The 142,862-nt window shown below is 46.2% G+C and overlaps 7 protein-coding genes and 1 pseudogene across 11 annotated transcripts in view; 4 read left to right on the top strand and 4 right to left on the bottom strand.

The window, feature by feature from the left end:
- LOC140362064 (NGFI-A-binding protein 1-like) overlaps positions 1-4,405 on the top strand; it is a 14,984-nt gene extending 10,579 nt beyond the window's left edge. Inside the window, exons 6-8 of the mRNA XM_072448097.1 lie at positions 1-60; positions 974-1,159; positions 2,425-4,405. The exon at positions 1-60 is cut by the window's left edge and continues 145 nt beyond it. Coding sequence (XP_072304198.1) covers positions 1-60; positions 974-1,159; positions 2,425-2,501 — 323 coding nt within the window. The 3' untranslated portion in view covers positions 2,502-4,405. The remainder of the gene's footprint in view (positions 61-973; positions 1,160-2,424) is intronic.
- A 7,113-nt stretch (positions 4,406-11,518) lies between these two features.
- Positions 11,519-31,366, top strand: glsa (glutaminase a). 5 transcript variants are annotated; one of them, XM_072448108.1, is made up of 18 exons: positions 11,519-11,859; positions 14,805-14,901; positions 14,980-15,098; positions 18,758-18,887; positions 18,973-19,052; positions 20,264-20,427; positions 20,546-20,604; positions 22,437-22,469; positions 22,595-22,653; positions 29,592-29,658; positions 29,720-29,770; positions 29,856-30,032; positions 30,102-30,233; positions 30,547-30,639; positions 30,755-30,816; positions 30,890-30,966; positions 31,038-31,101; positions 31,215-31,366. In XM_072448108.1, the coding sequence occupies exons 1-18, from the start codon at positions 11,570-11,572 to the stop codon at positions 31,363-31,365; spliced, it is 1,905 nt and encodes a 634-aa protein (XP_072304209.1). In that variant the 5' UTR covers positions 11,519-11,569; the 3' UTR covers position 31,366. The 5 variants fall into 5 exon arrangements, with proteins under 5 accessions (XP_072304209.1, XP_072304217.1, XP_072304225.1 ...); XM_072448116.1 differs by having other exon boundaries at positions 14,811-14,901; XM_072448124.1 differs by lacking the exon at positions 11,519-11,859 and adding an exon at positions 13,487-13,505.
- Positions 31,367-36,920: 5,554 nt separating this feature from the next.
- On the top strand, positions 36,921-37,573 carry LOC140362104 (ADP-ribosylation factor-like protein 4C). Its single transcript, XM_072448154.1, has one exon. The coding sequence runs from the start codon at positions 36,946-36,948 to the stop codon at positions 37,528-37,530; it is 585 nt and encodes a 194-aa protein (XP_072304255.1). The 5' UTR covers positions 36,921-36,945; the 3' UTR covers positions 37,531-37,573.
- A 6,300-nt stretch (positions 37,574-43,873) lies between these two features.
- Positions 43,874-66,219, top strand: aox6 (aldehyde oxidase 6). Its single transcript, XM_072448166.1, has 35 exons — positions 43,874-43,972; positions 45,339-45,396; positions 45,590-45,686; positions 48,858-48,966; positions 55,105-55,231; positions 55,354-55,415; positions 55,492-55,563; positions 55,632-55,712; positions 55,849-55,996; positions 56,669-56,761; positions 56,940-57,091; positions 57,789-57,882; positions 57,964-58,073; positions 58,138-58,322; positions 58,539-58,701; positions 58,860-58,937; positions 59,006-59,175; positions 59,773-59,899; positions 59,969-60,091; positions 61,669-61,765; positions 61,827-61,951; positions 62,050-62,183; positions 62,637-62,724; positions 62,801-62,887; positions 63,864-64,055; positions 64,130-64,357; positions 64,423-64,518; positions 64,777-64,905; positions 64,986-65,060; positions 65,176-65,228; positions 65,285-65,399; positions 65,468-65,533; positions 65,607-65,795; positions 65,861-66,028; positions 66,115-66,219. The coding sequence occupies exons 1-35, from the start codon at positions 43,922-43,924 to the stop codon at positions 66,163-66,165; spliced, it is 3,993 nt and encodes a 1,330-aa protein (XP_072304267.1). The 5' UTR covers positions 43,874-43,921; the 3' UTR covers positions 66,166-66,219.
- Positions 66,220-66,508: 289 nt separating this feature from the next.
- On the bottom strand, positions 66,509-84,129 carry aox5 (aldehyde oxidase 5). The gene is made up of 35 exons (XM_072450344.1): positions 84,085-84,129; positions 83,402-83,459; positions 82,586-82,682; positions 82,367-82,475; positions 82,134-82,260; positions 81,589-81,656; positions 81,458-81,526; positions 81,274-81,354; positions 81,056-81,200; positions 80,907-80,999; positions 80,154-80,305; positions 76,911-77,004; positions 76,686-76,795; positions 76,430-76,614; positions 75,260-75,422; positions 75,096-75,185; positions 74,703-74,872; positions 74,316-74,442; positions 74,101-74,223; positions 73,917-74,013; positions 72,481-72,605; positions 71,765-71,898; positions 71,464-71,551; positions 71,290-71,376; positions 71,000-71,191; positions 70,425-70,655; positions 70,216-70,311; positions 69,938-70,066; positions 69,687-69,761; positions 69,563-69,615; positions 69,301-69,415; positions 69,164-69,229; positions 68,552-68,740; positions 66,905-67,072; positions 66,509-66,602 (listed from the first exon to the last, which is right to left on the bottom strand). The coding sequence occupies exons 1-35, from the start codon at positions 84,127-84,129 to the stop codon at positions 66,552-66,554; spliced, it is 4,002 nt and encodes a 1,333-aa protein (XP_072306445.1). The 3' UTR covers positions 66,509-66,551.
- A 21,930-nt stretch (positions 84,130-106,059) lies between these two features.
- On the bottom strand, positions 106,060-107,279 carry LOC140365516 (uncharacterized). The gene has a single exon (XM_072451993.1). It carries the CDS (start codon positions 107,253-107,255, stop codon positions 106,557-106,559), a length of 699 nt encoding a protein of 232 aa, XP_072308094.1. The 5' UTR covers positions 107,256-107,279; the 3' UTR covers positions 106,060-106,556.
- A 15,993-nt stretch (positions 107,280-123,272) lies between these two features.
- On the bottom strand, positions 123,273-124,442 carry LOC140364197 (GTPase IMAP family member 9-like). Its single transcript, XM_072450345.1, has 2 exons — positions 124,413-124,442; positions 123,273-124,267 (listed from the first exon to the last, which is right to left on the bottom strand). The coding sequence occupies exon 2, from the start codon at positions 124,257-124,259 to the stop codon at positions 123,273-123,275; it is 987 nt and encodes a 328-aa protein (XP_072306446.1). The 5' UTR covers positions 124,260-124,267; positions 124,413-124,442.
- A 4,417-nt stretch (positions 124,443-128,859) lies between these two features.
- LOC140364213 (GTPase IMAP family member 9-like) lies at positions 128,860-129,867 on the bottom strand (annotated as a pseudogene).
- Positions 129,868-142,862: the final 12,995 nt, after the last annotated feature.

A 142,862-nucleotide genomic window follows, 5' to 3' on the forward strand; every position in this document is an offset into this window, starting at 1 on the left:
GCGACCCCCACCACAGCAGCAGCAACGGGGCGGCGGCCGACCCCATCAGGGAGCACCAGGGTACAGACAAACAAACACCACAACAACAACAACAACAACACAACGCATGCAGCCGATAAACTCAGGAAAGGGTTTGTGTCAGTTTGTTACAGTTTGAAGACAGACATTGACAGGAAGTATTTACTACATTTTGGAGGGAGTCTCGCCACAATAAAAGTCTAATTACATTTTGTTTCGTAAATGGGCGTAACATGTTGATGGGCTTTTTACAACCCGAGCAACAAATCCATTAATTAAAGACATTTATTGATCGGGAAAATGATCATTTGTTGCAGGTCGAGTGAAGAATCATCACATTAAATCCTTTTTAAACGCGCTTTAGATTTGTCATGGACTCTTTTTGCAGCGTCTCATAGGTTTTTGGAATAATACGCTGTAAAAAGCCTCGTCTCGTGTTGAAAGACTGTGGTTCTTACACCGGTGACAGGAAAAGAGATTGCAGTATGAGAGGATTCAGTGGGCGGAGAGAGGGCGGGCTCCTGTGGGCCACTGGCTGCAGGTAAACACTGTGGGCGGGATAATTACAGGTGCATTGTGGGATTTGTGGGCGCCGAGGATAATGAGCTGCTGGAGGGGTGCGTGTGGGAGGGAGGGGAGGCAGCGCCGAGCATACTTCTGCCATAATTGGGTTCATCCTGGTTTTGGACCCGTTAGCGTCGATAATTCCTCATTTGTTAGTCCAACAGGAAATACGCCATCTGCTGGTCACAGTGGGCGGGGCGAAGTTTCATATTAATTAGGCTAAAATGGGAGCGATTCTGGTGGAGATGTATGGACTTGGGGCGCTCACTTGAGGAGGATTTGGAGCCTGTTTGAGCATCAGAAAACGGCTCATACACTCGTATTAGCATTATAAGTGTGTTTGTGATGGTGGTACTGGTTGTTATTGACAACTGTGTGTTTGTGGATCCAGATGAGCGTCCCATGAACCTGCGCGTGGTCAGTCAGAGCATGGCTGAGGGAGAACTGCCTCTGGGGAAGCAGCTAGCCAACGAGCTCAAGCGCCACCACAACAACAACAACAACAACAACCACAACAGCAGCAACCACAACACCAACCACAGCAACAGCACAGAGGAGGCCAAGGCTCCGGCAGCAGGTGGGAGGAGTCTCATGAGCGCGGCATTTCACAGGGATCACAGGAAATGGACCTTCATATTTACTGATGCATTTTATAAGGAGATAAGAGAACGAAAGCGCGGACGCAGGAGTCATTTTACGCCGTTTGTGACGTGCGAAATGCTCTGGATAGTGAGAATATTTACCTGGACAAATAACATGACTAATGAACGTGGTTTTATTATACAGTAAGTTTCCTTCAGCGACATCGCGGTCCAAAAGGTTTGCCCGTGGCCAATACGATAATGCCACCCAATTTCAATGATGGAAAGTGCATAGTTTACAACTTTATTCTCTTATGATGTCATTGGTCTGTTGTTTCACTGTCTATTAAAGCTGAGGTGCAGCGTTTCAAACTGAAAAAAGAGGAAATGGGTATTTAAATCCATCTAACACGTTCTTAGCTCTCATTAACCCTTTGGCCAACAAATATTCATGTGCATTTAGTTCCAGCCGAAGCCTTCAGGGGGCGCTCACCTCGTCAGTGCCACTCAGGCTCCAGACACCTGTGATCACACCCTCTCACTGTGTTTCCACCAACACCAAGATCAAATACATTGTAGAGGCTCCAGGAGACACAGGCTCAGTCCACCGGCTGGACAGGGGGGTGCAGGGGTCCTCCCCCAGAATATAAACATGTGCTTTTTTCCTGGTCTGAATTGTAATGTTATTTTTTTCATAATTTGTACATTTTGTTTTAGACGCTCTTGGGGGGACTTCAGGGCCCTTAGAAGTTGCTAGTCCGCTTATAGGGTAGGGCCCTATGCTTTATCTATGCAGGGCTTTGGAACACCTTTTGTCATAGTTCTGCTTTCCCAATATTCTGTCTGTTCTTATTTACAAGAATAAAGTCGGTACAAATCTCACAGCAACATCCACCGTTTAACCAACATCTTTATGGGGTTTTGAACGTGTCTCACTCTAAACGCTGCTCAGTGTTCATCTGCAAACGCCGCACAGTGTTCATCTGCAAACGCTGCACAGTGTTCATCTGCAAACGCCGCACAGTGTTCATCTGCAAACGCCGCTCAGTGTTCATCTGCAAACGCCGCACAGTGTTCATCTGCAAACGCCGCTCAGTGTTCATCTGCAAACGCCGCTCAGTGTTCATCTGCAAACGCCGCTCAGTGTTCATCTGCAAACGCCGCACAGTGTTCATCTGCAAACGCCGCACAGTGTTCATCTGCAAACGCCGCTCAGTGTTCATCTGCCGCACATTAACCTGAACACGTTCTCTCTTTCCAGAAAACGGCACCGCGCAGCGTGTATCGGGCCCCTCTGAGAAGAAGACCATCAAGTCAGAGCCAGAAGATTCCACATAGTGCCTCCCAGGCCCCGCCCCTCACACATAAGCCCCTCCCCTTGCCTCACCCGTGGTTCTTTGCCCCTCCCCCTCACCTATGCCCCTCCCTCTGGTTCCTCACCTGACCATATGCAGCTCCAGCCCTCAGTAGATACTAAGCACAGCCACAGGAGAGCCTTAACAACCAGCGATGCCTCAGAAATAGCATTTATTTTTATTTCGTTTACGTCTTATTTAAATTTGCCAAAACGTGGAGCACTCGGAGGTGTGCGCGCCACCGGTCCCTGTCACTGCATGTGCTGTCGACCATAACGTGTGCATAATATCTACAGGTTCTATTGATAACTTGTTCAGATCAAGCTGTGATGCGGGGGTTGTTTCATAATCATAAACTCAGAATAGGAACTGAAAGGTTTTTAAAAAAGATTAGTGTCACCGGAGATGTATCGCTGTCGGCAATATCAAATGTGACCAAAAGACCAAAGACATAACCTTTACAACAGCTTCATGCAAACCATTATCAACCAACGCCAATTCCCAACCATTTTGAGATAATTTAATTCATTTTAGAACATAAACAACTGGACAAAAGCTACAAAAAAACATTTGTGAATTAGTAATTTGATGTAATGGGTAATTTACAACTTTAGAAAAATAAAGATGATTCAACAGGTACAAAAAATAAGCTTCTGGCCGTGTAATCAAATAAAAAATAGCGTTACATTTCTAAATAATTGCTGAGTCGGGTGGTGCACACAGAGCGCCGACATTCAGTGTGTGACTCCCACAGTGTTGTGTACATAGGCCTACGGTTCCCGCGGTAACACGTTTACTACACCGTGTCTCAGCCCCTGCATCAAGTCTAAATATGAATCATGTAAAGAATCGTTCCATGTTCTGTCTGTGTTTTTTATGGCGGTTTATATGTGATGATAAACCGCTTTGACTGGAAAAAAAAGTGTTAAACTGCAAAACATGATGAAGATACTTTGTGTAAATATTGTGCTAATATTGTGCTAGCCTAATCTCTCCACAGTGATGATGGTGTCAATACAGTGTTTATGTCTAGAGCAAAAACGTGAATAATAATATGCGTATCGAGTGAAATGTCATGAGAATATTACATGATTCTGACGTGAGCGTAGCCTTAGCTCTTGAAGCGTGGAGTCATCTGTAAAAATGTGTTTTAGACGTGTTAATGTGCATTCACATGTCTGTGTTCATTCTGTGTTTATTTTTTGAAATGTATAAAATATAAAAGGTTTTCTTGTGACAGAGCACTTCAGGGCCACAAGAGGAACAGACCATACAAGAATAATTTAAGTACTTACAGTATATAAGATAAGATAAGATAAGATATTCCTTTAATATCCTATGATGTCATTTCAACCATTCAATGCTGTATTTAAGCTTTAAAATCAAACATGTTTTCCAAGCCAGAGTAGGAAAACTGTAAAAGATGTAGTATGTGAGCACAGACTGCGTCCTCACAGCACACACTGCACATCCAGGCGTGGTGGAAATGGAGTTCACGGCCTTTGGAGAAGTGCGATTCTAACAGTAGAATTGATATTTTGTTCTTGTAACGTCTATATTGGATCGTGGCCCTTCCCCGTCCCTCCTCTGTGGCCCTTTAGACCGTGTGTCCGTGTGAAGACCAATGCAATATTTATGTTCATGCTAACGATCAGAACATTCCACCTTTAGCACTGTTTGTAGAGACTCCTCAGTGACGGCGCCGGAGGGTTTACACCAGCTATGACACGGACAAAGGAGCACGCGCCGCCGTCACTGACCACACGCCCGTGTCCAGTGTACAGTTGTAGATTAGGCTTCACCTAGTTATGCACCTGTTTTTTTAAACACTAATATATTTTATTTGTTATACTGCACATAAACATTAAACTTTATTTTTTGAACTGATGTGACTGTGTCCTCTGGTCAATGCTATAATCATGAGGACTAAGGAGTAATTGACTTACATAATGATCCTTGAGTAACTTGAGATAATGATGGTGTTCGGAACGAAGAAGCTGGTTCACATCATCAAAAAAGAGAAGACTTGATTGAGACGGAGTGGATATTATTGGGCTCAGTAGAGTTTATCAGTGATGAGGTTACAGCGTGTTATAGTGTGACTTTGTGGGAGTTAAGAATATGTAGATATGTTCTTATGTCATTATTCCAGGTCGTGCTCTGGTGTAGAAGAGTCGAGGGAAGAATCTGTGGCTGGTCCATTTGCATGAGCGTCACTTGAACACATTGTGAGAATGAAATGAGTCAGAGTGATGCAGGTCTCATGTTGGAGTGTGGCTCTGCCTGCTACAGCTACTCCCCATGTCCTCCCAATGGAGCTAACAGCTAACGCTAACAAAGGGAGCAAACAACCACAGTCTAAATGTGCTCGAATCATAAGCAGCAGAGCCTCTTCAAAAAAGTCAAGAAGAAAAAGATAGTTGCCATTTCCGCAAAGCAACTTTTATTTTACGCAAAACGTCTACAATTTGGTCTTTTTTAAATACATCCTTCTTTATAGAAATATACACTTAGAACACATAGAAGCTAATTATCTAACAAAGTGATGAGTGGATCAAAAGTATTGTTAATGAAGGAGGAATCAAAAAGTAATGATATTTGTGCAAAAATATTGAGAAAATGTTCTTTTTCTTTATAAATAAATACATTGAGTATATTTTAGATTTGCACATATTTCATGTTTGCATAAGTTCAAGCTGAGGAAATAATGTAACTATAAAGGAAACATTCACAAAACAAATCAGAATCCTGATACTTGCCATGATATTGACATTGAAAAAAAGAAACCACTGGTGCGGCCCATGTATTAAAATAAATCAAATAACAGCATTTAAAGGTTTTCTGCTTATATTGGGACATTATAAACAACTGTGTTCATTATGTTGGCTTTGATATACAGGACAATTATTGTGAAATGCACGTGACTTTTTGAATAGTGCAAACAGTAATGAACTTAATGTACAAGTGGCGCTTCTGTAAAAGAGCCTCTCACATCACAAGAGTCTTTGCTCTTTGACTGGGGGATTTCTCTCCCGTCCAAACGCGGCGTGGGTGAAGCCAGCGCTGTGCTCAGTGGCCTGTCCGTACCCACCTCCAGTCACTGCTGATGATGATGGCGATGTGTTGCCATGGCTACGAGGGAAGGTGGGCGGATCCTGGGCCGGTGGGCGGGAGGCAGCCGTTGGGAGCGTGGGCGGGATCTGAAAGGAGCAGGAAGCTGACGACTTGTTAGAAGGTGTGGGTGTGGGTGAATGATGGCCCCAGCACCCTGCATGAGAGGCTCCAGCTCACACAGGCTGGAGCACAGACACGAGTACATGTGTTTAAAGTACACGTAATGAAGTATTTCCTCAGTAGGAGTGGAAAAGTGCAATTTCATAAACAAAGTTGCTCGGCTGGATTTTCACTTCCAAACTCTGATCAGCACAAACCTGCACAAACATGGGTTTTAGAGTGATGAAAAGCTCACACTACTGTCATAACTATTCAATACATATGTGGGCAAAATGTCACTTATAAACAGGAAGCTGAAACCATTGAATAGGTTATTGTATTTTTTAAAATCGATTTATTATCATTAGCAGCTGCTGCATGAGTGTAGCCTCTAACCTTCTAACCACAGGCTAATCTGCATCTCTGGTTAGGGTTTAAAAAGACGTGCACAATGAATATATTGAGTATTTTATGTCTTTATTGTTTTGGGTGAAGACCAGGTTCTATAATGTGCTTCTGTCCTCACTGAGTCAGTAACAAGGCTCCACGTGCTCCTGACCTAATGAGTGTGTTCACTGTAGTACCTGAGGATGACCAGAGGGCGGCGCCACAGGATCACTACAGCTGCACCAGTGTCCAGAGCCCTGAAGTGCCTCTCCAGGCTCTCCCCGTGGATCCAGGCTCTCCCCGTGGCTCCAGGCTCTCCCCGTGGATCCAGGCTCTCCCCGTGGCTCGGATCCAGGCTCTCCCCGTGGATCCAGGCTCTCCCCGTGGCTCCAGGCTCTCCCCGTGGATCCAGGCTCTCCCCGTGGATCCAGGCTCTCCCCGTGGATCCAGGCTCTCCCCGTGGCTCGGATCCAGGCTCTCCCCGTGGATCCAGGCTCTCCCCGTGGATCCAGGCTCTCCCCGTGGCTCCAGGCTCTCCCCGTGGCTCCAGGCTCTCCCCGTGGATCCAGGCTCTCCCCGTGGCTCGGATCCAGGCTCTCCCCGTGGATCCAGGCTCTCCCCGTGGCTCCAGGCTCTCCCCGTGGATCCAGGCTCTCCCCGTGGATCCAGGCTCTCCCCGTGGATCCAGGCTCTCCCCGTGGCTCGGATCCAGGCTCTCCCCGTGGATCCAGGCTCTCCCCGTGGATCCAGGCTCTCCCCGTGGATCCAGGCTCTCCCCGTGGCTCCAGGCTCTCCCCGTGGCTCCAGGCTCTCCCTCACTCTCTGTGCCCCAAACCATGATCCAGGCTCTTAAATGACGTGTAATGCTTATTGGGAACACGACATTTACAACTTAAATGTTATATTCATGTTATATTCATGTTATATTCATGTTATATTCATGTTATATTCATGTTATTTTCATGCATGTTATGTTCATGTTATGTTCATGTTATGTTCATGTTATATTCATGTTATATTCATGTTATGTTCATGTTATGTTCATGTTATGTTCATGTTATATTCATGTTATATTCATGTTATGTTCATGTTATATTCATGTTATATTCATGTTATGTTCATGTTATGTTCATGTTATATTCATGTTATATTCATGTTATGTTCATGTTATGTTCATGTTATATTCATGTTATGTTCATGTTATATTCATATTATGTTCATGTTATGTTCATGTTATATTCATGTTATATTCATGTTATGTTCATGTTATATTCATGTTATGTTCATGTTATGTTCATGTTATGTTCATGTTATATTCATGTTATATTCATGTTATATTCATGTTATGTTCATGTTATATTCATGTTATATTCATGTTATATTCATGTTATTTTCATGCATGTTATGTTCATGTTATGTTCATGTTATGTTCATGTTATATTCATGTTATATTCATGTTATGTTCATGTTATGTTCATGTTATGTTCATGTTATATTCATGTTATATTCATGTTATGTTCATGTTATATTCATGTTATGTTCATGTTATGTTCATGTTATGTTCATGTTATATTCATGTTATATTCATGTTATGTTCATGTTATGTTCATGTTATGTTCATGTTATGTTCATGTTATATTCATATTATGTTCATGTTATGTTCATGTTATATTCATGTTATATTCATGTTATGTTCATGTTATATTCATGTTATGTTCATGTTATATTCATGCTATATTCATGTTATGTTCATGTTATGTTCATGTTATGTTCATGTTATGTTCATGTTATGTTCATGTTATATTCATGTTATGTTCATGTTATGTTCATGTTATGTTCATGTTATATTCATGTTATATTCATGTTATGTTCATGTTATGTTCATGTTATATTCATGTTATATTCATGTTATATTCATGTTATGTTCATGTTATATTCATGTTATGTTCATGCTATATTCATGTTATGTTCATGTTATGTTCATGTTATAATCATTTTATATTCATATTATGTTCATGTTATGTTCATGTTATATTCATGTTATGATCATGTTATGTTCATGTTATATTCATGTTATATTCATGTTATATTCATGCTATATTCATGCTATGTTCATGTTATGTTCATGTTATGTTCATGTTATATTCATGTTATATTCATGTTATGTTCATGTTATATTCATGTTATATTCATGTTATGTTCATGTTATGTTCATGTTATATTCATGTTATGTTCATGCTATATTCATGTTATGTTCATGTTATGTTCATGTTATGTTCATGTTATATTCATGTTATGTTCATGTTATATTCATGTTATGTTCATGTTATGTTCATGTTATATTCCATGTTATATTCATGTTATATTCATTTTATGTTCATGTTATATTCATGTTATATTCATGCTATATTCATGCTATGTTCATGTTATGTTCATGTTATATTCATGCTATATTCATGTTATATTAATGTTATGTTCATGTATTATTCATGTTATATTCATGTTATGTTCATGTTATATTCATGTTATATTCATGTTATGTTCATGTTATGTTCATGTTATATTCATGCTATATTCATGCTATGTTCATGTTATGTTCATGTTATATTCATGTTATATTCATGTTATATTCATGTTATATTAATGTTATGTTCATGTTATATTCATGTTATATTCATGTTATATTCATGTTATATTCATGCTATATTCATGTTATATTCATGTTATATTAATGTTATGTTCATGTTATATTCATGTTATATTCATGTTATATTAATGTTATGTTCATGTATTATTCATGTTATATTCATGTTATGTTCATGTTATATTCATGTTATATTCATGTTATGTTCATGTTATGTTCACGTTATATTCATGTATTATTCATATGCTCAGGGCTTTTTCTTTGTTTATTCCATTTTCTCCACCGTCTTGTAAAAGGAACTCTCGAGCTGCTTGATCTGCTGTAAATACAAATAAAGCTCTTATTTCATGTTATATTCATGTTATATTCATGCTATATTCATGCTATGTTCATGTTATGTTCATGTTATATTCATGTTATGTTCATGTTATGTTCATGTTATATTCATGCTATATTCATGCTATGTTCATGTTATGTTTATGTTATATTCATGTTATATTCATGTTATATTCATGTTATATTCATGTTATGTTCATGTTATATTCATGTTATATTCATGTTATGTTCATGTTATGTTCATGTTATATTCATGTTATGTTCATGTTATATTCATGTTATATTCATGTTATATTCATGTTATATTCATGTTATATTCATGTTATATTAATGTTATGTTCATGTATTATTCATGTTATATTCATGTTATGTTCATGTTATATTCATGTTATGTTCATGTTATGTTCATGTTATATTCATGTTATATTCATATGCTCAGGGCTTTTTCTTTGTTTATTCCATTTTCTCCACCGTCTTGTAAAAGGAACTCTCGAGCTGCTTGATCTGCTGTAAATACAAATAAAGCTCTTATTTCCGGTCACATCAGTCGCTCTGAGAAGCTTCAGGCTCAGTTTGTTCTCCAAAGCCACAAGTAACAAATGAAGAGGACTTTTACATTCCACCTGGACATTTTTACTTTATTATAAGACCTTACAACCTTAAAAGTGCCAAAATACACTTCCTGTCCAAAAAAAGAAAATAAACAAGTGTCTAATGCTGTGATATTTCCCTCCAGCGTGTCATTGTTCCTCAACACAGATCTTCAGTGTGTCATTGTTCCTCAACACAGATCTTCAGTGTGTCATTGTTCCTCACACAGATCTTCAGTGTGTCATTGTTCCTCACACAGATCTTCAGTGTGTCATTGTTCCTCACACAGACCTTCACTGTGTCATTGTTCCTCACACAGATCTTCAGTGTGTCATTGTTCCTCGCACAGATCTTCAGTGTGTCATTGTTCCTCACACAGATCTTCAGTGTGTCATTGTTCCTCACACAGACCTTCACTGTGTCATTGTTCCTCACACAGATCTTCAGTGTGTCATTGTTCCTCGCACAGATCTTCAGTGTGTCATTGTTCCTCACACAGATCTTAAGTGGGTCATTGTTCCTCACACAGATCTTCAGTGTGTCATTGTTCCTCACACAGATCTTCAGTGTGTCATTGTTCCTCACACAGACCTTCAGTGTGTCATTGTTCCTCGCACAGATCTTCAGTGTGTCATTGTTCCTCACACAGATCTTAAGTGGGTCATTGTTCCTCACACAGATCTTCAGTGTGTCATTGTTCCTCACACAGATCTTCAGTGTGTCATTGTTCCTCACACAGACCTTCAGTGTGTCATTGTTCCTCAACACAGATCTTCAGTGTGTCATTGTTCCTCACACAGATCTTCAGTGTGTCATTGTTCCTCACACAGATCTTCAGTGTGTCATTGTTCCTCACACAGATCTTCAGTGTGTCATTATTCCTCACACAGATCTTCAGTGTGTCATTGTTCCTCACACAGATCTTCAGTGTGTCATTGTTCCTCACACAGATCTTCAGTGTGTCATTGTTCCTCACACAGATCTTCAGTGTCATTGTTCCTCACACAGATCTTCAGTGTGTCATTGTTCCTCACACAGATCTTCAGTGTGTCATTGTTCCTCACACAGATCTTGTATTGATGACAGAGTGACCACTGCACAAAGTCTTCTCCAGCTCGTCCCAAACTCTCTCTCTGAGGTTCAGATCTGGAGTACAGCACTTTCTTCTTCTCTGCAGATGTTTCCTCTGCTCGATGTCAATGATTTAACTCTTCTCAAACACACTGACATCTCCTCCATGACCATGGGATTTGTCTTTCCACATGATTGTCTCAGAAATAAGAAGCCACTGGTTTAAACACTGAAGATCATCACCTGCAGCAGGAGCAGAGGACCTACTGGATTATCTCAGTTGTTCTAGACAGACAGTGCAGCCCTGTGCCTGGCCCCTGATGCTGGCCCCTGATGCTGGCCCCTGATGCTGGCCCCTGATGCTGGCCCCCGATGCTGGCCCCCGATGTTGGCCCCCGATGTTGGCCCCTGATGTTGGCCCCCGATGCTGGCCCCCGATGTTGGCCCCTGATGCTGGCCCCTGATGCTGGGCCCTGATGCTGTCCCCTGATGCTGGCCCCCGATGTTGGCCCCTGATATTGCCCTTGTTAGTTGCTGGATGTGGTGGAGAGAAAACGACCTCTACATCCTGGTGCTGAAGGCGTTACATTTCCGGTGATTGACCGCGAAACTGGCCTATCACGCGCGGCCGCCGTCCAATCCCTGCGCGCGCGCGGTATAGGTCGGTTGTGCGGCTGCTGAGCACGTCCAGTGTTTGCTCCGTCAAACCGTTATTCTACCGGGAGCGCCGCAGCATCAGCACCACCGGCCTCCGCGTCACAGCCGCTGAGATAGTTACAGTATTTAAACACGTCATTTAAAGCCTTGAAATGTTACATCTCCGGTCATCGTTAGCTCTAAAAGAGTTGTTCCAAAGCCCGCTCAAAGGCCCGGCAGGTCGGATAGCCGCGGTCACTGTGGCACCTGCTCCCGCTGCTAGCTTTAGCCGTAGCTTTAGCATTAGCCCCGCGGCTGTGAATGGAAACGCGCCGGACAGAAGGCTCAGTGCCGCGGGGCGAAGGCTCCAACAACAGCCCGCTGCAGCAGCAGCCCACAGCGGCGTGAGAAGCTTCAGCTCCAAGGAAGACGGTCCAAATGAAGCGGCCAACCAGTCCACGGAGTAAGTGACCAGCGACACCTGCTCGGACAGGCTAGTTCTGACAGCTCCGCATCACGTCAGAGGCGATGATGTCGGAACATGTGGAACTGGCACTGGCGTCAATGAAAGATAAACGCGTAATAAGGTTTATTATGTGAACTATGTCATACACAGGAGCTACTATAGCTAATGTGTCTTTACTGCTTAATTATGCATCAAACATCACTCCACACACACACACACACACACACACTCACGTGCACATGCACACACACGCACATATACACACACACACACACAAACAAACAAACACACAGCTGCATCACGGTGGTGTGTGACGTAGGTCGACCTCTGACCTCTTGGATGAAGCTCCTCCAGGATAACACAGCTCACTTTAACTTTAGTGTGTGTCACATGTTCTGAGTCTGTCACTGTGACACTCTTTGTGCTGATGCATTTGACTGTATGATATTCGACTGTATGATATTTGACTGTATTATATTTGATTGTATGATATTTGACTGTATGACATTTAACTACTATTTGTGATGCGATCAGCAGGCAGGGGCCTCTTCACAGTCGCCATGACGCTGTGATACTGCAGTCTTGTGTGTAGCTGCTGCAGTCGTCCCAGGCTGCTGTGACGAGGAGCTCTGTGTCTGCTGCAGGTCTTTAAGGCTTTCTTAAACCGGATAACACTCAAATCTCACTCTGATTCCACACGGAACCGTCCTGGCTCAGCTCCAGCTCATGAGTCAGAACACTGCTGCACAGAGCTGTGTGTCCTGACATCTGGGAAACTGCACACACATTCAGTCAAGAGAACGCGTCAGCACAGCCCTTTTCACACCACTGATGGCCGTAAGCAGCGTGCATGCATTTGGTTATCATGACATGTGCCACAGATAAAGTTATACTGCATAGACTCCAGCAAATATTAGAGGCTGCACAAATGAAAGTCAGTTTTATGAAACCCATGATAGACAGGATCTGTGTAATAACACTGCTCCAGATGCTCTTCACTAACAAGCCACAGCCACAAGTCCAGCGTGTTTCATCATCACACACCCACTGCAATAATAATCACAATTGTATTTCTTATCTCTCTTTACTCTTTCCCATCTGGATTGTTCTACAAACATGTGTTAGGGTCAGCCCTTAACGCTGACCCAAATACTTTTCAAACTTTACAGATTGTATCCACTGAAGTCGAGGGCATCTCCCAGAGTCTGTTGGACTTCATTCTTATTGTGGGGCTGTGCAATTAATACTATTTAAACAAGATCGTGATTCAATCATTTCTAATGGTCAATGAGTTCAGACTTTGGACGAGTAAATAATATTGAAGCACATTTATTAGTATTTAATGAGACAAAAATGGAAATTGAAATGAAAATCAAGATGATCAATATGTGGAAAAAAGTTGTGATTCACTTTTTTCCCATGTTGCCCAGCCCTATCCTATTTTATCTACACATACATGTATATACACATACATGTGTATATACAGAAGGTCTATGAAGTACATGATGTCATAGATGGCCCCTTGTGATGATTTGCAGATTTTGCAGGAGGATTGTGTGTTTGGAGTGAAGTGTGTACCTCTTACTAACGTGCGTTTATTCCTGTGTTCTCTTCCTGTTGTTGGTCTGCTATGCTTTGCCTTTGTAAGTATGCTTTGATTTCTCAGTAGTGCTAGATGTCTCCAGTAGAAGTAGAGCCTCCCTGATTGTGCTGCTGCTGGTCCAACCCTGAGCTGTCTCTCCAGAGCCTCTGCTTCACCTGCAAGTGTCATTTGGCCCTGGTCTCCCCTCGGCTGCACCTTCTGTCCCAGCCCACAGCTCCCATCAGAATGTCCACGCAGTCGTTTGTCAGAACCACTCTATGGCAAAAGCATAAATAGTCAAAAGAGAAATGGAGCGAGTATGAGGCAGTTTGGAGTTGTGTCAAAAATACTGCATGTGTGTGTCCTCCTGCCTCCTGTCTGAGTCCTGTCCGAGTCCTCTCTGAGTCCTGTCCTGCCCAGAGCAAACCAAGAGTGAATGGCTGTCTTTGTGTGGGTGTGTGAGCCCTGGCAGCATGTAACTAGGGCCCAGTGTGAGATTCTGATGGAGCTGGAGGCTACACTCTCACACACGTCTTCATTTCCAGACCGGGACCTGCTCCGTCTTACTTCATTAATCAAGCGTCTAATTACAGAACAGGTGAACTCGAACCTCAGAGATTGCTTACACATTAACATAGTGTCCCATTATACATTTCAGGTAAGTTTGAGTGTAAACACACAGCTCTCTTCTAACAGCTGAATGTCTCCTACGAGCGTCCAGAGCACTAACCTCCTCCTGCAGACAGCTCAGAGTGAAGCTGCTGAGAATTCCAGCCTGAAGGAGTCGGACACAGTGTAGTGCCGACCACAGCTTATATCAGACAACATACTTGATCAACTCACTCCACCTCCATTTGTCTATGGTGTGATTACAGAGTCCTTTGACTTCACACTCTACAATCATAAATAAGTCAAAGCACTTCTGTCTGGAATTCTGAGAAAGCTTTAAATATTACAATGGCCCATTGTCAGTGTTTGTAAAAATGTTGAGAACTATTCTGCAGAAAAGCACCAGTCCCAACATCCAGGAGAAACCAACATTTTATAATGATAATTTGTTTTAATTAAAATAATAAAACTATAATAATATTATTATTATTATTATTATTATTATTATTTATTATTATTATTATTAAGGAAATAAAAAGGATTATAATGATAATAATTATGAAGACCATGGCAAATGGATGTGATGCATTTCCATCCTCCTCTTTATCAACATAGTTCCAGTGCTGCTGTGGGCCAGTGTAAGTGTGTCCACAGCAGTGACAACAGTGACTCACCTCCTGAGAACTGTGTCCCTGTGTCCTCTCAGTCTCACTCACTGTCCCCTGTGTGTGTGTGTGTGTGTCTGCTGCAGGAGAAGGAAGGCAGGCGTCCTGCCCAGCCTGGAGGACCTGCTCTTCTACACCATCGCAGAGGGACAGGAGAAGATCCCAGCGCATAAGTTCACCACTGTGAGCCTGCCAAACCCACAGATGCTCTAATGTTCCCATGTTCTTGTGATTGTTCTACTTATCTGTGTCCTTTTACAGGCTCTTAAATCCACAGGGCTGCGGACCGGAGACCCCCGACTTAAAGAATGTATGGAGATGCTCAAGATGACCGTGAAGACCACTTCAGATGGAGCTCTAGACCGACACCTCTTCAAGAAGTATGTTCACTTTACTTCTCCTTTCTGTTCACAGGTGGATCTTTGTAAATCTGACTCAAAATAAGGTCAAACAGGAATGTTTATAAACCATGAAATGACCTTAAGCACTGTACAAGGTCATGACGTCTCCATGTTCCAGTGGACAGGCAGTGCTGTGTCAGTGCTGCGTCAGTGCTGTGTCAGTGTTGTGTCAGTGCTGCGTCAGTGCTGCGTCAGTGCTGCGTGAGTGCTGCGTGAGTGCTGCGTCAGTGCTGCGTCAGTGCTGCGTCAGTGCTGCGTGAGTGCTGCGTCAGTGCTGTGTCAGTGCTGCGTCAGTGCTGCGTCAGTGCTGCGTCAGTGCTGCGTGAGTGCTGCGTCAGTGCTGCGTGAGTGCTGCGTCAGTGCTGCGTCAGTGCTGTGTCAGTGCTGCGTCAGTGCTGCGTCAGTGCTGCGTCAGTGCTGCGTGAGTGCTGCGTCAGTGCTGCGTGAGTGCTGCGTCAGTGCTGCGTCAGTGCTGCGTGAGTGCTGCGTCAGTGCTGCGTCAGTGCTGCGTGAGTGCTGCGTCAGTGCTGCGTGAGTGCTGCGTGAGTGCTGCGTCAGTGCTGCGTCAGTGCTGCGTGAGTGCTGTGTCAGTGCTGCGTGAGTGCTGCGTGAGTGCTGTGTCAGTGCTGCGTGAGTGCTGCGTCAGTGCTGCGTGAGTGCTGCGTGAGTGCTGCCTCAGTGCTGCGTCAGTGCTGCGTCAGTGCTGCGTCAGTGCTGCGTGAGTGCTGCGTGAGTGCTGCGTGAGTGCTGCCTCAGTGCTGCGTGAGTGCTGCGTCAGTGCTGCGTCAGTGCTGCGTCAGTGCTGCCTCAGTGCTGCGTCAGTGCTGCGTCAGTGCTGCCTCAGTGCTGCGTCAGTGCTGCCTCAGTGCTGCCTCAGTGCTGCGTCAGTGCTGCCTCAGTGCTGCCTCAGTGCTGCCTCAGTGCTGCGTCAGTGCTGCGTCAGTGTTGCGTCAGTGCTGCGTCAGTGCTGCGTGAGTGCTGCGTGAGTGCTGCGTGAGTGCTGCGTCAGTGCTGCGTGAGTGCTGCGTCAGTGCTGCGTGAGTGCTGCGTGAGTGCTGCCTCAGTGCTGCGTGAGTGCTGCCTCAGTGCTGCGTCAGTGCTGCGTGAGTGCTGTGTCAGTGCTGCGTGAGTGCTGCGTCAGTGCTGCGTGAGTGCTGCGTGAGTGCTGCCTCAGTGCTGCGTGAGTGCTGCCTCAGTGCTGCCTCAGTGCTGCGTGAGTGCTGCCTCAGTGCTGCGTGAGTGCTGCGTGAGTGCTGTGTCAGTGTTGTGTCAGTGCTGCGTGAGTGCTGCGTCAGTGCTGCGTGAGTGCTGCGTCAGTGCTGCGTGAGTGCTGCGTCAGTGCTGCGTGAGTGCTGCGTCAGTGCCGCGTCAGTGCTGTGTCAGTGCTGCGTCAGTGCTGCGTCAGTGCTGCGTCAGTGCTGCGTGAGTGCTGCGTCAGTGCTGCGTGAGTGCTGCGTCAGTGCTGCGTGAGTGCTGCGTGAGTGCTGCGTGAGTGCTGCCTCAGTGCTGCGTCAGTGCTGCGTCAGTGCTGCGTCAGTGCTGCGTGAGTGCTGCGTGAGTGCTGCGTCAGTGCTGCGTCAGTGCTGCGTCAGTGCTGCGTGAGTGCTGTGTCAGTGCTGTGTCAGTGCTGCGTGAGTGCTGCGTCAGTGCTGCGTGAGTGCTGCGTGAGTGCTGCGTGAGTGCTGCCTCAGTGCTGCGTCAGTGCTGCGTGAGTGCTGCGTCAGTGCTGCGTCAGTGCTGCGTGAGTGCTGCCTCAGTGCTGCCTCAGTGCTGCGTGAGTGCTGCGTGAGTGCTGCGTCAGTGCTGCGTCAGTGCTGCCTCAGTGCTGCCTCAGTGCTGCGTCAGTGCTGCGTCAGTGTTGCGTCAGTGCTGCGTCAGTGCTGCGTGAGTGCTGCGTGAGTGCTGCGTGAGTGCTGCGTCAGTGCTGCGTGAGTGCTGCGTCAGTGCTGCGTGAGTGCTGCGTGAGTGCTGCCTCAGTGCTGCGTGAGTGCTGCCTCAGTGCTGCGTCAGTGCTGCGTGAGTGCTGTGTCAGTGCTGCGTGAGTGCTGCCTCAGTGCTGCGTGAGTGCTGCCTCAGTGCTGCGTGAGTGCTGCGTGAGTGCTGTGTCAGTGCTGTGTCAGTGCTGCGTCAGTGCTGCGTGAGTGCTGCGTGAGTGCTGTGTCAGTGCTGCGTGAGTGCTGCGTGAGTGCTGCGTGAGTGCTGTGTCAGTGCTGCGTGAGTGCTGCGTCAGTGCTGCGTGAGTGCTGCCTCAGTGCTGCGTCAGTGCTGCGTGAGTGCTGCGTCAGTGCTGCGTGAGTGCTGCGTCAGTGCTGCCTCAGTGCTGCGTCAGTGCTGCGTGAGTGCTGCGTCAGTGCTGCCTCAGTGCTGCGTCAGTGCTGCCTCAGTGCTGCGCTCCATCACATCCTGCACTATTTATAGAGTTGGTCATGTGACCCTGGCACACGGAGGGTCTCTTCTCTAGGATTAGAGGCTTCATACACTGAGCAGCACACAAATTGTAACTTCGGATTAGGCCGCGATAACCTCATTCCGGATGTTTCTGTTTCCTGTTGACTTTGGGGATGAACCAGCTGTAAAACCGAGCTCAGGACATGTGAAACTAGAGACCAGCAGTAACACGGGTCTTCTTTGCACCTGGAACTGACAAAATCATCGTTTTTGGCCACAGAAACAAAGAGAAAGTGTTAGTGGTCACCTCCAGTGTCTCGCTCTAAAACCTACAAAAAAAGTTAGAAATCTGGGGGTAATAATGGACTCAGACTTGAACTTTAACTGCCACATCAAGTCAATAACATCAGCAGCTTTTTACCATCTAAAAAACATTGCCAAAATCAAAAATATAGTGTCTAAACCAGACTTGGAGAGACTTATCCATGTGTTTGTCTCCAGTAGATAAGACTGTAACGGCCGCTCACTGGCCTCTCCAAACGAGCTGTAAAACAGCTGCAGTACATCCAGAACGCTGCTGCTCGGGTCCTGACTAGAACCAGGAAGTATGATCACATTAGTCCTGTTCTCAGGTCTCTGCACTGCCCCCTGTGGCTCAGAGAAGAGACAAGTCTCTCTATGGCCTAGCACCAAAGTACATCTCGGGCATGTTAGTGCCATATGAACCATTTCGGACTCTGAGGACCTCAGGGACCGGCCTCCTGCTGGTGCCAGAGTTAGGACTAAACATGGACCGGCCTCCTGCTGGTGCAAGAGTCAGGAATAAACATGGACCGGCCTCCTGCTGGTGCCAGAGTCAGGACTAAACATGGTGAATCTGTGTTTCAGTTTTATGCAGCTGAAATCTGGAACATTCTTCCTGATGATGTGAGACAGGTTCTACTCTGACAATGTTCAAATCTAAGATAAAAACAGTTTTCTTTAGCTGGTCATGTGACTGAAAGGATTTTATTTGCACTCTTCTCTTTTATGTCTTAAACTGTTTTGTGATTTCTTTGTGATTCTAATGCATTTTTCCTGTTGTGTGAAGCACTTTAAATTGCCTTGTGTATGTATATCTACAGATAAACTTCATTGAACACATTGTGAAATAAATCAAATGCTGTGGGTTATTTTGAAATGCACTGAAGTCGTCGTCATTGTCGCTGTTAATTCTCTTTAATCTGATTGTATAATGCCTCTTGTTTTAGATGTGTCCAGAGCAACATCGTGCTGCTCACACAAGCCTTCAGGAAGAAGTTTGTCATTCCAGACTTTCAGCCTTTCTGTGCCCACATCGATGAACTGTACGAGAACGCCAAGAATATGCCAGGAGGGAACGTAAGAGGCTTGTGCTGGTGTGTCGGGCCCTTGTGTCGGACCCTTGTGTGTGCCGTGTATCACTCAGGTGTATGTGTGTCGACAGGTGGCAGATTACATCCCCCAGTTGGCCCGCTTCAGCCCTGACCTGTGGGCCGTGGCTCTGTGCACTGTGGATGGACAGAGGTACGCTCACAGTAGGGACCTCTCTTCAAGGGCTAACATTACAGTTCACTATTAAAACCTGATCATGCAGCGCCTCCGAGGCACTGGTCTGGTCACGCTGTAATCTCCCTGAGTTCAGATGATTGACAGGTAGATGAGCCAAAAAATATCATAGACTTAAAAACGTGATTTCTGCAGAATCAATGAGCGAAGCACAAACGCTGTTAGTCTGAGGTGGGAGAAGTATGATTGACTCGAGGGGCGACGGAGGCGGGTGACCAGACTCAAAGGCCAAAGAATTGAAAACGTGTGTATTCTGGATCCCAACTGCAAAGAAACTAAACAAATAGAAGTCTTACTTTACTTGAGTTAGTTTTCTACACATGATTTTTAGTTACTGTAATTTGTACAAAAAAGAAATATTAAAGATCCTGTTTTATGCTATTTTCCTTGTTTCGTAGTCTTCCCTATTATATATCCATCCATCCATCCATTTTCTACCGCTTGTTCCCTTTCGGGGTCGCGGGTGACTGGAGCCTATCCCAGTGACTTCGGGCCTTAGGCAGGGTACACCCTGGACAGTGGCCAACTTGTCGCAGGGCCCCCTATTATATATATTTGATCATAAGTGTTGTGCACTCATAACATAATAGCTATGAAATATTGCCCGCTCACAAACCCGGAAATGCAGACGGTTTAGTTTGAGATTCGGCCCAACCCAAGAGCGACCCGCCTCCCCAGCTCACCCCGTGACGTAGCCTCGCGTGGAGACGGTGGGGGTGTAAACGGAGGCGGCAGCAGCGTTGGAACCAAAAGAAGTAGAGTTGAAGCTAACTGTACCAAAATAGCCGGTTCCTGTAACTACAGTCTTATAGGAACTGAGTGGTTCCTGGAGGAGGGGCTGAAACAGGGAAGCATGTCACAGTAGCCCCTGTTAGTCTGCTCATCCGAGGGGGAGGATAGAGACTGTTCTCTGGCTAAAAACTGCAGGAATTTATTGAAAAACCACTTTGGGATCATATTTGAGGACCAATAGCACTGTAAGAAGGGTTAAAGCTCTGAAAAGTAGATTTTGCATGATATAGGACCTTTTAAAACAAGATGTTGGCTTGTTTGTTTGCACAGTGGACAATACTGCTGAGTCATACTAGTTTAACAGTAAACTGCCTTCACTTTGAACCCTTCTACCATAAGTTGTTACGACTGTCTTACTTTGGATGTTTGTCATTTAGACACACAGTTGGCGACACCAAAGTTCCCTTCTGTCTTCAGTCGTGTGTGAAACCTTTAAAATACTCCATCGCTGTCCATGACCACGGCACAGAGTATGTCCACCGCTTCATCGGCAAAGAGCCCAGCGGTCTGCGCTTCAACAAGCTCTTCCTCAATGAAGAGGGTGAGTAACTTCAACTACACCAGTTGTCAAGATGGTGGTTATATTCATTTATTCTGTCTACTGCTGTCGAGTACTTATTTTGCAGTAAATACCGTGTTTTAAATGTTCCGCTCCACAGATAAACCTCACAACCCAATGGTCAATGCTGGAGCTATTGTCTGTACCTCCCTCATAAAGGTATGTGTACTTTGCTTTACATCTAGTACATGTTCCATGTAAGAGTACATCTGCGAGTGGGAGTTACCGGCTGCATAAAGAGTGCATTTTGAAGATGTGGTAAAACCTGATGGTGAAACTCTCTGTGCTTGTAACGCGTGTGATGCAGATTAGTGAATGCAGCAGATTAAGGTCCATAGATAATCATGAGAGGGGATTAGAGAGTGCTGCGTGTGGGCGGAGGTGTGGGCGGAGGCCTGGGCGGAGGTGGGTGGAGGTGTGGGTGGAGGTGATGGCCAAACTGCTCTGCTTCCTGCACCAGAACGTCCTGCATGTCCATGGGAGCTCTTCCTCTTCCATTCTCTCTCCACAAACACAACAGCGCCACCTGCTGAGACTATATAAGACTTATACTTCATATAAAGTGTACTGTGCTAATACGACAGGAGGAATATAATCTGGCACTTTCAGAACAAAATTATCATTGTTTTAAGACTTTATCGCTGGGTTTGAGACGTCACAACATGTTATTGTCCAGTCATATTTAACACAGATGAGGGCAGCTAAAATGAATAAAGTTAACATGCAGTTTTGTTGTAACAGGTTTAAGGGTATAGTCAGTGTTCAGGTTCAATATTTATGAATTGACCTTTTGGATATTTGTCATGACGGTGACCTTTGCCCTCATGGCAGTGTGACATCACATGATAGAATATGAAACATCCAATACATTTTAGAAATACACTAAGTTTGAGTTATCTCATAGTATTTAAAATAATATTGACTTTATTAGCTTAATCTTGTACAGAACCATGTAAAAGTCATCAATTAAAACCATACAGTAAGAGAGCTGTACATTATTCTAAACATCAGAACCAAGTGCATGTTGTTGTTTTAGGCACATTCTAAAGTTTGCTTGAACTTTCTGTTTCTGAGAGGTTTCATCATTCTTCAGTATTTCCGTGACTTGCTGAGGGGTTAAACTTGGTGTATCGGGGGTCCCTCGGGGGTCCCTCAGGGGTCCCTCGGGAGTCCCTCCTCGGGGGTCCCTCGGGGTCCCCTCAGGGCTCCGTGCATGTGCCCCTGCTCTTCTCCAGTCAAGACTGTTTCTGATGTACCTGTTGAAGGCTCGTTGTGTGCTTTGATGTGTTGTTGCATATTTTCCAGCATTAGGATCTGTGTTGACCACATCAACAGGTCAATGACGTTGGTAATTTCCTTTTTTTAATCCTTTTCCCTTTTTGGTCTGGACTGTAACCAGCTTTAGCCTTCACCGGCTCTTTAATCACTCGCATTCTCCAACACTGTTTATGGACATAAACAGTACACTCAACTCAAAACGGCTCCAATACCATACTTCATTTTCCCTAATTGAATTTGATCCATCAGCGTTGTGTTGGCCCAATAATAATATCTCTAACCCAATCAGTTATGCACATGTATTACTATGTTTTAGAGCTTTTAATTGTACTATTGAACAGAGTAAGTCATCATTTGTGGTCTTTGTTACATTCAAAAATAAGTGAGTGTTTAACTGTCTTGAACCCCGCTGTTTCAATAAGTAGTCCCCCTGCAGATTAACAGCAGACAAATGATTCTGATTGATTTGTTTTGTATTTCTTAGGGTAATTAACATTTTGATTTCACCTCCTCATCTCCAGCCAGCACACCTTTAGTTCTAATCCATCTGATCTCATGAATGGGTTTAATAATGTCATTGTTTGCAAAGTGGTGTAATAGTCAGAATGTAAGTGTCTGTAGAGCTGTAATGCAGTAGTTGTACTCTAGTGCTCATGTCAGTGCAGTAGTGCAGTAGAGACGTCCCCTTTAACACGCCTCTGTTTGGGTTGCAGCAAGGGGCCAGTAACGCCGAGAAGTTTGACTATGTAAGTGACGCATGAAACATTCTACACTTTCTGTCCTGAGTGACACATTCTGAGTGACACATTCTGAGTGACACATTCTGAGTGACACATTCTGACACGACTTTGACTGAGCCGTTTGTTTCCAGGTTATGGACTTCATGAACAAACTGGCTGGAAATGAGTATGTGGGATTCAGCAACGCCACGTGAGTGTCACTCCCCCATACAGTACATGACAGTGCAGTACAGTGCAGTACAGTGCAGTACAGTACATGACAGTGCAGTACAGTACATGACAGTACATGACAGTGCAGTACAGTACAGTACAGTACATGACAGTACAGTACGTGACAGTACAGTAGAGTACAGTGCAGTACATGACAGTACAGTACAGTGCAGTACATGACAGTACAGTACATGACAGTACAGTGCATGACAGTGCAGTACATGACAGTACAGTAGAGTACAGTACAGTACATGATAGTGCAGTACATGACAGTGCAGTGCATGACAGTGCAGTGCATGACAGTGCAGTACATGACAGTACAGTGCATGACAGTGCAGTGCATGACAGTGCAGTACATGACAGTGCAGTACATGACAGTACAGTACAGTACATGACAGTGCAGTACATGACAGTGCAGTGCAGTACAGTACAGTGCAGTACATGACAGTGCTGTACAGTACATGGCAGTGCAGTACATGGCAGTACAGTACAGTACAGTACAGTGCAGTACAGTACAGTGCAGTACATGACAGTACAGTACAGTACATGGCAGTGCAGTACAGTATATGGCAGTGCAGTACAGTATATGGCAGTGCAGTACAGTATGAGACAGGCTTCTACTCTGACAATGTTCAAATCTAAGCTAAAAACAGTTTTGTTTAGCTGCGCATATGACTGAAAGGATTTTTTCTTTGCACTCTTCTCTTTTGTTTGTGATTTTATTAGTTTAGACAATCAGTTGGATTGATAATTTTTAATTTAGTTAATTTTATTGTATTTCTGTTTCTGTAATTTCTTTGTGATTTGAATGCATTTTTCCTGCTGTGAAGCACTTTGAATTGCCTTGTGTATGAAATGTGCTCTACAAATAAACTTGCCTTGCCTTGCCTATATGGCAGTGCAGTACAGTATATGGCAGTGCAGTACAGTATATGGCAGTGCAGTACAGTATATGACTGCAGTACATGACAGTGCAGTACATGACTGTACAGTACAGTACATGACAGTGCAGTACATGACAGTACAGTGCAGTACATGACAGTACAGTACAATACAGCACAGTACAGTACATGACAGTGCAGTGCATGACAGTACAGTACATGACAGTACAGTGCAGTACAGTGCAGTATATGACAGTGCAGTACATAACAGTACAGTACATGACAGTACAGTACAGTAAAGTGCAGTACATGACAGCGCAGTACATGACAGTACAGTGCAGTACAGTACAGTACAGTACATGACAGTACAGTACATGACAGTGCAGTACATGACAGTACAGTGCAGTACAGTACATGATAGTGCAGTAGGCAAGGCAAGGCAAGGCAAGTTTATTTGTAGAGCACATTTCATACACAAGGCAATTCAAAGTGCTTCACAGCAGGAAAAATGCATTCAAATCACAAAGAAAGTACAGAAACAGAAATACAATAAAATTAACTAAATTAAAAATTATCAATCCAACTGATTTTCTAAACTAATAAAATCACAAACAAAAGAGAAGAGTGCAAAGAAAAAATCCTTTCAGTCATATGCGCAGCTAAACAAAACTGTTTTTAGCTTAGATTTGAACATTGTCAGAGTAGAAGCCTGTCTCACATCTTCAGGAAGACTGTTCCAGATTTTAGCTGCATAAAACTGAAACGCAGATTCCCCATGTTTTGTCCTGACTCTGGGCACCAGCAGGAGGCCGGTCCCTGAGGTCCTCAGAGTCCGAGATGGTTCATATGGCACTAACATATCCAAGATATACTTTGGTGCTAGGCCATGGAGAGACTTGTACACAAGCAGACCTGCTTTAAAGTCTATTCTCTGAGCCACAGGGAGCCAGTGCAGAGACCTGAGAACAGGACTAATGTGATCATACTTCCTGGTTCTAGTCAGGACCCGAGCAGCAGCGTTCTGGATGTACTGCAGCTGTTTTACAGCTCGTTTGGAGAGGCCAGTGAGCAGGCCGTTACAGTAGTCTAATCTACTGGAGACAAACGCATGGATAAGTCTCTCTAAATCTGGTTTTGACACTATATTTTTGATTTTGGCAATGTTTTTTAGATGGTAAAAAGCTGCTGAAGTTATTGATTTGACGTGGCTATTAAAGTTCAAGTCTGAGTCCATTATTACCCCCAGATTTCTAATTTGGTTTGTAGGTTTTAGAGCGAGACTCTGGAGGTGACCGCTAACACTTTCTCTTTGTTTCTGTGGGCCAAAAACGATTATTTCAGTCTTGTCTGAGTTCAGCTGGAGAAAGTTGTTTTGCATCCACACACTGATCTGTTGGATGCAGTGACAGAGTGAATCTACTGGTCCATAGTCACCTGCCGATAGTGAAACATAGATTTGAGTGTCGTCTGCATAATTGTGATAGGACACATTTTCACTGCGTATCAACTGACCTAACGGCAGCATGTAGAGGTTGAACAGAAGAGGACCCAGGACTGACCCTGACCTCTCCACAGGTCAGGGTCATGTGGTCTGAGACACAGCTACCAATTTCAACAAAGTACTTCCTGTCTTCCAGATAGGACCTTAACCAGTTTAGGGCAGTGCCAGTGATGCCCACCCAGTCCTCCAGTCTCTGTAAGAGGATCCCATGATCAACAGTGTCAAAAGCAGCACTCAGATCTAACAGAATTAAGACTGAGGCTTTGCCCATGTCAGTGTTCAGGCGGATGTCATTTGTCACCTTGACAAGAGCAGTCTCAGTGCTGTGATGAGGTCTAAAACCTGACTGAAAAACATCAAATGAGTTGTTTATTAAGAGGACATCTGTGAGCTGTTGGTAAACAACCTTTTCAAGGACTTTGCCCCAAAATGGCAGATTAGAGATGGGCCGGTAATGACTCAGTACTGCGGCATCAAGACTGCTCTTCTTTAGGAGAGGCTTTATGACCGCAGTTTTCAAAGACATTGGGAATGTTCCAGATTGAAGCGACATGTTAACTATGTGAGTGAGTGGTGCTAACAAACTGTTCAGCACAGACTTTAGAAATCTGGTGGGTAACACATCAAGGCAGCATGTAGATGAACTCAGACTGGTGATGATCTCATGGACAGTTTTATCAGTTACTGGTGCAAAGTGAGTTAGCTCTAAGTGTCTTGGTGGTTTTAGGGTAATTTTTTGCATTGTGGGATTTATAGCATTTTTAATGCCCTGAACTTTGTCATTAAAGAATAATGCAAACTCATTACACTTGGATGTGGAAATGAGTTCTAACGGCAGCTGAGCTGGAGGGTTTGTTAATCTGTTTACTGTGGCAAACAGGACACGCGAGTTGTTACTGCAGCTTCCAATTATTTCAGAAAAATATCTTTCCCTAGTTCTACATAAGATTAGGTTGTACATGTTCAGCTTTTCTTTGTAAATCTCTTTTTGAACCTGGAGCTTTGACTTGCGCCATTTCCGTTCGGCCCTGCGGCACTCCCTTTTCTGTGCCCTGACCGAATCATCATTTCTCCACGGCGCCTTCTGCTTATTTTTTACCATTTTAGCCTTTATAGGGGCGATGGTGTCCAGAACATTCAAAACACTAGATGTAACAGAGTTCAACAAATCATTTACATTAGAACATGAGACATTTTCAAAGTTTATCATTTCCATAAACAGTGCACCTGTGCCATCACTTATGTGTCTCCTCTGAACAACTGCAGGACCAACCGGAGGTTTGGGAGAAACAGACAGGTCAAAGAAGACACAGAAATGATCAGACAGAGCAACATCGATCACATTAACATTTGAAATATTTACCCCCTTTGTAATTATGAGATCTAGAGTGTGCCCTTTGCTGTGGGTGTGGCCTCTCACATGCTGAGTAAGACTGAAGGTTTCAAGGACAGCATCAAGCTCTTTAGCGTTTCTGTCACAAATATTATCAACATGCACATTGAAATCACCTGTAATGACCAAACCATCAAAGTCTGTGCATATGACTGAAAGCATCTCAGTAAAATCATCAATAAAACCTTGGCAGTGCTGGGGAGGCTTGTATAAAACAATGAAGAGAATGGATGGAGACCGTTTTAGCTCCATTTTAAAGGATACATACTCAAATGATGAAAACACCCCAAAAGACAACCTGCGGGTAATTATTTCATCTCTAAAGACAGCACAGACTCCACCCCCTTTTTTGTTTTCTCGTGTTTCAGATTCAAACCTAAAGTTGGGTGGAGCAGATTCTATCAGAACTACATTTCCTGTGTTTTTGTCAAGCCATGTTTCAGTTAAAAACATAAAATCAAGATTATAAGAAGAAATAAAATTATTAATTAAGAGAGATTTGTTACATAAGGATCTGACATTTAGCACAGCAAGTTTCAGACTAGTTTCAGTGAGACTGGGCTTTATCTTTTCACAGGGAATATGAATCACATTTCTCAGATTGGGCCTGACTCGCATTTTGTTTTTCCATCTGTGTGATGATGTGACTACAGAAATAGCACTAGGGGGGGCTCTTTTTACATAGGGCCCCGGGTTGGTTTGATTTTTAATGTGACAATAAGTCCCGGCAACGCTGAGACCCAGTGCATCCTAGCTATGGGAGATACCAGGTGAAAGGCGAGGTTGGATGGGTGGTGGGGCTTTTGTAGCCAAGGAGAGTTTGGGACCAGGTGAGAGGCGAGGGGGGATGGGTGGTGGGGCTTTTGTTGGTGTAGTCGGCTTGTGCAGGGAAGAGTTGATAAGTATTGGCATAGCCCTTGCTATATTGGGCGTGAGTGGAGCCATCTTAATGCCTGATTTGATCAGACTTTCAAAATGGCTGGGAAGGCCCATGGGTGAGAGTGGAGATGAGAAGGAGAATGATGAATCTTTAGTGGGAGTAGATGTTGCAGGGGGAACCCAGGGCTGGTGTGAAGGCAGGGGCGGTGACAGGGATGTTGTTGGGCTTGTCACAGATGGGTGCAAGGCCTTTGAAGATTGTTCCTTTGCTGGAGGCGGTGGAGGTGAATGTGGAGCAGCTGGAGCTGAATCCTTTGCTGGTGGTGGTGGAGCAGCTGCTGATGAATCCTTTGGTGGAGGCTGAGGTTGTGGTGCTTTTGATGTTGAAACATTGGCTCGGTCTCTGGCTGATGGAGCAGGAATTCTTCTCTCATTCCTCTCTTCTCTAACTATCTGCTCAGGACCCTGTCCAGGCCCAGTCCAATGCCTCAGAGCGTGGAGCAGGTTCTCTGTCAGCACCCTCACTCCACCTCTGCATAGGTGGGGGCCATTTCTCTTAAACAGGTCCTCTCGTTTCCAGAATAGATAGAAGTTCTCAATGTAGTGTAGTCCTCTCGGTGAACACTCTTTGGACAGCCATGTGTTCAGCTGAAGAAGCCGGCTAAACTTGTTTATCCTCCTGTCGATGTTTTGAAGAGGTCCACTTATGAATGTTTTGATTTTCATTTTATCAAGCACGTCGAATAACTTCAAGAAGTCTTTTTTCAAAACTTCAGTCTGTTCCCGCCGCATGTCCACTGCACCCACGTGCACAATCAGCTGTTTAGCTCCTCCATGCTTAGCCATAATATTTGGAAGGAGTGACGTTATCTCAGAAACAGTGGCGCTTGGAAAAGAATGTGTGTTTATCTTTTCATGCGTCACGTGACTTATCGCGCCGTCCCCAACCAAAACAATCTGCGTGACCTTGGCAGATCCTCCTCGCTGTATTTTGGCCACGTCATCTTTCCTTTTTTCATTTAATTCCATCTCTGAAAGTGGTAAAAATCTGTTGGTGAGCTGTATTTTAGGTGACTTTACGTTATCTTTGTATCGTTTAGGCTTTGCTCCAAGTTTGTTCCAAGAAACAGCCTGGTCTTTCTGGTTTTTAGACAGTTTTGGAAACGACACAGAGTCACTGCAGTTTAGGTTGAAAGTAGCAGTTTTTCTTGTAAAAAGTGTGCTCTTCTTACCGTCGGTTGACACAGGAATGGTATCGTGAAGAACTTTTTCAGATTCCAAAACAAATATCCGTGTTTTCAGCTCATTAATTTCTTGTTGTTATTTCCGACAGCGTTCACAGTTCTCCCTTCTTCTCCCGGACATGTCGCTGGCGTCAGATATGTCGTTAAAACTGGAAAAATGTTCTTAAAATCCTTGGTTTACTTGAAAAAGTCTAAAGCAAAAATGTTTGGAAGACAAAAACTGATTAAAAAGCAAAATAAATAAGGAAAGCAGCGATAGCAAGCGGAGCGAGCAAAAAAGCGTGTGCACTCTTCGGAAGCAGATAACAACTCATGATACATGATAGTACAGTGCAGTACAGTACATTACAGTACAGTGCATGACAGTACAGTATATTACAGTACAGTACAGTAAAGTGCAGTACATGACAGTGCAGTACATGACAGTACAGTGCAGTGCAGTACATGACAGTACAGTGCAGTGCAGTACATGACAGTACAGTACATTACAGTACAGTACAGTACAGTAAAGTGCAGTACAGTAAAGTGCAGTACATGACAGTGCAGTACATGACAGTGCAGTACATGACAGTACAGTGCAGTACAGTACATGACAGTACAGTACATGACAGTGCAGTACATGACAGTACAGTGCAGTACAGTACATGATAGTGCAGTACATGACAGTACAGTACATGACAGTGCAGTACATGACAGTACAGTGCAGTACAGTACATGACAGTACAGTACATGACAGTGCAGTACATGCCAGTACAGTACAGTACAGTACAGTACAGTACAGTACAGTGCAGTACATGACAGTGCAGTACAGTACATGATAGTGCAGTACATGACAGTACAGTGCATGACAGTACAGTGCATGACAGTACAGTACATGACAGTGCAGTACATGACAGTACAGTGCAGTACAGTACATGACAGTACAGTACATGACAGTGCAGTACATGCCAGTACAGTACAGTACAGTACAGTGCAGTACAGTACAGTACATATTACCCTCGCTTTGTCCCTATGTCGCAGGTTCCAGTCAGAGCGAGAGTCTGGAGACAGAAACTTTGCCATCGGTTACTACCTGAAAGAGAAAAAGGTAATAACTACACGATGCCCCTGACAACACAGTTCAGTTGTGTAACATGCTCGTTTTACAGTGTTTTCCAGAGGGCACAGACATGACCTCCATCCTGGACTTCTACTTCCAGGTCAATCTCTCACATCGGTTCAGATGTCCGATATGTAGCCAGTGTTCACAGGTTTGTCTGTATCTGACGTGTGTGTTGCCCTCAGCTGTGCTCCATTGAGGTGACCTGTGAGAGTGCCAGTGTCATGGCGGCCACACTGGCCAATGGCGGCTTCTGTCCAATCACAGGAGAGCGTGTGCTGAGCCCAGAGTCAGTGAGAAACACTCTGAGCCTGATGCACTCCTGCGGCATGTATGACTTCTCTGGGCAGTTTGCGTTCCATGTAAGTGTCGTCTGGATTGTTCACGTTGTTCTTGTGATCTCCATGAGTCAGACTGACCCTCTCGCACAGGTGGGTCTGCCGGCTAAATCCGGGGTGGCCGGGGGGATCCTGCTGGTGGTTCCAAACGTCATGGGCATCATGTGCTGGTCTCCTCCTCTGGACAAACTGGGAAACAGTGTGAGGGGCATTCAGTTCTGCACGGTAAAGACATTTTAAGACACTATTCAGTTATTATTCTTCACGTAGGTCACAGCTTTGGGCAGTAGGCTGGGATTTGGTAGCTGGTGCTGAAACCAATTCTCCTCTGCAAGCATCTCATCTGCTTACTCTTGGCTTTTTGGGACTGGACTACAATGAGGATAAACACACTTACAAACACCAATGTTTTGCAGATTCTTTGTAATTGAATCACTATTAACATGAACATTTTACTGTAAGAAAAAGATTTGTTCACAGTGAGTTTGGAGGAGTTACACTATTGCATTTGAAGTTAATTCATCTTTTTTACTTTTAGGACCTGGTTTCTCTTTGTAACTTCCATAATTATGACAATCTGAGGCACTTTGCAAAGAAGCTGGACCCTCGTCGAGAGGGAGGGGACCAGAGGGTGAGAATATTGAGAACTCATTCATACTGTGCTAATACTAAGTGTGTTTTTTGCAGTGTAGGTACAGGGGATGTTCAGTGTTTTGCATTTGAACATTCGTCCTCTTTGGTCTTAGGTGAAGTCTGTCATTAACCTGCTGTTTGCTGCCTACACTGGGGATGTGTCTGCTCTCAGAAGGTTTGATCTATCACTCAGCTGGAGGTCATGTAGTTGATCCATAATGTGATGTGTGCTCTGTTGTGGTGCTCAGGTTTGCCCTGTCCTCCATGGACATGGAGCAGAGAGACTACGACTCCAGGACAGCTCTGCATGTGGCCGCAGCTGAAGGTACAGAAAACTAGAGTTTTGTACAGCCAATGACTTGGACAAAAGTAACGTGAAATCCATGTGTGGTGTAGGTCACGGTGAGGTGGTGCGCTTCCTGCTGGAGGCCTGCAAGGTCAACCCTGTGCCCAAAGACAGGTACGTCCCGCTCTCTCACTCTGCACCTTTACATGGAGCATGAGCACGGGCCAGACATACGGCAGTCTGCGGTCAGCATGGACACGGGGGCTCATCTGTTTGACCTGTTTCAGGTGGGGCAACACTCCGATGGACGAGGCGGTGCACTTTGGTCACCATGATGTAGTGACCATTCTGAAAGACTTCCACAACAAGTACAACCCCTCAGAATCCACCAGCAAAGACAAGAAGAGCGCCGAGCAGAACCTGGACGGGATGCTCTGAGCGAGGCACACGCACAATACACACAATACACACACACACACACACACACACACACACACACACTGGACCCCAGGGCACGGGGCCTTCATAAGCACACTACAGAGATGATTCCTACAGCCCTCCAGTATCTCTGCACTCAGTTTTGTCTTGTACTTTAGATGTTTCCTAACACTTGAGACCAGCTCCGTCTTTGGTTCTCCGTCTTTGGTCTTGGTCTGAATAGTTTCCACTGGAGCGTCCAGTACACAACGGTTTGGTTTGGTCTGAAGAAGTTTTTAAATGATAGTGGTAATAATAATATGGCTGACTCCTTCAGTTGAATCCTACAGTTGCCACCCACAGTATCTCCAGCCTTCCTGTACTGTACTGCTGCCCCCTTGTGGACACATCATCCTCTGCCTTGTTCCAAACCAGTTCCTTCTCTCTTTTCCTCTGCACAAATGCACGTTCCCGTGAGGAGAGCAGTGATGAGTGTCTTCACAGCATCGGTGTGTGTAACACCTGAGAACAGCCCCACGTGCACCACGCACCACGTGACTTTAGTTCCACCTTTATTTAGAAGAGTGAACGTCTTAGTTTAGACTTCACAGACCTTTAGAAATGAAAGTGAAACAGAATTATATTTCATATTTTACTAAACATTTTGTCCCCAGTTTGACCATTTCTGTTAAGTTAAGGAGGAAGTGTGGAAGAAGAGGGAGGAAGTGTGGAGGAAGAGAGAGGAAGTGTGGAGGAAGAGGGAGGAAGAGGGAGGAGGAACTGTTTGCAAAAGGCCTTTGTCTCATGACCATCACATGATGGAATGTACTTTCTTTAACACTTGTGATGTGTGTATTAATGCCATGAATAATTGTATATTGATGTAGTGTTAATATTGAGAAAAGTAGATGAGTTTGTAAATAAATATGTTTAGATGTAAAGATGTCAATGAAACTAAAGCATTCTGATACTACATTTGACTTTACTTTGAAGATATAGACAATATAAAGACTGTTGCTCTCTGCGTGTGCTCCTCAGAGACTGTAACTTTAAGTTTACTGATGTATTTAGTCATCTGAGCAGACGTTGTACTAACAACACTCCGGATCAGGTCTGTGAAGCGGCCAGGAGATGGAGGGTTAACACCAAACTTTAGAACATTCTCTGTGGAGACGGATCAGGTTTTTACCATTCTTTGAAATGTTAGAGGCAAAGTATGTACATCTCCATGGAGACGAGCAGGTGGAAGATCCTCCACCAGGAAAGTTACAAGTCAAGTTTGTGGAGAAGCACGGTTTTTCAGGACTTAAAAATACCTGTAACAAAGTATTTGTTTATTTGAGATATTACACAGGACTTTAAGGCGGAGCCCTCTGAGAAGCACATGACGACAGCATAATATGAATTATATTTTGTTTTCCTGCAGTAAATAGATATATATGCCTTTTAAAATGTGCAATGTTGAATTGACTGGTTATTTGTTTTTGTTTCCAAAGATTTGTCGCTGTTCATTTGTTTAATTCTGTGCTATTTATTTCATTTGTATTTTCTGTTGTGTCTTAGTGCTAGTGTTATATCAGGGTGTGATGACATATCAACTCGTACACTGCCAGCTGTCCTCAGAGACTCCTTTATTTGTGTCCAAACCACTGACCAACAGTGAGTTTGTCGAGTTCATGTTTGAATGACCGAACGACTGATGCAATGTTTGTAAGAGTTAAGTTAAAGCGACGGGCGAACACGGTTAATGAAGCACTGGAACCTTCTATTTGTGAACAGAGTGGATGTTGTTTCTTAGACTATTTATAAAATGTACGTTTTTGAAAAGCACTTGGGTCATTGCAGGGTCATTGTCCTGGACGATTGTGTGGTGGTGCTTCATTTCTTGTGCCGTGTCCAGTGGTGTTTGTGCTGATGAACTGAAAAGGAAGTATTCTGAATGTATGTTTTTATGTAAACGTTTGCTGCTTCTGTTGTGCTGCACACTAACATTCTTATTCAAAATTAAAGGACTAAACATGCTCTTTCTAGTTTGTATTTTGTACTGATCTTTTTTCTTATTGCAGGTCATTAGAAAGGCACAGGAAAAAGAGTAGGATCATATCCAGCAGAGAAGAAGAGCCAGGGAGACTGAGACCGAGGTATTTGACATAGAACATGAGAGTACACGTTAGAGACTCAGGTATTTGACATAGAACATCAGAGTACATGTTAGAGACTGAAGTATTTGACATAGAACATGAGAGTACACGATAGAGACTGAAGTATTTGACATAGAACATGAGAGTACACGATAGAGACTGAAGTATTTCACATAGAACATGAGAGTACACGTTAGAGACTGAGGTATATCACATAGAACATGAGAGTACACGTTAGAGACTGAAGTATTTCACATAGAACATGAGAGTACACGTTAGAGACTGAAGTATCTGACATAGAACATGAGAGTACACGTTAGAGACTGAGGTATTTGACATAGAACATGAGAGTACACGTTAGAGACTCAGGTATTTGACATAGAACATCAGAGTACATGTTAGAGACTGAAGTATTTGACATAGAACATGAGAGTACACGATAGAGACTGAAGTATTTGACATAGAACATGAGAGTACACGATAGAGACTGAAGTATTTCACATAGAACATGAGAGTACACGTTAGAGACTGAGGTATATCACATAGAACATGAGAGTACACGTTAGAGACTGAAGTATTTCACATAGAACATGAGAGTACACGTTAGAGACTGAAGTATTTGACATAGAACATGAGAGTACACGTTAGAGACTGAGGTATTTGACATAGAACATGAGAGTACACGTTAGAGACTGAGGTATTTCACATAGAACATGAGAGTACACGTTAGAGACTGAAGTATTTGACATAGAACATGAGAGTACACGTTAGAGACTGAAGTATTTCACATAGAACATGAGAGTACACGTTAGAGACTGAAGTATTTCACATAGAACATGAGAGTACACGTTAGAGACTGAAGTATTTCACATAGAACATGAGAGTACACGTTAGAGACTCAGGTATTTGACATAGAACATGAGAGTACACGTTAGAGACTCAGGTATTTGACATAGAACATGAGAGTACACGTTAGAGACTGAGGCATTTGACATAGAACATGAGAGTACACGTTAGAGACTGAGGCATTTGACATAGAACATGAGAGTACACGTTAGAGACTGAGGCATTTGACATAGAACATGAGAGTACACGTTAGAGACTGAGGCATTTGACATAGAACATGAGAGTACACGTTAGAGACTGAAGTATTTCACATAGAACATGAGAGTACACGTTAGAGACTCAGGTATTTCACATAGAACATGAGAGTACACGTTAGAGACTGAAGTATTTCACATAGAACATGAGAGTACACGTTAGAGACTGAAGTATTTGACATAGAACATGAGAGTACACGTTAGAGACTGAGGTATTTCACATAGAACATGAGAGTACACGATAGAGACTGAGGTATTTCACATAGAACATGAGAGTACACGTTAGAGACTGAGGTATTTCACATAGAACATGAGAGTACACGTTAGAGACTCAGGTATTTCACATAGAACATGAGAGTACACGATAGAGACTGAAGTATTTCACATAGAACATGAGAGTACACGTTAGAGACTGAAGTATTTCACATAGAACATGAGAGTACACGTTAGAGACTGAAGTATTTGACATAGAACATGAGAGTACACGTTAGAGACTGAGGTATTTGACATAGAACATGAGAGTACACGTTAGAGACTGAAGTATTTGACATAGAACATGAGAGTACACGTTAGAGACTGAGGTATTTGACATAGAACATGAGAGTACACGTTAGAGACTGAGGCATTTGACATAGAACATGAGAGTACACGTTAGAGGGCAGTGGTGCCTCTGGACACACAGGACATATGGAGTGTTGTGGACAAATACAAAGTCTGTTTGAGACTTCTTCTGTAGTTTGTTTACATTAATGTAAGACAAATGTATTCAGTTTTTCATCCAGTCATGTTTTCAAATGAAAATAAGGCATTATCTGTAAAATTACATGCAAATCTGAAAAATGGACCGAGGGGATTTCGGATCGTTTGGTATTTGAGTAAACTAGATCTTACTGAAAATTGACATAATGTCATATATTAGAGTTAAAACTCAAATCCTTCTGTTGGATCAGAATCTAGTGAAGTACCTCAGTGACTGTGAAGTACTTCAGTGTACCTCAGTGTGACTACACTGTGAAGTACCTCAGTGTGACTACACTGTGAAGTACTTCAGTGTACCTCAGTGTGACTACACTGTGAAGTACCTCAGTGTGACTACACTGTGAAGTACTTCAGTGTACCTCAGTGTGACTACACTGTGAAGTACTTCAGTGTACCTCAGTGTGACTACACTGTGAAGTACCTCAGTGTGACTACACTGTGAAGTACCTCAGTACTATGAAGTACTGTGTGTCTTCTGTGAGTCGGAGCTACTGCAGGAGAAAACGGCCTTGAAGCTTCAGGGTCTTGCAAGTGGATTCTATGAAATAATAAAACATATTTAGATGCAAATTGGACAGATTTGTTGTTTCCGTGTGAAAGAATAAATGTTGAGAGTAAAAATACCAAAAAACAAAAAATGAGTCAACAAGTGAGAGTTTGTTCCTTATTTCTTTGTGTGTAAATAATATAAACGGGTCCAATTATTATCATTGCTCAAAGTGGCTTGATAATTGTCTGCATTCTAAACTGCATTACACTATATTCTCAGCACCGCTGCCCTTTGCTCTTCTTTTCATGACAAACAGCAGCTCGAACAAAACCTTTGTCATTATTGTTCTTAGTTCTGCTTAGCTGGTCATTGTGTCACACGTGTTTGGAGCCATAACAGCTGTAGATCACAGTCTGCAGCGCGTGCGCAGAGGAAACCAGACCCAACACCCTTTCACAATAAAAGACACGCATACTAGAAAACCGCTTTGAGAGAAATTCCAATCCACATCAACTTCTATAAGAAACACGAAGTCATTTAACGTGATGAAACACATCAGTCTTTGAGCCAGACTCCTGTTTCACGTGGATAGTACCGTTACATTTACTCGAGTAACTTTGAGTAGCGCCTTTACTTTGACACGCGCTGTGATGTCAGGAAGTTGTTCTTGGCGAGTTCGTGTGCGGCTTCACGCGCCTGCACGGTTCTGCAGGAGCATGCGCGCGCACACACACTCACGCACCATCAGGCCTGCTGCGCGTGCGTGGCGTGTGATGAGCATGTGGGTGACCGCGCGCTGACTTTGTGACCGTGAGCTTTGCAAAAAACCCTCTTTTTGCTTCCACCTCCGGTCACGCGGGGATGCTCCGTACCCCCCTCCGTGCACCCTGCGTACCCCCTCCGGACCCCCTCCGTCGCCGCCCGGGATGATGCTGTTGCTCCTGCGGCGTGTCTGGCTCCCGGACCACACCGCCCTTTACGTCTCATGAATCGCCAAACAAACGCGTCGTGTGGCTCGTACTCGCAGTGACCGCGCGTGGACGGACGGGATGCCGCGCCGCGACTGACGCCGCCGCGACACGTCAATGTTCCTTTGCGCAGAACCTCCAAAATGGGGAATAGTTTCTCCAATCTGGCCGCGTTCCAGTCCCTGCACATAGTCATGCTCGGGCTGGACTCCGCGGGGAAGACCACCGTGCTCTACCGGCTCAAATTCAACGAGTTCGTCAACACGGTGCCCACCATCGGCTTCAACACCGAGCGCATCCGCCTCGGGGGCGCGGGGGCCTCCCGGGGGATCAGCTGCCACTTCTGGGACGTGGGGGGCCAGGAGAAGCTGCGGCCCCTGTGGAAGCCGTACAGCCGCTGCACGGACGGGATCGTGTACGTGGTGGACTCGGTGGACGCGGAGCGGCTGGAGGAGGCGCGCACGGAGCTGCACAAGATCACGCGCTTCTCGGAGAACCAGGGCACGCCGCTGCTGGTCATCGCCAACAAGCAGGACCTGCCCAAGGCGCTGGACGTGGGCGAGATCGAGCAGCAGTTGGCGCTGGGGGAGCTCAGCCCGGGCACGCCGTACCACGTCCAGCCCGCGTGCGCCATCATCGGGGAGGGCCTCCACGAGGGCATGGATACACTGTACGAGATGATCGTGAAGAGGAGGAAGTCCCTCAAGCAGAAGAAGAAGAAGCCGTGAGGAAGAGGCAAGAGGAGGAGGTCACACGTCTGGGATTAGAGCTCATAAAAGACATGTTTCATTTAGAGAGGAACATTTGACTTCACACTGGGACATTCAAGGAGCCAATAGCTGTCTGCCATGGTTGTGATCATCTCAGACATCTGCCAGTGTGAATGGGCCAAGGACAAATGTGAAGTATTAATCATTGATCGGTTCAGTTTATATTTGAACGATGACACCTTCCCTCCACCTCAGATCGACACCAGGGGCTCTGTAGAACTCTGTAGAACTCTGTAGACCTCTGTAGAACTCTGTAGACCTCTGTAGACCTCTGTAGAACTCTGTAGACCTCTGTAGACCTCTGTAGAACTCTGTAGAACTCTGTAGACCTCTGTAGACCTCTGTAGACCTCTGTAGACCTCTGTAGAACTCTGTAGAACTCTGTAGAACTCTGTAGACCTCTGTAGAACTCTGTAGACCTCTGTAGACCTCTGTAGAACTCTGTAGACCTCTGTAGAACTCTGTAGAACTCTGTAGACCTCTGTAGAACTCTGTAGACCGCTGTAGACCTCTGTAGAACTCTGTAGACCGCTGTAGAACTCTGTAGAACTCTGTAGACCGCTGTAGACCTCTGTAGAACTCTGCAGAACTCTGTAGACCTCTGTAGAACTCTGCAGAACTCTGTAGACCTCTGTAGAACTCTGCAGAACTCTGTAGAACTCTGTAGAACTCTGTAGACCTCTGTAGACCTCTGTAGAACTCTGTAGAACTCTGTAGACCTCTGTAGAACTCTGTAGAACTCTGTAGAACTCTGTAGAACTCTGTAGACCGCTGTAGACCTCTGTAGAACTCTGCAGAACTCTGTAGACCTCTGTAGAACTCTGCAGAACTCTGTAGAACTCTGCAGAACTCTGTAGAACTCTGTAGAACTCTGCAGAACTCTGTAGACCTCTGTAGAACTCTGCAGAACTCTGTAGACCTCTGTAGAACTCTGTAGACCTCTGTAGAACTCTGCAGAACTCTGTAGACCTCTGTAGAACTCTGTAGACCTCTGTAGAACTCTGTAGAACTCTGTAGACCTCTGTAGAACTCACCACAGACGTAACGTTGGGTGCTTTTCTCTCATTTCTCTCAGCAAAGAGAAGAGCACTAAATCAAACGACTCGACAGTGAATTCTGTCAACTTCAAAGACTGAACCAGGCACGAGCCACAACATGGATTCAAAGCGTAGCCAAAGTAGCCTTAAACTGTGAACACGGATTCAGTTCTCTTCATTCAAGTTTGAGCCACATTTGAAACCGGATGGAGTCGGTACAGTTCACGTTATAAACATGCAAATAGTGCCTCTAAAAACCTGATTCATAACGGACTCTCGTGAGGATATGTGTGCTGCTGGTGCGAGAACAAGAGCTCATTTGGAACAATTGTATATCACATAAACAAGCCACATGTGGTGCTTAAAGGTGCACTATGTCACTATGTCACCTTTAAGCACCCAGAAGGTGTCATTGTTCTTGCTGTTCCACTAAGCGGACTCACTCCAGACGGATCTGTGTCTCAGTTTGTCACGTGAATCCGTCAGAGAAGCCGTCAGGACGTTAAAAAGATACTTCACTCTGATTGGTTGAAGCGCCGCAGAAGCAGAAAAATCTATATTATGTTAAATCCAGAGTTCAGAAAAGCCACGCCCTCTTTCTCCTCCACAAACAAAATAGTTCATATTCCTCCTGAAATAGACTGACGTACGGTCGCCGGCGCCGCCACGTTTGTTTTGACTTAAGTCCAAACAATGCTGCTCTGTGATTAGCTCCAGCCCCTAAATACCTAATGTGATTGGCTCGTTAAACCAAGGTTAATGTTCCACGGTACGGCATTAAATATTGTATCATGCATTTATTCAGCTATTGTCATCGCTCATAAATGGAAAAAACATGTATTCTTACTGTAAGCGGGCACACTTCTCCACAGATCTGACTTGTAACGTCTGGAGGCGTCTCCGTGGAGATGCATTTAAATTGAATGCCACACTGGGCAACATTCAAGGCTAAGCAATATTATCTCCATAGAGACATAACGGTGGACAACGTGCTGGAAATGTCTTTGTTTTTGGACAGATTGAAGCGTGCCGTACCGACGCGACCCACTGCTTGAGAAACACTGCATATGGAGCATAATCCATCCCTATAATAAGTATGTATTTGACTGTTTAATTAACCTGGTTTGCAAAATGTAGCCTAACTAAGAAGTGCATAAGAGAAGAAGACTTTTGGGAGACAGAATGTATTTAACTTGTTGTAATGTTCATGATCGCGGCTGTGAAACGCATGGCAGCCCCAGCTCTGGAGCGGGAGAGGAGCAGAACCAAGGCCAAACTGTCCATATGCCAAAATATCAATAAGAGTAAACTATTTTTGACATGAATGACTGTTGTGTTTGGTTTTTGATTCAACAGCAGCAGCAGCAGCAGCAGCAGCAGGTGAACTGTAGCTCCTCTTTCCTCCAGCAGAGGGCGCTGTTGTCACGTCTGGTGGAGCTTTACTGTCAACATTTTTATACCAGTAACAGTTTAATTTCATCATTTATCATTGACTGTAAGCTATTAGTTATTAAAGCACAGGGATTTGTCCAACACACACTCTTCCCACTGAATACATCATTCATAAAGTATTTTCATTTCCATAAATATAATCTTCTGTCTGAGCTCGTTCTACTGAATGAAGCTCCAATTCTGGGATAAATGTGACATAGTCTCTGGTGTTTCATGATCCCAGCCTCATCCGAGTGCCTTTTGTTTTGAATTGTGCAACTTTTACTTTCAATCTTGGTTATATTTAGACTTTTAAAGTTTGGATCGACGCTGAGCAGTTGGATTTCTTCAGAATATTGTAGAATCTGAGCCATGAACTGCCAAAGTACAACAGTCAGCAACGCCTGGTTCTGACTGTTGTTTGTGCTTTGTTATCTCATCTGAGTTTATGATGGGGTCATGTGGGGTCATTCAGAGTTCAAGTGGGCATCAGAGGTCAGCCCTGGTTCTGTGGGGGTCAGACTGTTGAAGCTCTCCTCTATCAGGGGCCTAATACCTAATCCAAATGATGTGTTAGTGGTTTCCAGTGGGGCCCCAACCCTCTGCTGCTTGGCTCCTGGAGGCCCCTTTGAAAAATAGGCTAATGAAAAGTGGTGAACTGGAGCCCAGTAATGCGGACCCCTGGAATAACATCTTCTAAACCACAGTCTTGTGGAAATGGTGTAAGTTTTGTGAGTTGAATAGTTGGATAGAGCCTGATGTAGAGAGTTACAGTAGAGTCTGTGGAGCAGAGAGTTAATTATTACTGAAGCTGAACACATTGTTCCTGGTCCAGACATTCAGACTGTTTAAATATAACCTTCATGCAGCCCTGACCCTCACAGACCTATGTTCTCCCTGAAGCTTTTATCAACTACAAAAGAGACTAGTGTTTCATGACACAGATCATCCTCTGCTGTAGAGGAAAGAGCATTGGTGAGATGTGTGCGGGTGAAATCTTGACCTTTCTATTATTTTATTATTTATTATCTACATTCTATTATGCAGCCTCCTGTTTCCTGTTGACCACAGGACGCCACGTTGTTTTGCTGGAGAATATTTGGAGTTTACTTTGAAGTGTGTAAGTCCTCTGCACATCACTCTTCTTCACTCCTTTGTTTGCAGCAGGTCTGAGATTGAAAAACGAGAGTTGGTGACTTACAAGAGGTCAGCAGCCTGTGAACAATGCCCTTATACACAACCTCTGCACGTCAACTCATGCAGCTAATTACTGGAGACACCAGAAGAATACACTCGGTTTAGTTCTTCGTAACGCGCGCACGTCGCGGTCAAGGATGGATTATTGGCTCATTTCCCAACCATTAGATGAGAATGTCCATTATCATTCTATTGTTGGAGATTCTAAGCAGGAAAAAAGATGGTTTGAAAGTTAAAGAGGCTATTTTTGTTTCAAAAAAAGAAAGACCATCATTAAATGGGAATGGGGGGGTTAAGATTCAAACTTCCTGTTGTTTATGATTGAATTTTGAATCCCTGGAGCGGTAGATGCCCAGGGCATTCTGATGCTAATCAGGCACTTAGGGAAGAGAAAGAGAGTGAGCCAGGGACATAAGGGAGACTAATAGCCCATTAAAGGACTGATAGTAAACAAGAGGAGAGTTTGAGGCCCGGTGGGCGGGGCCTACCACAGATTAGGATAAATATCTGATTTGAGAATGACTCTTGGATGAGTCCAGATGATACAACTACATATTTTTTCTACAAATAAAGCAGATCCTGTTGTTTGAGACAAGTGCATTGTTATGCAACGATTATAAACCGTTAGCCCTGGTTTATGCAATACTGTCCACTGACTATTCCAAAGCCTTTGATTCAATTGAAAATTATTTTTTATTTCAAACATTAAAGCATTTTGGATTTGATAAAATAAAAATAAAATGTTTGACACTCAAATTCACAGTTTTGTCTCTTTCAACTCCGAAATAACACAGAGGATGTAGAAGAAAAAAAACGTTTCCTCACCCTCCGCGGGTGGTCTCTCTATTTCTCCCCTTTCAACCTCGGGTACCAGAGGCCCCTGGGAGCTTGAGGGTTCTTCAGTATCTTTGCTGTTCCTGCACTTTTCTAGACCGAGATGTCTCCTCTGACCCTTGAGACACCACTATGTCTCACTATTACCATTCTGTCTGTCTGTATCTGGAAGTCCCAGAGGACCTTGGCTCGGTCGGTCTCCACCATCTTTGGAGCTGTTTCCCACCTTGTCCTTGGGGTCTCCAGCCCGTATTCTGCACAGATGTTCCTGGACACTATACCAGCTCCTGGTGATGGCGCTCCATGTGTGCTGTTCTTGCAGCATCTTACACCTGCAGTTATGTGTGGGATGGTCTCAGGGGCCCCTTTGCACAGCCTACATCTTGGGTCTTGTCTGGTGTGGTAGATCCGGGCCTCTATTGATCTGGTGTTCAGGGCCTGCTCCTGTGTTGCCATGATCGGGCCTCTGTGCGGTCCTTCAGGCCTGTCGGTGTCGTCCCTCATTCGTTCTGGAGTGTTCCATTGTAGAAAAAGATTCAGTTGTGTCATCTGGATTCTGTCTTTTGAAAAAACTATACGTTTTGATACTCAGCCAAGAGTCATTCTCAATCTGCGAATCAAGACCAGGAACTCTGTGTTTACTATCAGGAATAGGTTGCTGAAAGCCCATTAAAGGACTGCCTCCTGAGCGCCTCCCTGGGGAGGTGTTTCGGGCACATCGCACCGGGAAGAGGCCCCAGGGAAGAGGCCCCAGGGAAGAGGCCCCAGGGAAGACCCAGGACACACTGGAGGGACTATGTCTCTCTGGCCTGGGAACACCTCAGGATCCCCCCCCGGAAGAGTTGGAGGAAGTGTTTGGGGAGAGGGAAGTCTGGGAGTCCCCGCTTAGACTGTTGCCTCCGCGACCCGGCCCCGGAGATGCGGGAGAAGATGGATAAGTGTCTTAACCTGCTGCAGGTTAAGTTACATCTGTAACTCGGTGTCTGTGTCACAGCTTTCTTTTTTTTTTCATTTATTTGAGCAACTCAGAGAAAGAACTGGACGAGAAGTGAAGTTTTGCACTTTCATGGGAACCGGAACTAGCAGGGCTTGTTCTGAAAAGGGCCGGTCCTGAAAAGACGACAGTGTGAACTCATTATTTTCTTTTGCTAAAACCTGTAAAAGTATTTTATTTAACATGTTGCATATATCAACGATACGAAGTTAATAACTTCCTGTTTTAAGGAGTGCATTTTAATTTGAAAAGCTGCTTCTTGTTTAGCGCTTTGGCAATAGCTTGATATAAAATGACGATAAAAAAGCAGGGTCGGGGCAGAAAAAGTTAAAACGGAGATAAATCCAAATTTTCTTTGTATTAGCTGTGGTTGTGCTTTGTATAATGTGCGTTTTATGTTGCATAAATCAAAATTGTAATAGTTTGTGTACCAAGGTCCATGCTATTTTATTTTTGTGCTAAACACAGTTATTTGATGTGTAATTATTACGATCTTTTAACAAGCTAACGTTGTTTTGCTGAGCTGTAAGAGCATTTAGGACATTAAGGGCATTTAGGACATTTAGGGCATTTAGGGCATTTAGGACATTTAGGACATATAGGACATATAGGACATTTAGGACATTTAGGGCGTTTAGGGCATTTACACCCTTTTGATCTCCCTGTAATAACGTACTTGTCCGACAGGGGGGGCTCACGCACAGACACACTGCTCTGTCCACAGCTCTGTCCTCTGTTCACACCGCTGTCCACAGTTCCACAGCACAGTCCTCTGTCCGCAGCTCTGTCCTCTGTCCGCAGCTCTGTCCTCTGTCCTCTGTCTCCTGTTCGCTGTGGGTCGATCACGGAGTGCGTCATGTCTTCAGACAAACCCAGCTCTCTGCTCTTCTTTGTCAACGGCAAGAAGGTAATTCCAAACTTCTAATTTTGCAAAACGTCACGTCTTGACATGTGTCTCACCCTCTCGTGCGAACTGACCATGTAATGGATGAATTATGGAACTGACGTGTTTCTTTAGCCGCAGTCGCATTTGTGAACATTCCTTGAACACGTGACTGTGAACTCTTGCACGGAATCTGGAGTTTCTGTCCCGACTTGACCCTGTCCCGACTTGACCCTGTCCCGACTTGACCCTGTCCCCCGATCTTTACTCGTGCATGTGCAGAATAGACGTGCCTCGTGCGTTGGACTAGTTGTAAATATGTAATCCTGTTTTATCAGAGCAATTTAATGTGGTGTGAAGTTCAATATGTTCAAAGTATTCTTGTCAAAGGGTTTTTATTGACGCCATAAAATTAAAATGACCTTCCAGCCTCTTTCATTTGCACATTGGTTTATTGTCTACATTGAGCAGGTCAAACAAAGCTGTGACGAGTTATTTTAGTAGATGCTTATTTTGTATTGTTGTTACTGAAATCTCCTCTGGACCCGAACAAGAAATATTACAATCACAAAGTATGAGTGTCATGACTGAGCGTTATGGTGTTCACAAAGCTCCGGGTCAGGCAGTGGCTTGACTAAAGTAAACTGTCCCCCCTGTGTCCCCCCCCTGTGTCGTCCCCCGTGTCACCCCCTGTGTCGTCCCCCGTGTCACCCCCTGTGTCCTCCCCCGTGTCACCCCCTGTGTCCTCCCCCGTGTCACCCCCTGTGTCACCCCCCCGTGTCGCCCCCTGTGTCACCCCCCCGTGTCGCCCCCCGTGTCACCCCTGTGTCCCCCCTGTGTCGCCCCCCGTGTCACCCCCTGTGTCCTCCCCCGTGTCACCCCCTGTGTCACCCCCCCGTGTCGCCCCCCGTGTCACCCCTGTGTCCCCCCTGTGTCGCCCCCCGTGTCACCCCTGTGTCCTGTGTCCCCCCCCCGTGTCGCCCCCCCCGTGTCGCCCCCCCGTGTCGCCCCCCCGTGTCCCCCCCGTGTCGCCCCCCCGTGTCGCCCCCCGTGTCGCCCCCCGTGTCCCCCCCGTGTCGCCCCCCCGTGTCGCCCCCCGTGTCCCCCCCGTGTCGCCCCCCGTGTCCCCCCCGTGTCGCCCCCCGTGTCCCCCCCGTGTCCCCCCCGTGTCGCCCCCCGTGTCCCCCCCGTGTCGCCCCCCGTGTCCCCCCCGTGTCGCCCCGTGTCTTTATTGTCAGTGCACTTTTTTAACAATAATTCCATGTTTTATGAATGAAACTCCTGGATTAAAACAGTCTGGTCTGAACAGCTGCAGGGTCACATCAAGGGAAAAGGGGGAACTGTAGTTCTAAATAAAAGTACTTTTTTCACACCACGTTTGCGTCTCCAGGTTGAAGAGCAGAACCCCGATCCAGAGACCACGCTGCTGTCCTACCTACGAGACAAACGTATCCTTTTCACTTTTTAGTTCCATTAAAGGTGCACTATGTAACCTTTCTGCTTGTCGCCATGGAGATGTCCAAATTCTACCTTTTCTATCTTGCTTTTATTTCGACGGTCTCTGCGTTTCTTTGCCATAATCCCCTACACGTGTTTCCATATCTCTTTCGATTTCTCGTGGCGTTCCTTGACCACGCCCAGTGCGTCTGACCGGGACCAAGTACGGCTGTGGAGGCGGAGCCTGTGGGGCCTGCACCGTCATGCTGTCCCGCTACCAGCCGCGCACCAAGACCCTCCTGTATCCTTCTGCTGCTCTCTCAAAGTGACAGCTCAAGTCCTTCTAATCGTCACTATGTTTGGTGCATTATCCATATGGCAAATATTTATCATAGTTTTACATTAGTCGAGATGCAGTTTGTGAGTTATAAGACGTAATCTTTCTGTCATCACCACATTTAAGTTTAAACAGTAACTCAACAAAATAAAGACAGATATTATTATTTGTCAAATCATATCTGTAATTGATGTGGATTTTGGCCCTTGTTAAAGATATGGTTGCTAGGTAACAGCTGTGGAGTGTACCTATGTCACATCTGCTGCTCATGTCCAACCAGGAAGTGCAATTATAAACTTCCACCAGAGAAAATATATCTGCAGATCTGAGCCAGGTCCAGGACTCGCTGCTGCTGCTGTTCTGACTGAACCAAACCAAAGAAAACTAATGTGAATTAAAGACTTTAAATTAAGCAAACATTAGAATGTCAGAGAAGTCTGAGTTCCACCAGTGGTACACATACCGTAGTTTGAGAAACACTCGTGCACTTTAAAGGGCCGATGTAAATTCAACTATAATATTTAAAGATGTTTGAATGTCGTTTCCTCATTATAAACATACATATTTCATTCATGTGTATTCACTTTGTAACATCTGTGGTAAAATATGTTATTGCTTCAGAATCAGAGTCAGAAAAGGTTTATTTCCATCGTCATTGAACACATTTCACAAACATATGAACTTGTCTCAGCGTTAAGGTGCCACATAAAACAATGAACAATCAAATAATAATAATAATAATAATAATAGCAATGTCTAGAGCAGGGGTGGGCAATTATTTTCCTCCCAGGGCCATATTGGAATCCAGGCCAGTAGTGGAGGGCCGGCCCGCCATCATTGTGTGAAAAAAAATAAAATAAAATATCACTTTTCTGTCAAATATAGGCTATTTAATTCATTACACGTCATATTTATTAAGGATACAAGTGCAGACAGATGCCTGAGGGAAAAAGAAATAAATAAAATATTACTTGGACAAGCTTGGCGGGCCGGATTGAAAGGCGCTGCGGGCCGTAGTTTGCCCACCCCTGGTCTAAAGAGTCAAATATGGCATGCATAAATTAAGAATTTACTAATAAAATAAAAAAATAAACCTCAGTATGTAAACAAATATTTCCACAAACATTTACTGATGGTCAGAAATGGTGCAGAACGTGATCAGTGCGTGAAAAGTATTTAAGGTTTAATTATAGTTAAAGTGAAAGTGTTTTAGAAGTGTTCATGAGTCCAACAGCAGAGGGAGGTTCTGGGCCTGAGGGGAGTGGCCTCCTGCCTGAGGGGAGTGGCCTCCTGCCTGAGGGGAGTGGCCTCCTGCCTGAGGGGAGTGGCCTCTTGCCTGAGGGGAGTGGCCTCTTGCCTGAGGGGAGTGGCCTCTTGCCTGAGGGGAGTGGCCTCCTGCCTGAGGGGAGTGGCCTCCTGCCTGAGGGGAGTGGCCTCTTGCCTGAGGGGAGTGGCCTCTTGCCTGAGGGGAGTGGCCTCCTGCCTGAGGGAGGGGAGTGGCCTCCTGCCTGAGTGGAGTGGCTCAAATAGCCCGTGTCCAGAGTGAGAAGTGTACCTCAAATAATCCACAGTATTGCATTAAACCGTCTCCATGGAGACAAGTCCCATAGGCCAAGTTCTGTCTCTGGCTGGACCTGTCGCTGCTGCTGCTCAAACTCAACATGAGCTGAAGGACAAAGGACACAGTCACAAGAAAGCATCTGACTCAATGCCACACACTTGGATCATTGAATGTTTGGAGCTGTACAACATCAATGGGCCCCTAAGAGCCTTCATAGGGAACTCGATGAAGTTGTGGAAAACCAGCCTCGAGGCCAATGGCCAGACACTTGCACAAGTGACAATCAAATGTGGCATAGACCAATGTGATGCGCTGTCCCCACTGCTGCTCTGCAGAGGTCTGAACCCCCTCACAGAGGGAATGTGGTCCACACAGAGGGGGAGGTGGTCCACACAGAGGGGGAGGTGGTCCACACAGAGGGGGAGGTGGTCCACACAGAGGGGAGGTGGTCCACACAGAGGGGGAGGTGGTCCACACAGAGGGGGAGTTGGTCCACACAGAGGGGAGGTGGTCCACACAGAGGGGGAGGTGGTCCACACAGAGGGGGAGGTGGTCCACACAGAGGGGGAGTTGGTCCACACAGAGGGGGAGGTGGTCCACACAGAGGGGGAGTTGGTCCACACAGAGGGGGAGTTGGTCCACACAGAGGGGGAGTTGGTCCACACAGAGGGGGAGTTGGTCCACACAGAGGGGGAGGTGGTCCACACAGAGGAGGTCTCAGTCAGTTGTACTGTTCTTATGTACAGGCTGAAAAATCCTTAGAAAGGAATAAATATGTGACTTACTTGCATATTAGTTCCCATAAACTACAAATAAATGTTTTGAAGCTAGATTATTTTGAAAGTTTTGCAGTATGTTGGAACCTCTTCAGGGTCTTGTTTTATATGTTAGACTAATCACCAAACTAATTTGTTTTATGCCTGATTCCAAAGAAATGTGCATCTTTTCTCAGATAATCATCCGTGTGACGAGCCTGACAGCACCGTGTGACCACCCTCAGTCTGTCTCTTCTACTGTCACTTCCTCATCCACCCCTAGTGCCCCCTAGTGCCCCTAGTGCCCCCTAGTGCCCCTAGTGCCCCCTAGTGCCCCCTAGTGCCCCTAGTGCCCCCTAGTGCCCCCTAGTGCCCCCTTGTGCCCCTAGTGCTCACATCTGGTCATGACAGTGTTGGTGATGCTGCTGTGATTGCAAAAGCACAACTAGTATTTGCATCAATTCAGGTTTTGAAGTTTTCATTTCTTGTTTATTCCATTTCATTTTCCCTGGACATTTTCTCACTTAGGGAAATGTTTTATTTGTTTTCTAACTTTTGTTTCTCTGTCCTGGCCGCGCGACATAAACATAGAGATTAGACCGGCTCCTCGTGAATTAAGCTCATCACTGCTACGATCGGAGCGTTGGGACCTGAACATGGAATATTTAAACGTGTGATTGACATGTTTTTAATGAGGAAACATCTGTGAAAAGTGATTGTATAAAAACTGAAAAGTCTGTTGTGGGAAAAAAGGTGAATTAAAATGAAACTTGCCGTCTTCATGAGTCGACGGGCCGATGTCTCCTTAACTGTGGTCAGTCACGTGTCGGCCACGGCCTGTCTCCTGCCCATCTGCCAGCTCCACGGGGCAGCGGTCACCACCGTGGAGGGCGTCGGCAGCACCAAGACACGCCTCCACCCCGTTCAGGTCAGAGGTCACTTAAACACGCCTCCACCCCGTTCAGGTCAGAGGTCACCTAAACACGCCTCCACCCCGTTCAGGTCAGGGGTCACCTAAACACACCTCCACCCCGTTCAGGTCAGAGGTCACCTAAACACGCCTCCACCCCGTTCAGGTCAGGAGTCACCTAAACACACCTCCACCCCGTTCAGGTCAGAGGTCACCTAAACACACCTCCACCCCGTTCAGGTCAGAGGTCACCTAAACACGCCTCCACCCCGTTCAGGTCAGGAGTCACCTAAACACACCTCCACCCCGTTCAGGTCAGGGGTCACCTAAACACGCCTCCACCCCGTTCAGGTCAGGAGTCACCTAAACACGCCTCCACCCCGTTCAGGTCAGAGGTCACCTAAACACACCTCCACCCCGTTCAGGTCAGGGGTCACCTAAACACGCCTCCACCCCGTTCAGGTCAGGGGTCACCTAAACACACCTCCACCCCGTTCAGGTCAGGGGTCACCTAAACACGCCTCCACCCCGTTCAGGTCAGGAGTCACCTAAACACGCCTCCACCCCGTTCAGGTCAGAGGTCACCTAAACACGCCTCCACCCCGTTCAGGTCAGGAGTCACCTAAACACACCTCCACCCCGTTCAGGTCAGAGGTCACCTAAACACACCTCCACCCCGTTCAGGTCAGAGGTCACCTAAACACGCCTCCACCCCGTTCAGGTCAGGAGTCACCTAAACACACCTCCACCCCGTTCAGGTCAGGGGTCACCTAAACACGCCTCCACCCCGTTCAGGTCAGGAGTCACCTAAACACGCCTCCACCCCGTTCAGGTCAGAGGTCACCTAAACACGCCTCCACCCCGTTCAGGTCAGGGGTCACCTAAACACGCCTCCACCCCGTTCAGGTCAGGGGTCACCTAAACACGCCTCCACCCCGTTCAGGTCAGGAGTCACCTAAACACGCCTCCACCCCGTTCAGGTCAGGGGTCACCTAAACACGCCTCCACCCCGTTCAGGTCAGGAGTCACCTAAACACGCCTCCACCCCGTTCAGGTCAGGGGTCACCTAAACACGCCTCCACCCCGTTCAGGTCAGGAGTCACCTAAACACACCTCCACCCCGTTCAGGTCAGAGGTCACCTAAACACACCTCCACCCCGTTCAGGTCAGAGGTCACCTAAACACGCCTCCACCCCGTTCAGGTCAGGAGTCACCTAAACACACCTCCACCCCGTTCAGGTCAGGGGTCACCTAAACACGCCTCCACCCCGTTCAGGTCAGGAGTCACCTAAACACGCCTCCACCCCGTTCAGGTCAGAGGTCACCTAAACACGCCTCCACCCCGTTCAGGTCAGGGGTCACCTAAACACGCCTCCACCCCGTTCAGGTCAGGGGTCACCTAAACACGCCTCCACCCCGTTCAGGTCAGGAGTCACCTAAACACGCCTCCACCCCGTTCAGGTCAGGGGTCACCTAAACACGCCTCCACCCCGTTCAGGTCAGGAGTCACCTAAACACGCCTCCACCCCGTTCAGGTCAGGGGTCACCTAAACACGCCTCCACCCCGTTCAGGTCAGGAGTCACCTAAACACGCCTCCACCCCGTTCAGGTCAGGGGTCACCTAAACACGCCTCCACCCCGTTCAGGTCAGAAGTCACATAAACACGCCTCCACCCCGTTTAGGTCAGGGGTCACCTAAACACGCCTCCACCCCGTTCAGGTCAGAAGTCACCTAAACACACCTCCACCCCGTTCAGGTCAGAGGTCACCTAAACACGCCTCCACCCCGTTCAGGTCAGAGGTCACCTAAACACGCCTCCACCCCGTTCAGGTCAGAGGTCACCTAAACACGCCTCCACCCCGTTCAGGTCAGAGGTCACCTAAACACGCCTCCACACCGTTCAGGTCAGAGGTCACCTAAACACGCCTCCACCCCGTTCAGGTCAGAGGTCACCTAAACACGCCTCCACCCCGTTCAGGTCAGAGGTCACCTAAACACGCCTCCACCCCGTTCAGGTCAGAGGTCACCTAAACACGCCTCCACACCGTTCAGGTCAGGAGTCACCTAAACACGCCTCCACCCCGTTCAGGTCAGGGGTCACCTAAACACGCCTCCACCCCGTTCAGGTCAGAGGTCACCTAAACACGCCTCCACCCCGTTCAGGTCAGAGGTCACCTAAACACGCCTCCACACCGTTCAGGTCAGGAGTCACCTAAACACGCCTCCACCCCGTTCAGGTCAGAGGTCACCTAAACACACCTCCACCCCGTTCAGGTCAGAGGTCACCTAAACACGCCTCCACCCCGTTCAGGTCAGGAGTCACCTAAACACACCTCCACCCCGTTCAGGTCAGAGGTCACCTAAACACGCCTCCACCCCGTTCAGGTCAGAGGTCACCTAAACACGCCTCCATCCCGTTCAGGTCAGAGGTCACCTAAACACACCTCCACCCCGTTCAGGTCAGGGGTCACCTAAACACGCCTCCACCCCGTTCAGGTCAGAGGTCACCTTAACACGCCTCCACCCCGTTCAGGTCAGGGGTCACCTAAACACGCCTCCACCCCGTTCAGGTCAGGGGTCACCTAAACACGCCTCCACCCCGTTCAGGTCAGAGGTCACCTAAACACGCCTCCACCCCGTTCAGGTCAGAGGTCACCTAAACACGCCTCCACACCGTTCAGGTCAGGAGTCACCTAAACACGCCTCCACCCCGTTCAGGTCAGAGGTCACCTAAACACGCCTCCACCCCGTTCAGGTCAGAGGTCACCTAAACACACCTCCACCCTGTTCAGGTCAGGAGTCACCTAAACCCGCCTCCACCCCGTTCAGGTCAGGGGTCACCTAAACACGCCTCCACCCCGTTCAGGTCAGGGGTCACCTAAACACGCCTCCACCCCGTTCAGGTCAGGGGTCACCTAAACACGCCTCCACCCCGTTCAGGTCAGAGGTCACCTAAACACGCCTCCACCCCGTTCAGGTCAGAGGTCACCTAAACACGCCTCCACACCGTTCAGGTCAGGAGTCACCTAAACACGCCTCCACCCCGTTCAGGTCAGAGGTCACCTAAACACGCCTCCACCCCGTTCAGGTCAGAGGTCACCTAAACACGCCTCCATCCCGTTCAGGTCAGAGGTCACCTAAACACGCCTCCATCCCGTTCAGGTCAGGAGTCACCTAAACCCGCCTCCACCCTGTTCAGGTCAGAGGTCACCTAAACCCGCCTCCACCCCGTTCAGGTCAGAGGTCACCTAAACACGCCTCCACCCCGTTCAGGTCAGAGGTCACCTAAACACGCCTCCACCCCGTTCAGGTCAGAGGTCACCTAAACACGCCTCCACCCCGTTCAGGTCAGAGGTCACCTAAACACGCCTCCACCCCGTTCAGGTCAGGAGTCACCTAAACACGCCTCCACCCCGTTCAGGTCAGGGGTCACCTAAACACGCCTCCACCCCGTTCAGGTCAGAGGTCACCTAAACACGCCTCCACCCCGTTCAGGTCAGAAGTCACCCCGTTCAGGTCAGGGGTCACCTAAACACGCCTTCACCCCGTTTAGGTCAGGGGTCACCTAAACACGCCTCCACCCCGTTCAGGTCAGAGGTCACCTAAACACGCCTCCACCCCGTTCAGGTCAGGAGTCACATAAACACGCCTCCACCCCGTTCAGGTCAGAGGTCACCTAAACACGCCTCCACCCCATTCAGGTCAGGGGTCATCTAAACACGCCTCCACCCCGTTCAGGTCAGGGGTCACCTAAACACGCCTCCACCCCGTTCAGGTCAGGAGTCACCTAAACACGCCTCCACCCTGTTTAGGTCAGAGGTCACCTAAACACGCCTCCACCCCGTTCAGGTCAGGAATCACCTAAACACACCTCCACCCCGTTCAGGTCAGGAGTCACATAAACACGCCTCCACCCCGTTCAGGTCAGGGGTCACCTAAACACGCCTCCACCCCGTTTAGGTCAGGGGTCACCTAAACACGCCTCCACCCCGTTCAGGTCAGGGGTCACCTAAACACGCCTCCACCCCGTTCAGGTCAGAGGTCACCTAAACACGCCTCCACCCCGTTCAGGTCAGGAGTCACCTAAACACGCCTCCACCCCGTTCAGGTCAGGAGTCACCTAAACACGCCTCCACCCTGTTCAGGTCAGCGGTCACCTAAACACGCCTCCACCCCGTTCAGGTCAGGGGTCACCTAAACACGCCTCCACCCCGTTCAGGTCAGGAGTCACCTAAACACGCCTCCACCCCGTTCAGGTCAGAGGTCACCTAAACACGCCTCCACCCCGTTCAGGTCAGGAGTCACCTAAACACGCCTCCACCCTGTTCAGGTCAGAGGTCACCTAAACACGCCTCCACCCCGTTCAGGTCAGGAGTCACCTAAACACGCCTCCACCCCGTTTAGGTCAGGGGTCACCTAAACACGCCTCCACCCCGTTCAGGTCAGGGGTCACCTAAACACGCCTCCACCCCGTTCAGGTCAGGAGTCACCTAAACACGCCTCCACCCCGTTCAGGTCAGAGGTCACCTAAACACGCCTCCACCCCGTTCAGGTCAGGAGTCACCTAAACACGCCTCCACCCTGTTCAGGTCAGAGGTCACCTAAACACGCCTCCACCCCGTTCAGGTCAGGGGTCACCTAAACACGCCTCCACCCCGTTCAGGTCAGGAGTCACCTAAACACGCCTCCACCCCGTTCAGGTCAGGAGTCACCTAAACACGCCTCCACCCTGTTCAGGTCAGCGGTCACCTAAACACGCCTCCACCCCGTTCAGGTCAGGGGTCACCTAAACACGCCTCCACCCCGTTTAGGTCAGGGGTCACCTAAACACGCCTCCACCCCGTTCAGGTCAGGGGTCACCTAAACACGCCTCCACCCCGTTCAGGTCAGGAGTCACCTAAACACGCCTCCACCCCGTTCAGGTCAGAGGTCACCTAAACACGCCTCCACCCCGTTCAGGTCAGGAGTCACCTAAACACGCCTCCACCCTGTTCAGGTCAGAGGTCACCTAAACACGCCTCCACCCCGTTCAGGTCAGGGGTCACCTAAACACGCCTCCACCCCGTTCAGGTCAGGAGTCACCTAAACACGCCTCCACCCCGTTCAGGTCAGGAGTCACCTAAACACACCTCCACCCCGTTCAGGTCAGAGGTCACCTAAACACGCCTCCACCCCGTTCAGGTCAGGAGTCACCTAAACACGCCTCCACCCTGTTCAGGTCAGAGGTCACCTAAACACGCCTCCACCCCGTTCAGGTCAGGGGTCACCTAAACACGCCTCCACCCCGTTCAGGTCAGGAGTCACCTAAACACGCCTCCACCCCGTTCAGGTCAGAGGTCACCTAAACACGCCTCCACCCTGTTCAGGTCAGGAGTCACCTAAACACGCCTCCACCCCGTTCAGGTCAGGAGTCACCTAAACACGCCTCCACCCCGTTCAGGTCAGAGGTCACCTAAACACGCCTCCACCCCGTTCAGGTCAGAGGTCACCTAAACACGCCTCCACCCCGTTCAGGTCAGAGGTCACCTAAACACGCCTCCACCCCGTTCAGGTCAGGAGTCACCTAAACACGCCTCCACCCCGTTCAGGTCAGAGGTCACCTAAACACGCCTCCACCCTGTTCAGGTCAGGAGTCACCTAAACACGCCTCCACCCTGTTCAGGTCAGAGGTCACCTAAACACACCTCCACCCCGTTCAGGTCAGGGGTCACCTAAACACGCCTCCACCCCGTTCAGGTCAGAGGTCACATGCGAGTCACTTACTGTGATAATAATAACACTGTAATAATCCAGTCTGCTTTATCATTCTGGTCGTGTTTACTGACCTCGAAGCCATTTTGTGTGGCACACGTTTGGTTTCTCTTAATGCACCTTATAGTGCAGAACATACGGTAGATAAAAAGCCTTGGGTTTGACCAGCAGTCTGCACCATCGGTTCCTCTGACCACCACCGGTCAGTCACACTGACGCCACGTTTGTAGGAGGAAAGGTGCTTTAAGGACACAAGCGAGGACAGTGGACATTAGGAGAGAACTGGACGCACTAAAGAGCCTTGCGTGCAAACAAACGCACTTATATATGTATTTGTATATAAACAGATGGATATAGTCTTATTATATTGTAGCTCTGGAGCGATGCTGTGCTTGTGTTTGCAGGAGCGGATTGCTAAAGCTAACGGCTCTCAGTGCGGCTTCTGCACTCCTGGAATGGTCATGTCCATGTACACGCTGCTGAGGACCACGCCCCAGCCCAGCATGGAGGACATCAGGGCGGCTCTGGCTGGTACGTGTTAGCTCTGTATCTCTGTGTGAAGGGGTCAGCAGGAGGTCAGGGGTCACACAGGCTCACATATACAGCCCCTAATCACTCTAACATTCAGTTCTAGTCACGGAGTGTTGTTCCAGGTAATCTGTGCCGCTGCACCGGGTACAGGCCCATCCTGGACGGCTACAGGACCTTTTGTCAGGTGAGGACAACATGAACCCCATAAATCAAATGAATGAATGAATTTAACTTAATTATAACAACTTTGATGTTTACAGGAAACCAACTGCTGCCAGCTAAAGGCAAACTGTTGTCAGAGTGAAGAGAGCGGCACAGACGGAGCTGAGCACGTGAGCTGAAACCAGCCGCATCTACAAACGACGCTCATAATTATATTTCATATTTTGTGTTTCTCCAGGACAAACCACAGCTGTTTGACAAAGGAGAGTTTCAGCCTCTGGACCCAACACAAGAGCTCATCTTCCCCCCAGAACTCATCGTAAGGAACCTCCTGCACAACAACCACAATTACATCAGATCTGATTCAAATCCTTGACACGTTCCAGCAAAAATTTTGCAAAAATTGTAATGATTAATACATAATCATGATTTTTATACTGTGGCTGTTTCTTTAGCTGATGGCAGAGAGGAACACTCCCCCAGAGACACTGTCCTTCTGTGGGGAGAACATGAGCCTGATCTGCCCTGGTTCTCTGGAGGAGCTGCTGGAGCTCAAGACCAAGCACCCGGAGGCTCCTCTGCTGATGGGGAACACCCACCTGGGTCTGTACACACCTGTACCCACCTGTACCCACCTGGGTCTGTACCCCAGGGTTTACTCCAGGAGACGTTACAACCTCCTCCCCTCCTTCTCTCCTCCTCCTCCCCTCCTCCTCCCCTCCTTCTCTCCTCCTCCCTCCCTCCTCCCCTCCTTCACTCCTCCTCCTTCTCTCCTCCTCCCCTCCTTCTCCCCTCCTCCTCCCTCCTCCCCTCCTTCAATCCTCCTCCTTCTCCTCCTCCCCTCCTTCACTCCTCCTCCTTCTCCTCCTCCCCTCCTTCTCTCCTCCTCCTCCCCTCCTTCTCCCCTCCTTCACTCCTCTCCTTCTCCTCCTCCCCTCTTTCTCTCCTCCTCCCCTCCTCCCCTCCTCCTCCCTCCTCCCCTCCTTCACTCCCCCTCTCCTCCTTCAATCCTCCTCCTTCACTCCTCCTCTCCTTCTCCTCCTCCCCTCTTTCTCTCCTCCTCCCCTCCTTCTCCCCTCCTCCTCCCTCCTCCCCTCCTTCACTCCTCCTCCTCCTTCACCAACGCAGCAGCAGACCCATTAGCCACTTAAGCCTCTCCTCCTCATTTTTTGTGTCATTTTCAGTTTGCTCTGGTTGAAATACTCTTATCCCTATTTTAGGAAATATTGTTTGTTATGAAATATGTCTGTATAATGATGCTGTGTTTTTCTGTAGGTCCCAGTATTAAATTCAAAGGCGTTGTGCACACACTGATGATCTCTCCGTTCAGAGTTCAGGAGCTGTTTGAGGTCACTCACTGTCCAGAGGGTAGGTCCAGTCCGTCCACACTTAAAGAATCATGAGCAAATCCATGACTTTTAGCTTTAATTGTAAAACTGTTATCGGCTTACAATGAGGAACTTTTCTTTGTTATTAGACATGCAAAGTAATGATCCCATCTGTGGGACCTTGATGGAGGGTTTATAGAGATAGTTGTGTGTTTCAGGTGTGAGAGTGGGAGCGGGCTGCTCTCTGTCTGAGCTCCTGACTTCTCTGCAGAAGCTCATCTCTGAGAGGCCTTCAGAGCAGTCGGAGCTGTTCAGAGCTCTCACCAAACAGCTCAAGAACCTGGGCAGCCAGCAGGTCCGCAACATGGCTGTAAGTACTCTGTGTCTGGTAGGGCTGGGTATTGCCAAGACTCTCGCGATACGATACGTATCCTGATACAGGGGTCACGATACGATACGTAGCCCGATACTTGTAGTTTCTGATACAATTCCCTCATTACGATACATAACCCGATACATTTTTAAAAAAAAAGGGTCTTAAAAATTTACCAAATGGGTAATGTTTTTACTCTGGATGAGAAAATGTATAAAATGTCATGTTTATCCACGAAGCACTTATTTATAAATCCATTATAATCTAATCACTTCATACATTCAACCAACTGATCCAAATAGAAATATAAGGAACACATTCTAGTAAATACTGCATGTCTCTGCATGATCTGAACCTGCTGCATCTTCTGCAGAGGTCCACAGCTCCTTCTCACCTCGGCCCAGAGGAGCGCGGCCCAAACAGCAGATCAAAAGTACTATTCCACCTCCTTTAAAGCCTACGGGCCACAAAACTTTAAAAAAAAAAAAAAAAAAAAAAAAAAAATATATATATATATATAGTTTTATTTTTTTAGATAAAAAAATATCGATACTGTGACTCGAGTCTGTGACGATATATCGCCGTATCGATATTTTGAATACAACCCTAGTGTCTGGGTCATAACAGTGTCAGAACACACTCACCTTCACCCCATGACAGATAGTTATCTGATAATAAGTTCAATCTTCTTCAGTCTCTTGGAGGCCACATCATGAGTGCATATCCAAACTCTGACCTGAACCCTGTTTTTGCCGCTGGAAACTGCAAAATCTACGTGGCATCTGCCTGTAAGTCTAACAAAACATTTCATATATCTAAATGTTTAAGGCAGCGCCGTTTAAGAATGTGTTTTTGTAAAACGTCTTCAGCTGAGAGACGTGAGCTGCCCCTGAACCAAGAGTTCTTTGTGAGCTTTGGAAAGACCCTGGTGAGGCCTGAGGAGGTGGTGCTGTCGGTCTTCATTCCCTTCACCTCAAAGGTACTGAATAATAAGCACTTTTACTTCCTGCTCCTGTTTCTTGATGAAAACACGTGTCCTGCAGGGGGAGCTGGTGAGTGCGCTCCGTCATGCGCCCCGTAAAGAGAGCGCCTTCTCCACTGTGACCTGTGCCATGCGGGTGCTCTTCTGTGAGGGCTCCTCTGTGGTCCGTGACATCAGCCTGTTCTATGGAGGCGTGGCACCCACCACTGTCAAAGCTGCAAGGACCTGCCAAGCTCTCATCAACCAGTATGTCTTTATGTCTTTATGTCTCTATGTCTCTATGTCTCTAGTTTGATGAACAGATTTGTTATCAATATTTTGAGACATGTTTGTTTATTTCAAAATGTGAAAAAATGTCTTTGAATACTGTCTTAATCCTCTGCACTGTCCAATCCTGAGGGACTCGCTGTAAGCAGAGTCCCAGACACTTGATATTTACCACCTCCCTGTGTGCCCCCTGAGAGAGTGGAGCGAGCCCGCCCTGTCCCGGGTCTATGACGTCCTGCTGGAGGAGCTGGAGCTGCCTCCCTCTGCTCCTGGAGGGAAGGTGCAGTTCAGAAGAGTCCTGACCCTAACTCTGTTCTTCAAGTTTCACCTGGAGCTGCTGCACAAGCTCAAACACATGGTGAGCTTCTATTCTTCACCTACACACACTACTGTACTATGTCTGTTTGATTCCTGCTTCTCATTCTAGAGAAATACTGCAGTGCTCTCCTACTTCTCAAATAATGTGGTTTATTGTTTTTGCATATTGGAGCATGTTAATATAAGTTGTCCTGTCAGGGTTGGATCTCCTGTGAGGTTCCAGAGAAGCCCCTCGCTCTGCCCTCAGACATCCAGCCCAGTGTACAGCACTTCCAGGTCAGAACGTAGAAGAATATAGTACTTTATAGTACTTTTTCAGGATAAAACATCACTTTTTTTTACAGTCTGTGTCAAAGGCCCAGAGTTTCCATGATGCAGTTGGCCGGCCTGTCATGCACAAGGCGGCTCTGAGCCAGGCCACAGGAGAGGCCGTGTACTGCGATGACCTGCCTCCAACACAGGGGGAGCTCTACCTGGCTCTGGTCACCAGCTCCAGAGCCTACGCCAACATCAAGTATGTCATGGAATCAGACATACACCGATGCTATTCCGTAACACATCGAGAACACAATTCAACTTAGAATATGAAACGACACAGAAATATCAGACATTTGTATGGCAAGCTTGGGAGAAAACGCCGGAACTGATCACGCAGGCTGTGGTACGCAGCCTGCGTGATCCTCCTGCGTCTCACCCTGTTTTTTCTCATGCTGGTTGGTTTTATTAGATATTCTGGAATAGGCGGGTCACATTTCTCATTGGTCAGCCTCACATCAAGGCACTTGTTTTACAGCTGGTATTTTTCCTAGAGATCAAGCCTTGGGCAAACATTACCTAAACTCCTCTGGGCTGTCACACCCCCTCGGGTAAACATCATTTGGCCCATCTTTACGACCCCTTCACAAATGCAGTTTGTCACACACCCGTTCTTCTCTTAGACTAATGATGCAGATAAAATATCACTATAATGCAGATAAAATACATCACAGAAATATAATCATATATTCACATTTTATCACAAAGTACCAGCACTAATCCTCTACTACAAGAGCGTATAGTGTCTCTGGAGCCACAGCACGGGCCCCTCCTCACGTCTGCCTTGTGTCTGCAGGGGCCTGGATGTGTCTGCAGCTCTGCTCGTGCCTGGAGTGGTGGACGTGATCACAGCTCAAGATATTCCAGGGAAGAAAGTGCGCTCGGACTTTGGCTATGATGAAGACCTCCTGGCTCAGACTCAGGTCAAACACAGACTTTTCAATCATCTAAAACATCTGTCGACTGTGTTATATTTGACTTGTTTTGTGCAGGTGCTGTGCATTGGTCAGATGGTGTGTGCGGTGGTGGCAGACACTAGAGCTCATGCTAAAAGCGGAGCAGCCGCTGTGAGGGTCCAGTATGAAGAGCTGCCTGACCCCATCTTCACCATCGAGGTCTGTCCATCTCCTCTGTCCATCTCCTCTGTCCATGTCCTCTGTCCATCTCCTCTGTCCATGTCCTCTGTCCATGTCCTCTGTCCATCTCCTCTGTCCATGTCCTCTGTCCATCTCCTCTGTCCATGTCCTCTGTCCATGTCCTCTGTCCATCTCCTCTGTCCATGTCCTCTGTCCATCTCCTCTGTCCATGTCCTCTGTCCATCTCCTCTGTCCATGTCCTCTGTCCATGTCCTCTGTCCATCTCCTCTGTCCATCTCCTCTGTCCATCTCCTCTGTCCATCTCCTCTGTCCATGTCCTCTGTCCATGTCCTCTGTCCATGTCCTCTGTCCATCTCCTCTGTCCATCTCCTCTGTCCTGTCACCAGTCAAACAGCCTCAGGGAGAAAGAGATAAGTGTTGACTTTTGGACACTTAAGCTAGCCTCCAGAGCGAGCTCCAGAGCGAGCTCCAGAGCGAGCGTCAGAGCGAGCTCCAGAGCGAGCTCCAGAGCGAGCTCCAGAGCGAGCTCCAGAGCGAGCGTCAGAGCGAGCTCCAGAGCGAGCTCCAGAGCGAGCTCCAGAGCGAGCTCCAGAGCGAGCTCCAGTGCGAGCTCCAGAGCGAGCGTCAGAGCGAGCGTCAGAGCGAGCGTCAGAGCGAGCTCCAGAGCGAGCGTCAGAGCGAGCGTCAGAGCGAGCGTCAGAGCGAGCTCCAGAGCGAGCTCCAGAGCGAGCGTCAGAGCGAGCGTCAGAGCGAGCGTCAGAGCGAGCGTCAGAGCGAGCGTCAGAGCGAGCGTCAGAGCGAGCTCCAGAGCGAGCGTCAGAGCGAGCGTCAGAGCGAGCTCCAGAGCGAGCGTCAGAGCGAGCTCCAGAGCGAGCGTCAGAGCGAGCGTCAGAGCGAGCTCCAGTGCGAGCTCCAGAGCGAGCGTCAGAGCGAGCGTCAGAGCGAGCGTCAGAGCGAGCTCCAGAGCGAGCGTCAGAGCGAGCATCAGAGCGAGCTCCAGAGCGAGCGTCAGAGCGAGCTCCAGAGCGAGCTCCAGAGCGAGCGTCAGAGCGAGCTCCAGAGCGAGCTCCAGAGCGAGCTCCAGAGCGAGCGTCAGAGCGAGCTCCAGAGCGAGCTCCAGAGCGAGCTCCAGAGCGAGCGTCAGAGCGAGCGTCAGAGCGAACGTCAGAGCGAGCTCCAGAGCGAGCGTCAGAGCGAGCGTCAGAGCGAGCGTCAGAGCGAGCTCCAGAGCGAGCGTCAGAGCGAGCTCCAGAGCGAGCTCCAGAGCGAGCGCCAGAGCGAGCGTCAGAGCGAGCTCCAGAGCGAGCTCCAGAGCGAGCTCCAGAGCGAGCTCCAGAGCGAGCTCCAGAGCGAGCGTCAGAGCGAGCGTCAGAGCGAACGTCAGAGCGAGCTCCAGAGCGAGCGTCAGAGCGAGCGTCAGAGCGAGCGTCAGAGCGAGCTCCAGAGCGAGCGTCAGAGCGAGCGTCAGAGCGAGCGTCAGAGCGAGCGTCAGAGCGAGCGTCAGAGCGAGCTGTAAAAACAGAGAAGTGATTTTTTTAAGGCAAAGTTTTTCTCACAGCACTTTTCAAACTCCCTCTTTTGCATGTTGTGTCCAGGAGGCCATAGAGAGGTCTTCTTATTACGAGCCCCGGAGGAGAATTGAACGAGGGAATGTGACTGAAGCGTTCAAAAGCGTGGATCACATTTATGAAGGTTTGTGGAACAGCAGCAGGAGAAAGAGGAGGTGAAGAGGCTCTGACTGTGCTGTGTTCAGGGGGAATCCGTCTGGGGGGGCAGGAGCACTTCTACATGGAGACCCAGAGCACTCTGGTGGTCCCAGTGGGGGAGGACAGGGAGTTTCACCTCTACGTGTCCACACAGTGGCCCACATCCACACAGGTCAGACAAGGACATGTGCTTACAGTGGACTTAAAGTCCAGGCGCATGTGGTGTGTTGTGTTGTGTTGTGTTGTGATGCAATGTGTTTGTCTCTGCAGGTGGCAGTGGCAGAAACACTGTCCATACCGTCCAACAGAGTGGTGTGTCATGTGAAGAGGGTGGGAGGAGCCTTCGGAGGGAAAGTCACCAAAACTGCCATCCTCACGGCCATCACTGCTGTGGCCGCCTGGAAGTAACTCAACTAACTTACTTAACCAGTACAGCAAATAACACTCTCAGCAAGTGTGAGTCAGGACAATAGGAGACTTATAGCCCATTAAAGGACTGATGGTACACAAAGAGGCTAGCTTGCCCGGTGGGCAGGGCCTAGAGTAGGATGGATATCTGAGTTCCTGATTTGCAGATTGAGAATGAAAAAGAGAGTCCAGATGATACAACTACAATGGAACCCTCCTGGAGGAATGAGGGACGACACTGACCGCACTGACCGCACTGACCGCACTGACCGCACTGACCACACTGACCACACTGACCACACTGACCACACACTCAGAGGCTGCACAGGGTGGTTAAGGTGGACCTATGATTTATCTTGTGAAGAAAATATAGGAGCGCACGAACATCTGATTCATAAACTTTCCCTTTTGTCAAATTCATCCATGAGTTTGACTTTCTGATGTTTCAGAACGAACCGAGCCGTGCGCTGCGTGCTGGAGCGTGGAGACGACATGCTGATCACAGGAGGGCGCCACCCGGTGTTGGCAAAGTACAAGGTTGTATGGCTTGTTTTGTTTAGCACTTGTTCTGCATTTTCATTTCTAACACATGAATGAACTATTGCTGGAATAGGTTGGGTTCATGAATGATGGCAGGATCGTGGCTGCAGACCTGGAGTACTTCGCCAACGCTGGGTTCTCTGTGGATGAATCTCCTCTGGTGGGTCAGAAGTTTAAGACTTTACTCACTATGTTTACATGCACAAAACTATAACTGCCCTAGTACAATTTAAACGGTGTCTTGATGCGTTTAAAACTGCCTGGGAGGGTGTTTTCTATTCATGTTCATGTTTTATCATTTCCAAAACGACGTGCACGGAAACGCACAAAGTGCTCATTGTGTTTTATTTAAGCAGAAGCTGGAGATAAAGTTCATGCGGCGAACGCCCTGGTTAAAGTACTCACTTCCAACTATTCTGCTGCTATTGCAAAGGAATGCAGAACCCTCACTGACATTCTGGATAGACTTAATGTTCATGAATTAATAATGTTCAGTAATAATGTATTTGGATGACGACCCTGACCTTTGATAAACATATTAAATACCTGAACAAAGTCACAAAATGTCACATTGTAAACTTTCGACTTTCCAAACTCGTTAAATATTCATCGAAGGCGTTTCTTCAGGACACAATCGTTCCTTGTCTACTTTATTGCATAACCTGCTGGTGGAAGGCAGGGAAGACTTTCAAAAAATCAACAGAGACATTATTTAAGCCGTCAACATTTTTGATAAAGAAAAATTAAACTATCATCATTACAATATATTGAAAGGACAGAACATTTCTAGTATTCTGAAATGGGTCCGCCTTTAAATAACTGCATTTAAATAACAGTTCTCACACTGCAGCAGCTACGATCAGAGCCCATGACTAGAATTATGTTCATCTGTAAATTCTCCTACACTTCCACTTGAGCTCAGACTGTGCTCAAACTCACTGTCTCCATGGAGACGATGACTTCTGACCAGAGGCTAATGTCATGTAAACGCTGAGGATTGAGCTGTAGATGAACCGTGTTTTCCCTCATGAAATTGCATTAAGATAAGATTGTTCACTCATTTAGTGACTCTCTGTTACATCTTCACACTCTCTTTAGTATTACAGTGATACATAAATGCTCTTTATTTTGTGTAGCTCGGAGAGAAGATTTTGCTTCACATGGATAATGTCTACAACATCCCTCACCTCCGGGGCTCGGCGGCGGCGTGCCACACTAACCTCCGCTCCAACACTGCCTTCAGGGGCTTCGGCGTGCCCCAGTGCCTGCTGGTGGTGGAGAACATGGTCACGGATGTAGCCATGACGCTGGGAATGCCTGTGGACCAAGTACTTCTGCTCTACACTGTATATTAAGTCACGCAAATTAAAAACAGCTGAAAAAGTAATGACCGTATGTCCAGGTGCGTGAGCTGAACATGTACAGGGGCCCCTCCCTCACCCATTACCAGATGGAGTTTAACCCTGAGAACCTGCTCCTCTGCTGGGACGAGTGCAAGAGGAGGTGCGCGTACGACAGCCGCCATCGTGCCGTGGAGCAATTCAACAAGCAAAACCAGTGGAAGAAAAGGGGGACGGCCATTGTGCCCATCAAATATGGCATTGCCTTTGCAGAGGGCTTCTTAAACCAGGTTTGTGTGAAGTCGCTGCACATCATGGAGCAACAGTCCAACTGTCACGGATGTTTGTGCTGAAGGCGGCTGCTCTGGTCCACATCTACAAAGACGGCTCGGTGCTGGTGGCTCACGCCGGAGCTGAGATGGGACAGGGAGTGCACACCAAAATGCAACAGGTACACACTTTAGGACAGGAAGGATCACCTATAAAACATGATGACATGACTTATCTTTTATTACATGGACTATCAGCATGTTTCCACAAAGTCGACTCGCCCTGTTTTTTCTGATGGAGATATTGACTAAATCAGGGCTAAAGATTGTAGATTACTCCATCAACATGACACAGTAAAGTGAACTGTCACCTAAGTGGGACATGTTGAAGAACCCCTGGTGCCCGAACTCAAAGAGTCCACGACACTTACTTTCCTCAGGTGGCAAGTCGGGAGCTGCACATTCCCATTTCTAAGATTTACATCAGTGAGACCAGCACCAGCACTGTCCCCAACACCTGTCCCTCCGCTGCGTCCTTTGGGACCGACGCCAACGGCATGGCTGTGAAGGTGCTCACTGATCCACCTGTCCGTTCAGTCATCCAGATTTAAACATATTTTATGACTTTAGTTATGCTCTTATGTTGTAGGACGCCTGCCAGACCCTGATTCAGAGGCTCCAGCCCATCATGCAGAAGAACCCTGAAGGATCATGGGAAAGTTGGGTAGGCACAACAATTCCACTCACTAACAAAGTCTTATCCTTCAAGTCCTATTAAGAGTACTGCTCTAGTGACTGCACAGAGCCAGTTAATCCTATAGAAAGGACTTTTCTTCCAGGTGAACGCTGCGTTCTTTGATAAAATCAGCCTGTCGTCCACTGGATATTACAGGTATGAGGCACATGACTCTCACGACTGTCATGACTTTAAAGTGGACTCGTGTGCAGAGGGCCGGACCTGCACATGGACTGGGAGAAGATGGAGGGGAGGCCTTACTCGTACTTCACATATGGAGTCTGCTTCAGTGAGGTGGAGCTGGACTGTCTGACCGGAGACTACAGAGTGAGACCTCTTCTCACTAAACATCTATGACACGTGGATTTAGAAGTAAAAGAGTGTGTTGTGTGCAGACGCTGAGGACAGATATTGTGATGGACATCGGCAGAAGCATCAACCCCTCAGTGGACATCGGACAGGTCAGACACGCCCTCTCCACTGTGACAACTCTATTTGGTGTAATCTGCAGACATCTTGTGACCACATTTGCAGATTGAGGGAGCGTTCATGCAGGGGCTGGGCCTGTACACTCTGGAGGAGCTGAAGTTTGGCCCCTCCGGGCTCCTGTACACTCGAGGGCCGTCTCAGTACCATATCCCTGCTGTGTGTGACACGCCTCTGTCGTTTAACATCTACCTCCTGCCTGACTCAGAAAACCCCCACGCCATCTACTCCTCCAAGGTCAGGATTCATCTAGAAAACACATCTGAATGAAAGTGTCTTCATGACCTCGTGACCTCCTGCAGGGCATCGGAGAGCCCAGCGTGTTCCTGGGCAGTGCTGTGTTCTTTGCCATTAAAGACGCCGTGTCCGCCGCTCGCTCAGACTCTGGGCTGTCCGGTCCCTTCTCTCTGGACAGTCCGGCTACAGCGGAGCGCGCCTGCTTGACCGCTGCCTCCACATTCACTCAGAAGGTAAGCACTAAGTCCTGTTCTACACCAAACAAGTGTAGTTTAACTCTACTGGACTTGACATAGACCTGATGCGGTCTTGTGTGCAGGTCCCAGCCAGTACAGCTGGAGCCTTCAAACCATGGGCTTTAGAGATCTGACACCGGAAACATCATTTAGACTCATTTTAGGTGAGAAAAGAAGACATTTATTTTCTATCTTCTCAGATCAATAACTACCAGATAATTCATGTAATATTCCAACCATGAAAAGAACAGTCATGTTTGTTTCAGTGAAATCATGTTCATAATTTAGAACAGTGGTTCTCAACCTGCGGGCCGCAAACTGATTTCAGGGGGTCTGTAGATGATATGAGGGAAAAATTGGAAATTGATACAACAGTGTTAAACGAGGCTTCAAATGCAGATTATGGAATTTACTGTATATCTTCAAAATAAAATCAAACATTGGAGCCCCACTTCTTATGTTTGGGGGTCGCGAATGAAGGTTGAGAACCATTGATTTAGAACACTGGACATCTTTGTGGTCAAACATCGATACACCACGGAGAAGACGCCTTTTCTGTTGAGGACGCGGCCTAAAAACAGAAAGCTATTAATGCATGTTAAATGTACAACAATATTACAAATACATGTCATTGTTTCAGTAAAATATTCATCCTTTATTGTTAAGTTTTTATCATCTATTTGTATTGCCATTTTTATTCAGATTTTCATAAATATTCAGTTTAATGTTTTTTAAAGTATTAAATCAATGTAGAGAATGCAATTGTTTGTACTTGTCATTTATAATCATGAATAATGAATGTCCTTTTAATCAATTCTTACTCTAAATAAAGTCCTTTACAGTGAGTGAGAATGTACTGTTTTGGGTGTGTACCATGTGGGTGAACTGGTCCTCACAGGACATCCTGATCCTCGCGGCTGTGGCTGGAGAACTTAGAGGGAACACGGCACTCAGACCTGTGTCCGAGCGCGCCGCAGCAATGGCCGACTTTATGGCAAAGAACACAGTGGCCCCGAAGAACACTGGGGGCTCGCCTATACCCTGAGGAGAGACAGGAGAGGATCAGGACCCTGGGGGCTCGCCTATACCCTGAGGAGAGACAGGAGAGGATCAGGACCCTGGGGGCTCGCCTATACCCTGAGGAGAGACAGGAGAGGATCAGGACCCTGGGGGCTCGCCTATACCCTGAGGAGAGACAGGAGAGCATCAGGACCCTGGGGGCTCGCCTATACCCTGAGGAGAGACAGGAGAGCATCAGGACCCTGGGGGCTCGCCTATACCCTGAGGAGAGACAGGAGAGGATCAGGACCCTGGGGGCTCGCCTATACCCTGAGGAGAGACAGGAGAGGATCAGGACCCTGGGGGCTCGCCTATACCCTGAGGAGAGACAGGAGAGCATCAGGACCCTGGGGGCTCGCCTATACCCTGAGGAGAGACAGGAGAGGATCAGGACCCTGGGAGCTCGCCTATACCCTGAGGAGAGACAGGAGAGGATCAGGACCCTGGGGGCTCGCCTATACCCTGAGGAGAGACAGGAGAGGATCAGGACCCTGGGGGCTCGCCTATACCCTGAGGAGAGACAGGAGAGGATCAGGACCCTGGGGGCTCGCCTATACCCTGAGGAGAGACAGGAGAGGATCAGGACCCTGGGGGCTCGCCTATACCCTGAGGAGAGACAGGAGAGGATCAGGACCCTGGGGGCTCGCCTATACCCTGAGGAGAGACAGGAGAGGATCAGGACCCTGGGGGCTCGCCTATACCCTGAGGAGAGACAGGAGAGCATCAGGACCCTGGGGGCTCGCCTATACCCTGAGGAGAGACAGGAGAGGATCAGGACCCTGGGGGCTCGCCTATACCCTGAGGAGAGACAGGAGAGCATCAGGACCCTGGGGGCTCGCCTATACCCTGAGGAGAGACAGGAGAGGATCAGGACCCTTGGGGCTCGCCTATACCCTGAGGAGAGACAGGAGAGGATCAGGACCCTTGGGGCTCGCCTATACCCTGAGGAGAGACAGGAGAGGATCAGGACCCTGGGGGCTCGCCTATACCCTGAGAAGAGACAGGAGAGGATCAGGACATTGGGGGCTCGCCTATACCCTGAGGAGAGACAGGAGAGCATCAGGACCCTGGGGGCTCGCCTATACCCTGAGGAGAGACAGGAGAGGATCAGGACCCTGGGGGCTCGCCTATACCCTGAGGAGAGACAGGAGAGCATCAGGACCCTGGGGGCTCGCCTATACCCTGAGGAGAGAGAGGAGAGCATTAAGACCCTGGGGGCTCGCCTATACCCTGAGAAGAGACAGGAGAGGATCAAGACCCTGGGGGCTCGCCTATACCCTGAGGAGAGACAGGAGAGGATCAGGACCCTGGGGGCTCGCCTATACCCTGAGGAGAGACAGGAGAGGATCAGGACCCTGGGGGCTCGCCTATACCCTGAGGAGAGACAGGAGAGGATCAGGACCCTGGGGGCTCGCCTATACCCTGAGGAGAGACAGGAGAGCATTAGGACCCTGGGGGTACCTTAGACATGTAGATGGCGTGGGGGTTCTCGGCGTTGGCCAGCAGGTGCACGTTGAACTCTGCCGGGACGTCACACAGAGCAGGGATCTTGTACTGGGACGCGCCCCTGGTCAGAAGGGTCCCGTCTGGAGAGAAGTGCAGCTCTTCAATGGTGTACAGCCCCAGCCCCTGGACGAAGCCCCCCTCCACCTGACGCACACATGCAACAAAGAATGTGCTTAAGAGACATATCATGGTCAGTGAACTTTAACACGCTTAAAATACAGTGTTTATGAATCCTGCATCTGTTTGAGTAATCTTGTATTGTCCTGTAACTTAAGTGCTCCGAAAATGCAGGTTTTCACTTACCCCTCATCCCCGCCCACATCCCTGTTCTTAGTTGTGATTATTAGAAAAATATAAATACATGCAAATAACAGTCCGCTGCTTGTTACGGTGAAAACGGTGAAAATCTGCCGTTGTGAATGCTCCCGTTTCTATTAAGCGGTTTCAATATTGTGGTTTTAAACAATGAACAAAATGCAAAATGATTATCTACTTATAGTTCAGTACAAGTACCAGATAAAAGCAAGTGATATCAGGCATGACGGACTAAACACCAGAGAATCGCACCTGTCCAATGTCCAGCGCAGGGTTGAGGCTTCTGCCCACGTCCATCACAATGTCCGTCCGGATGTTCTGCATCAAACAACATCAATATTTAGCAGAAACGGACGGTCTTGTTTGTTCATATATTTTGGATGCAGTACTTTATGATCTCCAGTGAGGCAGTCGATCTCCACTTCAGAGCAGCAGGCCCCAAAAGTGAAGTAGTAGTAGGCGTCCCCCTCGCCCTTCTCCCAGTCCACATCGGTCGGGGGGCCCCTGGACATTCACATCAAGTCCATTTCTTTTTGTAATGCACACATACTGTAAGGGGTATGTACTGTACACTGTAGTTCCTGGTCCCTTTTAAACCCCTCCACACAGAGAGGACACACATCAGGAGAGGAACTGCAGCATCAGACTTACATGAAGAAGCCCGTGGCAGACAGGCTGATCTTCTGAAAGTACGCCTCGTTCACCTGCACAGGACGACACGCTCACCTCACAAATCATGTCCATTTCATGTCTCATAAATGTATTTTTTTCATACCCATTGTTTCCATGAGTTTTCAGGACTCTTGTCCATGACGGGCTGCAGACGTCTCATCAGCGTCTCACAGGCGTCCTGGAGTCATAACCTTCGTTACAGCTTCTCAAATGTATTCTGCCTTTTCAATCCAAGTTCAACTGAGCTACCGATGCTCAATGAACGTTACTCTTCACTTTCTTATTCTTTACTAGAGACTTCTTGACTAACTGACCTTGACAGCCAGTAACTGACCTTGACAGCCAATAACTGACCTTGACAGCCATGCCCACTGCGTCTGTGCCGAAGGAGGCGGCAGACGGAGCGGCATTGGGGACGTTTCCTGTGCACGTCTCCTTTATGAAGATGCTGGACATGGGCACTCGGAGCACCCGGCTGGCCACCTGCACACACACACACACACACGAACACACACACACATGAACGCACGCACGCACACACACACACACACACGCACACACACACACAGGAGAGAGGGGGGGCTGTGAGGCCGGTGTCCACAGGAGCCGTACTCTGGCCACACCCTCATTACCTGCAGAGCTTTGGTGTGGATGCCCTGTCCCATCTCAGTTCCTCCGTGGGACACCAGCACAGAGCCGTCCTTGTAGATGTTCACCAGGGCCGCGCCCTACGGAGGAAAATGTGTTTGTTTTGTGCCTCTCATGTTTTATTAAAGTCCAATAAAATGAAGTGGCTCATGTCTTCATGGCTTTGCTCTGGGTGAGGATGCAACGCTGCTACCTGGTTGTAGAATCCTTTGGAGAAGCCCACTCCAAACTTCTGGGGCAGCACAGCGATGCCCCTCTTCTTCCAGCGGTTCTGGGAGTTGAAGTGCTGGATGTCCCGGAGGCGGCTCTCGTACCCAGCCCTCTGCAGACACTGGTCCCAGCAGCGCAGCATGTCCACGGGGCAGAAGGCCTGCATGTGGTGGGTGTAGCACAGGTCGCCCTGGTACATGTTCACCTGCCGCACCTGCAAAGCTCACGAGGGGGTGTCTCTTTTCATACAGTGGTTCAGTGTGACTTTCAACAAAGTTGCAATCACTTATACGAAAAGCACAAAAGAGGAACTCAACACAGTTAAATCACCTCCACTTTTAAAGATAAAAGATATACACTTCACTAGCTTTCATACACAAGCTTGAAAAGGTGTGTTTCTTTGTGTGTGTGTGTGTGTGTGTGTGTGTGTGTGTGTGTCTGTAAGAATGTGTGTCTGAATGTATGTGCGCGTGTGAATGTATGTGTGTCTGTGTGTGTGCGCGTGTGTGTCTGTGTGTGAGAATGTGAGTATGTGCGTGTGTGTGTGTGTGTCCTGACCTTCTCTGGGGGCAGTCCACAGCGCACAGCCACCTCGTATAGCACACTCTCCATGACAGTGAGGCCCTGGGGCCCCCCAAACCCTCTGAAGGCTGTGTACGAGGGCAGGTGGGTCCGACACACCAGGCCCCGCCCCCTCAGGTGAGGGATCCTGTAGGCGTTATCCATGTGGAGCAGGGCCTTGTCCATGATCTACATCCAAGACAAGAAACACTTGAACTGTTTTCACTTCTGTTCCTGTGAAAGCTTTATGAGCCCTGAAGTACTCTGAAGTACTCTGAAGTACTCACAAACGCAGACTCGTCCAGAGTACAGCCTCCGTTACTGTAGTAAGTGATATCTGCAGCCACAATGGTCCCATCGCTGTTGTACCCCACCTACAGCACACAAACTATACTTTAACACAAGTATTTTACCAGTAATTACATCATTATAAAAGTATCTGAAATGGTCTACACTTGTACCTTGTACTTTCCCAGAAAAGGGTGTCGCCCTCCAGTGATGAGCATGTCGTCCCCTCTGTCCAGACAGCAGCGCACGGCTTTACCTGTCCTGAGACAACAAAAGCATCATATGTCTATCTCTCTCATACATATACAAATACAAATACATATACATGTATATATACATATACATGTATATATACATGTATGTACATATACATGTATATGTATATATACATATACATGTATGTATACATATACATGTATATACATATACATGTCCGGGACTATTTACTTCTGTTTGCTTGACCAGAGCTCTCACTTTAGTGCAGCCACAGCGGTGATGGCGGACAGTGCTGCGATCTTCATGACCTTCCCCCCGAAGCCGCCTCCCAGCCTCTTGACGTGACATGTGATCTTATTGGAGCAGACGCCCAGGGCGTGGCTCACCAGCTCCTGTGTCACACACACGGGTCAGACACACGGGTCACACACACACGGGTCAGACACACGGGTCACACACACACGGGTCACACACACACGGGTCAGACACACGGGTCACACACACACGGGTCACACACACACGGGTCAGACACACGGGTCACACACACACGGGTCACACACACACGGGTCACACACACACGGGTCACACACACGGGTCACACACACACACGGGTCAGACACACGGGTCACACACACACGGGTCAGACACACGGGTCACACACACACGGGTCACACACACGGGTCACACACACACGGGTCACACACACACGGGTCACACACACGGGTCACACACACACGGGTCACACACACACGGGTCACACACACGGGTCACACACACGGGTCAGACACACGGGTCACACACACACGGGTCACACACACACAGGGCACACACACACACACATATACGGGTCACACACACACGGGTCACACACACACACGGGGCACACACACACACACGGGTCACACACACACACACGGGTCACACACAAACGGGTCACACTCGGGTCACACTCGGGTCACACTCGGGTCACACACCTGAGTGAAGGCGGCGTGCTGAGTGCCCACGTACAGGTCCATCTCGTCGCTCTCTCCCCGGGGCACGGCGATCAACCCCTGGGTCTCCATGTAGAAGTGCTCCTGACCCCCCATGTAGAGCTCATCTGGGACGTACCACAGGTAAACACACTCTCCCAGCATGCACCGCCACACTCTCCCAGCATGCACCACCACACTGTCCCAGCATGCACCGCCACACTCTCCCAGCATGCACCGCCACACTGTCCCAGCATGCACCACCACACTCTCCCAGCATGCACCACCACACTGTCCCAGCATGCACCACCACACTGTCCCAGCATGCACCGCCACACTCTCCCAGCATGCACCGCCACACTCTCCCAGCATGCACCGCCACACTCTCCCAGCATGCACCACCACACTGTCCCAGCATGCACCGCCACACTCTCCCAGCATGCACCGCCACACTGTCCCAGCATGCACCACCACACTGTCCCAGCATGCACCACCACACTGTCCCAGCATGCACCGCCACACTCTCCCAGCATGCACCGCCACACTGTCCCAGCATGCACCACCACACTCTCCCAGCATGCACCACCACACTGTCCCAGCATGCACCACCACACTCTCCCAGCATGCACCACTCCACGCTGACAGAGACGGTGCTTTAAAACTAACGCCGTCGGCAACAATGAACAGACTTTATCGCAGTTTCAGAGATTGTGGCTTGTTTTCTTGCCCCGGGACGTGACCGGACTGTAGAGACTCTCATGAACTAATACAAATGTACTTTTGTGTTCTGGTTTCAAAATATATATTACTATTATTTAATTATACAGAGGTAAAAAACTCAATGAGAGAAACAGTTTAAGCGCAAACACTAAAAGACAGAATATCTAGATAAAATGTAACAGACAATATGGAATGACATCATGCAAAGCAAAGGTCATTGGCATTGTGGGTAATCATTGAAAAGGCCTTGGTGATTCTATGTGTTATGAATCTGTTTAGAAAGAGAGAAAAAGCATCAGAAATGTCTTTCAAAAGCGATGTTTGTATCATTTGACCGTTAAATAAAATCACTTCTGGACAAAGACATGATGCCCTGAACACAACTAACGTGTTCCGGATGTGAAAAAGTAACTTGGGGAGTACTAGATTACTAGAGTACTAGATTACTAGAGTACTAGATTACACAGGGGCACAAGACTAATGCAGTACGTTCCTCGTTTATTATACTCTGTTTATCAGTGAATGAGGGAATTAACCTTTGTCATTTACTGTCAATATCTGTCATTTCCAACACTTTTTGATGATATTAGAAGATGGAAAGTTTAGGGCAGAATCTTCACCATTTATTGTTATTTCTTTCGGCTTAATTGAATAAAAAAGATGACCTTGTTGCCTTTCATGCTTCATCTGTAACACGGCGCTCATGATGAATACTTTACCCTCTAGAACGTGTTCCGCCGTCTCCATGGCTGCGTCCACATGGCCCCGCTCCAGCTTCCTCTTGGGCTCAAAGTAAGAGTTGTGTTTTATAGCATCCTGAAAAGATCCAGACTGATTATCCCGCTGCATGAACACACGTTTGTCCAGCTCGTCTTCGTGGAGGTCAAGAGGTCAAGAGGTCACCTGTATGGTGAAGAGGACCGGCTGCAGGTCCTCGTAGGTGACGTGGATCCTGGCTGCAGCTCTGCGGGCCTGGTCCCTGGACTCTGCCACCAGCGCGCCCACGATCTGACCCACACACACCACCTGCACGCACAGGTCATGTTCCTGAGCTCATGACAAAGGGTTTACGTGACGGGCCCCTGAGGGACACTGAGACTTCCTGCTTTCAGTCCCACCTCTCTCTCGGTGAAGATCTCCTCCACCGTGTTGAACCACAGTCTCTGGTTGGATCCCGGGACGTCTGTGGCTGAGATGAAGCTGACCACTCCGGGCATCTGCAGGGCCCGGGACGGGTCAATGTTTCTGTGGACAAAGAGACCATCATCACTGGACATAGACCCTACATATAAACATGTGTGAACCATGTGGGGGCCGGGGCGTGAACCATGTGGGGGCCGGGGCGTGAACCATGTGGGGGCCGGGGCGTGAACCATGTGGGGGCCGGTGTGTGAACCATGTGGGGGCCGGGGCCGGTGTGTAAACCATGTGGGGGCCCGTGTGTAAACCATGTGGGGGCCGGGGCCCGTGTGTAAACCATGTGGTGGCCGGGGCGTGACACTGACATGACTTTAGCGTGTGCTCGGGTGCTGGTCACCATGTGCACAAACAGCTCCCCGTGGACGGGCGGCAGGTCGTCGTAGTACTTGGCCTCCCCTGTGGCCTGCTCCAGACCGCTGCAGTGCATGCTGGGACGTCCCACTGGGTCGAAGGAAGACTGGGACTGGGACACAAGCTGTGGACAGGAGACAGTGTTCATGTTTTAGTCTTTTACACTTTCTTTTTTTAGTCCAGTATTTCTAATTCTAATTCATAAGAGTTTTACAGTATAATATATTAATTTAACTATTTTAACTATGATTAATTTATGTTTTAAGCTTTTATTATTCCAAGTTAGTCAGTTTAATGTGTGATTTTAGGCCTTGTTTTAGTCGTTGTGATTCAAATCCAATCCCGACCTGGAATGACTGCGCTCCCTGTGGCACCTGGTTCCTGAAGGGTGTGAGGGCGCTCAGATGCTCCTCGGGGACACGGGCCCCGGACACGCCCTTTAACAGACAAAACCAGCCCTAAAACAAACGGCTTCATGACTGTGATACTCAGACAGTCGTGGCCTTCTCACCCTGGCTCTCATCTCCTCCATCACGTACAGGTAGAACTTATAGAAGAAGCTCAGGGCCAGGGTTTTACGGTACTCGGCCTGTCCTCCGGGGACGGACGCAGGGACCCTCACCTCCTCCGTCAGGGCGGAGCAGGCCTCAGAGAGAAGCTCCTCTCCCCACGACCTGGAACAAACATGGAGGCCGCTTATTCCAGAAGCTCCTCTGAGCGCCGCCGTACGACGTGATCCTTCTTCTGTTGTATTAGTGAACACAGGGCTGTGAGTACGTTCTGCACAGACTAAAAATCTGTTTTCAGGTCCAGAGAATCAGTGAATTGTTGACCCATTTTACACAAATAAATGTACTTTAGAGGCCAGACTTTCCCCTGGTTCTGTCATTACAACAGAAAATTCTGATCACGTGGGAAAAGAGGACGTTTTGGTAAAGTCAGTATGTTTTTAACAGACATTATTATGTTCGCCGTGTACATTTGCTATAAAGAAGGTGAATTAGATTTAAAGGACACATATTATGCATTATTTTGATCGTTTTAGCCTTTAAACTCTTTAAACACGCTCTTGTACATTTGTTTCAGCATTTCATGATTTAGAACTGTAAATATTGGTCTACAAAAAGCACACATGGCGTCAGGCGTTTCCCACGTCAGGATTTGAGTTAGCATCTCCTGGCAGCAGAGATAATTACCATGAGGAAATAAACAAAAGCTAGCTTGCCCTGACATGCTAATGCGGGCGTGCAGTTGTGATGAATGTTATTTGATGGAAGAAATGCTCCAAATGAGTCTCGGGATGATTTATGGAGCCGCCCGAGTCTGTGGAAATCATCCACGAAGAAGAGATCTGGTGCAACTTAGTGCAATCTGCAGGTCCCCCATGTGGGTCCTGAACCGCCCCTGGACCAGAGGGTACACCAGGGGTCAGGACGGATTATTGTCCTCAGCACACGTCCTCATATGGACAACCATGAACGCTTGTGGCTCAGCAAAACATTCCAGATTTATGAAAACTTGTGGCCACGTAAACAGACCCTTAGAATATAAACGCTAATCAAAATATAACAAATATATCTTTACAATATGTTGCCTCTGAACAAAGTGTAAAATGTGATGCATTTTTATGACTCTTTTATGGCTCAAACAGAGTGACATTATGAGGTGTTGAAGTCCTTACCGTCCCATGAGCCGCTGGCAGGTGAGAGCGGGCCGGACCAGTGTGGGCCCCACGCCGCCGTAAAAAATCCTGAGGGACTCGATGGTGTTGGCGTCGCCATGGAGACTGACCTTCATCCCAGCGTTCACAATGGAGAAGGCCAGCTCCCTCCTCTGAGCCTGGCGGAACGCTGCCACGTACTCGCCCTGACGGGACAAGGTCTGTTAAACACTCTGCAGCAGTGTGACTCCGCCCACCTGGCGTGCCCGCGTCTCACCGCTCTGGAGTATGGAACATGGAGCGACAGCAGCACTTCCTCAGGTCTAAGGATGGTCTGTCCAAAGCCTCTGAACATGTCCTCGTCCAAAGCCACAGTCCTGGTGCCGTCTGTGGGTAAAGACACACGATAAAGCTGTGACATCACTCTCATGACATCGTACTGTATGATTGTGTGGGCGGGACCGGGCGGGACTGGGCGGGACCGGGCGGGACTGGGCGGGACCTTCTGAGCAGATGTCCAGGGTGCAGTCCAGGGCGGCCAGCACGCTGCACAGGTCGTACTTGGGGTTTGCACTCATAATATTCCCTCCCACGGTCTGTGATGGCATAAAATACAATCACATTATTACTAGAGTTATGATATATTAACGATGTGACATGTGGTACATTGTGTAGTAACAAAGAGTAAAGGAGGAGACTTTAGTCAGTTTAATCGTTCTGGAGTGGTTCATGGGACAAAAGAAATCAAGACCTTTTCAATCGGATGGAAATGGTGTGAGCAGAAGTATTTCTACTTTCCTGACCTCAGGAGAATTAGAGTCAGACAGATGAACAAACAAACAAAGTGTGTTAAGAAATAAAACCTTTCTTTAAATAGCTTTAGTGTCTGAGATACAACCTCTACAGCCTCAGAAGACCTGGGGCTTCAAATGTGAGAAACTAAGCTGAGTGTAAAGTCTATCTTTTATAAATTTGCTTGAATTTGTTTATTAATTAATGGTTCAACATTAAACTCATTTATTTAAGAAACATTCATTATGGAAATTTCTGCTTTGGTCAAATATAAAGAACCGGATATTTTAGACTCGATCCCATCAATTGTAACACCATGAATTGTTTTAGATTGTGTAATATTTGGGTCAATGGACCAAGTACAAGACAAACTGGAGGAGGGACCAAGCACAGCCCTGTCTCATCCCTCCTTCCAGAGTCAGTGGTCATGTGACGGTTGATCTTTATTCTCCTGTCTCGTATTTTTAACATTTCTGCTTATTTTTAAAGTTGCCAGACAAATCGTTTAAAGAAATTTGATGCACTTTTGTATTTCCTTTGTTTGGTAAAGATCACTTCCTGTTTCCTGTGAGGACGGATCACTCGTTTCTCTGTTTGAATTCATGCATTTCAGGATTCTGTTTTACCTACAGCTATTTTAGTTTTTCTCACAGATCATTTCCTTTTTCTCTCTGTTTGTTTCTTTTTCCTGAAACTCTTCTCTCTCATTATCAATAGAAGATCGGTAATCGGAAAAATAATACAACGCTGTGTGGAAATAAATCTTTTAATATTGCAGAAGCTGAAGGAAACTGCCACAGTGAATGTGATGTGTTTCACCTTCCCCCTATCTCTGTATGTACGGTGTATGTACGGTGTATGTACGGTGTATGTACGGTGTATGTACGATGTATGTACGATGTATGTACGGTGTATGTACGGTGTATGTACGGTGTATGTACGGTGTATGTACGATGGACGTACGGTGTATGTACGGTGTACGTACGGTGTATGTACGATGTATGTACGGTGTATGTACGGTGTATGTACGATGGACGTACGGTGTATGTACGGTGTATGTACGATGTATGTACGATGTATGTACGGTGTATGTACGGTGTATGTACGGTGTATGTACGGTGTATGTACGATGGACGTACGGTGTATGTACGGTGTACGTACGGTGTACGTACAGTGTATGTACGGTGTACGTACGGTGTATGTACGATGTACGTACGATGTATGTACGGTGTATGTACGGTGTATGTACGGTGTATGTACGGTGTATGTACGATGGACGTACGGTGTATGTACGGTGTATGTACGATGGACGTACGGTGTATGTACGGTGTACATACGGTGTATGTACGATGTACGTACGATGTATGTACGGTGTACGTACGGTGTATGTACGGTGTATGTACGGTGTATGTACGATGTATGTACGGTGTATGTACGATGTATGTACGGTGTATGTACGATGTATTTACGGTGTATGTACGGTGTATGTACGTGTATGTACGGTGTATGTACGATGTATTTACGGTGTATGTACGGTGTATGTACGGTGTATGTACGATGTATGTACGGTGTATGTACGATGTATGTACGGTGTATGTACGGTGTATGTACGGTGTATGTACGATGTATGTACGATGTATGTACGGTGTATGTACGGTGTATGTACGGTGTATGTACGGTGTATGTACGATGGACGTACGGTGTATGTACGGTGTACGTACGGTGTATGTACGATGGACGTACGGTGTATGTACGGTGTACGTACGGTGTACGTACGGTGTATGTACGATGTACGTACGATGTACGTACGGTGTATGTACGATGTATGTACGATGTATGTACGGTGTATGTACGGTGTATGTACGGTGTATGTACGGTGTATGTACGGTGTATGTACGGTGTGTGTACGATGTATGTACGGTGTATGTACGATGTATGTACGGTGTGTGTACGATGTATGTACGGTGTATGTACGATGTATGTACGGTGTGTGTACGGTGTATGTACGGTGTGTGTACGATGTATGTACGGTGTATGTACGGTGTATGTACGGTGTATGTACGGTGTATGTACGGTGTATGTACGGTGTATGTACGATGTATGTACGGTGTATGTACGGTGTATGTACGGTGTATGTACGGTGTGTGTACGATGTATGTACGGTGTATGTACGGTGTATGTACGGTGTATGTACGGTGTATGTACGATGTATGTACGGTGTATGTACGGTGTATGTACGGTGTATGTACGGTGTATGTACGATGTATGTACGATGTATGTTCGGTGTATGTACGGTGTATGTACGGTGTATGTACGGTGTATGTACGGTGTATGTACGGTGTACGTACGATGTACGTACGATGTACGTACGGTGTATGTACGATGTATGTACGATGTATGTACGGTGTATGTACGATGTATGTACGATGTATGTACGATGTATGAACGATGTATGTACGGTGTATGTACGGTGTATGTACGGTGTGTGTACGGTGTATGTACGGTGTATGTACGGTGTATGTACGGTGTGTGTACGATGTATGTACGGTGTATGTACGATGTATGTACGGTGTATGTACGGTGTGTGTACGATGTATGTACGGTGTATGTACGATGTATGTACGGTGTGTGTACGGTGTATGTACAGTGTGTGTACGATGTATGTACGGTGTATGTACGATGTATGTACGGTGTATGTACGGTGTATGTACGATGTATGTACGGTGTATGTACGGTGTATGTACGATGTATGTACGGTGTATGTACGATGTATGTACGGTGTATGTACGGTGTATGTACAATGTATGTACAATGTATGTACGGTGTATGTACGGTGTATGTACAATGTATGTACAATGTATGTACGGGGGGAAAATCAATTGGAAACAGAGGTACATTTGTATATAAAGTATTGGAAGTATTTAAGTATTTGCCTGGTGTACGTGGTACTCACTGCCATGTTCCGGATCTGTTTCCCGGCCAGACTCTGGAGGGTCAGCAGCAGCGCCCTGAACCCCGCGCTCAGCTCCTCCTCCGTCTGCTGCACCGCCCTCTCCAGCTCCCCCTTCAGGCGGCTCAGGCTGCTGCCCGCACCGATGCTCAGGCCTGCGGTCAGAGCGTGCGGTCAGAGCGTGCGGTCAGAGCGTGTCAGAGCGTGCGGTCAGAGCGTGCGGTCAGAGCGTGCGGTCAGAGCGTGTCAGAGCGTGCGGTCAGAGCGTGCGGTCAGAGCGTGGGGTCAGAGCGTGGAGGTCAGAGCGTGAGGTCAGAGCGTGGGGTCAGAGCGTGGGGTCAGAGCGTGCGGTCAGAGCGCGAGGTCAGAGTGTGCGGTCAGAGCGTGAGGTCAGAGCGTGCGGTCAGAGCGTGGGGTCAGAGCGTGCGGTCAGAGAGGGGGGTCAGAGCGCGCGGTCAGAGCGTGCGGTCAGAGTGTGCGGTCAGAGCGTGAGGTCAGAGCGTGCGGTCAGAGCGCGAGGTCAGAGTGTGCGGTCAGAGCGTGAGGTCAGAGCGTGCGGTCAGAGCGTGGGGTCAGAGCGTGCGGTCAGAGAGGGGGGTCAGAGCGCGCGGTCAGAGCGTGCGGTCAGAGCGTGCGGTCAGAGGGGGGTCAGAGAGGGGGTATTCAGAGCATGAGACAGGGGGCCGACAGGGGGCCGACAAGGGGCCGACAGGGGGCCGACAGGGGGCCGACAGGGGGCCGACAAAGCAGACTCACCGTTCTTTGACCATTCCACGCGGGAGAGTTCAGTGACCCTCCCAGCGTAGATGAGCAGTGGGCTGTGCTGACCTTTCACCTGCAGATTTGGACCTGGGGCAGAAATGTGACCAGTGAATAAGAACAAATGACCCGTATTGAACTCGTACCTAACGTGGTGTTGCCGAGCAGCAGAGGGGCTTCTGGGTGTCGGGATTTGAGTTCCAGGAGCTGTGGCAGGTCAGAAGGAGCCTTCAGACTGACCCGCGCTCCTCTGAAGCACAGCACGTGTCCAGAGCGCTGCTGGGCCTTTATCTGCAACAGAGAGGACGCCATGGAGCTCTGTCTGACCAATGCCACGTACGGTCAGTCACATATTCAAACAGACCATGAGCTCTGGAGGGAAGATGAGGTCTTGAGTCGGGTCTAACGGGAGGAAATGATCCTGGAGGAAAAGTTGTTCTGAGAGCTGAAAAAAAGTGAGTTATATACCTCTTCCATTTGTGATGACATAACTTCAGTGCAGTATTTAACTCAAGGTTAAGTGCACTCTAATGTAAATATCTCCATACGTCACTGTCATTTGAGTCCTCGGCTCCATTTTCCCTGCAGCACTTTCCACTTCCACAGCATCCGGATGACTACAAATGAATATTACAATCATATTCAATATTCTGCAGCAGGTTTAAACAGGAGCTCGTACCTGAGCGTCACAGAACGTCTTGAACCCGTCGATGATCGGTCTGTAGCCAGTGCAGCGACAAAGGTTTCCTGTGTGTGAGAAAATATGATTAAAGTGCATTTAGTATCTTTAATTAAAGTAGTATTAGAGGTGTAACAGTTAAAGAAAAACCTAATGAAAGAGGGTCAGTGTGGCTGATCCAGATGCAGTCTCATGACAGATACACTCTAAAGTCGTACTCATTGTTCCCAGTTTGAACATGAAGCTTAAGTGTTGTTATGTGTTTTATAAAGCGGAACTGAAACGGAAACGATTGTTCTATAAAGAAAAGAACAATGCAACAGCAGATTCTCTTTACGTGGGAAAGACACAATAAACGCATTATTTAAGATAAAGCCTTTGACTAATGCTAATTTGCAAATAAGTTGTAAGTTACAAATGAATTGTTTCTGAATTAGCTACACAACTGCTGCCGAGCGGAGGTTTTATAAGATAAAGTCTATCACATATTTTCCATGTAATAGATATAACTCTGGGGATCAGAGCTGAGGACAGAACCCTCTCACCAGCCAGAGCCTCCCTGATGTCCTCCATACTGGGCTGGGGCGTGGTCCTCAGCAGTGTGTACATGGACATGACCATTCCAGGAGTGCAGAAGCCGCACTGAGAGCCGTGAGCTTTGGCAATCCGCTCCTACAAACACACATATATATATATATATATATATATATATATATATATATATATATATATATATATATATATATATATATATATATATATACAGGTCTGTGCTCACCTGGACGGGGTGGAGTTTGGTTTTGGTGCTACCGATGCCCTCCACGGTCACCACAGCTGCTCCGTGGAGTGTGACTATGGGCTGGAGACAAGCGGTCACTGTGTAATGTCTGCAGCGGTCAAGGACGTAAGCTTATGTGTTTACATCTTCTGCAATGTGCATGTTCTCCCTGTGTCACTGCAAGTATCCTGTACATGGCCCTGGTGTGTAGAAGGATACATGACTCTCTCCTGGCTGTGGTCGTATCTGGAGACCATGACAGTGCAGGCCCCACAGCCGCCTCCTCCACACGCAGACTTGGCCCCGGTCAGACCCACTGTCAGCAAACATATATATAACACACAGGACTAGCATTCTCTTCTGTTCATTTCTTTATAAAATATTTATCTTAGTGTTTGCTCTGTTGTTTTTTTCTACAAAAACATTGCAGATTAAGTGACTTCAACTTGACTAGAAACATTTCTGAATAGATCATATTTATGAAGAACGGTTGCCTCCTGTCATGGGCACAATAAATGGAATATACTTTTGACAGAAGGAAAAAGACCATCACAAAGACATTATAACAGACGTTAGAGAAATGGAAAAACACACGAATTTAACAAACTGTGAACAAACTGGGACATTTATTTTAATTATTCTTTTGATTATTCCTTGTTGTCGTATCTGTCAATGCTGCATTCACATCCTCTAGAAGACTCTCTGATGTATATATATATACACCATATATATATATATATATATATATATATATATATATATATATATATATATATATATATATATATATACACCATATATATGGATACAATATTGTTGTAAAAACAACAACAGTTGAATGAATAAGGAGGGAAAGAGAATGTAATTTTGTTTTGACAGGTGAAGAATGGCCACATATAAATATTCTCTATGAAGAACAAAATCACACGTTTGGAAGGAATTCTGTTGGAGAAATACTCCAGTGCATCATGTGTGTGCACTATTCACAATGAAATACAGATTACTTGGAGAAACTGCGTGTGAGGTGGGACAGACCTTTCCTGCGAAGGAAACTGAGCAGAACCTCCTCTGGATCTGCATTTCTCTCAACAATCTGTGAAAAAATGAATTCAAAATTGTGAATGGACCTGAGACACCTTCCATCACAGAGGACACACCACAGACACGTCACATGACCCAGCACACGTCACATGACCCACTGGGAGCAGAGTATGACATTGATCAGTCCGAGTACTAACATGCTGCATTCCCTCGTTGAAACCGTTTACGGTCCCTAAAAAGTGTGATAAATGAAGTTGTCTCAGGAGATAATGTCCCATAAAGTGTCCTTTGTTCTGCTGCTGTGAGAACTCAAACATCTCAACAATCGATTAAACACACTTCAATCTGTCTTTGTGCTGCTCCGTTTGTATGTGATTTTTAACAAACACAAATGATTATTATATCTGCTTTAGAACTAAACGTAGGGCTGTAAATAGCACATTTTCCAAAGTATAGCAAAAAAAGGAAACAAATTTATTCATCACTAGAAAAACAATTGCAATATGAACTTTGGTTGACAAGTTCCATTTTTAGTTTTATTTTAGTTGTATATAGTTTTTATAGATTATTCTTCATTCAACATAATTATTTCGAGTTTCCTAATTTATCTCTCGTCTCGACTGTAACAAACACATGCTAAATGATTATTAAAAATATGTAATGAGGAACATTCTGACCTTTTTGCCGTTGATGTAGAAAAGGAGTTCGCTGGAGTCGACCATGATTCCACTTCAGACCGAAGAGTGAACTCCCAGCATCAGGTCAAGAAGGTGATGACCCGTCTGTCTGCTTCTGACTGGACGAGGCAGCACAGGTGGGCGGAGTCTGCATTAAAGACCGTCGACACGCTCGTGTTTAGCTGCGTCTGGAGGATCGAGAAGCTTCAACAGAGGCAGAGCTAAAAGTCTAATGTAAAGGCAAGTTTATTTGTAGAGCACAATAAGAACAGGAAGATCAGAAGCAGTAAAATCACAAAGACATTGGACATTAGAGGTCTCCACTGTCTCTATTTTACAAATCAAAGCGGCAGAATTGACAAAGCAGATTGTTTATAGTCTTTTTGCAACGGTAAAAAAGTCTTGATCTTGAAAACTGGAATCTAATCCCCGACTTAAGTTTAAGGCAAAGGATTGAAACCATAAGATTTCTCTACCTGTTCCAGACTCTTCAAATGTCCCCCCCAGACGTCTGTTTGATGAGTGGAATAAAACAATCTCAAGATTTCTCTGGCAAAGCAAAACACCGTGCATCCAATTCAAAACTCTACAACTACCAAAAGAAAAAGGAGGCGGGGTTTGCCTTGTCTGAAGAATGTCTTTGTTTCATCTCAGATCAGAGCGTGTGACCCAGAATATGAAGCTCAATGGAAAAATATTGAGAGTAATGTTGTGCTGTGGTTCCTGTGCAGGTCTCACTGGGAAATGTGGACAATTGAGTCATTTTGAGCAGGTGGAGAATCCATGGGTAAAATCTGTGCTTGTGACCTGGAAAGGCCTAATCAAAACATAACTTTAGCATACATGTTAATCTTAAAGTGGTTGGTTTCTGATCAGGGTCAAGAGCAAAGATTAGATATTTAAAATCTGTAAAACAAACGGTGTAAAGGTTTCAAGTTGTGAAGGGAAATCACATGAAATGTTTTATAATGTTGAAAGAATCCTTTGACTTTAATGGACATTTTCAAATAAGAAGTTATTATAACCAGAAAATTAAACAAAGCAAAGAACTAACAAATATTTATTCAAGCTTTATTCAAATAAGAACTTTCAAGGGGAATAATATCTAAATTATATAAACGCTTAAATAATCTGGACAGTCATTCAACCATGTATATAAAGAATAAATGGGAAAAAGAAGGTAGCTTTGTTTTGACGGATGGAGAGTGGGAAAGTAAATGTACATCTCAATGGAAAACAAGTAAATCACATGGAGAGATAATAATCCCATGTCAAAATGCTCATTATTGGCAGGGAAATCAATACTGATCTCTATTCTCTCTCTGCTCCTGTTTTATTTCATTTTGTAAAACTTAAAAAAGAAGAAAAGAAAATATTAAAAAAAGAATAAATGAGGTACAGACAGATGTTTTCTCGACCTGGCTCACTTTTCACAAAATCACCTGCTGTTTTCACCTATTGCATCAACTTTACAGATGAAATGGTTTAGGAAAGAAAAGTAACAAAATACTCAAAAACAGAAGTGAATGGTGTGATTGAATGTCTCAGATTTGTTGCAAATTGACAAAACCACAATCTACAACAGAAAAGCTTTCAGCAAATATGTGGAGAATGTTTTTTATGGAGGACTTGGAGGATAAAGTATTCTAAGATTCTGTCCACAATCCACACTCTCATTGTGTAAACTCTAGATGACCGACTGGACAAAGCGGCCCCTCAGGAGCCCACAGATCACCTGACCCATGTGGACAGATCATTTACTATTTACACCTGAGGAGGGCAGGACTACACCAGACAACCTGTGTGTAGTGTGTGTAGTGTGTGTAGTGTGTAGTGTGTGTAGTGTGTGTAGTGTGTGTATTGTGTGTATTGTGTAGTGTGTGTAGTGTGTGTAGTGTGTGTAGTGTGTAGTGTGTGTAGTGTGTGTAGTGTGTGTAGTGTGTGTATTGTGTGTATTGTGTAGTGTGTGTAGTGTGTGTATTGTGTGTAGTGTGTGTATTGTGTGTAGTGTGTGTAGTGTGTGTATTGTGTGTATTGTGTGTATTGTGTGTAGTGTGTGTATTGTGTGTAGTGTGTGTAGTGTGTGTATTGTGTGTATTGTGTGTAGTGTGTGTATTGTGTGTAGTGTGTGTATTGTGTGTAGTGTGTGTAGACTGATGAAGACACTGGAGCTGGTCCTGGACCACCTCCGCTCCACCGTGAGCTCAGCCATGGACCTGCTGCAGTTTGCATATCGTCCTGGCATTGGAGTGGAGGACGCCGTCATCTCCCTGCTGCACCGCTCTCTCTCTCACCTGGAGAAGCCTGGCAGCTCTGTGAGGATCCTGTTCTTTCATCTCTCCAGCGCCTTCAACACCATCAGCTCCTGAGGGACAAGCTGGAGACGGCTGGTGTGGAGTACGACCTGCAGAGTGGATCCTGGACTACCTCACAGACCGACCCCAGTTTGTGAGAGCCCGGAACTGTGTGTCTGACACTCGGACCTGCAGTGTGGGGGACCTTCAGTGTGGGGGGCCTGCAGTGTGGGGGACCTGCAGTGTGGGGGCCTGCAGTGTGGGGGACCTGCAGTGTGGGGACCTGCAGTGTGGGGACCTGCAGTGTGGGGGACCTGCAGTGTGGGGACCTGCAGTGTGGGGACCTGCAGTGTGGGGACCTGCAGTGTGGGGGACCTGCAGTGTGGGGGGCCTGCAGTGTGGGGGACCTGCAGTGTGGGGGCCTGCAGTGTGGGGGCGCCCCAGGGCACTGTCCTCGCGCCCTTTCTCTTCACCCTTTACACTGCAGACTTCAGACATGACACGGACAGCTGTGTCCTGCAGAAGTTCTCTGACGACTCTGCCATCATCGGACTCATCACGGACGACGATGACGCGGAGTACAGAGGACTGGAGCAGGACTTTGTGGACTGGTGTCAGCGGAACCACCTCCTCATCAACGCGGGGAAGACCAAGGAGATGGTGGTGGATTTCCACAGATGCCACCCCACTGCCCCCTCACCAGTGAACATCCAGGGACGGGACATTGAGAGAGTGACTCATACAAGTACCTGGTGTTCATCTGAACCACAAACTGGACTGGACTCATAACACAGACTGTACAGGAAGAGCCAGAGTCGGCTCTACCTCCTGAGGAGACTCAGGTCTTCAGGAGTGACAGGGCCACTCCTGAAGACCTTCTATGACTCTGGTGACATCAGCTCCTGTAGGTGTGGCCTGCTGGAGCAGCAGCATCACAGAGAGGGAGAGGAAGAGGCTGGACAGAGTCATCAAGAAGTCCAGCTCCGTCCTGGTCTGTGCTCTGGACTCGGTGCAGGAGGTGGGGGACAGGAGATTCACATCTATGCTGGACCATGAGTGTCGCCCCCTGCAGGACACTCTGTCCCCTGCAGGACACTCTGTCCGCTCTGGAGAGCAGCTTCAGTGAGAGACTGATCCACCCTCGATGTGTGAAGGAAAGGTTCCGTAGGTCTTTCCTTCCTGCTGCTGTCAGACTTTATAACAAAAACTGTTAGTACTGAACACTCGCAATACTGACCTAACCTAATACTGATGTGCAATTCTGTCATATGTGCAATTGCTGTTGGAATTCATGTGCAATCTATGTGCTGTCGTGACACATATTCATGTGCAAATACTGTCGTGATCACATGCAATGGTATTTATTTATTTATGTATTTGTCTATGGGAGTTTTTATTTATTTATAGGAGATCTTCTACTGAAAGTGTTTTTCAGACTTCCTATAAGTGATCTGTTCTTCTGTATCTACCTCTGTATCTTCCTGCGTTGCACCAATGAAATTTCCCCATGTGGGACAATAAAGGAATATCTTATCTTATTGTGTGTAGTGTGTGTAGTGTGTGTAGTGTGTAGTGTGTGTATTGTGTGTAGTGTGTGTATTGTGTGTAGTGTGTGTAGTGTGTGTAGTGTGTGTATTGTGTAGTGTGTGTAGTGTGTGTATTGTGTGTAGTGTGTGTATTGTGTGTAGTGTGTGTAGTGTGTGTAGTGTGTGTATTGTGTGTAGTGTGTGTATTGTGTGTAGTCTGTGTATTGTGTGTAGTCTGTGTAGTGTGTGTATTGTGTAGTGTGTGTAGTGTGTGTAGTGTGTGTAGTGTGTGTATTGTGTGTAGTGTGTGTATTGTGTGTAGTCTGTGTATTGTGTGTAGTGTGTGTATTGTGTAGTGTGTGTAGTGTGTGTAGTGTGTGTAGTGTGTGTAGTGTGTGTATTGTGTGTATTGTGTGTAGTGTGTGTATTGTGTGTAGTGTGTGTAGTGTGTGTATTGTGTAGTGTGTGTATTGTGTGTAGTGTGTATATTGTGTGTATTGTGTAGTGTGGGTATTGTGTGTAGTGTGTGTATTGTGTGTAGTGTGTGTAGTGTGTGTATTGTGTTGTGTGTGTAGTGTGTGTATTGTGTAGTGTGTGTAGTGTGTGTATTGTGTATTGTGTGTATTGTGTGTATTGTGTGTAGTGTGTGTAGTGTGTGTATTGTGTATTGTGTGTAGTGTGTGTAGTGTGTGTAGTGTGTGTATTGTGTGTAGTGTGTAGTGTGTGTAGTGTGTGTAGTGTGTGTAGTGTGTGTAGTGTGTGTAGTGTGTATTGTGTGTATTGTGTGTATTGTGTGTATTGTGTGTATTGTGTGTACTGTGTGTAGTGTGTATTGTGTGTAGTGTGTGTAGTGTGTATTGTGTGTATTGTGTGTATTGTGTGTAGTGTGTGTAGTGTGTGTATTGTGTGTATTGTGTGTATTGTGTGTAGTGTGTGTATTGTGTGTATTGTGTGTAGTGTGTGTAGTGTGTGTAGTGTGTGTAGTGTGTATTGTGTGTATTGTGTGTATTGTGTGTATTGTGTGTAGTGTGTGTAGTGTGTGTAGTGTGTAGTGTGTGTAGTGTGTAGTGTGTGTAGTGTGTGTAGTGTGTATTGTGTGTAGTGTGTGTAGTGTGTGTATTGTGTGTAGTGTGTGTATTGTGTATTGTGTGTGTAGTGTGTGTATTGTGTATTGTGTGTGTAGTGTGTGTATTGTGTGTGTATTGTGTGTAGTGTGTGTAGTGTGTGTATTGTGTGTATTGTGTGTAGTGTGTGTAGTGTGTGTAGTGTGTGTAGTGTGTGTAGTGTGTATTGTGTGTAGTGTGTGTATTGTGTGTAGTGTGTGTAGTGTGTGTATTGTGTGTATTGTGTGTATTGTGTGTAGTGTGTGTATTGTGTGTAGTGTGTGTAGTGTGTGTATTGTGTGTAGTGTGTGTATTGTGTGTAGTGTGTGTAGTGTGTGTATTGTGTGTGTATTGTGTGTAGTGTGTGTATTGTGTAGTGTGTGTATTGTGTGTAGTGTGTGTAGTGTGTGTATTGTGTGTGTATTGTGTGTAGTGTGTGTATTGTGTGTGTAGTGTGTGTATTGTGTATTGTGTGTAGTGTGTGTAGTGTGTGTAGTGTGTGTAGTGTGTATTGTGTGTATTGTGTGTATTGTGTGTAGTGTGTATTGTGTGTAGTGTGTGTAGTGTGTGTAGTGTGTGTATTGTGTGTAGTGTGTGTAGTGTGTGTATTGTGTGTAGTGTGTGTATTGTGTGTAGTGTGTGTAGTGTGTGTAGTGTGTGTAGTGTGTATTGTGTGTAGTGTGTGTAGTGTGTGTAGTGTGTGTAGTGTGTATTGTGTGTAGTGTGTGTAGTGTGTGTAGTGTGTGTATTGTGTGTAGTGTGTGTAGTGTCTGTAGTGTGTATTGTGTGTATTGTGTGTAGTGTGTGTAGTGTGTAGTGTGTGTAGTGTGTGTAGTGTGTGTATTGTGTGTAGTGTGTGTAGTGTGTGTATTGTGTGTAGTGTGTGTATTGTGTGTATTGTGTATATTGTGTGTATTGTGTGTAGTGTGTGTAGTGTGTATATTGTGTGTAGTGTGTGTAGTGTGTGTAATGTGTGTAGTGTGTGTAGTGTGTATTGTGTGTAGTGTGTGTAGTGTGTGTAGTGTGTGTATTGTGTGTATTGTGTGTATTGTGTGTAGTGTGTGTATTGTGTGTAGTGTGTGTATTGTGTGTAGTGTGTGTAGTGTGTGTGTATTGTGTGTGTAGTGTGTGTATTGTGTATTGTGTGTATTGTGTGTGGTGTGTGTAGTGTGTATTGTGTGTATTGTGTGTAGTGTGTGTAGTGTGCATTGTGTGTAGTGTGTGTAGTGTGTATTGTGTGTATTGTGTGTAGTGTGTGTATTGTGTGTAGTGTGTGTAGTGTGTGTATTGTGTGTGTATTGTGTGTAGTGTGTGTATTGTGTATTGTGTGTGTAGTGTGTGTATTGTGTATTGTGTGTAGTGTGTGTAGTGTGTGTAGTGTCTGTAGTGTGTATTGTGTGTATTGTGTGTAGTGTGTGTAGTGTGTGTAGTGTGTATTGTGTGTAGTGTGTGTAGTGTGTATTGTGTGTAGTGTGTGTAGTGTGTGTAGTGTGTGTAGTGTGTGTAGTGTGTGTATTGTGTGTAGTGTGTGTATTGTGTGTATTGTGTATATTGTGTGTAGTGTGTGTAGTGTGTATATTGTGTGTAGTGTGTGTAGTGTGTGTATTGTGTGTAGTGTGTGTAGTGTGTGTAGTGTGTGTAGTGTGTGTATTGTGTGTATTGTGTGTATTGTGTGTAGTGTGTGTATTGTGTGTAGTGTGTGTATTGTGTGTAGTGTGTGTAGTGTGTGTATTGTGTGTGTATTGTGTGTAGTGTGTGTATTGTGTATTGTGTGTGTAGTGTGTGTATTGTGTATTGTGTGTAGTGTGTGTAGTGTGTGTAGTGTGTGTAGTGTGTATTGTGTGTATTGTGTAGTGTGTGTAGTGTGTGTAGTGTGTGTATTGTGTGTAGTGTGTGTAGTGTGTGTATTGTGTGTAGTGTGTGTATTGTGTGTATTGTGTATATTGTGTATATTGTGTGTAGTGTGTGTAGTGTGTATATTGTGTATATTGTGTGTAGTGTGTGTAGTGTGTGTAGTGTGTGTAGTGTGTATTGTGTGTATTGTGTGTATTGTGTGTAGTGTGTGTAGTGTGTATTGTGTGTATTGTGTGTAGTGTGTGTAGTGTGTAGTGTGTGTAGTGTGTAGTGTGTGTAGTGTGTGTATTGTGTGTAGTGTGTGTAGTGTGTATTGTGTGTATTGTGTGTAGTGTGTGTAGTGTGTAGTGTGTGTAGTGTGTAGTGTGTGTAGTGTGTGTATTGTGTGTAGTGTGTGTATTGTGTGTATTGTGTGTATTGCTCTCTTCAGTCATATGGTAAAGAACTGACTGTCCATTCAATCAAAAATATGTCAGTGAAAGGGTTAAATACATAAGTAAACATCATTTACAGTGAGAAGTGACCTCATGAATGTATAACAATATATACTATGCTATAATTGACAGATATTGTGCCCAGAGTGACATCTTTAGACATCATTTAAATACTAATTGTACAATGTTGGTCTCAAACCTTCACATATGTCGAGCAACAAGACATAATCCAATCCAACAAGTCGTTTTGTAAGACTTTAATATCACAAATAGTGACTTTGAGAACATCTTATGGAATTGCAAGCGCTAAAAAAAAAAGATTTGGTAAAAACAGTTAGAGCTCTTTTAGAGCTTTCAGACCATATATAGGTTTAGAAAAGAATAATATTTAATACAAATCAATGGTGCTTCTCTCCCTTGTGTCGGGAAAACCACAAAGGATTTTTAGACAACACGAAATCCCTTTTTATTTTAAACCAGGAAACACTAAGACATAAACGGGTTCATCCTAAGGACAAGATGCAACACAAAAACAGAGAAATGTAGTTTATTCTGTCCAATAAAGTGAAGAAAGTGTAAAGAGCGCCACATAGTGGGACTAAAGAGCCACAAGAGGCTTTATCAGCACAGACGACACTGGAGTTCAGGACCACAGGGTGCAGTGCATCTCCATCTTAAAGACACACATCACTCTTTTCAGGACAGGGAGGTGAATATTTTTGAAAGAGGAGTGAAGGAGGCCAGTGAAAGACTCTTAAACAGACTTTATCCGAAGTCCTAGTCATTCACATGCTAATCAAGTACTCATCAGTGATGAGGAGATGCACTGTCTCTTTAATCTAAACAGTTAAATCACTTAGAGCTTCAAGAATATATTTGGGTTTGGGTAAAACATATATTTGTCAAACAGTTGAGTCTAGGTGAGTATATTCTGTGCAGAGGCAGTGAGGCCTGACTTTATGACATAATGTTGTGGGTGTCATAGTTCTGCATTTTGTCTTTTTGTTTATCCTCAGTCCAGTTCTAGATCCGGTCCATATTTTGCCACCTCTGGTTTTCCTGCGCTCCACAGCTGCCTCTCATTCCCTCATCATCCCAGGGTAATTGATATAAATGTGGCAAAGTGGACCGATGCGTTCACTATTTTACTCCATGTTCACAGTTTGCACCACCTGAGATTCTAATCGAAGGCACGCAAGTTCATCGTTGGAACAACAGAGGCATGGTTTAAGTTATTGATACATTTATTAATACAAATCGTCGCTGTTCACAGTCCGTTGTCTTCATAGGAGACAGGTTGTCATACGAGCGTTCACAAAAAGCGTTCAGTTGAAGCGTTCCCAACAAAAGGCAGGACAGGGTCCTCTCCGGGCACCTGGAACAGGACGGCAGCAGCACGGCGCAGCCAGCGCGTGAGGCTTTACGCCGTGGGCGCCGCCCAGCCAACCGCACATCCCGGAGGTCGCACACCACGCGGGCCCATGGCAGCACCGCGGCACTGAATAATGACACTTGTTAGAAATACAATATTTTCTTATTCACATACAACTCAAAATACCTGGACTGAGGAGCGAGGTGGAGCAACCAGGAAGTGTGTGAGGTCAGAGGCCGACTGACGTCACCAGACAGCAATTTATGGACGTACGCTTGATCGATTCACCTATCAGGGGCGTCTAAGCAGTGGCAGGGGCCCGTCTGCAGGCTGTCCTGCCACATATACTTCCTCTGTTCAGTCAGTCTTTGGATGTTGAACAGTCAAGAGAGACACTCATTTAAATCTGATCATCACATTGTATTTGTGAAGTCTTATTCTGCATTACTCCCTGTTTCTTGAGCCTGTTTCGGTGTTTGTTTCCAGTCTGATTTTTCTTTTGTGTCAAAAAAGAAGTCTTTACCAGAGTTATTTACCTTTTTTGTCATTTTTAAGGCTTTCCTATTTAAAGGAGCCTTTCTGTTGAACCGAACAAAGATTTCAGTTTGGCTCATTCTTCGTGTTGTATTTGAGTTCAGCTGTGATAGTCGGGTCTGAGTCTCCAGCAGAGCTGACGTCGTCTTTGGAGAAGTCGGGCTTCTCAGCCCTGGATGAGGGCCGCTTGATCTGAATTTTCCTTGGCTCTGAGGTTTTCCTCCGATGATGAAAAGGCAGTTGCACTGATCCACAGATGAGGTGTAGGAGAAAAAATCTCTCGATAAAACAAAGAAGCAAGTGCTCTTGTTTCAAAAGTGAAATGTTTAATCTTGTGGTTGAATCAGAAACTCGTGTGGACTCGGCCATTCTCGTGGAAGGCCGAGTCTCCTGCCTGCTCCCCAAAATGTCTGTCCCAACTCCCAGTCCCAAGTCTGTCCCCTTCCCTAAATCACTGATGGTCACATGACCCATTCCACATTTACAATTCACAAGCAGGTCTTAGAGGGCGGGGATGCAAATGACACAGGCAAAAGGAGAACCAGAGATACAGGGTTTACATTCACATTTTGACCACCGACACCTTAGAGACAACAGGCCCGTCCTGGACACCCGTGGTTCCTTTTATCCCAATGAGAAGGCGGAAAGTTTACCGGCTCTGAAGAACAAAAGCAGCTGATTGCCCTGATGTGAGGGCCTGGCCCCTGGGACATCCTGGTCACCCCAGAGTGTCCAGACATGTAGCTGTCAGGCTGTGACTTTGGGTGTTATAAAAATAAATTGAATTGAAATACAATTGAATCGAAATTGAAACAAGGCAAAGTGCCAGATTATTATTATTTTCCATAAAAGAGGTCAATTTGAAGATCGTCCTAGATCCAAATTTGTTGTTGAAATGTTGCAAAAAGGTCCTTTGCTTGAGTGTGTTTCAGTCCAATTCACATCGCTGATGTGCACAAACTTACTTATGGGGAGAGAGTAAAGTTAACTTCCTCTCTGCAATGTCTTTGTCCCTTAAGATAAACTAGCTAACAGAGCTATGTACAACAGAGCTAAGTCTGTCTTTACAAGGCAGATTGAACACCAGTTTTCAAAGAACAGATGAGAGTAATTAGTCCTTGAGTTGAAGTTGGTTCAGAATTTATTTTGCTAAATTGTGTTTGTCAAGTTAATTATTTGTTATTTGTCTTATTTTTCATATTGTTTACATTATTTCTGCTGATTTTTAAAGTAATTCAGTTATTTGTTGTAGTCTTCCACAGGGTTCAATAGGTTTCACCAGCAAGGACCACGACCCCAGCTACGATGCAAATGCCTCGATACCCCCGTAAGGAGATGAATTAGAAGAATTAAAAAATGGTGGGAGGGAGAGGCACGAAGTCACTAACGCTGATGTGTGTGACCTGGATGCTTAAATAGTGTAGCCACAGGAAGGGAAGTGAAAGGGGTGTGGTCCTGCTCCCGAACTGAAGATAACAAACTTATCTTCATTAAGGTGGGAGGGGCTTAAGATAAGATAAGATATTCCTTTATTGTCCCACATGGGGAAATTTCATTGGTGCAACGCAGGTAGATACAGAGGTAGATACAGAAGAAAAGAACTTATATAGGAAGTGTTACGACCACCTGGCTCAACGGCAGCCAAACAAAGAGGGGAGTCCACACAGCACTTACAATAATTAATATTATCGTTTATTATAAATAATCAGGCCCTGACAAAAGAAACTAAGTATCAGTGTAGATGGCGACTAACTAAGTGTAGTGTGATATGTATCGTTGCAATGAAAATGTGCAGAAATAAACAGAAGCAAAACTGTGCTGCCACACAGCACAGCAACCAGTCTTGGGACGCGGCGAGAGAGAGGGAGACTGCTCTCACCAGCCTCCCTTATATCCAGGCTGGCTCCATTCGGGCCAAACGATCCTCAGGTGTGTTAGGAGGGACCTGCAGTGGAGAGAAACACCTGGCAACCAGGAGAGGGTGCTGACTCCCACTGCTCAGGGAGCTGACACCCCTACAGAACCCCTAGGTTCGTAACAGAAGTTTGAAAAACACTTTCAGTAGAAGATCTCCTATAAACAAAAACTCCCATAGACAAATAAATAAATAAATACATAAATACCATTGCATGTGATCACGACAGTAATTGCACATGAATATGTGTCACGACCGCACATGGATTGCACATGAATTTCACAGTAATTGCACATGAATCACAACAGTAATTGCACATATGACGAAATTGCACATCAGTATTAGGTTAGGTCAGTATTGTGAGTGTTCAGGACTAACAGTGTTTGTTATAAAGTGTGACGGCAGCAGGAAGGAAAGACCTGCGAAACTTTTCCTTCACACAGCGAGGGTGGATCAGTCTCTCACTGAAGCTGCTCTCCAGAGTGGACAGAGTGTCCTGCAGGGGGTGACACTCATGGTCAAGCATAGATGTGAATCTAGCCAGGACCCTCCTGTCCCCCACCTCCTGCACCGAGTCCAGAGCACAGCCCAGGACGGAGCTGGACTTCTTGATGATTTTGTCCAGCTTCTTCCTCTCCCTCTCTGTGATGCTGCTACTCCAGCAGACCACACCTACAGGAGCTTATGCCACCACAGAGTCGTAGAAGGTCTTCAGGAGTGGCCCTGTCACTCCAAAAGACCTGAGTCTCCTCAGGAAGTAGAGCCGACTCTGGCTCTTCCTGTACAGTGCGTCTGTGTTATGAGTCCAGTCCAGTTTGTGGTTCAGATGAACACCCAGGTACTTGTATGAGTCCCTCTCTCAATGTCCCGTCCCTGGATGTTCACTGGTGAGGGGGCAGTGGGGTGGTGTCATGGAATAAGACATACACCGATGCTATTCCGTAACACATCGAGAACACAATTCAACTTAGAATATGAAACGACACAGAAATATCAGACATTTGTATGGCAAGCTTGGGAGAAAACGCCGGGACTGATCACGCAGGCTGTGGTACGCAGCCTGCGTGATCCTCCTGCGTCTCACCCCGTTTTTTCCCATGCTGGTTGGTTTTATTAGATATTCTGGAATAGGCGGGTCACATTTCTCATTGGTCAGCTTCACATCAAGGCACTTGTTTTACAGCTGGTATTTTTCCGTAGAGATCAAGCCTTGGGTAAACATTACCCAAACTCCTCTGGGCTGTCACACCCCCTCTGGGGTAAACATCCTTTGGCCCATCTTTACGACCCCTTCACAAACAAATGCAGTTTGTCACACACCCGTTCTTCTCTTAGACTAATGATGCATATAACATATCACTATTATGCAGATAAAATACATCACAGAAATATAATCATATATTCACATTTTATCACATTTCCCTCCTGTTTATCAAAGCATTAGTCACTGTATCATATGCCAAACACATTACTCTTTTCAGTTTTCAACATGTCTTTCATTTAGGTGTTAAAATGACACTTTTACACTCAAAAATAATGCACATTTTTCAACATTGAAAACACTTCTTTTCTCTCGGCCCACAACATTTCTACAGCATTACTGTCCTAAATTTTGAGTCAGATTGGTCAATCTCTGTAATTTGACAGACAGACAATTTATCTTGTCTATAATTTGTGCGGTGTGATGGGAAATATAGAAGTACAAGCGGAAAGCCCTTAAACCCGCTGCTCTCTGGTCAGTCAGTTTGACTTGTCAGGGACCTCTCTGAACACCCCAATAGAATCAAATACGTAGTATCAGGTGCTACTGGGACCAGATTGTCCACTAACCTCTCGACCTTGACCTTGCGGTATGGTTCTGGGTGATGCTGGTCTTTGTTATGACCATGGCTGGCCACAAAAGAGATACATAGGCACAACGTCCCACAAGTGTCCCCACACCACCATACGTCCTCGCTTGGTTCTTAAGAGACCTTCTTCCGCTGCTCGCTTTGGTCACACCTATGACACATATGAACTGGTACATTTCCCATCTCAATTCATAATCTCATTAACATTGCATGTAGTTATGTTGTAGCAGATAAAAAACTCTCTTAGTTAGTGTAAACAACAGTGGCTACAATATGCCATTGTGTTTCTTCAGCTACTGTCATGTCAATTATACATTATACATTACACATTTCATAACCTTTCATGTTGATCACTTATTTTCTTCCCTCTATTCTAGGTCTGTGTATGTTGATCGATTGTCCCGATTGTCCCGATTGTCCCGAATGTCCCGATTGGGCGAGATTACCTTCGCCTCTCTGCTGTCTCTTTTTTCACATGTTACGGCGCATAATACAGGTGTTCAGCTCCCATATTACCGTCATCACTTGTGATGATGATACCTGTTGATTATTTTCCAGCAGAGTATGGTACTCTGCGCACCGTAGCCTCTGGCTCCCGTTCATCGTAGCAGAGTATAGCACTTTACGTACTGTAGAATCTGTCTCCCGTCCATTGTAGCAAAGTATCGTACTCTACTGTAGACTCTGGACAAAACTCATACAAACGAAGTCCTGCATCTTGTAGATTGCTTATGGATCTGGTGCTGTGTTGTCTGCTGCACCCATGATCTTGTCCTCCCTTGGTTAGGACGACACGGTGTGGCTCCGTCCACTTGGCTCGTCCACTTGGCTCGTCTCTGTAAACACCACATCTCCAACACGTTCTCGCTGCGGTGATAAACAAAGTCTTTTCGACAATTCAATGTATTTCAAACAGTTTTCTTGTTTACAATTTTTTTTTTTTAGTAATTATTGATTCGGAATATTTGTTTACACGTACACATCCCTCCTTTTTGAGACATTGAATTCCCATGTCTCAAACTACTACACAATTCTACATTTAAACAAAATTCAATAATCCAGATAGTTTACAACGTTCACTAATCCAGGATGTAATCAAGGAAGAGATGGAATTGCGTCTGTCACCCCAACTCCGCAATGTCACCTCTTGACCTTTCACAGTTCAGTGGTCACATCCCTGGCTGAGCCCCCCTTCCATGGTGCTGGGCCCCCATCCTGTGTGGGTCAATCAGTCTATGTGTGTAATCTTACACTTCCCAAATCTGTAACTTGTAAATCTGTTTTACCACCATTTGTTTCAAACTTCAAATGTTTCAAACTCTAAATGTTTCAAACTCTAAAAGTCTCAAACTCTAAAAGTCTGGTGTCCACGTGTGCGCGCGTATGTGTGTGTGTGTGTGTGTGTGTGTGCAATACAAATACATCAAACTATAATAATTATCTCAATAATTCCCCCGTTGAGCTGGCCATAAGGCTCGGTTCACAACTTAGAATTCTTCACATAATTAATAATTTCACATCTGCTCTGTGGGTGTGGCCTAAATAAAGTCACCCATCTAATGTAATATGTTCTAATCTTCTATATGTGCTTCAGGTGAGTTTCAAACTCAATCTCTCACACCTGCTCATGTGATGCTTTACAAACATTGTGTATTAGTTTGTTCTAACAAGTCTATATGTGTATTAAAAAATCAAAATGATTCTAAACCTTCCCCTTGGTTATAAGGCACATCATTTTATCAACCTGTTTTTCCCATTGTTGCCTACTTTCCTGTCTTTTCTCTGTCTCTCATCACATCTTCCTCTCTGTCTTCCCCTCTGTCTGTTCTCTGTCTTCCTCTCGTCTTCCTCTCTGTCTTCCCCTCTGTCTTCCTCTCGTAACGGAGGAAACACCCATTTCCAAATTTCTAAACCTGCTTTTCCTTCTCTCTTTTCACTTACTCTTACCCTCACTTGTAACCTGCTTTTACTTTCTAATTGCTGCTGATATAACTACCAGACGCTGCATCCCCTGGGATTCCACTGTTTAAATATCTCTGTCTGTGTAGTTCCTGTTATCACTGGTTTCATAACTTCTATAGCGTCTAAATTTAGATGATATTGTCTTATTTAAATCTATTCAGTTCTTGATTGAATCTCCACAATCCTTCAGGTATTTACTTTAGAATGTCAAATTCTTTCGCTGTTAATGTTAACTTTTTCCCTATTACTCATCAGTCAACCCCCCCTGAGGTGTTGCTGTTGGTGTCCCTGTGATCCGTAAAGATAACAACATCTGCTCCATCCTGAGTCCTCCAGATTCTTTGCCAGTCAATAGCCCCTTATCTCTGACTATCTTTTATGACTTGGTGTCCTCCCACTTCTGCGTCAATTGCCCTAGTTAATAACACAGTCATGTCTTTCCAAGGAGGACATCCGCACGTCACTATTTAACTTATTCCCTCACTTACGTCTACATTGCAATACGAGGTTTCCTCATGATAATACAAATAAATAGGTTACTAATATAACTTTTACTATCACTTTACTTACTACCCGTTCTATGTCCAAAAACTTCAGTAGTCACTCATTTACCCATATTATCACTTCCAGGCCCGTGCCTGTATTTGATCCTAAATTTAAAAACACTTCTGTCTTTTCGTCCTGTACTTTCATCTAGTTATGCATTAAGTCCAAAAAGATCATTTTCGTCTAGTCCAAAAATAAAACAAAACAAAACAAAACGTAGGTTTGTTCTGTGCACTCAAAAAACACACGATACCGTAAAAACACAACTTTTGTCTTCTATGTCGGGGACAGGAAGTGTCCTGTCTGTCATCACATTCCCCAAAAAATTGGCCATCTATAAAAATCTGAATTCATCTTCATCTCTCATCAAGTTTAATAAAATCTTTATAATTGATTGTTGTCAATCAAAACAAAACCCTTAAAATTTGTTCTACAGAGCTCTCAATAACTAAAATTTAAAACCAGCTGGGTTTAGTTTTGCTTAATTCATCAGTTCAGAGCGTCCTCTGAACTGCTTTCTCTCCATTCTCCTGTCTTGTTGACCCCCCTTATCTACCCCTCTCTGCCACGTCATCTGAGCATGGAAGTCTCCCTCCAAAATCCTCTTATGACTTTTCCTTTGTCTTTTTACAGTTTGGGGTGATAATTCTGGCATTATGTGGTCTCGGTCATCTGAGAGAAATGCTACTTGCTTTACAGTCACGATCAATGTCAAGCTTCTAGAGAAAATTCCTTATTAGATTCGTGGTGTTTAATGATTCACCCGTGACTGCAAATTTTAGATCTCTCAGAATAACGCCTTGTGACCCTTGTATGATTAATTGTGATTCTCACACTCGTTAGTGAATCACTTATTAATCCTCATTCACACATTCACACTTCCTCTCTTACTTACTTCGCTCGTGCACAGCGCTTACATTCACACATCTTTATGTCAGTAACAACTCGTACATAAGGCATCATAACTTTCTTTCTGTGAGAAACTTAACTCGTGGTGAGCAATTTAACTCCTTTATGTGAGAAACTTATCTACACAAAGCCAACCAATATTTTTCCAGCAATATCAAACTCCCTGCTTATGTGAGAAACTTATCTCGTCCATAAGCCTACAATATTTCCTCAGTAATATCAAACTGGGCATTTCCTCAGTAATACCTAACTGGGCATAAAAGCCTACAATATTTCCTCAGTAATATCAAACTGGGCATTTCCTCAGTAATACCTAACTGGGCATAAAGCCTACAATATTTTTCCAGTAAATATCAAACTAATGCATAAAACGTTTTATGGCTCACTCTTTTTCACGCACAAAGTTTTGTCTGACCTTCTTCGTCGCCTGTGTTCTCCTGCTGCTTCGAAACGACGCGCTCTCCTCGCGGAGAATGAGGTGCGATGGGCGGCCACGGGAAAAGTGGACTTCTTTCTGCTGTGCACACAGACTTTCACCGATTCACCCGTCAATCTCCGCGAAGGGCAGCTGGTCGTCCGGCTCGATAGGACCAGAAAATGTCATGGAATTAGACATACACCGATGCTATTCCGTAACACATCGAGAACACAATTCAACTTAGAATATGAAACGACACAGAAACATCAGACATTTGTATGGCAAGCTTGGGAGAAAACGCCGGGACTGATCCTCCTGCGTCTCACCCCGTTTTTTCCCATGCTGGTTGGTTTTATTAGATATTCTGGAATAGGCGGGTCACATTTCTCATTGGTCAGCTTCACATCAAGGCACTTGTTTAACAGCTGGTATTTTTCCGTAGAGATCAAGCCTTGGGTAAACATTACCCAAACTCCTCTGGGCTGTCACCCCCCTCTGGGGTAAACATCCTTTAGCCCATCTTTACGACCCCTTCACAAACAAATGCAGTTTGTCACACACCCGTTCTTCTCTTAGACTAATGATGCAGATAACATATCACTATTATGCAGATAAAATACATCACAGAAATATAATCATATATTCACATTTTATCACAGATGGCGTCTGCGGAAATCCACCACCATCTCCTTGGTCTTCCCCGCGTTGATGAGGAGGTGGTTCCGCTGACACCAGTCCACAAAGTCCTGCGCCAGTCCTCTGTCCTCCACATCATCGTCGTCCGTGTTGAGTCCGATGATGGCAGAGTCGTCACAGAACTTCTGCAGGACACAGCTGTCCGTGTCGTGTCTGAAGCCTGCAGTGTAAAGGGTGAAGAGAAAGGGCGCAAGGACAGTGCCTTGGGGCGCCCCCACACTGCAGGTCCGAGTGTCAGACACACAGTCCCGTGCTCTCACAAACTGGGGTCGGTCCGTGAGGTAGTCCAGGATCCACTCTGCCAGGTCATACTCCACACCAGCCGTCTCCAGCTTGTCCCTCAGGAGCAGCGGCTGGATGGTGTTGAAGGCGCTGGAAAGATCGAAGAACAGGATCCTCACAGAGCTGCCAGGCTTTTCCAGGTGAGAGAGAGAGCGGTGCAGCAGGGAGATGACGGCGTCCTCCACTCCGATGCCAGGCCGGTATGCAAACTGCAGCGGATCCATGGCTGAGCTCACGGTGGAGCGGAGGTGGTCCAGGACCAGCAGCTCCAGTGTCTTCATCAGGTGGGACGTGAGAGCCACCGGCCTGAAGCTGTTGAGGTCTTTGTCGCGCGGTGTCTTGGGCACAGGTACCAGACAGGAGGTCTTCCAGATCTGTGGTACCACCCTCAGCTTCAGGCTCATGTTGAAGACATGCTCCATAACTCCACACAGTTAATCTGCGCAGGACCTAAGGAGCCTGGGGCTGATGCCATCAGGTTCTGCTGCCTTCCTCACTTTAATCCTCTTCAGCTCACTCCTCACCTGTGCTGCTGTGACAGTCAGTGGTTGGCAGGGGGTATGGGTGGGTCCAGGCGAAGTGGGGAGCTGATGGTCCAGGGCAGAGAAGTGAAGAGGAACAGATGCAGGGCATTGTCCAGCTGTGGAAGAGGGAGCATGCAGCTGTGCAGGGGGAGGGGCGGGTGACCGATCAAATCTCATGAAGTGAGCATTTAAATCAATCACCCACTGTAGATCCCCCTCTGTCTGGGCAGGGGGGATTTTGAAGCCCGAGATGGTTTTCAGGCTTCTCCACACTCCCTGAATGTTCTTCTTCTGCAGCTGCTCCTCCTCTGGTAGCCGGCTTCCTCCTGCCTGATCTTCCTCCTCAGTTCCTTCTGCACAGTCCTCAGCTCCTCCTTGTTCCCTGACCTGAAGGCTCTCTTCTTCTCCTTCAGCAGAGCCTTCAGTTCACGGTTAATCCACGGCTTGTTGTTTGGAAAACACCGCACCGTCCGGGAGGGAACAATGTTCTCAAAACAGAAGTTGATGTAGTCCCTGATGCACTCTGTGATGGTGTTGGCCTTCCCATGTGGGCCATAGAGCTCAGTCCAGACAGTGGTGCTGAAGCAGTCCCTCAGAGCCTCCTCGCTCTCAGCAGACCACATCCTCACCTCACGGGACACCACAGGCTGCCTGTGCACCATGGGTTCATACACAGGCCGGAGATTCACAAGGGTGTGGTCCGAGTTGCCCAGGGGAGGGAGGGGGGAAGAAGAATAAGCCTCTTTGGTGTTGGCAAAAAACAAGTCCAATGTTCTATTGTTTCTGGTGGGGCAGGTAACATACTGGGTGTATGTTGGTTGAACAGAAGAGGGAGAAGCGTGGTTAAAGTCACCAGAGACGAGGAAGAGAGCCTGTGGCTGCTGTGTTTGCAGCCTACAAGTGCAGGAGAGCAGTGCTTCACAAGCATATTCAGCATTGGCAGACGGGGCCACATAGACTGCGATCGAAATCACATGTGAAAACTCCCGGGGCAGATAATATGGCCTCATGCCAATAGCCAATAGTTCAATATCCTTGTTACATAGCTGCTCCTTCACTGTGCAGTGTTCGGGTTTGGACCAGCTCGTGTTCACATACACAGCCAGACCTCCACCTCTTTTCTTTCCGCATTCTCTCGTTCTGTCGCCCGCAGCAGATGAAAATTGTCCAAACCTACATTAGAGTCTGGCATTTCTGCTGTTAACCAGGTCTCTGTGAAAATCAAGACGCTGCTGTCCCTATAAATCCTCTGGGACCACATGAGGCTCGCTATTTCCGTCTTTTTATTTTGAAGGGACCTCACGTTACCCATGACTACGGCGGGAACCGACTTCCTGTTTGTCCCTCTCTTCTCTCGGAGTTTACGTCCAGCCCGTCTGCTTCGTTGCGTTTTCCTTAGGATATCCGCCGGGATAACGTGACGATCTCTGGGTAAGACGACTGTCCTCCGCAGTTTCATGAGTTCCTCCTTTGTGTAAACGCGGTACGGCGCCGGCCGGGGGGCCGGGGGGGCTCAGAGCCGAGGCACATCGCGGCGAAAACACCCAATCCAGCCGAATAAAGTCAAAACAAGTTAATTTATAGCGATTCCAGTGCGTGTCCTGATCGTTCGTGAAGTTCCTCTTTTATATAAACGTGTACCGGTGGCACGCCGTACTTTAGCGGCGGCCGGAGGGCGCGGGGGGGCTGGGGGCTAGCTCAGAGTTAGCTCACATCACGACAACACGACGAAAGACACTCAAATCCAGCCGAAAAAAGTCAAAAACAGTTTCCAGCGCGTGTCCCTATCGTACAGTAAAATAGAAAAAAATATTTACAAAATATTGCAGATAAAGCACAATAAGTGTGAGAAAAAAGAGGAGCGTTTACACCGGGCTGCTAGCTGTACCAGCGCCTTATGACGTACATACGTACCTTAGCAGGTCTTGTGGGCATATGTTTTTTACCCGTTGGACAGAGCAGGATGGAAAAACCTATGTTTGTTGTGTCTAAGCGTACAATAAACCAACGTAAGCTTTTCTTTGTCACATTTGATTATTCGACTGCGTAGACCAGAGCGTAACCCTGGACACTGCCCCAGGGGCCTTTTTGATTTGTTTGGTTTAAGTCAGTTTAATATTGTTTTAGTGACGAAGTTCCTCATCAAAGACTAGGACCATTTTGTTTGTCTTGAGTTTAGCACTTGGTCAAAGCTTTCATTATCACTCATTTTAGAAGAATCTGTTTTCATTTTGCCTTGTGTATTTACACTGAAAACATGTTTTTAGCTTGTCTGCTGAGGGAAATGGCAAAACTCTTGTATTAAATTAAGGGAGTGACTGCAGAGCCGCGGTGCGCGGCCGAAACTGCCATGTTATTTTTGTGCCGGCCGCGCACCGCGGCTCCTGAAACTGCGCCGCTATTTGACTGCGTAAGGTTAGGGTTAAGGTTAGGGTTAGGGTTAGGGTTAGGGTTAGGGTTAAGGTTAGGGTTAAAGTTAGGGTTAGGGTTAGGGTTAGGGTTAAGGTTAAGGTTAAGGTTAAGGTTAAGGTTAGGGTTAGCCATGAGGCTATAACGGGCTATAAGGGAAATGCCGCGGTCTCTGAAACTGCGCGGCCATTTGACCGTGGCTCTCCAGCCACGGCCTTAAATTAAACCAATTGTTAAATCAAAAGACAGATGTGATAAACTCCAATACCACAAACAAGTCAAATATTAGCCATATATTCACTGAGTTTTGACTCTCTTGACATTATCTGGTCATTTATCAATAGATTTCAATGGTTGACCACACGTTCTGTGCCCAGCAGATGGACCCCCACACCTCAGTGTTGGGAGGGACTCATGGTTCTCCTCTGGTCTGATATGATCATGTGCAGGGCTGAATCTGGAGCTTTGGTGAACTTAGGGGCCAGCGGCCCTCACTCTCCCCCAGACTCACTGGCACAGTGTACAATCTGTGGAAAAACATACAATGTTTTAAAAAATCTATAGGAAATAATACAATGCTTTAATATTCAGTTTGTTGTGTTTTAAAACGTCACTGTATGAAAATACAATGTTTTTAAATTAACTTTGTTAAAATACAGTTGCCGTTTTTAGTTAAATGCAAAAAATAATCTGTGTAAAAATGTTCAGTGTCTCAAAGTCTGTTTAACTTCTGGTTAAATCCAGACTGAAGCAGAGGAGCTCCTGGTCCTCATGAGCAGAGTCCTTCATAACCTTCTGCTTTGCTTTTAAACTGAGGAAAATAATACTTTTAAAATCTTTTGACATGTGGTTTATATTTTTGTTTATATTAATATAATTATGAATATTTAGTTCAAACCTGGTGAAAGAGTTATGGCGTGTGTTACCCTGGAGCGCCCTCTTGTGGCTTTATTGAATTGTCAGGCTGTAAATGGAGGGGTTAAAGTGGCAGCACATATGCCAGGCTCCATGTGCAGTCGCAGGGTTGTGAGTTTGAATCCCGGCTCAGACAGTTTACTGCATGTCCTCCCTTCTCTCTCTCTTCATTTCAAGCTAAACTGTTCTGTCTAATAAAGTTTACGGGCAAAAACAATCATGACAAAGAAGAGTCTGATTTTTTATACATTTTCTTCTGTCTAAACCTGCCCAGGGACTACAGCTTATATATATGTGCTGAGCATTGTTTCTCTTTTAAAATTAATGTTATCTGTGCACTTGCCTCATTTTGAATAACTACAATTATAACAATTATACTAATAATAACAACAACAAAAATCTTCAAATAGTTAGTCAGGAGATTTATTTTTTTATTACAAAAAAAACCTTTAGTTGATCAAAAATAAAATTATAGAACATTTTTTAACAAGATTTGTAGAACCCCATTTGCAAAACAACATTTTACATAATTAAGTATCTTTTTTCTCCGCTTCATGTTGTAGAACTTTCCAGATTGTCAGAGAAAGTGGAAGTTTAAACACCCTGAATACAGGACTCAGCATTAGTGAGTCATCATCATGATCTTTGAGTGTTCAAGTCTCGTGACTATATTTCCAGAAGAGGAAGTTTAAATAAGGGTAGTCAGGAAGAATCTGTTTTGACAGGATTATGCCAGAATTACACAATAGTGTGCCAAGATAAGAGTGAACGCGCTCATGTGAGCCAACGTCAAAGGAGAAACCCAAATTATCAAACTTCTCAACGTGCAATTATGTGTAGTATATTTGTGTTTGGTGAGATGTCGTTTTATTATCATATATTTTCGTGGATTATAACATTTAAAATTGTACTTTTCCCAAATGGAGACTTTATTGGAGCTTTTTATATTTTTGGTTCTCCTGTTGCCACTTCTCTTTCTTTTCAGCTTGAATCCTTATTGTTTCTAGCTCCAGTAGAAGAACCTTTTCCTCTTCTTCTTTGGGTTCCTCTGGTTCTGCTTCAGCCTGTTCCAGAAGAGGTTGCTCTGCCACGTCTTGTTTTGCATCTGCACGTTTACGTATCTTTTTTACAGCTTTCTGTATTCCTGCCCCTGCTGCAGCTCCCACAATTACACTGCCTACACCAATCACTGCACCAGGGACTGCAAATGGAAGACCAAGCACTACCAGTGGTACCATCACTCCTACACCAAGGAAAGCTCCAAGAATGATTCCTGCTGGATTTTCTTTCATATGGGACAAAAGTCTTTTGAAGATATTCTCTTTAGCTTCTTTGTGAATATCCTCATCAGACATGTCTCCTGATGAAGTCGCTTTAATGTGTTCCATCTCTTCCTCTATTTCTTCACCAATTTTCTCCAGTAACTCGTTTGTGTAGTACTTTCCTCCATTATCTGCCACAGTCTTGTTGATGGTCTTGAGCAGCTCTCTGATCTGGTACTGGTTGTTTCTGTATTCATCTTCACTGTTCTCCCAGTATTTATTATCAAAGACATGGCAGCGACCTCCACATTTCTGCACCAAGTCATTCAGAGACGGGTTCAGGCTCACCCACTCTTCAATCCTCATCTCCTCTGGCAGGTCATCTCCTCATCTCCTCCTAACCCTAACCCTAACCCTAACCCTAACCCACAGTGGTGTATTTCAGGACCTCTTCACTGAAATACTTCTGTATCATTTTTACAACTGCCTTTTCCTGCTCTGTGTATTTCTCTATCTTCAGCATAATAAGGACGGCGTGTGGTCCAGGAGCACATTCTGTGACACATTTCAACATCTCAGGGCTCATGTTGGTTTTGGATAGGTCAGTGTCAAAAAGACCTGGAGTGTCGACCAACTGGATCTTCTGTCCATTAACATCCCTGACTTCAGACATACATTTATCTGTCCCAGAGTTTGGAGAATCGTCTTCATTGAAAATCTTTTCCCCAAACATTGTGTTGGCCAGGCTGCTTTTTCCTAATCCAGTTTTTCCCATCAATACAATCCTCAGCATGTCTGCTTCTAGAAACACAGTTGTAGATGTTTTACAAACTTAATCAATTTAAACACTTGAGTCTTTAGTTTAGTCTTTAAAAGTAAAGCATAAGTGCATAAATAAATCATTCGTACCTGTCAGGGTGTCACTTCGTTTGAGCGTCTTCAGTTCTTTCTCTTTCACCTGTGGAGCAGGCCTGTTTTATAGAGTCGACTTAGGGGCGGAGTCTACAACATGTAGTGCAACAAAAGTGAAACAGCAATTCAAAGATTCAAAGGACAATATAGAAAAACATAAAATCTAGTTTTAAAGCTGTCGCTCTCTCCTTCATGGCTGAGAAGATTCTAGGTAAAGGTAAATTACACAATACATAATAATTAATATGTAATAAAATGTATTTTATTTATGAATCTCAAACTTCACAAAAACAATCCGTATAATGTCTCAACTGACACGAAACATGATTTTGAACTTGCAAAATGTGTCAAATTACAGTTAAAAATGTCATAACACGAAATAACCTGTAGTATAAATACTCTGTCTGCTTCCCAAATAAGCCCTGTCGCCGTGGTGATGGTCAGAGTTAGTTTCCTGGGTTTGTTGTTTTGTGGAGGGGCCGCTGTCAGGGTCTCCTCGTTCTCCTGTACGTTGATATTCTTCACAATCTATTGATTTGATAACTTTAGACTACAGCATCTCACTTGAGCTTTGGCTGTTTTTATTTCATGTTGTCCATGGACGTTTAGCTCTCGAGATTTACCATTTAGTTGGTTAAACACTGGTCTATCCAGTGTTAACTTTGACCCAAACTCATTAATGCAGCTTCAACTTATATATTTATTTTATTACTGTCTGTCACTAACCCAGTCACAAAACATGTATAAATGCAACTTTCATCAGAACAGTAAATCAGGACATACAAGGGTGTAAGAACTTTAAACCAGACGACTGCAACATTCAAACACAATCACTGAAAAACTGCATTTAGAATCCTCTTTGTAAAAGCTACACTTGGCCCACATTCCACAGTAACACAAAACTGAGCTTGATAATGACAAACATGTTTGGTGCTGAAACATGAGCCAACAAAAATAATCTTTTATTCATCTTTAGGTTTGGGCAGATGTGTTGAATTGTGACAAGGTTCAATGATACACATTCACTACCTTATGCTCAGTGCTGGGAGGAATACTTTATATTTAGTATGTATTTAGTAACAGAATACTGGATACCTGCATTCAAATGTATTTGTAACATATAAATTTGTCTAAGGCTACCCCTGTTTGCTGTAACCCGAGTCAACATTTTTCAAGTGGCTCGGTCGGTAGGCAAATTCTTATTTGTTTTACTTTGAAGGCAAAAAAAAAGATCAAAATTTAGCCATTTTTTGAGTCGGAGTGACCACCAGGGGTCAGGCTTCAACAGTCAATGGCGGAAAACGTCTCTATCAACCCGATCATGAGACTAAATTTCACGATTTTAAGACATTTCAATCGACCTTTTGTACGCCGCTATCCTTTATTTTGGTAGCGAAGGCGAGCGAACATGCGGGGGACACGGGCGCCGCCATGTTTGTTGTGATGACGCTACTGGGCGTGTGTCAATCCCAGAATGCATTGCGTAAAACACCCTGACGCGCCGACGGAGGCGCAGCAACTTCTAAATATGTCGTTACTAACTCGCGGTCTGTTTCGTCACAGACGCATGCGGGGGACTGACTATGACCTGTGGTTTTTTTCTCTGCTAAGCTGGACCCCGTTGCAGCCGGCATGCCACGATGTCTACGCGCGGTGGCGGCTGCTGAAAAAGCAGTCTTGGCCTCGCGTGATCTGGTGGGCTATGCTGAACTAACACTGCTTGTGCCACATGCTGTCTCTCTGATCCTGCTGGAACAGAAAACTTCGCATCTTTCTGCTTCCCGATGGCTCAGGTACAACACAGTTTTGCTTGAATTACCTAACGTCACAGTAAAACGATGCACACAGCTTAACCCTGCCACCCTCTTGCCCACCCCTGAAGAGGGCGAAGCTCACTGTTGCATTTCTACAATCGAACAGGTGTGCACCCCGAGACCGGATCTGAAAGAGGAGCCACTTGTTAACTCTGACTTGTTTTTTTATGTAGATGGATCAGCATCTCGAGACACCAACACGGGACAGAACCGTGTTGGCTTTGCAGTATGCTCTGAGTGGGATGTGGCGGCCTCAGGCCCACTGCCCTCTCATTTCTCTGCACAGACTGCAGAATTGATGGCTCTGACAGTCGCATGCACATTGGCGAAGGGTCAGTCCGTCACAATTTTCACAGACTCTCGCTATGCGTTTGGTGTATGCCACGACTGGGCGGGGTTGTGGCGACACAGGAACTTTTTGAAATCGGATGGTAAGCCTATTCTGAACTGTACGCAAGTTGGGGAACTCCTGACGGCGATCTTGCTCCCATCTGATATTGCTATATGCAAATGTCAAGCTCATCAAATCAAATCAAATCAATTTATTTTTGTAAGGCCCAAAATCACAACAACAGTTGCCTCTGAGGGCCACAGGGAGAAATGAATCAACAATGTCTGTGGTGGCGATGAAGTCAGACAATGTCTGTGGTGGCGATGGAGTCAGACAATGTCTGTGGTGGCGATGAAGTCAGACAATGTCTGTGGTGGCGAGGGACGATGTCCCAGGGTCCTCTGTCCTTAGACTCTCCTTCTCGGCCAGGAAAAACTACAAAAAAAAACCTCTTTGGGAAAAAAGCGTAGAAACCTGGAGGAGTTCCAGTGAAGGAGAGATCCGACTCTCACAGACGGACAGACGGACACGAGGAGACTGGAGCTGGACCCACTCTTCAGGCAGATGAGGGACCGACTGAGGCGAACTGGACCCACTCTTCAGGCAGATGAGGGACCGTCGGAGTCGAGCAGGACCCACTCTTCAGGCAGATGAGGGACCGTCGGAGGCGAACTGGACCCACTCTTCAGGTGGATGAGGCACCGTCGGAGGCGAGCTGGACCCACTCTTCAGGCAGATGAGGGACCGACTGAGGCGAACTGGAGCCACTCTTCAGGCAGATGAGGGACCGTCCACATGGGGCAGGGACCACTTCACCAGGAGAGGGACATCTGGGTCCACAGGTCCTCAGGAGTGAGAGAAAGAAAAAGAAGGCGGTGAACAGTTTGCAAGTGGAATTAAAAAATAAATATTGTTTGATAGCATAAGTAGTCAGAAGAAGAGGATAGTGCTCAAGCTGTCATACTTCCCCCAGCACAGTTACTCCTAGGGCAGCGTAGCTGAAGCTGTGGGTTTATCTTTCTGTTCCTAACTACTCTGACCATAAGCGATTTCGAAGAGGAACGTTTTAAGCCTGGACTTAAATGAAGAGACCGTGTCAGCATATTTAACATGGGTCGGGAGCTGATTCCATAACACAGGAGCTTGGTAGCTAAACGCTCTACCTCCTACAGTACTTTTAGAGACTCTTGGCACCACCAGAAGGCCGGCATTCTGAGAGCGAAGAGCTCTGTTTGGATGATATGGTTCTATAGCATCTTTGAGGTAGGATGGGGCCATGTCATTTATGGCTTTGTAGGTCAAGAGTAGAATTTTGAATTTGATTCTGGACTCGACGGGGAGCCAGTGAAGAGACTTCAGCACTGGCGTAATGTGCTCTCTTCTTTTTGTTCCTGTTAGTAATCTTGCTGCTGCATTTTGAACCAGTTGAAAGCTTTTTATGGAGCTTTTAGGACACGCTGCAAGCAGGGAGTTACAGTAGTCTAATCTAGTCGTTACAAATGCATGGATAAGTTTTTCGGCATCACTTTTAGGCAGGATTCTTCTGATTTTGGCGATGTTGCGCAAATGGAAATAGGCTGTTTTACAAGCTTGATTTATATGAGCTTTAAATGAGAGCTCCTGGTCAAATAAGACTCCAAGGTTTCTTACAGTAGAACTGGAGGCTACACTGACATTGTCCAGTGTGACTATCTGCTCAGATAGAGCGTCTCGTAGATGCTTAGGGCCAAGCACAATGACCTCGGTTTTTTCAGGGTTAAGAAGCAGGTAGTTTAGTGTCATCCAGGTTTTTATCTCCTTCACACAAGTACTAAGTCTGTCTACTTGATCGCTCTGATCAGGTTTCATTGATAAATACAGCTGAGTGTCGTCTGCATAGCAGTGGAAGTTAATGTCATGCTTTCTGATAATGTTGCCTAATGGTAGCATATAAAGAGTAAACAGAATTGGACCGAGTACCGAACCCTGTGGCACACCGTAAATTACTTTAGAGCTTGGTGAGGAGCTCTGGTTTACATTAACAAATTGGAACCTATCAGATAGATAGGATTTAAACCAGCTGAGGGCTGTTCCTCCAACACCTACATCACATTCTAACCTCTGCAGTAGAATGTTGTGGTCAATGGTGTCAAACGCTGCGCTGAGGTCCAACAGAACCAGGATTGAGACCAGTCCATCGTCAGCGGCTAATAACAAATCATTTGTGACTTTAACTAGTGCAGTTTCAGTGCTGTGGTGGGCTCTGAACCCTGACTGGAAAACTTCAAATAAGTTATTGTCCTGCAGGTGGCGACAAAGCTGTTTTACTACAACTTTTTCAAGGATTTTAGAGACGAAGGGAAGATTTGAAATAGGTCTGTAGTTTACCAATAGGTCGGGATCTAGATTAGGCTTTTTCAGAAGAGGTTTAATGACTGCATGTTTGAAGGACTGTGGAACATAGCCACTTTCGAGTGAAGTATTTATTATATTAAGAATAGGGTCTATAATTAGGGGAAGAATGTCTTTGAGGAGTCTGCTTGGAATGGGGTCTAGGACACAAGTTGAGCTTTTAGAGGACATAATGGCTGAAGTTATCTCTGCTTGATCAACAGCTGTGAACCTTTCTAGGTTTACAGGTGGATTTATATGGGACGTTAGATTTACAGCTTGGGCTAGTTCAGGGCTAATAGCGGGGGTAATTTCATCTAATTTATCTCTGATTGTTTTTATTTTATTATTAAAAAATAGGAGGAAATCATCAGAGCTAAGTGTAGCTGGGATTGAGGGCTCTACTGCACTGTGACAGTTTGTTAGCCTAGCTACAGTGCTGAAAAGGAATTTAGTGTTACTTTTGTTGACTTCTATTAGATTTGAATAATATCTGGTTTGGGCCTTACGCAGAGCCTGCTTATAGGACAGCAGGCAACTTTTCCATGCTTTTAGGAATTCTTCGGTGTGAGAGCGACGAAATAATCCCTCTAACTTTCTAACTCTTTGTTTATGTGAACGCAGTTCTTGGTTGTACCATGGGGAGGCGCGCTTTGGCCTAATGACCTTCTGTTTTAACGGCGCGACAACGTCAAGAGCAGACTTCAGAGAATTCATGGTCAAGTCGACACATTGATCACTTAAACTGGGACTAAAACTGTTCTCAGCAGGATCACGTGACATGTCACTGAATATTGGCTCTATTATTTCTTTGAATTTTGAGATAGATTTTTCAGATATTGTCCTTTTCATTATAACTTTATTTTGTGGGACTGGATGATCTTTAAGAATAAACTGAAAGGTAATTAGGAAATGATCTGACAATATAGGGTTTTGAGGGAGGACACTGAGGTCACTAATCTCTGTTCCATACGTTAGGACAAGATCCAGAGTGTTCTTGTGAGTGTGAGTCGGTTTATTTACATTCTGAGTGAAACCAATGCTGTCTAACAAGGCGCTGAAGGCTCATACTAACAGAACTGACCCAATTTCACAGGGAAACAGCAGAGCGGACAAGGCAGCCAAGGCCGCATCTTATCTCTGCAGACAAGAGCAAAATGAATGTTTTGTGTTTAATAACACTTCTCTTCCACAGTCCTTATCAGCCATGCATGAATTTTCCACGTCAGAGGAAATCTCTGTGTGGAAGAAGGCGGGGGCTGAGAAGTGTGATGGCATTTGGGTTGGGCCTAACAAAAAAACCTGTTTACCTAAACATTTTTTCAGGCAGATGGCGCTGATCTCACATGGACGGGACCATGCGTCAAAAGGGGGGATGGTGACGGCTGTGGGACAGAATTGGTTCACGAAAGGTTTTACCTTTTATGCCCAAAAATTTTGTCAATCTTGTGCTATCTGTTTAAACAATAATCCAGGTAGAGCAAGACAAATTCCACAGGCGGCACACCCACCGCCAGAAAGACCTTTTGGGCATATGCAAATGGATTTCATTGAGCTTAATAGCAATAGCAATAGCAAGAAATTCTGTTTAGTGTTTGTTGACATCTGGTCACGTTATGTCGAGGCGTTTCCTTGTAAACATGCCTCCAGCAACGCAGTGGTTAAAGCTCTGATTACAGAGATTGTGCCACGCTGGGGCGTTCCTGAAAAAATTTCAAGTGACAATGGCAGCCACTTTGTTGCAAAAAAGTGATAGAGGAGGTGGGTCAATTTCTGGGCATCGATCTCCGAAAACATACTTCTTATCACCCAGAATCTTGTGGTCTCGCCGAGAGATGTAACGGGACACTCAAAACAAAACTGACCAAAATATGTGAGCAAACTGGACTCTCCTGGGTTAAGGCACTGCCACTGGCGTTGATGTACATGAGAATGCGGGTACAGGCAAGATGTAACATGAGTCCATTTGAAATCCTGTTTGCTCGCCCGCCTAACATAGGCCTCGACCCACCTCCGCCACGAGATCTGCCCGATTCCTCCCTGTGTGACGACTCAGTGCTAGCTTACTGTAAAGAATTGGATGACCTGTTGTCCTCAATTTCTGCACAGGTGAAAGCCGCTCTCCCAAAGGCAGCAGAAGCTGTCCTCCACAACTTCAAACCAGGTGACTGGATCTTGATCCGAGAGCCGAGGAGGAAAAGGTGGTGTTCCAAAAGGTGGATTGGCCCGGTCCAGGTCCTCCTCATCACTCACACCGCAGTGAAAGTCGCAGAACGGGGCACCTGGGTTCACGCATCTCACTGCCGAGCCATCTTCAGCACACCTGCGGAGATCAACGACAACGCGGGTGTCGGTCCACTCGTGGGTCAGACACAAGGGGCAACCACTGAGGACGTCGTGGGACCTTTTTGTAACGATCTCAAGTTCGAGAAAGTCGGGTTCCGAGCAGGTCGTAAACCTCGAAAGGCACCAGAGCCCACTGATCGAGTGCTCCGAGCATGGGGCACGTTGCCAAAACCCGGCGCGGTTTAAAGCTCCACGTTCTTTTGCATCGTCTGGTAATATCTACACAAATACTGTCTTCATCATCTTCATGATTCCTGAGGCTCACCCGGCTCCTCCTGGGGGGAGGAGTCCCCCGGAGCGTCAGAGCTCTAAATGGTATCTGACCGACAGAAAGGTCGAGCTCAACATCAGGTTGCTGAACTATAGAATAATGATTTATGCACTGGGTCTGTCAATAGTTCTGGCGTTGGGAATAATATGGTTTATCACTCTGCCGAGCTGGATGTGGCCCCACAGAGAAAACAGAGTAGATCGTAACACTCGTACACTGCACTATGACGACACATCCAAGATCGAGTCTCTCACAGACACTTATAACCATTTCACCGTCTATACACTAAACTATTGGTATCGATATGCTAAATATGTAGCCGACTGTCACAAGCGGAGAGATTGTTATGTATGTACACACATGCCCATGGCAACCAACTCTCCACACGTGCTCCCTCTCCCTGGGCCTAATTTATCCAACATGTTACCTGGCACTCTAATTTCTAGAGATAATGTTAAACTTCTGAGTAGGATAGTTTGGTCTGCGTGGAGAGCGGTGATTCCTCTTCTCCCACGCAAGATTAAGTTCCGACCTCAGATTCACATCAGAGCTCCTAAAAATGTAAAACTAGGGCCGCTTTTTGGACCAGTCCAAATTCGACCTGGCTCTAAATTTACATGCTTTGCACAGACGATTGCATCCACCTCAAACCACTCCATGTAGGGCAAATCCCTGATTTATATTGTTCCACAGTGTATGTCCCGTGCACTTATCTGGTGAACAACACCCACTTGAGCACCCGCTTGAATAATTCTTAGGCGGGCCCCAAAACCACATGTGCACCTTACTACACTGTTCCAGACATTTTAGGGACCGTTCCAAAAGAGGAGTACATGTTTCTTTGTGGATATTACATGTATGAATGTCTCCCGGCGGGACGGGTGGGCCGATGCGCAGCTGTGATTCCTTCAGATCATTCATACATAATATCCAGCATACCACATCACACACCCAGGACACAAAGAGATCTGGCATCTCATGACGCTGTTTGGGGGTCTGACGTGCCAGATGACCATAAAATTTGGACAACGGGGGAAAAAGGTCCTATTTGTATTGTTCCCAAGTGTGGGAGTGGATAACATTAGCTACTTTCGAGGCAGAGAGAGAGGAGATGCAGGCACTTCGCGCAGTAGCACTTCAAAATCGTATTGTGCTGGATCAGATAACGGCCTCCAGTGGGGGGTGTGCGCTTTACTAAAAGGGAGCTGCTGTACCTACATTCCTGCTAATGATGAGGATGGGGGTGCGATCCAACAGGGACTCGCAAACTTGACCAAACTCCGTAATCTCATGGAATCTGAAACTGTCACTGCCACTCACCCTTTTCTGTGTTAGGATGGGCTCTTACTTCCTGGCGTGACGTGCTCATAAATTTTGGCATTATTGTAGGGGTAATCTTGATTCTGTTTTCTTGTGTTCCCCCATGTTTGTTCAAAGTGATTGGTAAAATGGTTTCTGCTCACGATGTGTCTGTTCAGGTTCCAGGGCCAGATAGAGACGCGTCTAAGCAAGACACAGGCTACATTAGTGATTCAGATGATGATTTAATCATCAAGGGAATGAGACCTTAAGCCAGTAACGGTATAAACAAGAGCGGAGGCAAATAAAACTTTAACAGTTTTATTAATTTCTTTTAAACTGTTTTTGAAATCACTGATTCAAAGGGAAATTGTAATGACTTAAATTAAGACAAGAGATAGACTGAAATCTTTATTTTGATGAAATTAATCGAGCATTTTTTTTTCTCCAGAAGTCAGCATCAGCCTGTCCGTCCTGAGCCTCATTCACAGTGGAATTCCTCCAGGTTTCTACTTTTATCCCAAAGTGGTTTTGTAGTTTTCTCCTACTCAGGTTTTCTACTTTTATCCCAAAGAGGTTTGGTAGTTTTTTCCTGGCCGGTGGAGGGGGTCTCGGGACGGGGGAGCTGGGGTTAACTTTATTAATATTTTTTATTAATAATTTTATCTATTTAGTATTATTATTATTATTATTATTATTTTTATTATTATTTTATTACTAATTTCAAGGGTTCAATTTTATTAATTAGTGTTTTTAATCATTAAATTGGTCATTTTTATTATTATTTTTTTTGTGATAATTTATCTAATTATTGTTATTATTCATTTTTTGTTGTGTTATTAATTATTAATTAATATTTTCTCTGATTGGTAATTGATTGATGATATGATATTAAACAGGGGTTTAAGATAATCAAAAGAGTGGTATTGTAATGGCAGAAAATGGGTCATGTCATGTCATTCTAATGTTGTTTTAGGCCATGACTTGTCACGGAATTAATATCTTTGTTGTTCTCCTGTGCAGATGGGATAAGAATATGAGGTCCTGATTATACTGAATATCTACTGTCCGGCGCCTCTTAATCATCAATTAATGCGTCAGGACCGGATTCGGTGGAAATGGTCTTTGATTAAACCTCTGAAGAGATGGAACCGTCACAGACGTGATAGTCTGGTCTATCTCTTTTTGAGCTGATTTGGGTTGTGATTATGTTATGTTTGTTACCACCTATAAAAGGTGTACTTTGTAAATTGTAAAGTTAGGTAGGGACAGAACGAACTTGTCTTAGGGAGAGAGAGGGTGTTTATCCACTGTGCACGTGAATAAACTTCCACCTTTTGAGAGAGACCGAGAGACTCTGTTTCTGCTTCAAGTTATTGCCTGGTTACTCTTTACTTGATCATTGTTTACAGGAAACTGCCGTAACAACGCACATGCTTTGCACAGTGCGTTATCTTTGCTATAAGGATAACAAGCGTGATAAAAATATTCGACATGGCTGTTTAGGGAAGTCCGGTCGGTGAGTCGGCGAAATAATTGAAAAATAAAAGAATTCGACGTTTTTTCAACAAAATGCTGATAAAAATGTTTTAGTCGGCTAGTCGGTTGGGTTACGGCAAACAGACATATTATTTTGCTCAGCCTAATCAGAGTATTATATTCTGAACACTGAAGACATGACGACAAGATCCAAACTGACTGTTTTTGTTGAACCTTTTGTTATGTAAGATATTGATCCTTGATCATAAATCAGCACTCACTGTAAGAGCTGTGTTTGCTTTTTCCTCACTAATTCAATTCAAAGCCTGAATTTAATGATCTGATACCACAGTGCACTCATCTCATTTTAGAAATGTAACTGTATTCTGTGCAGTACACAGTCAGATGTATTTACGTAAAAGGGACATATTAATGAACATACAATGTAAATATGCCAGAATTATCCTATTGGCTACTTTCCATCTGTCGTCCCCGAGCAGGTCAGGACAGAAACCACATATAACACACACACACACACACACACACACACACACACACACACACACACACACACACGGACTGTGCTCAATATATCGATATCGTGATATATCGTGACGAACTTCTCGGCAATACGTGTACCTTTTCTAAACTTTTTATGCCCTATTTATTGTATTGTTGTAAAAAAATTATATACATCCACTTGCCGGATGTGCACAGACCGACACGCGCTGGACACGCGTTGATTCGAACTTTATTCGGCTGGATTATTGCTTTTTTTTCCCGTCGCCGCGATGTGTGCCGGACTCGTGCCCTTCCCCCGGCGGGTATACACAAAGGAACGGCTGATCTACCTGTGCGGCGGCGCCGGAGCCGCTGCAGCCTTTTCCCGAGAAAAACACACCATCCCGGTGGAGATCCTAAGAAAGACACGGAGGGGCCGGCGAGCTGGTGCCAAGCTCTGGGAAAAGAAGCGCCGTTTCAGACCGCCGCTCCCAAAGATCGTCATGGGAAACGTGAGGTCGCTCCAGAATAATACAGCGGAGATGGCTAGTCTTATAAGGTACGAACGGGAATATAGAGACTCCAGCATCATTTTGCTCACAGAGACTTGGCTAACCCCAGAAGTGCCGGACCATATTATCGCTTTGGACTATTTTCACCTCCTTCGCGCAGACAGGACGAGGGAGAGCGGAAAGAAAAGAGGTGGAGGCCTGGCTTTGTTTGTTCATGAGAAGTGGTGCAGACCTAGTCACTGTAGAGTAAAGGAACAGCTGTGTAACAAAGACATTGAACTGTTAGCGGTTAGCATGAGGCCATATTATCTGCGCCGGGAGTTCTCACACGTTATTGTGGTAGCAGTGTACGAAGCCCCGTCTGCTAATGCTGAATATGCTTGTGAAACACTGCTCTGCTGCACCTGCAGGTCACAGACACAGCACCCACAGGCTCTCTTCCTCGTCTCTGGTGACTTTAACCACGCTTCTCCCTCTTCTGTTCTGCCACATACACCCAGTATGTCACCTGCCCCACCAGAAACAATAAAACACTGGACTTGTTTTTGCCAACACCAAGGAGGCTTATTCTTCTTCCCCTCTCCCTCCCCTGGGCAGCTCGGACCACAATCTTGTACATCTGAGGCCTGTGTATAAAACCATCGTGCACAGGCAGCCTGTGGTGCCCCGTGTGGTGAGGATGTGGTCTGCTGAGAGCGAGGAGGCTCTGAGGGACTGCTTCAGCACCACTGTCTGGACTGAGCTTTACGGCCATGGGGAGGACATCAACACCATCACAGAGTGCATCACGGACTACATCAATTTCTGTTTTGAGAACACTGTTCCAAACGGAGGGGGACCTACAGTGGGTGAATGAGCTAAATTCTCACTTCCTGAGATTTGATCAATCGCCCACCCCTCCCCCTGCACAGCTGCATGCTCCCTCTTCCACAGCTGGACAATGGCCTGCACCCGTTCCTCTTCACACCTCCGCCTCAGCCCATCTGCTCCCCACTTCACCTGGACTCACCCATCCCCCCAGCAGATAGTCCCCCTGCCATCCACTGACTGTCACAGCAGAACAGGTGAGGAGAGAGCTGAAGAGGATTAAAGTGAGGAAGGCAGCAGGACCTGACGGTATCAGCCCCAGGCTCCTTAAGTCCTGCGCAGATGAACTGTGTGGAGTTATGGAGCATGTCTTCAACATGAGCCTGAAGTTGAGGTGGTACCACAGGTCTGAAGACCTCCTGTCTGGTACCTGTGCCCAAGACACCGCTCACCAAAGACCTCAACAGCTTCAGGCCGGTGGCTCTCAGTCACATCTGATGAAGACACTGGAGCTGGTCCTGGACCACCTCCGCTCCACCGTGAGCTCAGCCATGGACCCGCTGCAGTTTGCATATCGGCCTGGCATTGGAGTGGAGGACGCCGTCATCTCCCTGCTGCACCGCTCTCTCTCTCACCTGGAGAAGCCTAGCAGCTCTGTGAGGATCCTGTTCTTTCATCTCTCCAGCGCCTTCAACACCATCAGCTCCTGAGGGACAAGCTGGAGACGGCTGGAGTGGAGTACAACCTGCAGAGTGGATCCTGGACTACCTCACAGACCGACCCCAGTTTGTGAGAGCCCGGGACTGTGTGTCTGACACTCGGACCTGCAGTGTGGGGACCTGCAGTGTGGGGGACCTGCAGTGTGGGGGACCTGCAGTGTGGGGGCGCCCCAGGGCACCCTTTCTCTTCACCCTCTACACTGCAGACTTCAGACATGACACGGACAGCTGTGTCCTGCAGAAGTTCTCTGACGACTCTGCCATCATCGGACTCATCACGGACGACGATGATGTGGAGGACAGAGGACTGGCGCAGGACTTTGTGGACTGGTGTCAGCCGAACCACCTCCTCATCAACGCGGGAAAGACAAAGGAGATGGTGGTGGATTTCCACAGATGCCACCCCACGCCCCCCTCACCAGTGAACATCCAGGGACGGGACATTGAGAGAGTGACTCATACAAGTACCTGGTGTTCATCTGAACCACAAACTGGACTGGACTCATAACACAGACGCACTGTACAGGAAGAGCCAGAGTCGGCTCCTGAGGAGACTCAGGTCTTTTGGAGTGACAGGACCACTCCTGACAGGGCCACTCCTGACAGGGCCACTCCTGAAGACCTTCTCTGACTCTGTGGTGGCATCAGCTCCTGTAGGTGTGGCCTGCTGGAGCAGCAGCATCAGAGAGAGAGAGGAAGAGGCTGGACAAAGCTCCGTCCTGGGCTGTGCTCTGGACTCGGTGCAGGAGGTGGGGGACAGAAGGGTCCTGGCTAAACTCACATCTATGCTGGACCATGAGTGTCGCCCCCTGCAGGACACTCTGTCCCCTGCAGGACACTCTGTCCACTCTGGAGAGCAGCTTCAGTGAGAGACTGATCCACCCTCGCTGTGTGAAGGAGACGTTTCACAGGTCTTTCTTTCTGCTGCTGTCAGACTCTACAACAAACACTTTTAGCCCTGAACACGTGTCACTATACTGTCATACCCATGTGCAATACTGTCATATTCATACGCAATAATGTCATATTCATGTGCAATACTCATACGCAATAATGTCACATTCATGTGCATGTAACTGCTGTAAATAAGAGTGATTACTTGTTCTTTTACTTCTGTATCTATTTGCGTTGCAACCCCGAAATTTCTCCATTGTGTGGACAAATAAAGGCTATCTTATCTTATCTTCAATAGCTTAAGGTGGGAGGGGCTCTGCGGACATTGTGAGCATTTGGTTTTTACCCGTTGGTCACAGCGGCTGCAGGATGGAAAACCCTGTGTTTACTGTGTGTTTAAGCGAACAATAAACCAACTTAAGCTTTTCTTTGTCACATTTGATTATTTAACTGCGTAGACCAGAGCTTAACCCTGGACACTGCCTCGTGGCCTTTTGATTTGTTTGGTTTAAGTCAGTTTAATATGGTTTTCTGGACAAATCGCCACTACAATGGGTTTGTCGCCGAGTTCCTCATCAGAGATTAGGACCATTTTATTTGTCTGAGTTTAGCATTTGGTCACAGCTTTCGTTATCACTCATTTAAGACGAATCTCTTGATTTCATTTTGCATTATGTATTAATGATATTTATAATGTATAGCGTATAGTTGGTAAAAGAAAAGCACTGAAAACATGTTTTTAGCTCGCCTGCTGATGCTGTCAAAGGGAAATGGCAAAACTCTGATTAAATTGAACCAATGTTAAAAAAAATCAAAAACACAGCTGTGATGAACTCCAATACCACAAACGAGAACATTTTAGCCTTATTTTAACTCAGTTTTTACAATCTTGACATTATCTGGTTATTTATCAATAGATTTTAATGTTTTATAAATCTGTGAGAAATAATACAATAATACATATAATATTCATTTTGCACTGTGTTTTAGGTTTCAGTGTACTTTGTTAAAATACAGTTATTGTTTTCTAATTCAATGCAAAAGAAATCTGTACAAATGTTCCAGACTGAAGGAGTGGAGCTCCTGGTCCTCATGAGCAGAGTCCTTCATAACCTTCTGCTTTTATATTTTTGTTTATATTAATATCATTATGAATATTTAGTTCAAACCTGGTGAAAGAGTTATGGCGTGTGTTACCCTGGAGCGCCCTCTTGTGGCTTTATTGAATTGTCAGGCTGTAAATGGAGGGGTTAAAGTGGCAGCACATATGCCAGGCTCCATGTGCAGCCGCAGGGTTGTGAGTTTGAATCCCGGCTCAGACAGTTTACTGCATGTCCTCCCTTCTCTCTCTCTTCATTTCAAGCTAAACTGTTCTGTCTAATAACGTTTACGGGCAAAAGCAATCATGACAAAGAAGAGTTTGATTTTTTATACATTTTCTTCTGTCTAAACCTGCCCAGGGACTACAGCTTATATATATGTGCTGAGCATTGTTTCTCTTTTAAAATTAATATCTGTGCACTGCTCTTGTTTTAAATAAATACAATTATAATAAATACAATCATACTCGTAATAACAACAAAAAATCTTCAAATAATTAGTCAGTTTTATTTATTTATTTTTTCAAAAATTTAAAGAAGAGAGTTTAGATGAACAAAATAAAATTACAGTACATTTTCAACAAGATATGTATGTATGTATGTAGAAGCCCATTTGCAAAACACAATAAACTACATTATACGTAATTAGGTATAATTCTCAGTTTCATGTTGTAGAACTTTCCAGATTGTCAGAGAAAGAGTTTAAACACCCTGAATACAGGACTCAGCATTATCGAGTCAACATCATGATCTTTGAGTGTTCAAGTCTCATGACTATATTTCCAGAAGAGGAAGTTTAAATAAGGTCAATGAGACTGTGGAGGTCAGGAAGAATCTGGTTGGACAGGATTATGACAGATTTAAACAATAGAATAAGAGTGAACACGCTCATGTGAGCCAACGTCAAACGAGAAATGCAAATGATCAAATGTTCTCAACGTGCAATTATGTGTAATATATTTATATTGTCATATCTGTGGATTAAAACATTTAATTTTTAGAATTTTGGTACATATGTTTCCACTTCTTTAATTTCTCCAGCTTGAATCTTTGCTGTTTCTAGGTCTGGTGGAAGAACCTTCCTCTGCCACGTCTTGTGTTGCATCTGCACGTTTTTTTACAGCATTCTTTATTCCTCCTGCTGCAGCTCCCACAGCCACAATGCCTGCACTCAACCCTGCACCAGAGACTGCAAATGGAAGACCAAGCACTACCAGTGGTACCATCACTCCTACACCAAGGAAAGCTCCAAGAATGATTCCTGCTGGATTTTCTTTCATATGGGACCAAAGTCTTTTGTAGATATTCTCTTTAGCTTCTTTGTGAATAACCTCATCAGACATGTCTCCTGATGAAGTCGCTTTAAGGCGTTTTATCTCTTCCTCTATTTCTTCACCAGTTTTCTCCAGTAACTCGTTTGTGTAGTACTTTCCTCCATTATCTGCCACAGTCTTGTTGATGGTCTTGAGCAGCTCTCTGATCTGGTACTGGTTGTTTCTGTATTCATCTTCACTGTTCTTCCAGTATTTATTATCAAAGACATGGCAGCGACCTCCACATTTCTGCACCAAGTCATTCAGAGACGGGTTCAGGCTCACCCACTCTTCAATCCTCATCTCCTCTGGCAGGTCATCTCCTCGAGTGAACACCACAGTGGTGTATTTCAGGACCTCTTCACTGAAATACTTCTGTATCATTTTTACAACTGCCTTTTCCTGCTCTGTGTACTTCTCTATCTTCAGCACAATAAGGACGGCGTGTGGTCCAGGAGCACATTCTGTGACACATTTCAACATCTCAGGGCTCATGTTGGTGCTGGATAGGTCTGTGTCAAAAAGACCTGGAGTGTCGACCAACTGGATATACTGTCCATCAATCGTCTTTCTTTTAGACATACATCTATCTGTCCCAGAGTTTGGAGTATTGTCTTCTTTGAAAATATTTTCCCCAAATATTGTGTTGGCCAGGCTGCTTTTTCCTAATCCAGTTTTTCCCATCAATACAATCCTCAGCATGTCTGCTTCTAGAAACACAGTTGTAAAAAGATACTTTCAAAAGGGTTGCACTTTTGTAAAACAAACAAAACAACTTAATCCCATCTTAAACACTTGAGTCTTTAGTTTAGTCTTTAAAAGTAAAGCATAAGTGCATAAATAAATCATTCGTACCTGTCAGGGTGTCACTTCGTTTGAGCGTCTTCAGTTCTCTCTCTTTCACCTGTGGAGCAGGCCTGTTTTATAGAGTCGACTTAGGGGCGGAGTCTACAACATGTAGTGCAACAAAAGTGAAACAGCAATTCAAAGATTGAAAGGACAATATAGAAAAACATAATCTAATCTTGACATGTGAAAAGATTCTATCACTAAAGAAGATGAGAAGCAAAGACACAGATTGAAAAACATATTGTTATTGGATTCTCAAACGATCTAGTTTTAAAGCTGTCGCTCTCTACCGCATGGCTGAGAAGATGCTTTAAGGTAAAGGCAAGGCAAGTTTATTTGTAGAGCACATTTCATACACAAGGCAATTCAAAGTGCTTCACACAGCCGGAAAAATGCATTCAAATCACAAAGAAATTACAGATTTTACATTAAATTTTACAGATACATTATAATGACACAATACATAATCATTCATATGTAATAAAATGTCTTTTATTCATGAATCTCAAACTTAGAGATTGTTTTTGTGGAGCGTCTGCAGTCTATGATCCGGGGGCCCGCAGGGCCGGTGTTTGGGTCTCCTCGTTCTCCTGGTTGTCCGTTCTAAACGGCATCTTTTTCAAACACATTAAATATCATTTTGGTATCAAGAAGGAGCCGTGTGTTTGTCTCCTGCTGATACTGGATTTACATCTGTCATTAAACTGCTTGTACATGGGCTTTCTTTTGTTGCCTTCTGTGGTTTTATAGACATACTTCACAATCTATTGATTTGGCAACTTTAGACTACAGCATCTCATTTGAGCTTTGGCTTATTTTATTTCAAGTCGGCTCCATGGACGTTTAGCTCTTGAGATTTACCATTTAGTTGGTTAAAGATGGGCAGCAATGTTTGTTGATAAGTGGAATATAGCTTTCATTTTTTCACAATGAAGTCTGGACGGTTAGTTTGAACAAATGACAAAAGAAAATCTCGAGTTCATTAGGCCAAACCAGAAAAAAGGCCATAGCAACCGATTGCTTTAAGAGCGGTTGCAAAATCAGTGTCGTCACACCGGTGACATGCTGTAGCCGATCCTCATTGTTCTCGTCTGAAATGTGCTAAACAGAGCGGAATTTTACGTTTTACACGACAAATCTTGCAATAACACGGAGATGTGAAGCACTGCACTGCTCTCAAGAGGGAAACGGGCTCTTTGAGGGGCCCAAACGGAAGAGTAGAAGACGTTTTTGGACACGATTTGTCCCGAACTAAGAGAATGTAAGCGCGATGTGTGGCAAGTCTGGTCCAGCGCTATGCTACGACATTTCACGACAGTTTCCAAAACCTTGCGAAGTATCGACTTGGATATGCGACAAAAGTAAGTTGCAACATATTTTCAGTTGTCTGTGCTTTTTGTAGTGACATATGCACTGTCTGATTGATGCCGTGTGCATTATGTTGCTGTTCACAGGGAGAGTGGCTCACTTTATGCATATCACTGGTTGTAATAAATATACCAGGAAGTTGAATGGACCGGTGTGCATGTGTGGCGGCCATATTAGATTTGGACAAACAGTCTGACAGCAGCGCTGCATGTCATGACTGTGTACGAGTGAAATAGTGAGTCAATTCTATAGTAAAGGACGCCTAAACAGACATCTGCTTCTTTGGTGTCTGCCAAAATGACTCGAGATAGTGTAGTTGGAGATGTTAATCGCTAACTGGGGTTCGGAAGCAGGACAACGCCTCCACTCTTTAACCACGCCTCTAATTACCCAGAAGGCCTATATATATACAGACCAATCCCTGCATCTCTTGTTGTCTCTGCTCTCTCGACAGAGAGACAGTCAGCCAGAGCATACGCTAGAACAAATCATCAGCTGTTTTCGATCAGATTCTGACCTGTTCCCAGTCTGAACTTTCAGTCGGTTGTATCTTCAGTGGCACGTTCTCCAGAGGACCCGTCGCTTACACTCACGGTAGGCGTGATCCTATGCCTCCGAACACCATCTCCTCCGCACGCGCCTCTCCCATGGACCCCTACCTCCATGCGCTCCGCCTCTCATCAGAGACCGGATCGCGCCCGGCCTGTATCGGGCCGAAGTCAAAGGGGAACTTCTTTCAGACCTTCAATGATAAATATTCATTTTTCGCCAGCCTCAGCACTTCCTGGTTCCACGTCTGGAAGCGCGCAGCTGATGACGTCACCATCGCTCCACGGGCAGGAACCAGGTTTTACAACTCAATTTTAAAAAGATTAAACAATGTTCATAGGGACTTGGCAACGTCCCAGCTTTGTCCTTAACAATATTGAGTTAAAAAAAAAAAAAAGTCACATTTATATAGCGCTTTTCTACCGTCAAGGTACTCAAAGCGCTTTACATCAAGGAACCAGTCACCCATTCACTCACAAATCGGTATTCGCAGATACCAGGGGCAAGTCAGGTTAAGTGCACGGGCACAACGGCAGTATTCACATGAGGCCGCTGCAATCACATCACCAACCTGCGGGCCAGTGGATCTGACCACTCTTCCTGAGCGGGTGTCGAACCGCCGACCTTCGGATCAAAAGATGAGCACCCTACCACTGAGCTACTGCCATATCAGAGTCTCATTTCTTCGTGGCGTGGACAGCCAACTAGTTCATTCACATGTCAATCATAGAACGTACTTACTGCTCACCTGCAGCCTCGTTGACTCGTCCCCAGCATAGCAGCACGTTTCCCTGGCATGCATGGTTGACATGCCGGTGTGTGTCTAAGCGCATGGATCTATTATAATTATAGTTCCCTCAGTTTACAAACCAAAATGAAGACAGAGAAAGATGAGAGATGCGATGCGATCCGTCGCGCTAATAAACAAACGCAAGTGTAGTAACGAGGCTGTTGTGTGCGTCCACACAGGGGTGAGTGCGCATGTGCACTTCTGCTGGAGTTCTCATATTGGCAAAAAATCCTCTCAAGTCAATTTTTTTCCCCCCAGCTCTTGCTTTTCACACTACCTCATCTTACCATGTCCGCCTTGCCTTCTCACACATGCTCACATCGCCTTCGGGCTCCTGCTACATTCCACGCTACCACCGCTCATGATCTCTCTCACCCCTCATCCCATTCATCATTACCATTACGCCGACTCATGCTAGCATACTACTCCGACCCATGCCTCACCTCGCTGCTCCAGCCACGCTCGCTCAGAGCCCCGCCCGCAGCCACGCTCACCCAGAGCCCCGCCCGCAGCCACGCTCGCTCAGAGCCCCGCCCGCAGCCACGCTCACCCAGAGCCCCGCCCGCAGCCACGCTCGCTCAGAGCCCCGCCCGCAGCCACGCTCACCCAGAGCCCCGCCCACAGCCACGCTCGCTCAGAGCCCCGCCCGCAGCCACGCTCACCCAGAGCCCCGCCCGCAGCCACGCTCGCTCAGAGCCCCGCCCGCAGCCACGCTCACCCAGAGCCCCGCCCGCAGCCACGCTCGCTCAGAGCCCCGCCCGCAGCCACGCTCACCCAGAGCCCCGCCCACAGCCACGCTCGCTCAGAGCCCCGCCCGCAGCCACGCTCACCCAGAGCCCCGCCCGCAGCCACGCTCGCTCAGAGCCCCGCCCGCAGCCACGCTCACCCAGAGCCCCGCCCGCAGCCACGCTCGCTCAGAGCCCCGCCCGCAGCCACGCTCACCCAGAGCCCCGCCCGCAGCCACGCTCGCTCAGAGCCCCGCCCGCAGCCACACTCGCTCAGAGCCCCGCCCGCAGCCACGCTCACTCAGAGCCCCGCCCGCAGCCACGCTCGCCCAGAGCCCCGCCCGCAGCCACGCTCGCCCAGAGCCCCGCCCGCAGCCACGCTCGCCCAGAGCCCCGCCCGCAGCCACGCTCGCTCAGAGCCCCGCCCGCAGCCACGCTCGCTCAGAGCCCCGCCCGCAGCCACGCTCGCTCAGAGCCCCGCCCGCAGCCACCCTCGCTCAGAGCCCCGCCCGCAGCCACGCTCACTCACAGCCCCGCCAGCAGCCACGCTCGCTCAGAGCCCCGCCCGCAGCCACGCTCGTCCCGACCCACGCCAGCGTCCTCACTCTCTCAATTAAGTTTCCTCATTCATCGCTCATATTGACTTCTATCTGCAGCTCGTCAACTCCAACATCCATACAATTATTTCGCTCTCCCCAACCTTTCTCTCCACTCCGGAGCAAGGCGACTCAACCACGAAAATCCAGTTTTAACGGCTCGTTCAAATCCTATCACTCTTGCACCTTATTAACTTGTTAACTTTTACCTTAAGATAAAGGTGAACACGCTCATGTGAGCCAACGTCAAAGGAGAAATGCAAATGATCAAACTTTTCAACGTGCAATCAAATGTAATATATTTGTGTTTGGTGAGATGTCGTTATATAGTCATATATTTGTCAATTATATCATTTAAAATTGTACCTATTCCAAGTGAAGACTTTATTAGAGCTTTTTAAATCCTTGGTACATATGTTGCCACTTCACATCTTTATTCTTTCTAGCTCCAGTGGAAGAACCTCTTCCTCTTCTTCATTGGGTTTCTCTGCTTCATCCTGTTTCTCTGCCACGTCTTGTGTTGGATCTGTACGTTGACTTATCTTTTTTACAGCATTCTGTATTTCTACCCCTGCTGCAGCTCCCACAATGATACTGCCTACGCCAATCACTGCACCAGAGACTGCACATGGTAGACCAAGCACTACCAGTGGTACCATCACTCCTACACCAAGGAAAGCTCCGAGAATGATTCCTGCTGGATTTTCTGCCATATGAGACCACAGTTTTTTGAAGATATTCTCTTTGGCTTTTTTGTGAATATCCTCATCAGACATGTTTCCTGATGAAGTCGCTTTAAGGCGTTTTATCTCTTGCTCTATTTCTTCACCAGTTTCCTTCAGAAACTCGTATCTGCCACAGTCTTGTTGATGGTCTTGAGCAGCTCTCTGATCTGGTACTGGTTGTTTCTGTATTCATCTTCACTGTTCTTCCAGTATTTATTATCAAAGACATGGCAGCGACCTCCACATTTCTGCACCAAGACATTCAGAGACGGGTTCAGGCTCACCCACTCTTCAATCCTCATCTCCTCTGGCAGGTCATCTCCTCGAGTGAACACCACAGTGGTGTATTTCAGGACCTCTTCACTGAAATACTTCTGTATCATTTTTACAACTGCCTTTTCCTGCTCTGTGTACTTCTCTATCTTCAGCACAATAAGGACGGCGTGTGGTCCAGGAGCACATTCTGTGACACATTTCAAAATCTCAGGGCTCATGTTGGTGCTGGATAGGTCTGTGTCAAAAAGACCTGGAGTGTCGACCAACTGGATATACTGTCCATTAATCATCTTTATTGCATATACCCGTCCCAGAGTTTGGAGAATTGTCTTCTTTGAAAATCTTTTCCCCAAAAATTGTGTCGGCCAGGCTGCTTTTTCCTGAACCAGTTTTTCCCATCAATGCTGGTTCTAGAAACACAGTTGTAGGCATTTTACAAAAGATACTTTTAAAACAACTTAATCCCAGTTTAAACACTTGAGTCTTTAGTTTAGTTTTGAAAGCAAAGCATAAGTGCATAAATAAAGAATTTGTACCTGACAAGGAGATAATTTCGTTTAAACGTCTTCAATTCTCTGTTTTTATTGACAACTTAGGGGTGGAGTTGTGCAACCTGCAGTGCAAAAAAAGTGAAACAGTTATTCAAAGGACAATTTAGAAAAACAAAGATTTTATTACGAAGTATTGTGTTTTTACAATCTAGTTTTAAAGCTGTCGCTCTCTACCGCATGGCTGAGAAGATTCTAGGTAAAGGTAAATTACACAATACATGTAAATTCAGAAGCCCTTTATGATGACAACAAGAACAAGGCCGTTTACGTCGCCCGGATCGGCGTCACCGGGGCCCCATCCTGGAGCCAGGCCTGGGATGGGTGCTCTATGGCGAGCGCCTGGTGGCCGGGTCTTTCCCCACGGGGCCCGGCCGGGCACAGCCCGAAAGAGCGACGTGGGACCGCCCTCCCGTGGCCCCACCACCCGCAGGAGGATCCATAAGGGGCCGGTGCAGAGAGATCTGGAATGCAGTCGACGACAAGGGCCTCGGCGACCAGATCTCCAGACACAGAGACTAACTCTGGGGACATGGAATGTCACCTCGCTGGGGGGAAAGAGCCTGAGGTTGTGCAAGAGGTTGAGCGATATTGACTAGATATAGTCGGCCTCACCTCCACGCACTCGAGAGGGGCTGGACGCTCCACTTCTCTGGTGTTGCCCGCGGGGAGAGGCGGGGCTGGTGTGGGCTTATAGCCCCTCAGCTCAGCCGCCACATGTTGGAGTTCACCCCGGTGGATGAGAGGGTATCTCACTGTTGTGGCGGCCTACGGGCCAAACAGCAGTCCAGAGTACCCGGCCTTCTTGGAGTCCTTGGGAGGGGTACTGGACAGTGCACCGACCGGGGACTCCGTTGGTCTACTGGGGGACTTCAACGCCTATGTGGGCAATGACAGTGACACCTGGAGAGGGGTGATCGGATTCGCCGATCTGAACCCGAGCGGTGTTCAGTTATTGGACTTCTGTGCCTGACACCATGTTCAAGCACAAGGGTGTCCATCAGTGCACATGGCACCAGGACACGCTAGGCCGGAGGTCAATGATCGACTTTGTTGTCGTGTCATCTGACCTCCGGCCGCGTGTCTTGGACACTCGGGTGAAGAGAGGAGCAGAGCTGTCAACCGATCACCACCTGGTGGTGAGTTGGATCCGCTGGCGGAGGAGGAAGCCAGACAGACTTGGCAGACCCAAGCGCATTGTGAGGGTCTGTTGGGAACGTCTTGTGGAGCCCTCTGTCAGTAGGGTATTCAACTCGCACCTCCGGGAGAGCTTCTCCCATGTCCCGGGGGAGGTTGGGGACATTGAGTCCGAGTAGACCATGTTCTCCGCTTCGATTGTTGATGCGGCTGCTCGGAGCTGTGGTCGCAAGGTCTCCGGTGCCTGTCGTGGCGGCAACCCCCGAACCCGGTGGTGGACACCGGAAGTAAGGGATGCCGTCAGAATGAAGAAGGAGGCCTATCAGGCCACTCTGGCTTGTCTCCGGAGGTCATTGACAGGTATCGGCAGGCCAAGCTCTGAACTGGCAGCCCGGGGTGGTGGTCCCTCTGTTCACAACACTGGATATATGTACACAAAATAAAATATGTGGTGCAAAAAAAGTGGACAGTGCAGTGAGTGCAAAGTGCTTAGGAAGTGTTCATGAGTACAACGGCAGAGGGAAAGAAATTGTTCTTATGACGGGAGGTTCTTGTCTGGATGGATCGTAGCCTCCTGCCTGAGAGGAGTGGCCTCCTGCCTGAGGGGAATGGCCTCCTGCCTGAGGGGAGTGGCTCAAATAGCCTGTGTGCCGGGTGAGAAGGGTCGGCTGTGATTCGACCTGCAGGTCCCAGAGTCCTGCAGACGTACAGGTCCTGCAGAGATGGAAGGTTGCGGCCGATCACCTTCTCAGCGGAGCGCACAATGCGCTGTAGTCTCTGGCTGTGGCTTCAGCGTACCACATGGTGATGGAGGAGGTGATGGAGGAGGTGATGGAGGAGGTGAGGATGGACTCAATGATGGCCGTGTAGAACTGCACCATCATCTCCACTGGCAGCTTTGCTTTCTTCAGCTGCAGCAGGAAGTACTTCCTCTGCTGGGCCTTCCCGGTGAGGGAGCTGATGGTGGGCCCCCACTTGAGGTCCCGGGTGATGGTGATACCGAGAAAGCGGAGGCAGTCCACAGTGGAGATGGGGGAGCCCGAGATGGTGAGAGGGAGCTTGGGGGCTTTACCTTTCCTGAAGTCCACGATCATCTCCACTGTTTTCTGGGCGTTGAGCTCCAGGTTGTTACCGCTGCACCAGGACACCAGCCGCTTCACCTCCTGTAGACAGACTGATCCCTGTCCGAGATGAGCCCGATGAGGGTGGTGTCGTCCGCAAGCATGTTACCGTGGCAACATGACAAACACTTTCATAGACTTACATGCGTTTTGGATTACAGGCATTTTGAATGGGTTATGTCCCCACTAGCTTTTATGTTCAGTGTGATATGAAGAGTAAATGCCTAATTTTAACTGTTAATGACAAAGTACATGTTTTAATCCCATTCAAAATGCCTGTTAAAATGGCAAGAAATTACCAGACCAAATGACCAAGAAATAACCCCTTCCCCACATACCCTAACAGCACCCATATGAATGTATGGTCAGCAGCTAATATTGAGCTAATGCTAAGCTATTAAATGAATGGAGCTTAGCTAGCGCCGGATTTGCATTTAGTAAATAAACACTCAAAGCTATAAAAACTCAAGCTAGAGTCACGTAATTTTGTCAAATTGTGACTGCTCTCAGATTACATCCTTATACATATTTTCAGTTGCCTACGACAAATAAATTGTCTTTAATTACTTCAAAATAAATACTTTCAAAATAAAATTTGAAGAGGGCGCTAGAGAGCCATTTAGTTAGCCTAACATTTGCATATCATTGCGTTCAGCTTGGAAGTCTTCATGAAAAAAAAAGACCCCTCCCTCCACAACACGTTGAACAGAACAGCAGAGGTGGGAGCATTTAGTTACACTTACTTTTTCAAGAAATTGTATATCTTGGTGTTTTGATTTAAAACAATCAGTGACAAAACAAATATGAAAAAACATACCCTCCGACAGGGCTCAAACTCATAACCCTAATGTCCACAGACTCATGCTCTATAGACTGAGCTAGTCAGACCTAGAGTTTATTTTTTGTAGAAAGTAAAACTCAGTCTTACCTTTAGCAGACACCTGCCTCAGTGAGCTGTTTGTCCTGTAGTTTCTCTGCTTTAGCTTTGTAGATGAATAAAACCTCTGAGCCACTGCTACAACCCACTTTCTACATGCAGCCAATCATACACCAGTTCAACCAAAATAACCAATGAAACGGGTAAAGAGAACAAGCATCCAGGAGGAGAGTGACCCTCCGCTCTGCACAAATGACACGTTTCACGTTTAAAACATTTATATATGAAAAGAACGACATGATTAAAGTGAAGCCACTGCTGAATTCGGACCCTGGTCCCCTGCGTCCTAACCCAATGCTCTACCTCAGAGGTGTCAAACATACGGCCCGCCAAACGTTTTAATCCGGCCCGCCGAACATTTTGAATTAATTAAAATTAAAAAAAATATATATATGTATATATATATATTTTTTTTACCATTCATAGAACCGTAGTTACATCCGTAACCGTTGTTAGCGCTAAAACTACACGTCCCACAACGCAGCTGGTGGCCACCCCTCCCCCTAGTGGCTCTTTTCTGCCGTGTGTGCTGCCGAGGGAGAAGTTCTGAGGGAAGTAAGACACGCGTTTGCGCACTTTACAGCACTTACGCACCTCAGAGCAGAGGTCTGAGGAGGACAGAGACGTGTGGCTTTAGGAAACACGTGGAAGAAAGAAAGAAGACTGTTTTGTGGATGTTAGAGTTGTACTAAAAGTGGAGCTAACAACAAGAAAACTAACTTCAGTGATGATGCTCTGAGGAAAACATCCTCTACAAACCTGGACAGATCAGGAGCCACAGGTAAAAACACAGGACAGATTGTAATAAAGTCTGAATATGACTGTGTCCACACTAATGTGACTGAACACAAACACAATGACCTCATTTGAGTCACTACATGAATCATTTCCCACTAAGATCAGCTTAAACTATGAAAATAGCGAGCTCATAATGAGTTTGAGCAGAAACATGTTTGTGATATGAACATTTCACATCATAAATCACATCAAAAGTCCATGTTCCTGTTCCTGCTGCTGCTGAATATGGACTCAGTCTTTCACCTGCTGCACATTTGTGCAACAGTCTCACAACTATTACTAGGCTGTGAAAAAGCTATTTATTTCTTATAATTTTTATTGTTTTATTTTGTACATAATATTTGGCCCACGATTTGACAAAAGAGTTTGGTTTGATGGAAACTGTGGCTCATAACTTGACCTCCTTAAACGCTCCACGTGTGTTTGTATTTAGTGATGAGTCAGTTCAGGTGTAAAGAGAACTACAGAGAACTACAGAGAACTACAGAGAACTACAGATGACTACAGATGACTACAGAGAACTACAGAGAACTACACAGATGTGGACATGTTACTTAGTACATTTAAAAGGTTTTTTAGATCTTGAAGTTTATTTTGTTATAAAGTCAAATACAATATTTTTCAGTTCCAAATACCTATTTAACAATATTTAACAATAGATAAAATGTTTATCTCTGTAGATCAACTTTGAAGTTGTGATGCTCATAAACTGAAGCTCAGTGTTGGTGAAATTCCACTTGTTTTTCTTAATACATTTCAGTTTATGAGAACAAACGTGTTTGTAATTTCTTTTAATTGATCCAGTAATTGCTTCAAAAACAGCGTAGGCTATATAAAGCTATTTATTTCTTATATTTTGTTTTATTGTTTTACGTTGTGTTCGGCCCGCAACCCAGCCTGAGCATCGAAATTCGGCCCGTGGCCCAAAATGAGTATGACACCCCTGCTCTACCTGTTGCTCTATCCACTTAGTGATGACAAAATGTGTTTTAAAAAGACAAAAAGATCTGGGGCTTTTGGACACAGCTTTGAAATCTCCCAAAACGCTACAGCAAAACTTTCCCCCCCAAAAGAGTTTAAGAAATGTAGAATTTTTTTAATATTTCCAGAAACCGCGATTTTGTTTGAAATTCATGATGACCTTGCCATAAAACGTATCAGCTTCAGCATTCAAACACTCCTTTGCTCATGGGTTTTGTGTCTTGTGGCCAAGTTTGAAGTGATTTTGATGAAAACTGTAAGAGAAAATGCCAAATGTACGACGAGGTGCACATTTGTCAGCGCCGAGTTTATCCAATATGGCCGACTTCCTCTGACTTAGGGCGGGGTCATATATTATTTTTTACATGTCCTCCCATGAACTATTTTTTGGAGCGAGCGTCATATTTTTACGGCCACTTTTTTGGCGTCGGGCTCCCATTGGCCCCATGTTATTTGATTTTTGAGGTGGCGCTACTGAGCCATCCATCCATCCATTTTCTTCCGCTTATCCGGGGCCGGGTCGCGGGGGCAGCAGTCTAACCAGGGACTCCCAGACTTCCCTCTCCCCAGACACTTCTCAGGCCCAGGCCAGCCGAGAGACATAGTCTCTCCAGCGTGTCCTGGGTCTTCCCCGGGGCCTCTTCAGACGCTTTACACTCGGCTCAAAACGTCCCAGTGCTGCAGGTCCAGGTTTGATGGAGCCATCAGGACAACATCGTCTGCAAACAGCAGAGATGATATCCTGTGGTCCCCAAACCGAACACCCTCAGACCCCTGACCACACCCTCTGACCCCTGACTGCGCCTAGACATTATGTCCGTAAAAACTATGAACAGAACTGGTGACAAAGCGCAGCCCTGAGGAGTCCCTCATGCACTGGGAACAGGTCTGACTTACTGCAGTGAACACAGCTCCTGCTCCGGTCATACAGGGACCGGACAGCCCTGAGCAAAGGGCCCCAGACCCCGTACTCCCGGAGCACCCTCCAAAGGACACCCCGAGGGACACAGTCGAAAGCCTTCTCCAGATCCACAAAGCACATGTGACTGTGCAAACTCCCATGAACCCTGGAGCACCCGATGGAGAGTATAGAGCTGGTCCAGTGGGACCGGGACCAAAACCACTCTGCTCCTCCTGAATCCGAGGTTCGACTATCGGTCGGATCCTCCTCTCCAGTACTAAGAGAGTGCTTTGTCTTTCAATATTTTTTCATGAAACTCACAGAGTTCTAATTTTCGATACCACTCACAAGCATATCCATCTTTGTTTAGTACTTGATTTTTGCGTTTTTCAGGCCCCCGGTATCAATTATAATAAGTACGTCACCGGGACGATTCTCGTCCTTCTGCTCAGGCCTAAAAATAATAAGAAACCAGGGAAACACAATAGCTCTTGCCATTTCATGGCTCGCGCTAATAATATTCCGATGCGAAAACAATGTTTCCCATTTTTCAAATATCATAAACTATACATGTTTGGTGTGGGTCCCTGGTCACTGGCGGGTACTTTTGTTAATTTTGAGTGGGCCCCGCCCACTTTGTTTTTTTGGCCCTCTACACAGTAATAATGTTCAATTTTTGCATTACATGTTTATATGCACGGAACATGCAAGAGATGGGGAACGTATTCGTGAGCTACTTAGTGCGCACTTTGGCACGGGCTTCGCCCGTTTACAACGGTAATGTTCCATTTTTCTACTACTAATGTAGATGTAGATAAATAGATAGTTTGGGATCTTTGCCAAAAACAAGTCAAATGATCTTATGTTTCGTATACATTGATGCACACATGTAGTACTTTCACGCAAGAATGCAGACACTCGCAATGGCTTCAGCCATTGCACGATTATCTAGTTTTGCTTTGTTATTTGTCTTTATTTTTCATATTGTTTACATTATTTCTGCTTATTTGTAAAGTAATTCAGTCATTTGTTTTTAACAGGGTTGAAAAAAGGGGTGCTCCCGAACATAAGATCTTCATCTTATCTTCATTAAGGTGGGAGGGGCTTAACAGGCATTGTGAGCATTTGGTTTTTACCCGTTGGTCACAGCGGCTGCAGGATGGAAAAACCTGTGTTTACAGTGTCTAAGCGAACAATAAACCAACTTATGCATTTCTTTGTCACTTTTATTATTTAACTGCGTAGACCAGAGCGTAATCCTGGACACTGCCTCGTGGCCTTTTGATTTGTTTGGTTTAAGTCAGTTTAATATTGTTTTCTGGACAAATCATCACTACAATGGGTTTGTCGCCGAGTTCCTCATCAGAGATTAGGACAGTGGCGGGCCGTGGGTCTGGGGCTTGGGCCTTCAATGAGGTCATACACAGTCCCACCCGAATAAATTCACCTCTCATTACCATCATTATGCCATGGCTCTAGACGTTTAAACAGGCGTTGCTTTATCTTGTCCGCGCCCGTTCTTCGCGCGTTCTATGTGCCGTTCTTCAACGGCACATAGACAGGCTTTGCTGTAACAGGCTTTGCAGCGTCGGCGTAGGACGACCTCTTCTTACAATTTTCTTGAAAAGTTCGTCTTGAGAAAGGCATTATAATTATATCCTCGACCAAATCGATATATTGTCCTCCTTCCACATTGTGGGTTGAAATAACAGTTTAGTAATACACAAATTCATGTGTCTGTCACATCCAGTTTCCTCGTTCAGAGTTTCTGAGGTCTTGCATAGCCCCGCCCATAAGACCTGCTTCTTAATATTTGTGATCCAATCAAAAGACGTGCACGTGATGCACCTGCTGCTCCTGAGCAACAGCAGCAGACGTACAAGAGCCAACTCTGAAGCTGATTGGTTGACACATCATTTTCATTTCCATTCACTTGAAGCTACAAACACCAGCTCTGTTGAGTCTGAAGGCCTCGGCAGATTTTAGATCCCTGGCAACACATGATGGCTGAATATGATTGGATAAAAGATCTAACATAAAGACCAGCCTCCAAATCTCAACCTGGAGTAGAAGCAGTGCAACAAGAGGAAAGCCACGAAATGAAGAGTAAAACTCTTACTCTGGGGAATAATTTAATAAATATTTGAGGGAAAAGAGAAGGCCTTGCTGGTCCTGACGGCCCACCACTGGATTAGGACCATTTTATTTGTCTTGAGTTTAGCATTTGGTCACAGCTTTCATTATCACTCATTTTAGACAAATCTCTTGTTTTCATTTTGCATTTTACATTGTGTATTTATGATTATATTTTTGAATGTAAATCACTATGTTGGTAAAAAAAAGCACTGAAAACATGTTTTTAGCTCGCCTGCTGATGCTGTCAAAGGGAAATAGAAAAACTGTGATTAAATTAAAGCAATTGTTAAAAAGACAAAAGACAGCTGTGATAAAATCCAATTCCACAAATGAATAAAAGATTAGTCATATATTCAGTTTTGACTCTCTTGACATTATCTGGTTATCAATAGATTTCAATGGTTGACCACACATTCTGTGCCCAGAGAGTGCCTGTGGGAGGGACTCATGGTTCTCCTCTGGTCTGATATGATCATGTGCAGGACTGAATCTGGAGCTTTGGTGAACTTACTCTCCCCCAGACTCACTGGCACAGTGTACAATCTGTGGAAAAACATACAATGTTTTAAAAAATCTAATGGAAATAATACAATGCTTTAATATTCAGTTTGTTGTGTTTTAAAACGTCACTGTATGAAAATACAATGTTTTTAAATTAACTTTGTTAAAATACACTACAATTACAATGCTGTTTTTTTTTTAAAGTTAGGCCTTAGTTATTTTATTACTTGGTTTACGGATCCGCCGCACTTAGATGATTGATTTCTGCAATATATCCATCCATCCATCCATCCATCCATTTTCTGCCGCTTTATCCGGGGCCGGGTCGCGGGGGCAGCAGTCTGAGCAGGAACTCCCAGACTTCCTTCTCCCCAGACACTTCCTCCAACTCCTCCGGGGGGATCCCGAGGCGTTCCCAGGCCAGCCGAGAGACATAGTCTCTCCAGCGTGTCCTGGGTCTTCCCCGGGGCCTCTTCCTGGTGGGACATGCCTGAAACACCTCCCGAGGGAGGCGCCCAGGAGGCATCCGAAACAGATGCCCGAGCCACCTCAGCTGGCTCCTCTCGACGTGGAGGAGCAGCGGCTCTACTCCGAGCTCCCCCCGTGTGGCCGAGCTCCTCACCTTTTCTCTAAGGGAGCGCCCAGCCACCCGGCGGAGGAAACTCATTTCGACCGCTCGTATCCGCGATCTTGTCCTTTCGGTCACTACCCAAAGCTCATGACCATAGGTGAGGTCAGGAACATAGACCGACCGGTAAATCGAGAGCTTTGTCTTTCGACTCAGCTCCTTCTTCACCACAACAGTCGATGCAGCGACTGCATCACTGCAGCCGCTGCACCAATCCAACTGTCGATCCGCTCCATCCTTACTCCATACTTGAACTCCTCCACTTGGGGCAAGGACTCCCCACCCACCTGAAGAGGGCAAGACACCTTTTTCCGGTCGAGAACCTTGGCCTCGGATTTGGAGCTGATTCTCATCCCAGCCGCTTCACACTCGGCTGCAAACCGTCCCAGTGCAGCTGCAGGTCCGTGTTTGATGGAGCCATCAGGACAACATCTGCAAACAGCAGAGATGGAATCCTGTGGTCCCCAAACCGGACACCCTCCGACCCCTGACCACACCCTCCGACCCCTGACTGCGCCTAGAAATTCTGTCCATAAAAATTATGAATAGGACCGGTGACAAAGGGCAGCCCTGGCGGAGTCCAACATGCACTGGGAACAGGTCTGACTCGCTGCCGGCAATGCGAACACAGCTCCTGCTCCGGTCATACAGGGACCGGACAGCCCTGAGCAAAGGGCCCAGGACCCCGTACTGCCGGAGCACCCCCCAAAGGACACCCCGAGGGACACGGTCGAAATTCTTCTCTAGATCCACAAAGCACATGTGGACTGTTTGGGCAAACTCCCATGAACCCTCGAGCACCCGATGGAGAGTCTAGAGCTGGTCCAGTGTTCCACGACCAGGACCAAAACCACTCTGCTCCTCCTGAATCCGAGGTTCGACTATCGGTCAGATTCTCCTCTCCAGTACCTTGGAATAGACCTTCCCGGGGAGGCTGAGGAGTGTGATCCCTCTGTAGTTGGAACACACCCTCCGGTCCCCCTTCTTGAACAGAGGGACCACCACCCCGGTCTGCCAGTCCAGAGGCACGGTCCCCGAACGCCACACGATGTTGCAGAGACGTGTCAGCCAAGACAGTCCTACAACATCCAGATACTTTAGGTACTCAGGGCGGAGCTCATCCACCCCCGGAGCCCTGCCACTGAAGAGTTTGCGAACAACCTCAGTGACTTCAGCTTGGGTGATGGATGAGCCAGCCTCCAAGTCCCCGGTCTCTACTTCCTCTTCGGAAGACGTGACTGAGGGATTAAGGACGTCCTCAAAGTATTCCTTCCACCGTCCGACAACATCCCCAGTCGAGGTCAGCAGGTCTCCACCCGCACCGTAAACGGTGTTGGTGAGGCACTGCTTCCCCCTCCTGAGGCGCCGGACGGTTTGCCAGAATTTCTTTGGGGCCGACCGATAGTCCTCCTCCATGGCCTCCCCAAACTCCTCCCAGGCCCGGGTTTTTGCCTCTGCGACAGCACGAGCTGCGGCTCGCTTGGCCTGCCGATACCTGTCAATGACCACAGGAGACCCACAAGCCAGAGTGGCCTGATAGGCCTCCTTCTTCAGTCTGACGGCATCCCTTACTTCCGGTGTCCACCACCGGGTTCGGGGGTTGCCGCCACGACAGGCACCGGAGACCTTGCGACCACAGCTCCGAGCAGCCGCGTCAACAATCGAGGCGGAGAACATGGTCCACTCGGACTCAATGTCCCCAGCCTCCCCCGGGACATGGGAGAAGCTTTCCCGGAGGTGCGAGTTGAATACCCTACTGACAGAGGGCTCCACAAGACGTTCCCAACAGACCCTCACAATGCGCTTTGGTCTGCCAAGTCTGTCCGGCTTCCTCCTCCGCCAGCGGATCCAACTCACCACCAGGTGGTGATCGGTTGACAGCTCTGCTCCTCTCTTCACCCGAGTGTCCAAGACACGCGGCCAGAGGTCTGATGACACGACAACAAAGTCGATCATTGACCTCCGGCCTAGGGTGTCCTGGTGCCATGTGCACTGATGGACACCCTTGTGCTTGAACATGGTGTTCGTTATGGACAATCCGTGGCTAGCACAGAAGTCCAATAACTGAACACCGCTCGGGTTCAGATCGGGGAAGCCGTTCTTCCCGATCACCCCTCTCCAGGTGTCACTGTCATTGTCCACGTGGGCGTTGAAGTCCCCCAGTAGAACAACGGATGCAGATCTCTCTGCACCGGCCCCCTATGGATCCTCCTGCGGGTGGTGGGCCCACGGGAGGGTGGCCCACGTCGCTCTTTCGGGCTGTGCCCGGCCGGGCCCCGTGGGGTAAGACCCGGCCACCAGGCGCTCGCCATCGAGCACCCATCCCAGGCCTTGCTCCAGGATGGGGCCCCGGTGACGCCGATCAGGGCGACGTAAATGGCCTTGTTCTTGAACTCATCATAATGGGCTTCTGCAATATAAATAAAATTAATTATTATCTTTTTTTGTTTTATAAAGTAACGCAAAATAGCGTTAAATGAAATATAAAAAACGCTATTAAGTCAAAAGATAAGAGCGCGTGAAGCCTGCGCGCGGCCCCGGGAGAGCATGAGAAGACGCGCGCCCGTTTCCTTGTCTGCTAGGCGCAGCGCTAACTAATTTATATCGCAAATACACATTTTAAACCCGTTTACCACATTTTCTTCAGCGCGTTTTGCCGTGACTAAGGCTGCACACTTAGAAGCGTCTGTTCTACTGATGCAAAACACGCTACTTTTACACGCTCCAGACTGAAGCAGAGGAGCTCCTGGTCCTCATGAGCAGAGTCCTTCATAACCTTCTGCTTTTATATTTTTGTTTATATTAATATCATTATGAATATTTAGTTCAAACCTGGTGAAAGAGTTATGGCGTGTGTTACCCTGGAGCGCCCTCTTGTGGCTTTATTGAATTGTCAGGCTGTAAATGGAGGGGTTAAAGTGGCAGCACATATGCCAGGCTCCATGTGCAGTCGCAGGGTTGTGAGTTTGAATCCCGGCTCAGACAGTTTACTGCATGTCCTCCCTTCTCTCTCTCTTCATTTCAAGCTAAACTGTTCTGTCTAATAACGTTTACGGGCAAAAACAATCATGACAAAGAAGAGTTTGATTTTTTATACATTTTCTTCTGTCTAAACCTGCCCAGGGACTACAGCTTATATATATGTGCTGAGCATTGTTTCTCTTTTAAAATTAATATCTGTGCACTGCTCTTGTTTTAAATAAATACAATTATAATAAATACAATCATACTCGTAATAACAACAACAAAAATATTTGAATAATTACTCAGAAGATTTCATTTATTTTAAAATTTAAAGAAGACAGTTTAGTTGTGCAAAATAAAAGTACATTTTTCAACATTTGTAGAAGCCCATATGCAAAACACAATAAACTACATTATACGTAATTAGGTATAATTCTCAGTTTCATGTTGTAGAACTTTCCAGATTGTCAGAAAAGAGTTTAAACACCCTGAATACAGGACTCGGCATTAGTGAACATCATGATCTTTGAGTGTTCAAGTCTCATGACTATGTTTCCAAAAGAGGAAGTTTAAATAAGGTCAATGAGACTGTGGAGGTCAGGAAGAATCTGGTTAGACTTAAGATTATGCCAGATTTAAACAATAGAATAAGATAAAGGTGAACACGCTCATGTGAGCCAACGTCAAAGGAGAAATGCAAATGATCAAACTTTTCAACGTGCAACCAAATGTAATATATTTGTTTTTGGTGAGATGTCGTTTAATTATCATATAT

Source organism: Eucyclogobius newberryi, unplaced genomic scaffold, assembly GCF_026437365.1.
Source record: "Eucyclogobius newberryi isolate DKJ021-1_F unplaced genomic scaffold, fEucNew1.0.hap1 SCAF_1, whole genome shotgun sequence".
Classification (NCBI taxonomy): domain Eukaryota; kingdom Metazoa; phylum Chordata; class Actinopteri; order Gobiiformes; family Gobiidae; genus Eucyclogobius; species Eucyclogobius newberryi.

Bases quoted from the DNA above. Each gene is read 5' to 3' on its own strand.
- LOC140362104 (XM_072448154.1), top strand. From the start codon at position 36,946: ATGGGGAATAGTTTCTCCAATCTGGCCGCGTTCCAGTCCCTGCACATA.
- glsa (XM_072448108.1), top strand. From the start codon at position 11,570: ATGTTACATCTCCGGTCATCGTTAGCTCTAAAAGAGTTGTTCCAAAGC. The intron at 19,053-20,263 runs GTACGCTCACAG...TTTGTCATTTAG, and splicing joins TGCACTGTGGATGGACAGAG to ACACACAGTTGGCGACACCA. The intron at 30,967-31,037 runs GTACAGAAAACT...TGTGTGGTGTAG, and splicing joins GCATGTGGCCGCAGCTGAAG to GTCACGGTGAGGTGGTGCGC.
- aox5 (XM_072450344.1), bottom strand. From the start codon at position 84,129: ATGGTCGACTCCAGCGAACTCCTTTTCTACATCAACGGCAAAAAG. The intron at 82,683-83,401 runs GTCTGTCCCACC...GTTTGCTGACAG, and splicing joins CAGTTTCCTTCGCAGGAAAG to TGGGTCTGACCGGGGCCAAG. The intron at 74,873-75,095 runs GTCGGGATTGGA...TCCTGTCCACAG, and splicing joins AGGGAGCGCAGTCATTCCAG to CTTGTGTCCCAGTCCCAGTC.
- LOC140364197 (XM_072450345.1), bottom strand. From the start codon at position 124,259: ATGCTGAGGATTGTATTGATGGGAAAAACTGGATTAGGAAAAAGCAGC.
- aox6 (XM_072448166.1), top strand. From the start codon at position 43,922: ATGTCTTCAGACAAACCCAGCTCTCTGCTCTTCTTTGTCAACGGCAAG. The intron at 62,725-62,800 runs GTTGTATGGCTT...TTGCTGGAATAG, and splicing joins CGGTGTTGGCAAAGTACAAG to GTTGGGTTCATGAATGATGG. The intron at 65,229-65,284 runs GTATGAGGCACA...ACTCGTGTGCAG, and splicing joins TCGTCCACTGGATATTACAG to AGGGCCGGACCTGCACATGG.
- LOC140365516 (XM_072451993.1), bottom strand. From the start codon at position 107,255: ATGAGGATTGAAGAGTGGGTGAGCCTGAACCCGTCTCTGAATGACTTG.